Genomic DNA, 119,370 nt, shown 5'->3' with positions numbered 1-119,370 from the left:
AGCCAGCAAAGGCATCCTATTACTCAGTTTCTGTGCCCCATTTATATGGTTCTCTCAAATAGACACTGCATCGTAGGACAAAATAAGGCTGTATTTTCATGCCTTCCCAACATCATGTTTAGTAGAGCGGGGCTTCAGTGCAGTCACCCAGCTTCTTTCCGAGGAGAGAATTACTGAATGTTGTGATTTAAGACTTCTTAGTGTTTTGCAGCCTGATGCTGAGAAGTTGACATCCCTGCACCAAGCACATCCATCCCATTAAAACTGTGAAGACATAACGGGTGAGATGCAAACACACCCTTTCATAATGCTAAGACAGCTCAATATATTGGCTTACTTTTACTACGTCATGTTTTATTTGTGGAATACATTTCTGGTTTACAGTGTTAGAAATTGTTTTGAATTTGCAGTACACCTAATATCAAGAAGGAGGTGTGTGTTCATATGTGTGTGTGTGGTGGTGGTGGTGGGGGCACTAGGAATGTAGCCTGGGAGCCAAGGGGGGCGGCAGCCCGAAAAAGTTTGGAAACCATTGACTGAAATGAAGGCACAAAATTGGAGAGGGGAAATTTTAACGCACCCTTATTTCAGAAATTCCAGTAGTCTTTATGTTGGTCAACATCTAAAAATTTAGACACAAAACCCAACCAGTCCACATCCACACTCCTGAAAGAGCATGGAAAGATATATATTGGCAGTAGGCCTTTAAACATTATCAGCTGTCAGTAAGTTTTGACAGACAAGCCTAGTGATAATTTCAAACTCACATGGGGAGAAATAAGGCTTGAACTCCATCTTCCAGGCTAGATTTGAAAGAAAAGTATTCATTTGGTACAACTGCCTTTTTTAAAAAAGCCAGCATGGCTAATAAGCCCAGACAAGATAAATACTGGCCATATGGTAGCTCTTAGATTCTCTGTTCTGGATCTGGGGACAGTATTAATGCACTCTAGTACTGCGATCTCCCCCTTCAATCTTTTGTTTTATTCTGCTTTTCGTCTATAGAACTAGCCATCTTCCCCAACAATGGCTTCAGCTTCGCCTTGACCAAGCATCTAGGTAGCCCTGCCCATCAAGCAGAGCTATAGGTTTTTGAGTTGGATGAAACAGTGAACAGCAATAAAAGTAGGCTAACTTTAATGGGAATATATTCCAAGGCTGCCAGAAAGACATGGATTAAAAAACAAACAAACAAACAAGGAGATAGTGTCAAAGAAACCATTTTACAAACGAATAAGCCAAAACTAGTATCAGGTGAGGTAATAAATATTTGACGTCAGGGTCAGGGCCCCTTTTTTTCTGAAGCCATAAAGCAAACTTAGGTAGTGACGCAAACGCATCTATTTCGTTACTAAATGCCTTGTTTCACTTCTGCCTTAAATGTACAGACAAAAGTTTTGGGGAAGGATGCAAATGACAGAAGATGTCTTCTAGTAACTTGTTACTAAAAAAACAAAACAGGGGGAAGTAAAATCAACAGTCTGGTGGGAAAGAACGGAGCCTAAAACACACAAGAAAGTGTCTCTTTTGCATTTCAAAGATGCTGCTGCTAAGGAACTGCTAGAGAGGCTGTGTGCTTTTGCCGTCGTTGCTGCCCCCCCCCCCCCCCCCCCCCCGCAAATACGGCTCTCAGCTGTTTCTCTGGGAAGCATTTCACATAAGGTCTTTTGTATATCACAATGTGCAAAATCTGATGAGATAAAGCAGAGTGGTGTACGTCAGTGTGGACGGAGGGAAGGACAGTCAGCAAGAAAAACAGCTTTGTTAAAAACCAACTAAAATTATAAAACAGAGACATAAACAAATGCTTATGCATCAAGCTATTAAAAATCCACCATCTGAATGGACACGAGAATAGCGATGAAAGGATAAAATTCAGGTCCAAGGCCAACACATTTTGCCCAATCGATTCCACAACCTTTACCATTTCTCTTGCTGTATCCGGTAAATTCTGCTGAAACACAAACTTGACTCCAAGCATTGGCAGAATGTCAAGAACAGAAAGGCTATTTAGGAGGAAAATCCCCAAAAGGAAAACAAAAATACCCTCACTGGACTGCCAGACCTGCATCTTAACATGATGATATTCGTCGTTAAATACAGCATCCTCCAGTGCTTGTATGGGGGTTTGTGTTTTATGCTCTGACCAATCAAAGGGCAAACTTTCCCCATGGGAAATTCCAGCATTCCATGTGCCACCCCAGGATGAGCAGAAATGAGAGAAGAGGACTAGGTAAACTCTGAAAAAGTTATTTTCCACAGCTGAATTCACTGTGGATCTTGCGTCTGTTTGGGAGTTGGCGCCGCAGTCACGACCACCGTGGAGACTGTTTTGGTTGAGCCAGACACCGTGCCCTGCTGGAGATGTGAAGCCGGGACAGCTTGAATTCGTACCTGTGCAAATGAGAAAGAACAAGGCTGTCATGGGCAGAATCAACCGGCCTTTGTGGGTTTTCCAGGCTTTGAGGCCACGGTCTGGTAGTTTTTGCCCCTAACGTATCATCTGCATCTACAGCTGGTATGTCAGGATAAGATGTGTTTCTCTTTTACTGTGCCATGGAGAGGAACGCATTTACCGTGACATGCCTCAGAAGATGCCAGCCATAGATGCAAGCGAAATGTTAGGGGCAAAAACTACCAGATCATGGTCACATAGCCCGGAAAACCCACAACAACAAGCAGAGGTTAGTTTCATTGCATGCTCCGCCCTCTGTCATGCTGCAAAAAAACACAGATACTTAGTGGGACTAGAATGGTAACAGTCCCCTTTTTTCACCAAGCTACCTGTTACAAATGTTTCAAGCAAGGCTGCTAGCATGAAGGTAAAGCAAGCATTAGAGAATGGTTTTGTTTTGATCTGTTTTGACATCAAGTCAGATTTGACTTACAGCATCCCCTAATGGGGTTTTCAAGGCAAGAGACCTTCAGAGGGAGGGGGTTTGCCCCTGCCTACCTCTGCATCAGGACCCAGGTGTTCCTTGGCGCTTGTCCAGCCTTACTTAGCTTCTAAGATCGGATGAGATCAGGCTAGACTGGGTCATGGTTCAACTAACATTAAGCATAGCTGTGGGGTAGGATGTTGCCCCATCGAAGAGCCAGAGGCCATCCTTACCTGTGTCGCCTGGCCCTGTTGCTGCAGCTGCTGCAGCTGCTGAGCAGTGAGGAAGCTCACAGGCTTGTTCCCAGCAATCAGTTTTGTCCCGGCCGGCATCGTGGTGAGGATGATGTTCCTCCCCAGTCCACTGATGCTAAGGAAGAAGAAGAAGAAGAGAAGAGTTTGGATTTATATCCCCCCTTTCTCTCCTGTAGGAGACTCAAAGGGGTTTACAATCTCCTTGCCCTTCCCCCCTCACAACAAACACCCTGTGAGGTGGGTGGGGCTGAGAGAGCTCCGAAAAGCTGTGACTAGCCCAAGGTCACCCAGCTGGCGTGTGTGGGAGTGCACAGGCTAATCTGAATTCCCCAGATAAGCCTCCACAACTCAAGCGGCAGAGCTGGGAATCAAACCCGGTTCCTCCAGATCAGAGTGCACCTGCTCTTACCCACTGCTCTTAGCCACTATACCACTGCTGCTTGATGGAGAGAAATCCATCTAGGTTTCCATTAGTCTGACCCGAGTTCTCAGCACTCTTGATCAGAAACAAAACACTGAACGTTACACAGACTCCCACAGTTTACTCACTTGGCACCAAGGTTGCCCTTGATAATGGGGGTGGGCACCACGCTTTTGCCCTTAACAGGCTGGCTTAGGACTGAGAGAGGCACTGTAATTCGGGCAGGCAGCTTCCCCTGGATAAGCAGAAAAAATCAGAAGCAGGAATGACAAACAGCACCTTCTCCCATAAAAGAAGAGGGCTCCGATGCCCTCCTGAAACTCGCACTTCTGTCCTAGAGCACTGTCATGGGATGGCAATTCTTCCTGAATCCGATATCAGAATTTGTTCATTTATTTATCTGAGCACTTGTTACCCGCTCAACACCAAAGTCCCTGGGTTGGGTACAGTTATAAAACACATAAAACAATCTTAAAACTGTCATAAGACCTACTTTAAAAAGCCATCCCTGTCCCCCACCCTAACCCTCCTACAATACATCATCATCCCTCCCCCATAACACGCTCCCCCCAGGCTACTTCAGAGATTGGGCTTGGGCTGCACCAATTCTCCATTTGTATGGTGGGACGGCAGAAAACACAACCTAATGCATGAGCAAGTTCTCAATGGCAACTGGTGCTGGACTGTCAGGCCCTCTCCACACAGCACCGGGAGAGCGGGTTGTAGGTGGGATAAAGGAATCCGCTCTCCCTCCTGCCCCGTCCCCATACTTCTGTGCCTCCATGCAGGCAGCGACTGGAGCCAGCGACAGAAATGCGGCCTGCCATCATGCCTTCGCATAGAGGTCTTTTAAAAAAACAGCACCTCACTTCCCATACTGCATAGCTGCGCAGGGAGGACCTCGGCAAGTGGCTGCAATCCGCATTACAACTGAAGAATTGCAGATAGTGCGATTCTTGAAAAACCCAGGTTGGGGGGGCGAAACAGGGAACGGACTCACATTAGGAGTGGGATCCGTGTGAAGTCCCCCCCCCCACACACACACACAGGTTTCATCCCGGGTTTATTGGACTGTGCGGAAAGGGCCCCAGTCAGCCTCCAATCAAGAGAGACCAAAAGCCTCTCATCGTAGAGACTTTCCAGCCCAGCTTAACTGACAACAAAGCAGATTCACTCACTGCCTGAGAGGTAGACACGACAGTGGTGCTGACGGGGACTTGCCGCATAGTGGTGGCTCCCGTCCCTATAGTGATGGGCGTCCCGGCTCCTCCTGACACTACAGCAACCGCCTTCGACACAGAGGCTGCCATGGTCGGCAAGGAAACAGCTGACGTGTGGACCGTGCCCGCCACGGTCCCTGTGGAAGAAGGGGGCACCTGCTTGGGGTGAGTGGCCACGGTGATGGTCTGCCCGGTTTTGGGGGGCATGACTCCCATTCCCTGCACAATCCTTATAGTAGCGGCTGGCTTGGCCTCCGTGGTTGCCACCGTGGTAATGGCTTTGCCCTTCTGGTCTGCCAGTGTCATGCCCAGAGCGGGCATCAGTTTGAAGGCTGAGCCAGTAGACTCGACGGTTTTCAAGTCAGGAGTCACTTTGACCACCGTGGGCCCCGCTGGGCCGGGCAAAGCAGAGCTGGGCGCGCTGGTCTTGGCCGGCGATTCAGAAGGCTGGATGGCGCTGGACATCATATGCAGAGTCGCCGAGATGCTTCTCCCGGCAGATGTGCTTCCGGCAGCAGCGGAGAAGAGGTCTTGGGTCAGTTTGACCGTGGTGAGCTGGGATTTGGCCAAGGTAGCCATCATGTCCGGAGTGATGCGCAGGACTGTCTGCCCCTTGGCGTCGGTGGTGATGGAGGAGGGACCCAGGCGGAGCACATCCTTGCCTTGGATGCGGAAGTTGGAGGCCGTCAGCGGGATGCCACCACCGGGCTGGTTCTTCATGCCGAGCTGTCCAGTAATGGCCACCTGTAAAGCAACATGCAGAGTGTCAAATCAACACACACCTTATAATTGCTAGAGAATGCTATGGAGGACTGTGAATGTTGATGGAGGCCACTCTTTTACAGGGCAGAAAGGAGAGGAAATACAGACACAACTTTTCACAACAAAACTCACTACAAAAAAAAGGCTACATATAGTTGGGGACTAACATGCCTGAAGTTGGGGACTAACATGCCTGAAGTTGGGGACTAACATGCCTGAAGTTGGGGACTAACATGCCTGAAGTTGGGGACTAACATGCCTGAAGTTGGGGACTAACATGCCTGAAGTTGGGGACTAACATGCCTGAAGTTGGGGACTAACATGCCTGCACCTTGATGAATCTCCATCAATGGCCATTACGCAACTTTCTGCAATGTAGAGACATCATTTCCCCCTCTCCCCTTCTCTTCCTTCTTTTGTCACTACTGAACACCTTTGCGGCTCATGTATTGCCTTTTGTTTGTACAACACCTGGTTGAATTGCAGGTTACTCGTTTAATCACAAACTTGGCTGGACAGGTTTGTATCTGACTGTCCGCTGCTGGAAACAGAATTCTACACTAGGCAGACTTGTGGCTGGTTCCTGCACAGTTTGTTTTCACGTTAACCCAGTTTCTCATTACAAGGCTGTTCCTTACCTGTTTGATAATATTTTGACCGGCAACATTCTGGAGGACAGAGGCCGATGAAGAGGAGGAGGAAGAGGTGGAAGAGGAGGAAGCGGCAGAGGAGTTGGGAATAGAGATGCCTGGCGAACTGGTGGCTGGCTTTGGAGCAGGACTGGGCGCTGCTGAGATCCCTGCAATAGGGGCTGGCGCCGTGACTGAAATGACTGGCCGCTGCACCTGGACTGGGCTGGTCTGAGCTTTCACTGGGACAGTCATAACACCCTAATGGGAAGAGCAAACAGGCAGAAGTCACACAAAAGAGTTGAGAGATAATGCTGTTCAGTTCCAGATCACTTAACACATCAGGAACTGAGAATCAACCATTTTCCATCCCCAATACTTGGCTCGACTGGAGAGAAATGCGTTCAGCACTACTACACAAAACAGTCTTCCATTTAAGAGCATTGCGCTGTACTCAATTGTTGTCTTAAGAAGTGTAAAATCACAGAGATGAGTAGTGAAGAAGACAGCCCGGGATGGAGATGACCCGTTCAGGTTCTTTACTTGCCACCATGCAGATATTCCTCACCTGAGGCAGGACTTTGCTTTGTGCGGAAGTGACAGGGATGCGGATCTGTGGTATGCACGTCGGTGGCGGTGGCTGCTGTGGCTGTGCTATCGTTGGGGATGGCTGAGACACAGCCGGCAGGCTGGCCTGTGTCGTTACCACTCGGACCTGCGGGAGTCCAGAGGAGACGGTGTGGCCGGCTGCCCGAGAGGGCGACTGCGGCGGCCCAGCCTGAGTCTGGATGGTACTCTGTGCCGTGGAAAGCAACGTCCCAAGCTGTGGCATGGTAGGAGAAGACACCAAAAGGATGCTGTGGAGGAATGGGGCAGGGGAGAGAAATCATCTGGTGAACTTAAGAGTTTAAAATGAAGAGAACTTCATTAGAAAAAGAGCCCTGCTGGATCAGACCAGTGGTCATTTTAGTCCAGCAACCTATCTTACAGTGTGACCAACCAGAGATCCAGCATGGCGTAGTGGTTAAGAGCAGGTGAACTCTAATCTGGAGAAATGGTTCTGATTCCCTGCTCCTCCACATGACCAGCAAAACCAGATTTGTTTCCCCACCCCTTATCTGCTAAACCAGATTTGTTTCCCAACTCCGACATTCCTGCTGGGTGACCTTGGGCTAGTCACAGTTCTTCAGAACTCTCTCAGCCCCACCCTCTGAACAAGATGTCTGTTGTGCGGAGAGGAAGGGAAAGGAATTTGTAAGCCCCTTTGAGTTTCCTTACAGGAGAGAAAGGTGGGGTATAAATCCAAACTCCTCCTCCTCTTCTTCAGTTAATCTGGAGGGTCAGCAACAGAGCATAGAGGCCGAGGTCTTTCCCTGATGTTGCCTCGTGGCACCGAGATTCAGATGCTTCCTGCCTCAACACGTGGAGGTTACTTTTAGTCCGCATGGGTAGTAAGTAGCTGTGATAGACCTGCCCTCCTCAAATCTCTAATCTGCCACTCAGGTGGAGGAGTGGGGAATCAGCTCCTGCTTTAACCAGATCTGTTTCTAAAACTGTACCACCTGTATCTGAACCCCCCACCCCTGTGGGCCAATTCAAAACCAGTGGATGCTTCTCTACTGTTTGTCATGAACCTTGGAAGGGCTTACCTTTGGTTGGGTTTCACTTGCTCTGGAGTAACACTCGGCATACTTTTGCTGACCACGGAGACTGGGGGGGGTGAAATGGGCATGGCCGGCAACTGAGGGGCCGTGGGTGTCACCGGGGTGGGTGGCATGCTGGAATCGCTGAGGCTCAGCTGGCTTGGCTCAGAGGTGTTACCACTGGCGGCTTTCGCTGAACTCTCCTTGCAGCTGGATTTCTGCAACGAGAACAACAAAACTGTCACCGAACAACAAGAGGCCTTAGCTCTCTGGGCAAAAGTGGGGGGTGGGGGGTGGGGGAGAGAGAAGCAGAAGAGTTTGGATTTATGCCCCACCTTTCTCACCTGTAAGGAGACTCAAGGTGACTTACAAGCTCCTTTCCCATCCTCCCCCACAACAGACACCTTGGGAAGTAGGTGGGGCTGAGAGAGTTCCGAAGAACTGTGACTAGCCCAAGGTCACTGTTAAGCATCTGCTATGCATCAGATCAGATCAGACCAGAACACACAGTACACAGAACACACAGAGGGGTGGCTGTCCTACAACTTTTGGAAGTCTCTCTTCCTGCCTCCGAGCCAAGGCATCAGCCTGAACGTTTTCATGACACAAATCAAGACATTTTGATTCACACTGTCTCTTAGTGGTCTGGGATGGGCTAGAATAGTTAGTGTACCGTTATCGGGAAACCGGAAGTCATAGAATCATGGGTTGGAAGGAGCCATACATGCCATCGGGTCCAAGCCCCTGCTCAACGAAGAATCAGTCTGACAAGTGTTCCTCTAACCACTGCTTGAAGACTGCCGGGGGGGGGGGGGCATTCCTACCATCTAAAACGTTTCTGCACCAGGCATGTGTGCCAGGAACTTACTGTTTTTGCAGGAGGTTTGGGCTTCTGCTGAAGGGCTTTTTTGGCTTTCGCGGCAGCAGCGTGGGCCTGATGAATCCGCTCTGTAAGCAAGATGTAACAAATTATCAAGCAGATGTTAATGCTAAGGCTGCACGTCTAGGCATTCAACCTTTTTCTCCAGGTGTAAGCTTTTGATTCCAAGAGTCACTGCTCAGTGCGCAAGAGAAAATGAACCCAGCTGGATAATTTGCCAATCAGAAAAAAGCAGATTTTACCTGGAAATTATCAAAGCTTTATATGCGTGTGAACAATATTTTCTATAAACATGTCCCCTAGGAGGCTTTTATGCCTTTCAAGGGGCATGACAAGTAAACAAAAGTGATTTCTCTTCAGACAGGAACAAGAGAAAAATTATACATACGCACACACATTCCTTGTAATGGCAGAAATTACATTAAACAGGATAAAAACATATTTATATTGCATTTCTACCCACAGACCAGGGTTTTAATTGGAAAGATCTAATTTTTTAGAACCTCTTTTAGTACAGAACAGGGGTCTGCAACTTGCAGCTCTCCAGATGTTCATGGACTACAATTCCCATCAGCCCCTGCCAGCATGGCCAATTGGTGTAAAATCACAGAGTCACCCAATTGGTCATGCTGGCAGGGGCTGATGGGATTCGTAGTCCATGAACATCTGGAGAGCCGCAGGTTGCAGACCCCTGGTATAGAACCTTTTGATCTCTGGCAGCACCCCACAGTTTGGAAAAACAGTCACTACACTATTGCTCAATATTGTTAGCCCAGCTAATACAAATATTGGAATCTTCAAAAACCTGAAGCTACACTTTGCTTGCATTCCTATATTTTTGGGATGCTGTAGGCTTTTTTCCATGAAAAAAGTCAAATTCAACACTGGCCCTTTCCCCTACATTTAATGCAAGCCCACACAAAACCCATTAAATCTCCATGGTCCTGCATCTTGGATGCAGCAAGACCCTCTTAGCGACCACTCACCAAACTCTTCTTCACTTCTGTCTCGATGAAGGTATATCCACAGTTTGCGGCCAATGTCATACTTTACACAGGGATCCTTCTCATAGTGCAGTCGATCCAGAGCGCCGCTCACAACAGTGTTAACCTGGGAAGAGATTATGCAATGGAATAAGGGATCCAAAAAAGGGGTAGCAGGCATGTTCCTAGGCATGCTGGGAGGAAGGAGGCATGACACATGCAAATGAGGTTTTTGCAAACTGCACCATAAATTAGTTTGCACCTTTGCGCTCGACCTTACAGTTCGTGGACCTTAAAATCCATCACAAAACACTCCAATGTCTAACGGGATATCTTTCAGACATGGAACTCCGAGGAAGAGAATAACCTGCCCCACACTTGGTTTGGCTCACCTGAGCGCTGGTGACATCAGGAGCCAGAAACTGTGAGTCCTTAAGCAGCTCACAGATCTCAGCACGTGTTCCTTCTCCATTAGGGAGACGGGCTGCAGCGTCACGGACTAAGGAAAAAAGCACAGTCAAGGGTGTGGTCGAAACACCCAGTTAAACACACGTCCTCGAACCAGCCATGTTCCATTTGCCCTTCTTTTACTGGTTGATTCTGGTTGCAGAAATTCCAAGAGGCTGTACTTCCTGCATCAAACAGCCTTTGGACAGCTTAACACTGTGACGCTCTTTGAGGATGCAAAAGCCGCTTTGTGCTAAGGCAGACCACTGAGACATTTCAACCAATATTATTTTTATATTTTGAAAGCATTTAATAGCTGCCTTTCTATCTTACAGAAATTACAAAGAACAGGAGCTGGGGTTTTCTAACCTCTCTTTTCTCTCCCTTTAAGGAGTCTCAAAGCGCTTTCTAATCGCCTTCCCCTCTCCAAAACAGACACCTTGAAAGGTAAGAGAGCCCTGAGAACAAAGGTCACCCAGCAGGCTGCATGGAGAAGAGTCAGGAAACAAACCCGGTTTTCCCAATTAGAGTCTGCTGCTCTCAATTACTGCACCCCCCTGGCTCTTCATACTGCCTCTATTTTGAGAGGTGGCCGCTCTCCACATAGAGGTTTACCCTGCTTTATCATCTAAGGCTCTTTAATAGGTGAAGCCAGGAATGTTTAATTTATTTAGACATTTATACTCCGCTTTTCTCCCCAACAAGGACCCAAAGTAGCTTATAACGTCATTCTCCTCTTCTCTATTTTAAGGTATGTTAAGCTGACAGACAGTGACGGATCCCAAGGGCACCCAGCAAGCTTCCATCGCTGAGTAGAGATTTGAACCTGGGTGTCCCACATCCTAGTGCAGTGATGGCGAACCTTTTCGAGTCCGAGTGCCCAAACTGCAACCCAGAACCCACTTATTTATCACAAAGTGCCAAAACAGCAATTTAACCTGAATCCTGAGGTTTTAGTTTAGAAAAAACGGTTGGCTCTGAGGCGTGCATCACTCAGGAGTAAGCTTGGTGGTAGCCAGTGGCCTTGCTTTGAAGCAACCGTGCAACTCTTCCAATGGGTGAATTATGACCCTACTCAGAAGCAAGCCCTATTGCCAGAAACCGAACTTACTCCCAGGTAAAGGATCAAGCTTTAGTTCTTTGCATGAAAATCAGATGACCTACACTGCTTCCCCAAAACTAGGTCTTAGGTTTAATGCTAATAATCAAGCCCAACAGCCCAGGTCAGCCTAGATGTGTGTGGGGACACTCTGTTTGAGCGTACCCACAGAGAGGGCTCTGAGTGCCACCTCTGGCACCCGTGCCATAGGTTCGCCACCACTGTCCTAGTGCGACATTATATATATAACTAACTGTTATACCTTGCTGGCTCACTGGATTAAACATTTGTACATATAAATCATTAAAAAGATACCAGCGATTGAACCTTAAATTTTACAGATCTATGCCTCAGTGCTTCATGGCTATGCCTTACCCTCTATCATGAACTATTAAGGTAAAAAAGTGGCAGACTGCCACGGGTATTGAAATATCTACCACACTGAACGTCAACTTACCAAGAGACAGGATGGTGACGTATGCAGGCCTGTCTGAACGCAACAGCGAATGTTCTCGAGCTTTGTTCAGAGACGTTTCTTTGTCAAACACACCCTTTACTGGGCCCACCACCGACTCAAAGCCGTGCATGCGGAACGTGAAGGCCTTGTGAGGCTGGCTGTATCGATAACGCTCCTGCGTGCGAAAGACAAGGAGAGAATCCAGAGATTCACATAGTGAAGCAAGAGCCGAGCAGACTTCCAGCAAAAAGTAGTGTTGGGTGGTGCTGGATTCTGAACTGCCCCCCGGTGGCGAGGCTGCCTCGGCGGTCTTTGACGGCTGAGACCCGACCTCAGGGCAGCTCCAATGAGACGTCAGTGCTACCAGCCATGAAGGAGGCAGAGGAATGGAAGGAGTCATCCAGGCCATGCCAGGGCTGGTAGTGGCTCAGGTCCCAAGAACTAGCGAAAGGGAGACTCAGGGGTAACAAGAGTGGGCTGGGAGGGCTTAAAGCCTATACCAGAAAGCCCCAGGGTGCAGCCTATGGTAGCTGTGGCTGAAGGAAGAGGGAAATCTAGTGGCTGTGCAGGGGGAAAGGAGGAGGACAGAGCAAGTCAACCGCTCTTAATCACTACACCACGCTGGTTCTTAAATTCACCTTTGTCAAATTATCCGTGTGTGTGTGTGTGTGTGTGTGTGTGTGTGTGTGTTTTTAATGCAAGAGACTAATGGAGATGGCTTGCTATTGCCTGCTCCTGCGTAGCAATCCTTGACCTGCTTGGTGATCTCTCATCCAAATACTAACCGGGGCCAACACTATTTAACTTCCAAGATCTGACTACTCTGGCCAGGGCCAATACATCCTTACCATCATCTAACGTTAATGAAACCTATACAATTCACAAGGCAGGATGGACGGGCTAATCACCTGTTCCTGGAAAATGCGTTTCTCTTCCCCAGTGCTAGGCCGGACCACGTAGTCAGTCCTTCTGAAACAAACGGCAGTGTGAGACCTGGATAACTACAATGTAAGCGGAACCACAAAGGGATTCTTACAGAGTCCTTTTAACATCCTCAACAGACCATTACACAGTAAGGAAGGAAAAAGTTATCTGTACATGCAATTTAAGTCCAAATTATTGGGGGAGGGGGGGAGGAATGCCTAGAAGCTTGGATCATACTGCTGGACTTTTTACGATACTTCTAGAGAACGTTGTCTATCAGCTATCTCTCTTCACTTCACATTTGTCATCTATCCAAAGAGTGCAATATTTTATTTTATCGGATTTCATTTCATTTGCTTCATAATGATTTCCCCTTGACAGGACTGGCAAGGATAAAATCTAGGTAGTTACCCAGGCATGAAGAAGTTATCGCTGACTGACAATAAGCAAAAACAACCCAGACACGAAAAACCTATTGCTGAAAAAATAGACTAAAATGAAATGTCGCTCATTCATCGCTATATGTTACAATTCTTTGGATAAAAAAAAACAACTCAGCAGCTTTTTAAACGGTTGTCCTCTGCAGTAACTGATATTTGGAAGAAAAAGGGAATCCAGAACAAAAATTAGAGAGAGAATGAACAGAAACACTGCTAGTATGTTGTGAATTTTCCGGGTTGCATGGCTGTGTTCCAGTAGTATTTTCTCCTGACATTTTGCCTGATGCCAGCCACAGGGGCAGGTGAAACATCAGGAGAAAATACTACTCAAACACAGCCCATACAACCTGGAAAACCCACAACCTACTAGTGATTCCGGCTGCGAAAGCCTTCGACATTACAAGAAACGCTGCTATTTGGCCAATGGGCTATCTGGAATCCAGCCAATATCTTTCTGCATCTGGTACCATCATTGGTGGCCAAGATTTTACAAGCAGAAATAAGCTGACACTGATGATAAAAGACAGGGTCTTCGCTCAGTTTCCCTTGCAGCTGCATTGGCTAATGAGAACCAAAGTCAGAGCGTGATAGTTTGGCACAATGACGCAGACATGAGGCAACTCTTGGCAATCAAGTTAGCGACTATTTTCGCAAAGTTACTTATCTAGCTGCATGTGGATGCAAGAGAATGTCAGGGATGCTCTAGGCTGATCCTGCATTGAGGATGGGGGTTGGACTAGATGGCCTGTATGGCCTCTTCCAACTCTATGATTCCACCTCTCCTGCCCCCTGACACAAAATCAGTCACAAATAGTACCAGTTTGCACTAGCTTATTTATCAATGGGTACACAGTGTTGGTTGTTAATGAAGGTGCCTCTGATGTATTGTCGAAGGCTTTCACGGCCGGACTCAACTGATTGCGGTGGGCTTTCCGGGCTGTGTGGACGTGGTCTGGTAGATCTTGTTCCAAATATTTCACCTGCATCTGTGGCTGGCATCTTCAGAGGTGTATCACAGAGAGAAGTGAACATACCATGGCCACACAATCCAGAAAGCCCACAACAACCAGTGCCTCTGATGCTTCAGGAAATATACTGCACACACCAGTTCCCAGCCCGTTTCAGAGGTACTTACACTCGGGGAACAGGTGTGGTGGCATCTGAGCTGTCTTCGTTATCCTGTCAATTAACGAGAGATTAATGTCAGCCTCGTGGAAAAGTCAACCGGGATGTGCTTTACCGCGGGAACTCTTTCACCTCACCTTGAAAAACGTTTGGTCTTTGGTCTCCAACCACAGCTGGAAGAGCGCTGCCAGCTCCTTCTCGTGATCTTGAGAAGACGCTGGGGTCAGAAATGAAGAAGACAGAGAAGGTCACCCACTATACTTGCTAACATGCAGACTACATTAACAGTAGTGAAGGCGGTGAGGGTTACCAGGTCACAGTGCAAAAGGAGAATCCACTCCAGGATCCCTGAAGATAAGCAAACACATTTATCTATTTAAATCTTTCTCCTTGACCCAGAATAGGATGAATGGACATTGCCTTATACCAAGCCAGCCCACCTGTGAGGTGGGGGGGCCAGGTCCACCTGGCAGAGGTTCCCCGGGGGTGTCAGGAAGAGGAAGTCTTTCTTTTGGAATACTTCCTGTTGAGACACTTTAATTGAAGCCATGGCTCCTACTGCTACCTTGAATCCAATTAAGGTAAACCATGAGCATAAGTAAGAGGTTTTCACAGTTCATGGAAGTTTTCTTGAATGGCCAAAGCTCACAGCTGCACATTGACGAATGCAAGGTTTATTCTCTGCTTTGCCAGCAGCTCACTCTGAGTTCTCACCATTGCTTTCCTCAGTCTATCACAGATCCCCTTGTTTATAAAACAGTTTACTAGCTTTGTACTGGAGAACAGGGGTGTCTCTTCGTCCCTCAGGCGTAATGCAATGCAAGATTTGAGTGTGGAAATTAAAACACAGACAAAGAAGCGTGCACACAGAAGAAGAAGAGTTTGGATTTATATCCCCCCTTTCTCTCCTTTAAGGAGACTCAAAGGGGGTTACAATCTCCTTTCCCTCACCCCCACAACAAACACCCTGTGAGGTGGGTGGGGCTGACAGAGTTCTGAAGAACTGTGATTCGCCCAAGCTCACCCAGCTGCGTTGGAGTGCACAAGCTAATCTAGTTCACCAGATAAGCCTCTACAGCTCAAGTGACAGAGTGGAGAATCAAACCTGGTTCCCCAGATTAGAGTGCACCTGCTCTTAACCACTACACCACACTGGCTCTCTATGCCAATATGTCATTTTCACATGGGTGAGGGGCTACACGTAAAAGAAGGGACAGCTAGAAGTTTGATGGCAACAGCCCCCCAGCAAGGGAAGAAAGGAAGGAAGGATAAGAAACGAGCTGTACACATTCACAGCTGAGAATTTTTTTTTAAGTCAGTGAGAATAGGGGGGTGTCATGTTGAAGAAGGAGGGTTTCCACGGATTTGGTTGTTGTTATACCTACTATCCTATGTAGAAAATAATAAATTTTTAAATGAGAAATGAACACTTAAAAAAAAAAGATGACATGGTTTACTAACACAAGCAGAGAAGCAAGGCAAGTTCCATTACCTATTAGTTTCCAGTGCTGACTTTTCTCTTTGAATTCAACAAATGGAGAAAAACTGGAGGGTGTATCTGCAACAGAAAGGAAATGTTAAATATCTCATTTTTACTGTTGTTTCGCTTTTTTACCCATTGTTTCGCTTCTGTTGATATACCTGTTTATTTTGTCGGTTCCTTCCTTCTGATGGAAATACACTTGAAATAGCGTTAAATAAACACTGGTTTTTTATCCTTTTAAAAATAATATCCAAACTCGTTCTGTAATGTCAGGTTATAACATCAGGCTAAAATCCAACAGTAAGTTACCACACAGCTTATGCCTAAAGGGATACTTACAGGGACCCATTTAAATGTAAACAAAATTAAATGTAAATTCAAAATTAAAATGTTCTGATCCAGGTGTGCTGGGAACAGAACCAGATTCCACAGAAAGGCTGCCTTTTCTCTTAACTGAATGAATTTGGGTAAAGATACTCTAGATAACATTCCATGAATACTGTCCTAGGAGTAAATGGGACTTCCTTCAGAGTTCACTTGCTTCATCTAGCTGCCAAAGTCCCCCAAAGAAAAGCCACAGTGGGCAAAGACCATGAGTCTCAAATGGCTCACAGTGCCGATCTGTCCAGGGCTCAGTTCATACAGGCCACTTATTTTCACTCTCAGGCAAAGTTCAAGAAATCAAGTCAACCTTGATCACGGCAGCAGGGCTGAAAACAACTGCCGGCTCCAACAGTCACACTGGCTTTGTGTGGCTTAGTGGTTAAGTGTGGCTTAGTGGTTGAGAGCAGTGGACTCTAATCTGGTGAACCAGATGTTTCCCCCATTTCTACCACCTGCTGGGTGACCTTGGACTAGTCACAGTTCTCTCAGAACTCTCTCAGCCCCACCTACCTCACAAGGTGTCTGTTGTGGGGAGGGGTGATTGTAAAGGGCTTTGAGATTCCTTAAAGGTAGAGAAAAGTGGAATGTAAAAACCAACTCTTCGCCATCTGATTCTATCTCGACTGCTGGCTAGGATGCAGGGCTTACCTCTGCTCTCGTCCGTGAGATATTGCAAGGCCGGCAAGACGAGTTCGGACCAGTTGGGGGCAAAGGAGAACCAGCTGTTCAGTGTGCTGGCGGGGGAAGACTGCCAGTCCATGACTTTATCCTCAAGCTGAGCAAAAGAAGATGACAGTCGAACAAAAGAAGATGAAAATGGCTTGGGCAAGCTGTTAATAGTGTGAAACGGAGGAAAGCAGCTTTTTCAATCCAAGCAACATTGTTTGGGAGGGAGGCACAACTAGCTATGAAGAAGTTGGCTTGCCAATCAACAAGACCAGTGGGAGAGAAAAGGGCTGTACGTGATCAGAAACAAAGATGGCAAGCTGAATGCCAGAGGCACTGCCATCTTCACGCCAGCGTGGCGTAGTGGTTAAGAGCAGGTGGATGCTAATCTGAAGAACCGGGTTTGATTCCCCACTCCTCCACCTGAGTGGCGGAGGCTGATCTGGTGAGCCAGATGTGTTTCCGCACTCCTACATTCCTGCTGGGTGACCGTGGTCTAGACACAGTTCTTCAGAACTCTCTCAGATTTACAAATGAAAACACTGTACAATAAGTTGAATTTTTACAAAGATGTAAAACCTGCAGGTAGACCTCTGTCTAATTTCGGATGGGGGAAAAAAGTACGCTCTTACCGTTGAGAGAGTAGCTGGTCCTTCGAGGAGAAGAATTTCCAAAAGCAGAGAAAAGAAACTGGAGGAGATTTCATTCACTCCAAGACAAGGCTTGATGTCTTCAAGAGGCCTTTGAAGAAAGGGATTTTTTTTAAAGCCACCTAGCGAACTCACATTTTAAAAAATGATAATGATGAATTGAATAATATAATTTTCTATTTGTTCACATACAATATTGTGGTAACCTTGTAAGGCCAGCTTATCTCCACGCTGAAGAGCTGAGGGGAGGGGCCATAGTTCAGGGACAGGGCACCTGCTTGGCAAGTCAGAAGTGCCAGGTTCAATCTCTGGCATTTCCAGTTAAGGCATCTGCCAGTAGTTGATGTGGAAGACCTCGGTTTGAGATCATAGAATCATAGAGTTGGAAGAGACCCCAAGGGCCATCAAGTCCAACCCCCTAAAATGGAGGAACACATAATCAAAGCATTCCTGACATCCAGCCTCTGTTAGAAAGCTCCGAAGAAGGAGACTCCACCACACTCTGAGGTTGTGCATTCCACTATCCAACACTGTCAGGAAGATTTTCCTGCTGTTTAGGTGGAATGTCTTTTCCTTCATCTTGAACCCATTGCTCCTGGTCTAGTCTCTGGAGCAGCAGAAAACAGGCTTGCTCTCTCACCAAATGACATCCCCTCAGATATCTAAACATGGCTATTATGTCACCTTGTCTCTCTATAGGAACTAACTTACTCTTCTTTGACAGATGAAAGCGGCACAGGGGATGGATCCTGAGACATTGGCGGGATCCCTTCAGGGTTGCCCAAGGACTCGGACAAGTCTTCCACTTCTGATTTAATCACTTTCAGCTTCTTTTTCTTTCTCTCTTCCTTTTCCCTCACCTTCTTTTTGAGTACAGCGAGGTCAAACAAGGCTTCGGGTGAAAAAGAGAGGAAGGGTTTTTAAAACAGATGGTGACGTGTTAGTAGGATATAACTTATGAGCTATAACAAGTTAAATTATGACGGATTATTGCTACTATCTATATATATAAAAATGGAACCATGCGTTCGTTGCTTCGAGAATAACCCCGCACCTGCTGGCCCAAACGCTCTGAAAATTTCACAGACCCTTACTCATTCACCTGACTGTGTTTTTACGTACCTCCCGCTGTCAGACAACACACCAGAGCCAGGTAAAACATCTTTTTCCTGGCGCACCAGGCCATGAAGCTGCCTGTGTGTAACTGTCACCCTTAGAATGTTCGTGCCCTTAGAATGTTCGCTTAGATGGCCAGATATGAGCAGTGAAAACAGTACCAGGCAATAACTCGAGTGGATGTGAAACACATACACACGTTGCCGTGTGAGACGTCAGGTGGGGTTCCCCCCCCACACACGCAGGTACCTTTCACTTTCTGTGCCTCACCCACTGCTACCACACAACACACCTACTCTCATAAACATTCAGCTGAGGGAGAGGGAAGGGATGGAGGGGGAGGCATGCAAGGGAAGAGAAGTGAGGGAGGGGACAGAGAGTGAGGGGGGCCATGCAAAGGACGGGAGGGAGAGTGCCCAGCAACTGGATATGACCCACCCGCCCTAGCAGAGGGAAAGGGGAGGTAGGTAGGGGGAGGGGTGCCATGCAAGGGAATAGAAGTGAGGAAGGGGAGAGAGTGAGGGGTGGCATGTAAGGGAGGGGAGGGAGGGACCAGCCAGCCTAATTCCCTGAATAATGAGGTTACAGTTCAGAAAACCAGGTTGCCTCTGAGGCACATGTTACTCAGGAGTAAGCTTGGTAAAGCAACTGTGACATACTTTGAATGGCTGAGTTGCGCCCCTCAGAGGGTTTACTCAGAAGCGACACCCATTGCCACCACTCCAACTTACTCCCAGGTAAAGGATCGTGACCAGCCAGCCTAGATGTGTGGGAGGGGTGCCTTTCCTTCCCCACCCCCAAGGAATGAGGCCACACACACACACACACAGCAGCAGTGGAGTAGGAGGTTAAGAGCTCGTGTATCTAATCTGGAGGAACCAGGTTTGATTCCCAGCTCTGCCGCCTGAGCTGTGGAGGCTGATCTGGGGAATTCAGATTAGCCTGTGCACTCCCACACACGCCAGCTGGGTGACCTTGGGCTAGTCACAGCTTCTCGGAGCTCTCTCAGCCTCACCCACCTCACAGGGTGTTTGTTGTGAGGGGGGAAGGGCAAGGAGATTGTAAACCCCTTTGAGTCTCCTGCAGGAGAGAAAGGGGAGATATAACTCCAAACTCCTCCTCCTCCTCCCCTCCTCCTCCTCTTCTTCTTCAATGACATCGCACAGTATCAGCCTGCGCATTTCCATGAGTACGTACTGCTGGCCTCTGCAACTGATTTGCTCCTACTGTTCCTTTCCCATTTCACCACAATAAGCCACAGCAACGTGTGGCCGTGCCCCACTAGTAAGAATATACAAATGTATCAGTGGCAGCAACTTATTAATGCCAAAGATTCAATTCCAAACACAATATGGAAATGACTACAAACAAACGGATCAAAATTGCAGTATGGCCCTATGCAGATGTTCTTATTTCCAGGGAACTGCAAGGGATTTGCAAGTTTCCGTTTCAAACTGAATGTTTAAAAAAGAATGTTTTAAAACCACATTTTTTCAAACACCACAGCTCAACTAAAGACATGTTGTCTGCTAAATGGATGCTTTCCCATACGGAAAGCTAGATGCTCTTAGGACCAGTTTATAAACACTCTTGCTTGCCTCTGTAAATACTGCCATATTTCTGTGAATGGTTTCAGCTCCTCAGGGGTAACAACTATGAAAGGCTGAACTCCTCCTAAGATCTCCTGTTGCAACAAACAGCAAAGGTTCTGCCTTTCAGGGGCACCACACCTGAATCACCCACCTGCCAAAGACCCCTTCTTGCCAGCATTCACACGCATCATGATGTCATTCAGCGTCAAGTCCCCTGACATTAAATCCGGGTGATTCTATATACAGGAGACAGAGACACTCAATCAGAACAATATCTAGATTAGATTACTGCCGTGCACTCTACATGGGGCTGCCCTTGAGGACTGTACAGAAGCTACAGCCAACACAGACTGCTGTGGCCAGAATGCTCACTGGAGTGGGTTGTCAGGATCATATCACTCCAGTCTTTTGCCATCTATACTAATTCCAGAGTTTGCTTCCAGACCCAATCAAGGTGCTGGCATTCACCTATACAGCTTGGACTCTGAGGCCCTATATACCCTCACATGAACCTACCTGTCCACTCTGGTCATCTCTGAAGGCTCTTCTTCGGGGTGCCCCATCATGTCAGACCGGATGGATGACAATCTGAGATTAGGCCTGCTCAGCTGTGGCACCAAAACTCTGGTAACCCCCCGCCCCAGAAAATTCATCTGTCGTCCTCTACTGTTGTCTTCTACCAGCAGGTATAATCCTCTAGAGCACAGGTGTCAAACTCGCGGCCCTCCAGATGTTATGGACTACAGTTCCCATCATCCCCTGCCAGCATGCTCTAGAACTAGTTAATTCCCTTCCCTTCCATATTCTATCTAAAAATCTGGAGTGTGAAATGAGCTTACAGGTACTGCCAAGGTTGTGCAGGTAACAGCACCATGTCCTCTTGGGCCCAATGGACTCTCAAGGACGAGATCCTGCTCCTCACCACAGATCTGGTGAGGTTGACAGTCCTGTTTTGCTTTGCTACTGTATGGTGCCAGTCAAAGCACAGAGGAAAAAGCAGCCTCCTGCTTAACTCACAGGTTGCCGCTTGCGCTTCTCATGGTGTTTCTTCAGCATTGTCTTCAGATCGTTCTCACCAAATTCCAGTTTATCTGGGAAAAAGAAGGGGGGGGGGAGCTTCAACCCATTGAAAATTCACTAGTGAAAGTTCACTGCAAACACAACACATGATGAACTATGATGCCCCCACTGACAACAAACTCAAGGTTTCATTACTTAATGACCTAGCGCCTAAACTCATCAGATCTTGAAAGCTAAGCAGGGTTGGTTAGTACTTGGATCAAAGACCAACGAGGAAGTCCAGGGTCACAACACAGAGGCAGGCAATGAAAAACCACCTCTGTTCATCTCCTGCTTTGAAAACCCTTGGGGGTCACCATGAGTTGGCTGGTACTTGGTGACACTTTATTATTACCCTGACCCAGACAGCCTAGGCTAGCCCAATCTTACTGGATCTTGGGAACTAAGAAGGGTTAGCCCTGGTTACTTCTTGGATGGGAGACCACCAAGGAAGTCCAGAGTTGCTATGAAGAGGCAGGCAGTGGCAAATCACTTCTGTTCATCTCTTGTTTTGAAAACACTCGGGGGTCGCTATGAGTCAGCTGGTACTTGATGGCACTTTCCACTCCCGAGACATCCAACCAATGACCAAGCCTTCCCGGTGGGTAATTCTGCATTATGTGTTTTCTGGAAATGTCTTCCTAGTACATTTTGTCCTGCTTTTCCTCGAAGAGGCCCAGCGCAACGCGCACTGTTCCCCCTTTCATAATCACAATGACTCTGGGAGAAAGAGTAGCAAACAGTGTATGATTGGCTCAAGGTCTTACAGCAAGCATCATAGCATGGGATGTTTGAACTCCCAGACACTAATCCAACCTCTAGATCACACTGGCTCCTGACTACATTGTACCTGACAATAAGTTTTACTTAACAGTAAATGTTCAAACATTTGCAGTATTAACTGTTCAACAGAGTAGCTCAACAGAATGACTCTTGACTTTCACAGTATAAAAGGTCACTGTTTATGCTGTATTATCCGACAGTTGCAAAAGGAAACTGCCAACACAGAGACCACAATTTGAAATAGATTATGTTCATCAAGATGGGAGGGGGCCAAAATTTACTTCAGCAGCAAATATCTTTTAAAAAACTGGAAGAAATAGTTCCAGAAACTCAGCATAAAAAAGGTAAGAGCTACAAAATAGCTCACGTTGTTTACTGCACAAAGTTTTCAGCACAAACCAGAATTTAATCTCTTTTTCCAGTCATCCTGGATCTTACCTGCTGTTTTCATATCTTGGGTTGATAATGTGGGGATCACTCTGAGAGAAAGCGCAGGGCTTGGACAGTGTGCTGGAGAAGTTGGAATCCAGCTTAGATCTGAAACGCAGAAGAGCAACAGTGCCATCGCAGGAGTTCCGTAACAGCAAAGAAAAACCAACAAACCAGAACACAAGATTTTCCTAGAAAACACATACACTTGTAAACCTAAAGGATTTGGGAACTTTTGCATTTTCAGTCAATGGATCAGGATAAGTATGGCTCTCCTTGAAAGGGCATAAAAACATAAGCAGAACTCAAGACTGGTACTCCCGACTATTCTCTAATTATGTTTCTGACTCTTTCAGCAAGAGGCTTTAGAAGAGATTTGAATATTTATGTGCCAAATCAGAGTGCTGTGTAAGCAGGAGGCTAGACTGATGTTTGGAGAGGAAAATCAATGTCTAAGCAAGGGTACAACACAAAGAAGACAGCATTAGAGTGGAAGTTGAAGGTGGGGTGCCTTGAGAGAATCATTGAGTAAGAAGGGGCCAAACAGGTTAGTATTTGGGTAGGTGACCTCCCAGGAATACTAAGGATGTGATGTGGAGGCAAGCAATGGCAAACCACCTCTGAAGCCTCCTTCCTTGAAAACCCTATGGGGTCACTATAAGTCAGCTATGACTTGATGGCACGCACACACCCAAAAAACTGTTAGATGGCTTGTGGATATCACCAATTTCAACTTTGAGGTTCCCAGCCAGAGGACAATTTTAGCCAACACTACATTCACAACCAACACTGCATTCACAACTCCTTTCCAATAAAGTTTCCACTTGGTGGTTTTTGTTTACTCTCGTGCAGTTACCTTCTTCATCAGAGGACAAAGCAGTGTCTCCACATTCCTCCTTCACCTCCCTGAGGATTTTCAGGTATCGCTGATGGGTCCTTCTGTCCCGGGCCTCCGCAGCACAGTTAGCAGCTGAGTGTTTTCTCTTTAGGATTAGGTCAGGACCGCCTTTCCTAGCCAGTTCTAACAGGTGCTGTAATAGACATCAATGGGTTACAGTACATCAAATTCCATGACTTTTCAAAAGAAATCCACTATATTTATAATAACCAGGGATGAGAATGAAAGATTTAGGACATAATATGACCCATGTATTAAACTTGCCAAACGTTTCAATATTCCCTGTATTTTAATTTTGTTCATGAATCCCATAATAGTTTTCCTTCTGTCCAACGATACTAGAACTCGGGGCCACCCAATGAATTTGATGGGCAATAAGTTCAGGGTACAAAAAACAAAATACTTCCTTACTCAGTGAGCAATAAAGTTGCAGAATTCACTGTCAGCAGAACCAGCATTCACAAGCATATACAAACTCAAGAGAGAATTAGATCGATTGGTGGAGGCTGGGTCTCAAAACCTCTGAATACCAATCAGTGCTAGGAGGCAGCCTTGGCCTCTATACCCTGTCCGTTGCTTTCCCCATATTTAGGGCAACTGGTTTGGCTCCTATGTGAAACAGGATGCTGGATTCAAAGAACCACCAGTCTGATCCAGCAGGGGCTTTCTTATGTTCCCCTTTGACCAGCAAATGCCACGTCAAAGACTGCCTTTGACAGTTCTCTCAATTTCTCAAGCATCTTGCTTTCTTGCACAAGATCAGGGCACTCTGTCATTTGCGGAACGTGCAGTCACCATCCAGAAGTCCAGGTCCAGGCTGGCACCTCCAGTTCAGAACCTTGGAGAGCTGCCAGAATAGACAACACGGGCCAAGATGTACCAATGACATGACTTACTATAAGGCAGCGTTTTGCTTCCATGTGAGGTCAGAAACAGTCAAGCTGAAGGCCGATGAAGTGGTCAAAACTCAAGTTCTTTATATCCCAGCTAGTTTTCCAGTCGGGGAGTAACCATACATAGAATCATAGAGTTGGAAAAGACCACAAGGGCCATCCAGTCCAACCCCCTGCCATGCAGGAACACACAATCAAAGCACTCCCTACCTATGTTCATCCAGCCTCTGTTTATAAATCTCCACTCTCCAAGGCAGTGAATTCCACTGTCGAACAGCCCTGACAGTCAAGAAGTTCTTCCTGAGGTTTAGGTGGAATCTCTTTTCCTGCACCTTGAATCCATTACTCTGTATCCTAGTCTCTTGAGATTCTCCCAATGTTGATTTTATATACAGCGTTTATGCAGCAACAGTCCCTTTAAATACTTACGTTCCGGGAGGCGAGGATCTGCTTCAACAGCCGGTAGAAGTACTGCTGCTGAGAAGTCAGGTAGCGCTTGTACTGAGACTTGAAGCAAAGCTGTCGATATTTCACCACTTCTGGATTGAAGTGCCCGTCTGCAACAAGAAGAACATTTCATTTCTGCTCAATCCTTTCTGGCCGTGCGGCATGGCCCTGACCAGTGAGTGAGAATATTCCCTTCAATGGATAGAAAAGGCCAATTTCTTTTTTAAAAACTAACTCCAATCTGTTCTAAAGAGAAGGGAAGTGTTAGAAACATTTTTCTTCAACTGTGCATCTAGCTTCTTGCTATGATAGATGGGCACAGAAGACAGGGCATTGCACTGCAAAGATAATGGGAACATTTTAAGAACGTAACTTTTGAATGAATATATGCTTGCTTGCTTGCTTGCTTGCTTGCTTGCTTGCTTGCTTGCTTGCTTGCTTGCTTGCTTGCTTGCTTGCTTGCTTGCTTGCTTGCTTGCTTATTTATTTATTTATTCATTCATTCATTCATTCATTCATTCATTCATTCATTCATTCATTCATTCATTCATTCATTCATTCATTCATTTAACTAACTAACAAGATCTATATGCTGCCTTCCTGGGGGTAGATGGCATACATTAGTGAAATGCTTGGGCAAAAATGACAGTCTTAACCAGGCGCAGAAAGGTGTATAAGCGCCTGACAGACCTCTAATGGGCATTCCATAAAGTGGGGGTTATCGCAGAGAAAGTCCTCTGCACAGCCCCCACCGCCCTCACCTCTGAGGGGAAGGGACACCCACTACCCCCATCCCCCGTGACCTCAGCACCCAGATCAGTTGATACAGCAGAAGGCATTCCTGCAAATAGTCTGGTCCCGGGCTCAGGGTAGCTTCCAACATATTAAACAACAAACTCTACAACCCTAATTCCCATTACATCAATTACTGAATGTCCCATCCTGTCGGTGGCATTATATTGACTCACTCTGCGTAATCCCACCTTGACCCAAAGTGAGAAATGTGGACTATAAATACCATAAATAAAAATTTAAAAATAAAGCGGTACTTTAAACCAGATTTAAGATATTTCTCTCACCCCTCCGCCAACAGAGTCCCAGGGCTTCTTACAAGCATCAGACAAAGAATCAAGATTGATAAAACTACACCAAAATGCAGCAAAAGTGGAAGCCAGCAGAATCCTAACTCCCACTGGAAAGGTAGCTGCCACTGACCTCGGAAGAGCTTCTGGGCAATATGCAGGGGATTTCCGAAGCGGAAGTTCTCTCCACTGAACAGAGACAGGATTAGGTTGTTCTGGTACTCAGCATTGTTTTCAGGGAAGTGGGGCAGGAACTTTTTCAAGTGTTCTCGTTGTGAATCCACCAGCACTTTCTGCCATGTTGAAAAACTGACAACTTCAAAAAAGATCTCGGGCTACAAGAGAGGAACAGGAATGAAATAATAAAGTTCCCAGGTCACATCATCACTTGTGACTGAATCACATCATCACTTGCAGAAATATTTGGTTTCTACTCATATATTCTACTGTTTCTGTTCTGGTCATTTTTTTTTCCTACTTACATCTTCCAGAAGATCTTCTGGCAGGCTGATTCTTATAGAGCCCAGCATACAATCCTCCATGATTTGGCCGCCATTGCCTTCCACTGATGGCCCCAGCTCCAATGGGTCAGTGAGCATGTGATCCAGAGAATCCATGTTTCATGAAGTCATGAAACCTCTGAACAAACAAAATTTATTTTACTAAAACAGGACAGTTTCACAATTCCATCTGAAATAGATTCATTGTTTGCAAAGTCATATTTATTGATGTTTATTTATAGTCTCGCATAATTTGAAGAGTCCTTGAATTTCAGGGTCTCATAATTCCTTTATGGGGCGGGGGGGTTATCATCTTGGGGCAACAGAGGCCTAGTTTAACATTTTTCATTTTAAAATAGTCTCTTCCTCACACTCATTCCCCACTCTCACTCATTCTCACTCTCTTGTTCAGACAAAATATCATCTGGAGTGGCTTAGTCAGCAGGAGGCAATGCTTACCCATCACAGCTAAGAAGTAGCTTTTTTGAAAACTCGTTTTAGGATTGCATAAGTACAAGGCAAAAGGGTTTAAAGATAGGGTCTGTTAAGCCAAATGGTTCAGGATGGGCATGCAGTTTTGCTATCAAGTCACAGCTGACTTATGGCGACCCCCGTAGGGTTTTCAAAACAAGAGATTTCAGAGATGGTTTGCCATTGCCTGCCTCTCTATGGGCCGAGAGAACTGTGACTGGCCCAAGGTCACCCAGCAGGCTTCATGTGGAAGAACAGGGAGTTGAACTCGGTTCTCCAGATTAGACTCCACTGCTCTTAACACTACGCCATGCTGGTTGATACAAAACTGCAGTATTTAAGTGAAATAACCTATTAAGCTTTGAAGACAGCCTTTCTTATTCTTAAAAAAAATCATGAGTATCACTGTGTTATTGAAAACAAGCTCGAAACACTCGCGAAACATTTACCTTTGATTTGAAGAAGGCAGAGCTTATCCACCAAAAGCTTGAACATCACTCAAAGTGGGTGGAAGCAGACGCACAACCACCATCTAGAACTGGTCTGTCCTGGGGAAGGGTTTGAGATTTGTTCATTACAAACAACCCACTTCTTACAGGAGACTATTTCCAAACTACTTTTACAGCTACTGAAAAGGTTGGCTAATTTTCATCAACTCTTGCCTTCTTGCTGCAGACCCCCATTTGCCTCTCCTACTGTTCCACTGACACAATATCTGCAGCGAGCAGAACTTAATCTGCATCCAACTCTCGGTTCAGACTGAGAGTTCCAGAGGTTAGCTGCAGTGCAGAAAAATAAAAATATAAGTCTAACAGCACTTCAGAGACTAACAGAATTTATTCCTGCACAAGCTTTTGTGAGTTACAGCTTATTTTACGAGACCTATGGAGCACACATCCTCAGCAGTTATTCATACTTGGAATGAGTCTCGCCACTTGCACACAAATTCGGAAAATATGAAAGAGCACTGCCCTTTCGTCACTTTAAAATACTCGGATGGCAAAGTCAAAAATGGACAACTGATCTTCTGGCAGTGCCTCTCCACTGCAGGCCACTAAGAAGGATTCAGTTAATTATCACCTTTAGAGTAGGTAACACCTAAAACACTTTTAAAAAAAATCTGTGAACCACCATGCACAGTCATTAATGCAACATTAATCTGTCTATGAACAAAGATCCTGAAAGTATATGAATGGCATCTGTAATATTAAGTTGCTTGCCCACTAAAACTCTTCTTGTAGAAAGAGATAGTCATATATTCTGCTTCCTATTGTCAAGAAAATAGCATCTTTCCAATAGCACCTTCTGCTGAATTTCAGGTTCACAAGAACTTATAGAAGCAATCCCACACATTCGTTTTCACTCTGGCATTATATGAATTAGTCCACACTGTTAAATAAACCAAACCATTCCCATAAGAACTAATCAAAATCCACATGTGGATCAAGTCCAAGAGACTTAAGCACCAGAATTCAGAAGCAAAAAAGGTTAGGGAGACCCACTGGCCTCATTCAACACTGGCCTCAGTCACCACCTAGCTTGCAGGGTTGTTGTGAGGTAATCTGCTGCAACCAAAACGACTCCAGTCTCACAGACTAAGGAGTTCTGCCACTGTCTTTAAGGGCCCACAAGTCTCTTGTTCTGCAAACATTTGAAAAATTTACACTTTAACCTAGGGGCTCAGAATGGACTTGCCCTGCATGGGATTGCTGCACTGCTCAGATCCTGACTTCTCTTGGATCGCTACCAACACAACGCTACCAACACAAGATGGTGTCTATGTAGGTGTGCGTGAAAATGGGGCACGTAGAGAAAAGGTATGGAAAGATATAGGCAAGAAAGACGTTTACGTTTATTGGAATGTTGTACCTTTCCTATTATTATTTGTTTCCAAATCACCCCCTTCATCCAAAGAAATCCCGAGATGTGCCTAATCCTCCCCTCTTCCACTAACTTCACAACAACCTTGCAAGGTAGACACCAGCCTATTCACTTATAGGAAGCTTCGTTGCAGATGGGGGATTTGAACCCAGAAATCCTGAATCCCAATGTCAGAAACACTTTACAATCTCCTCGGCGCCCCCCCCCCCTTCAGATTTGCTTTCCTCTTACGGACCACCCCCACCCACTATTAGCATGTCTCCCCCATTACCTCCGAGCGCAAAACAGGTGATCAGGCCACTCACTTTAAAGCCCACCCCTCACCTTCACACGACTCGGACATTCCGCTTCCAGGTCGTGGGGGAAGCGGACGCAGAACGCATGCGCAGAACCCAGGTTCTCCCTCTTGCGCGGCCACGCCGTACTCAACGGAGGGAGAGGCATGAATCCTCGCGCATGCGTGAGTGATTCTGGAAGCGCATGCGCAGCTTCGGCCTGGCGCCCGACTCCCTTCTCTTTTCCGCCAGGTTTCCAGTGTCGGGTGGGCATTTTTGCCTTAAAGACGCGCAATGTTTATTCTAGAGAAGGGGTCTGCAACCTGTCGCTCTCCAGATGTTCGGCCATGCTGGCAGGACTGATGGGAGAATTCCCATCAGCATCTGCCAGCATGGCCAGACCATTACTGGCGAGAACCGGCTATGTAATGATCCACTCAGGAAAACGGCTGCAATCCCTGTTCAGTAAGTTCTAGAGTAAGTTTTTGTCCTGAAGGTACTGGTGGAATTTGGCTCCTTGTGGGGAATCTCCCTCCTGGTTCGCTCTTGCAATTAAGGCCCTTTCACATGAGCAGGGGAATAAAGGGAGAGAGGCTCGAGGTGATTACACACTCCGGCGGTGGATTCTGGTTTGGAATGCGTGCAGATGGAAAATAACTCGGCTAGGGAAATGGTTTTGCTTTTCTCTGCCTGGCTGGTCTGGATTTCTGTTTGCAGGGAATCCCCTCTCTCACCTTTATTGACATACTAATAGGGAAGTAATACAATCAATAAGGCTTCATTAGGCTTCAATACATACTACATGACATATTAGATAAATACCAGTACTACAATAAACACTATATATAAAATCCAGTTATTAATTTAGATTTAATTTTTAAAACTTATAAAAATCTAGGGACAATCGTGGTTTCAGAAGAGATAGTGATTTCAGAGATTAGTGGTTTCAGAATTACCATCTTTCAACACGTGTTGGATCCCAGTATTCTTTACAGGCAGTATCTGCTTGTGTTATTTGTGTGTTGGGGCATGTTCTATAACGTGATGGTGACTTTGAGATGACCTGGTGCAAAAAATGTTGCTTGGTCAGGGTGTGGGAGGGTGGCCACCCATATGGTGTGGGGGGCGCAAAACTCAGATTTTGTCCCGGGCTCCATATTCCCAAGCTACGCCTCTGGCGTTAACCCTAACTTATTATTTTTATTTAATTTATTCAGTCAAAAGTTGTTCCCAAAATTGTAACAAAAACCCAAAACCTAAAACTGACGATAGCCCTATTCTCGGACTGCGCCCTAGAACTCAACGTCACACTAAGGCAAGCCCGAGATTTGTTTCAGCTGTTTCATATTTCTGCCTGGTTTCATTTCTCTGCAATCTAAACCTTATTGCATTGTTTATTGGATGTTCCACCCTGTTGATTGTATTTGCTTTTCTGGTTAATCTGTCTTCAGTCTCAGGGAGAAAGGTGTACTGTTCATTGCGTAAATAAAACAGATTTTTGAAATTGATGAAGGCTTCACTTCTTGTTTTCTTTACTCCACATTAACCTGTCCTCTTCTGAATGGGAAGCCCAGTTGTACGACAGTATCACAATTCAAAATATACCTCAGCAGCTGCAGCATATCGAATGGTCTGGGAGCGTGCTGCATTGTGCTTTAATATTCATGTGTGTGTGTGCATGAGCCAGGGTGGTGTAGTGGTTAATGCTGGACTAGAACTGAGAACCAGATTCGACTCCCGCTTGGGATGCGACTTCCTGGGTAGCCTTTGGTCTGTCATTTTTTCTCAGTCTAAATAATGCCTCCAGAGCCCATTGGGAGACAATCAAGCCTTATAGAATGGTGATGCTAGCAACTCACTGACAAAATTCAGTATTTCCGATAGGAAAAAGACTGGCAGACACCTACCAGTAAACAGGGAGTGTCCCTGGTAAAATAAAGACAATTGGGGCAAATGCAAACTATTCAATTGGTATAGCTGTAATGCAGAGAGATTTGAGTGCATTGTTGAATTTCTGTCTGTTATATAAATATAAACTATCAACATATTAGTAATCACCCTAATTATATTCAAATGAGGTAGGTTAGACAAGATGCGGGGAGAATTTTACATCATTGATTGGGACTGTGGTCTACACTGCTGTGTATAGCTTATCGTAAGTAGGCACCTATTATGTAATGTAATTTATGTTACAGGATGTAGTTTTGCTTAATGTGTCATGTGAATCCTCACACATTGGGTATTTGGCGTCCTGTTTTGTTGATTATAGTGACACACTGTAATCCGCCTTGTGTCCTTGTGAGAAAGGTGAACAATAAACAATGTATATAAAATAAAAATAAACAAATGCTGTTGCTGTTGCATGTAAGAAAGGATGAAGTATAACTTCTCTTATGTACCTGCTCCCTAAAAGCAGTCTTTCTAAGGCTCATTCTGCACATGCAGAATAATGCACTTTCAAACTGCTTTCAGTGCTCTTTGAAGCTGTGCGGAATAGCAAAATCCACTTGCAAACAGTTGTGAAAGTGGTTTGAAAACGCATTATTTTGCGTGTGTGGAAGGGGCCCAAGAGTTTGATCTTTGGGGAGTTTCAAAATTTAGGCATGAGCACTGTTTCTGGGGCAGTACAAGAACTGCTTGGGGGGGGGGGGGCATTCTTGTGTGTATGTATTGTGGATACCTAAAGGGATCCTGAAACACAAACAATTAATGTCCATGATAACTGAGTCTAAACTGCTAAATTTGGTTGGTCTCCCTAGGAAAGCACAAATAAATGTTGATTTATAAAAAAGAAAAGAAAACAAGATTTATTCATTTTGCTCTTACATCTGGCAGTTAGCACAAGACTATTAACATACAACATCTGTTACCAAATGTACAATTAACATAATTAAATAAGACCAGCATCAAAGTTATGTCATGTGTAAATCAACTTCACGTATGATGAAATGTCCAAAAATGTCATCCCAGCAGCTTTAGGAAAAATGAAAAGTATGCTTCCTCTGAAAAGGGAGAGGGGGACACACTCGAGGCACAGATTTCTACGGTGAAATATTAGTATTTTCTAAAGGCCAGAGGTAAGTGACAGTATTTCCTTCAGAGAGCAGATTAGAGCCTTCTCTGATGAAGAGTCTTTTCCACAATGTCTAATGGGGCCATATTTTGGAGATGGACAGATGCTCAGACCAGCTCAGAATCTCCTACTTAGGAGCATCAGGGGGAATTTGAAATGTGGAAGGGATTTTAGAATTGCAGTCCAACTATTTTTGTTATAGTATTCAGCTCAGTCCCTTTACCTTTCAGTCACTTTAAGTGTTACAATACCGAATTTTTAATTCACAAATCTTGAATCATTGCTGCTTATTTGGCAGGGGCTGAGTGTCTTGTATAACAATGTGGGAATGGAGACAATACATAGTTTCTGACTAATGTAATAGTGCTCCAGCTCTGCCAAGAATGAGCAAAGATCGTGGTTGTCTGCTTTTATATTTCCCCTGGTTTATTTTTGTGCCTTTGTTTACTTTTAGTACAAAATTTGCTGTCTAGGTAAACAACCAGATGCTCTGAAAGGCGTGGGGGGATGTGGGGGGGGGGGCAACTGAGCACAGTTTGTCAATCATAGCAGCATAACTACAAGATCAATGCTGGACAGTAACTGTATGTATCGAAGGCTTTCATGGCTGGCATCACTAGGGTGTTGTGGGTTTTCCGGGTTGTATGGCCATGTTCCAGTAGCATTTTCTCCTGATGTTTTGCCTGCATCTGTGGCTTGCATCTTCAGAGGATCCTCTGCCACAGATGCAGGCAAAATGTCAGGAGAAAATGCTCCTGGAACACGGCCATACAACCCGGAAAACCCACAACACCCTAGTAACTGTATGCTTCTCTAGAACAGGCTAACCAGAACTAATAAAACAGCCATGTTAAGGAAAGGACATGAGGATTTGTTCCTTGTGAAACATGCTTAGAACATTGCCAGTGAGTGGGTAAGCTGACCATCTTGCTCCATGGCTATACTTCTGTTATATGAAAGTCTATTTCACTGGAATTAACTGGACTTTCTTGCAAGTAATAGGTTTCTTGACTAGAATGCCAGGCTGATTTTATGACAGCTGAATGGCTGTCTTTGGAGAGCTTCTGGAGTTTGGAACAAATGTGTTGTATTACACTGCAAAATTCTAGGAACAAATTTTAGCTGGGATAATAAAGATTTTTAGTGTCTCTCTCCAATAACAGTAAAGAAAACCATAGCTCTCGCTCTCCGGAATATTGCACTTGAAATTATTCGTCCCAGTTGGCTGAAACAACATAGAGCAGCATTCGAATAGGCTGTGTTACAGAAATGCCGGCTTCAGCCAGTCTCACGCTGTGTTCGGTTGGCTTAGAACGTCTCCTGCGCAAACCTCACTGAAATGAATGGGAGGTTTATAGGAACACAACAACTGCCTTGCGCAGAGCCATTAATCTAAATAGGGCTTACGAAGGAGGAGTTCCCAGTGGATTGTGCCCCAGGCTCATTCAATCACACAGTCCTCGAAAATGGCTTTTGTTGCCCTTTAATACTGATCTACTGTCTTTGTGTGTGCATAGTTCTTTTTTCCCCCACAGAGCAAGGCCATTCGTATTATAAAAAGCCCACCAAAATTAGCTGCCGTTTTTCATCCAGCTCCTGTGAAAGGAAGGGGAGGGAGAATGAAAGTTTGGAGGCTACAGCAGTATAACATCCCCAGACTGCATAAAACAGAGGGAAGGTCAGAGAGTTATCCTTCAATACTGTGACGTTAAAGGGACTCTTCAGCAGCCAACTCTAGTAAGAGTTCGAGTCTGCTCCTTCCGTTAACTTCAGTCTGCAATAAATTACATTTGGCCTTCCCTCCCCACTTATTCCCCTCTTGACCTAGTGGCTGGTAATGGACACACGAAAGCCACTGAACATAGTTAATTTCTCTGAGCCTTTTATTGGTTTGTTCAGGGAACAACAACCAATCCCTCCTTCCCCTTGGACAGAGGAAACACGGTCAAACAGTGGAAAGTTTAAGCTCAGCATAACCATCATATGCTACTCTGATTTGAGTAGATGTGATTGAGGCCTTTGAAGTTTCTGAATCTACTCCATTCGTACTCTCTAGAACTGAGTATGAATGAAGTGCAGGTGGCGTGTAAACAGTTCACAGGGTTCCAAAAGAAAAAACTGCAACCAATAATAATTTAACTGCTGCCACACAGCTTCACAGTTTCATTGTCCCATCTATCCCACGCATAGAGTGGGAAAATAAGGGTCTACGATTGTTCCTTCTTTTCAGGTAATCCTTTACCCAAGCTGGTAGATTGCCTTCTCCCACGGCTCCTTAAAAATAAAGCCACCTGAAACATAACTAGCCATAGGATGCTCTTTTTAAAAAACTGTAGGAATTAAAAGGTTAAAAATAATTCTGCCTTCAGCTACGTGACTAGGAAAGTTTTTCCTTCACTGTTGACATTGAAGCTGGAGGGGCATCCACAAATGAAAAATAAGGCTCCACATGGGTATGTCAAAGAAAAATCCAGAGGAAACTCAAGTTTCCATTTTCTATTACTATCCATTGCTGAAGATAGTAGAATCCTCGTGGGAGTTATGGATGTTTCCTTTTGATTTCTTATAGTTGTGGAATTCTTTAAAGCATCAGCAAGAAATGTAGAGCTACATTTTCTATGTGCAAACTTCAAAAAACAGCTCCTGGAGCTCCATACTTTTAGGGTAACGTCCTGGAAAATCAGCAGGCCCAACCGAACGTCTTAGTTTATCCACTGTGGAGGACGTTCATGGCTTTTCAATGTGCATGTCATTGCTTCCATTACCGTTGGTGGTGGTTGTAATGATGTATTGTGTTGTCTGCTGCTGATTGGCTGTTGGAGAGTCCAAGGCGTCAGAGTGCGTTGATGACTCGGCTAAGCCTACTTCTACTCCACTGGAAAGTGAAAGGTTTGGTTTTACATCTAGTTCAGATTGTCCTTGGGGTATTACGTAATGTGTCTGCAGAGGGAGGGGGAAAATACAGCATTTACTCAAATGAAAGACTAGTTTTCCCACAGGTACGTCATCAAAAACAAAAGAGAGAGCCCTCTTAAATTTGCATGCAGTTTAAAGTTATGTCCAATACTTTTTTTGTTATATAACTTTTTAAAAGGAGGTGGTCTGACATTCAAGGTTATCCTCCTTTTGAGTAAATGTAATATACACTTTTCTGTCCAAATTTGGGACATCGTATGTTATTTCACAGACACACGCAATGGGTGAACTTGAATTAATTCAGTTAAAACAGAAGTTCTAAGACAGCCTTCATTTCGCTACAGCCCATGGCATGAAGAAGCCATGAAGGAGTGACTGCATTAAAACAGAAGGTCCTGCAGATGGTGTTGTTCTTCCTTCAGACATCCCTTAACCAGATAAAATGAATTAAGACACACAAAAACATCTTGCCCTGTGCCTTCACTGCTTCCCAGGGCCGCTGGGAAAAATCTGGAGTCACAGACTCTCCATCTGGTTGGATGAACAAAAGCTCACTTTCTCAGGACGAGTGTTACCTCGCCTTGATTTTAGAAAGTATTCTACAGGAGTGGCAGTTATTTTTCTACACAGATCCTTTAAAAGGGATAATGGAGGAGAACATTTCAGCCTTCCCCTTGAAGCCTCTCCTTTCTGGACAGATTCCAGCACCTCTTATTATGTATCAGCATTCTCTTGTTGTAGTCACCTTGAAGGCTTGATGTCAAGCAGACAGGTGGCATATGAACACTCAAACAACCATGTTCCAGCGTTCAGCTCAACATTTGAATTTCCATCTAACTATGAACGATGCTTCAGGACTTGATTTTACAGTCTGGAACACCAATTAGGACCATGCATCACACAATATTCTGTGGCTGAATATAGAGACATGAGTGCAAAATGTACAATATGGAGTTTCCACCTTTTGTTTCCCTTGCAATTCCTTTGCAGGTCAACTAGATGCATTGATGTTTGGATGGGAGAGGGGCAATTATGTCTTCCCTTATCCTTATCCACTAATATTCTGCTAATATCCTCCTCTGTTAACAGAAGTAAGTCCAGTTCAGAGGAAATGGCATTGAGGTAATTTGCAAGAGAGAGTCTAGAGATGTGGAAGGGGTTAAACTGGCTCCATTCTTACATCCCATGCCCTACCTTGAGCAAGAGTAGCTTTAGGAACAAGCATCTGACACAACAACTTGTATTTCTGCCCTTAGGCATGCCACTGTCTTGCCGTCCAAGTCTACAATGCATCAGTGATAATGCTGGAGCATTTAAACGTTTGGTATCATTACTAATCATTACATTGATCTGACTTCCCAACTTAATGTTTTCTGAGCATTTATACAGCACATTTGAAATGCTAAATGTTTCATTTATATATCCTCTGAAATGATAATCTGATCCCAACACCCAAAGGTGCCTTCTTTCTGCATACCTGGGTGACAGGTTTCTCTTGCCCAGTGTTCACTGCCGTGACGGGAGTGGCAACAGCGGTCTCTGTGATCACATATTGAATCTCAGAAGCTAGAGGACAAAATCAGAAGAGAAAGAAATACAATTGAATATTCTTAGCAATATGCCAAATGATTAGCAGGACAAAATAAAGCCAGTGGGTTACAGGTAGCCTACTAACATTCTCTATTTTTAAATATTCAATCAAGTCAATAAGTTTCATCATAAAAAACCTTACAACTAGACCTGTTATCTATAGAGAGTAGTAATTATTTTTACCAAAACTGGGGGACCAAGTGGGCTCTTGGTGAACCAGACTAAAGACTAAATTCAGGAGCTTTTAAGTTAAAAGCTATGTGACTTCATAGAAGCAAATTTTAAGGATGAGTTTCCATAATACATGGAAGTGTATTATTTGTAGTCAACAGGGTGGTATAGCAGTCAGAGTGCTGGTCTAGGTAGGATCTGGGAAACCAGATTCTAATCTCCACTCTGCCACGGAAGCAGAATAACCCTCTTTCAGCCTAACCTAACTCCTAGGGTGGTAGCTGTAAGGATAAAGTGGAGAAGGGGAGAATGATTATCTAAGCTGCTTTGGGTACTCACTAGGAATAAAAGTGGACATAAATGAAGTAAATAAATAACTATATTGTTTGCATGTATACAGGAATGAGCCTTGTGCATTTTAATTCCTTCCTTTTATCATATGACTCAGCTGAAAAGCTAAATTTTAGCTGACTGGCATGTTGATCAGCTTGACCATGTTACTGCCTAGCAGCCAGACCAAACTATCGGGGGCTTTAAGTGCACACAGAAAGCTCCATCTAAGCTGGAACTTCATTTCAAAGGTGGGAAAGCTCTTTGTGCACTTTCCTAGTTTTTTTCAATCACAGCTTGGAAACCAAACAACCTAACAGAACTTCCACAGTGACTACAAAGGCAAGATGAGACACAAACTTTGCTGGCCCTTTGCCCATGTTTCAGATACATACAATAGCTGGGAAATGAGTTCCATGTGCCAGGTAGGTATGCTTGCTGAACTGAGGATCCTTGCTGTGGCTGGAGAGTTTGGCTTTGGGAAGAGGCGGGTGTTTGCATCTGGGAAGGGCTGAGCTCCTGCTGAGATGGTTGTGACGAAGGGCTTAAGGGCTTACCTCCCACCTAGAATAACAGCAGAGAAGAGAAATTACAGCATATATTTTCCAGAAACTTGCACGCTTAGGGACTAGAGTGATAATTCCCACCTGCAGCAACTGTGCTTCCTAGGAAGTAACGTTTATAGGAAACCCGACTGATAACTATTTCCGATAGAAAGTAGCAACCAGGAGTTGTTTCACAATGGAGCTGCCAGAATTTTGGGGTTTCCACCCTCTAGCTCTTTTGCCTGGAACTGTTATAATTGGTTCCCGTGCTTACAACAGAGAATCTGGTCGACCTCCTTGCCCAAGCCATTGTGGTCCTAAGTCTTTTGTGCTGCCTTCTTGTCTTTGTGACAAAGTGATGAGTTTCGGTGGTGATCATTTTGGCCTTGAATGGAACTGCAGTGCTATGGTGCACGGCTGACAAAAGCTTGGTTTACACGAGGACTTCTTTTCAATTTTCAACTCTGCTGGTGACTTATAATGATACAGTGCTACTGATAGATCAGTTTAAAAAAAACCCTGATCAAACAACGGATCACATATAAGATCAGGAAATAATACAAGGATCAAGTCCAATAGGTTGTGAGACCCAGTGTGGTGTGGTGTGGTGGCTGAGGTGTCGAACCTGCAATTGTGAAACTGGGCATGCCAAGGTTTTTGTTGTTCTAAGCAAAAGTGTGAGCTACCTGGGAGGACGATGAGGCTGCAGCAGCTGGTTCCGCGACCTGGATGTGCTGCACTTGGATGGCGTGCTGGGTATACTGTGTATCATGCAGCTGCTCCACATCCACTGTGGAATGCTGGGACTGGTGAGGTGAGGTGGCCTGGAAGCAGAACACAAGCACAACTTCCGTCAGTAACCAGGCAGCATGACTAAGCATTGCTGCATGTCCCAGAATGCTTGAACATGGGCTTGAGCTCCCTGTTGCGGAGTCGCGCGGTTGCAGCTCCCCTAGGAGTTCGTTTCATGCTGCTTTGATAGTATAAGAATATAGGAACTGTTTGGGTTGCGAGGCAAAGCCGTGCCATTAGCATCAAAAACCAGATCAGAGGCAAATGGGATCACAGGGAAATAATTATTTCCCTGTAAGCCTGCTCTTGTCGTGTATGAACAGCCCTGGTGGATCCAGCCCCAGGCTCAGTCCAGCACCCTGTTCCCAACGGGGGTCAGCCCTATGCCACACATTATAAATATGACTTAAGCGTACTGAATAGCAATTGACAAGAAACGCTGCCAGTCCTGCTGCTTACGAACACAAACACACAAACTTCGATACTTACTAATTTACTAAGTGAACTGAAAAGTGAAAATAAGTGCACCCCTGTCTAAAACAGCTATAAACATACATAAATACAAAAAGTTACAAAAAATACAAACCACTAACAGAATCAAAAAATACAAACCACTAACAGTAAGCTGTGGAGGCTTATCTGGGGAATTCAGATTAGCCTGTGCACTCCCACACACGCCAGCTGGGTGACCTTGGACTAGTCACAGTTCTTCTGAGCTCTCTCAGTCCCACCTACCTCACAGGGTATTTGTTGTGAGGGGGGAAGGGCAAGGAGATTATAAGCCCCTTTGAGTCTCCTACAGGAGAGAAAGGGGGGATATAAATCCAAAATCATCTTCTTCTTCTTCTTCTTCTTCTTCTATATTGTTAACTTTTTGTATGTATGTATGTTTATCGCTGTTTTAGACAGGGGTGCACTTATTTTCCCTTGGTCAGCCCTATGCCCCTTAGAAAGCTCACAAGCAGCCCGAGATATTTTGATACCCATGAGAACGTAAGAAGAGCCCTGGTGAGTCAGACCAGTGGTTCATTTAATCTGCCATCCTGTCTCCCATAATGTCCAACCAGACACTCTGGAGGACCAGCAACAGGGCCTGGAGGTAAAGGCCTCCCCCTGATTTTGCCTCCTGGCAGTGGGATCCAGAGGTTTATTGCCTCCGAGGTTCTCCTCAGTTAACATGGCTAGCAACTACTCACAGATCCAGCCTCCATGAAAATACAAATGGTGTCCTCAGTGAGCAAAACTCTCACAATTTATGCAACAAATAACAACAGTCTGATCTTTAACAGCATGGTACTATCTGCTGCGTGAAGCAAGCTAGTTTGCTTGACACTCGGACTTACCATGCTCTTGAGTGCTATCCACATCTGCAAGTTATGGGTAGTAGGGGACAGAGTCATGGGGGGGGGGGGGAGCTACCATGCCAGAACAGTAACAATCAGGCTTACATCTCGGATAGAGTCTCTAGGTACAACCCTGATTGAAACAAGTAGTAGTGACTCATCTCTGTTATCACAGGGAAAGGCTGCTGATCAGTCAACCCGCTACAAAATAAACATACCCTCCATTTAAGCCAAACAAGACATTTAGCAGCAGCAGAAGAAGATAATTATCTTAATTTATTCATGCATACCAGAGCTTCTCATGTTCCAACATCATGATTAAGCGTAGGATCTTCTACCAGGGGGATGGTAAACATTAGAAAAATCTTACTTGCTAAACAAAGCCTAATTAGTTTTTAGCAACTTAATCAGGGGGGAAAAAAACAAAGGAAAAAGCGAGGCCATGAAAGTGAGCTAGTGATCAGAATGGTTACGTAGTATTTAGTCAGTTGCTAAGAACAACCAAAATTATGGATTTTCAAAAAATGCTTGGCTCTTATTGTTTACCATGTCAGGTAAACAATAAGAGTCCAAGACCAGAGGTGAAACAGAACATAGAATCATAAAGCCACAAGGGAGAGACCACAAGGGCCATCAAGAGAGACCACAAGGGCCATCAACTCTAACTCCCTGCCATGCAGGAACACACAATCAAAGCACTCCCAACATATGTTCATCCAGCCTCTATTTAAAAACCTCCAAAGAAGGAGACTCCACCACTCTCTGAGGCAGTGAATTCCACAGTTGAACAGCCCTGACAGAGTTGAGGTTCTACTAAGGTAGCAGTAAGCCAAATGTCACTCACCTGAGCCACTTGTACAACCTGCAGCTGTATGTGCTGAGGCTGCTGCAAGCCCGTTGTGGACTGAGACACAGGGATGTACTGAATTCGCTGAAAATCACCCTGTGCAGTCCGGTAGTCTGTTGTCAGTGTCTGCGACAGCTCTGTCATTGCTTGGGTCAGCAGATCTGTCGTCTGGAGAGGACAAAGGCAGGCAAGAAGCATATCATTAAAGAATAATGCTGTTAATTTGTCTGAATGCTTGGCGATTGTGTCATTATTTCTCTGACAAAGGAATACTCAACTCTGTTTACTTCTACAATGTACCCTAAACAATCAGGGAAACACTATCTACCTACCAACCTTCTACACATCATCCCCTGCTATTCACATTTTGCCAAAAGTACAGCAGGAACACAGCAGAAGGCTGCTGAAAAAACAAATCGCTCCAGGTGGCTCATGCAAGTAAACCCAATCTGTATGTTATGGGCCTTGTGGTCTTCCAAGTGCCCTACTGTCAAGGAACACATTTTCACATTCAGTCAACTATTGCAAAACTTCCAACTGTTGGTGAACACTTGAGCATCGCAGAAATTCTGGAGCAAATTCCAGGATGGATGCTCAGTTGGTCCTGTGAAAGAGAACTTTAAAGCCTGTTACCCTAAGCGAACTGAGGGGTACCATGAAACATACCCAAGTAGGGTTGCCACTTTTTCTGCTGCTGTTTCTGAGCTATTAAAAAACTAAGAAGGGCCCTGCTAGATCACACCAGTGGTCCACCTAGTCCAACATCTTATCTCACACATTGGCCAGACAGTTGCCCTGCAAGTCCAATGAACAGAGATTACAAGAGCTGATGTCACCTCCTAGCACTAGGTTTCAGAGGTTTATTGCCTTTGAATATGGAGATTCGCTCTTCTAATTATGGCTAGTTGGCCATCGTTGGACTTATCTGCTATGAACAGAGGCATACCAGCCCAAAATGGTGCCCAGGGCATGACCAGCTCCCCGTGCCCCCCCCCCCCCGGGTTACCCCATGTCCCATTAGTGGTACACCATTGGCCAAGAATTTGTCTAACTTGCTTGTAAAGTAATCTATGCTGGTGGCCATCCCAATGTCCCTCAGCAGCAAATCCCACAATTTAACTTCTCACTGAGTAAAGAACTATTTCCTATTGCCTGTCCTGTACCCATTGCCCTGTCAACTTCATTGGGTATCCCTGAGTCCTAGTGTTTTGGAACAGGGGAAAAAAGTTCTGTCTGTATACATGATAAGACTCTGTCATGTCCTTCACTACCAATACCCCACCCGGTCATCTCCTTTCTAACATAAAAAGTCCCAGACTCTTCTGCCTTCCCTCACAGGAAAGCAGATTGATATATAGATGCTTAGGACATGAATTGTTTTTTCATAACATAGTGACATGAAAAGTTGCAGTGGCTTAATTTTCTTCATGTTCTGTTAAAGATGTAAGATTAGAGTCAGTACAGGAGTCGTTCCAGGGAACCATTCAGCCTCATCCTGCATTTCTGTAATGCATCTATTTCTGTGTCACCCCAGGATTCTTACCACAACTGTCTCCCCAGCAGTGCTGTCAGCGGTTAAAACTGCAGGGGCAGCACTGATGACGGCTGTCGTCAATGGCACGTGTATCGTGTTCGTCGCGATCTGAGCGAATTCTGGGTGCTTCTTGCGAATATGTTGCACCATCTTGGTCTGCAAAGGGGTGGAAAGTGGCTGGTTACGGAAAGCCTACGAAATCAGCTCCGGGCACAGGACCATTAATCATTCAGGCCGTGCTAAGCGATTCGCTTTGCTTGAGTGCTCAGCACTGAGCTCTCTGCACATACAAATGTCCTAGCTGGCAGCAGGAAATTGAAGCCTACCTGTGTATTGCTTAGATTGCCTTGATATCTCTGCTGTTCAACCTGAACAGCAAACTGGTGTGTCGAAGATTCCTCTTGCAAGAGCCAAGCCCCCACGTGCCTCAAAAACCAACCGCCATCCCAAAGTCTCTTGAGATTTCTGAGAACAAGGGTCTGCATGCTCAATAGGTTTGATAAAGGCACCCAGACTCTCTCAGTGGCTGTTCCACAGCTAAAAATTCTCCCTGCCCACTTACACCCGAATGCACGATGCTGCTTTATTTTATCAGGTCATCAGTGCCTCTAGCCAACACTCTCTGGTTTTACTGGGGACGCCTTTCCAGGATCCCATTTGAACTTTCACTATCTTGGTTCCTTGAATGCCAGAAATTGCACCTGAAACCTCTGCAAATAAAGCGTGCACTTTTCCACTGAACTTTGAGTCCTGCCAAGATTGGCTGAGATTTGAACCAGAAGCCGTCTGTATATTGAAGCCACTGTGGTGAGCCAGTGAAGTCACAGTTCTCAGAAGATGCAGTAAAGTACTTTACGCTTTTTACAAGATCATTACAAATTACTAATGGGTTGAATCCAGACTGAATTTTTATCATGCCAGAATGTCTCCTCACTCCCCCTGCAGCCCACTCATCTCCACAAAAGGCTGCTTCTGGGGGATAAAACACCCTCAATGATATGAATAGGTCTGCAGTAGGAAGGGAATTTCAGTAGAAATTGTCAGTGTAGTCTGAATTCAACCCAATGAGAAATCTACAAAATTCGACTTCTCTCTCTCTCTCTCTCTCTCTCTCTCTCTCTCTCTGGCCCTTTCCGCACACGCAAAATAATGCGTTTTCAAACCACTTTCACAACTGTTTGCAAGTGGATTTTGCCATTCCGCACAGCTTCAAAGAGCACTGAAGGCAGTTTGAAAGTGCATTATTCTGCATGTGCGGAATGAGCCTCTCTCTCTCTTTCTCCTCTTTCTCCCCCCACCCCCAATACCCATCAATGGATGTTAGAACATCCTCCAGACACTCTTTCATACAAACATCTCATTCACATACATCTTCCCCCGTCTTCCACTATAGTCATGCTACTTGAATATTTATAATATTTTTTCTTCTCATTCTCAGATCCACCTTGAAAAATGAAAAAACAATTGGTTTTTATACGCCACTTTTCTCTGCTGTAAAGAGCCTCAAAGCAGTTTACAATTGCCTTTCTCTGCCCCCCACGAGGGGCACCTTGTGAGGCAGGAGGGGCTGAGAGAGTTCTGAGAGAACTGTGACTGGCCCGAGGTCACCCAGCAGGCTTCTTGGGGAGGAGTGAGGAATCAACCTCGCTTATCCAGATTAGAGTCCACTGCTCTTCACCACTACACCACCCTAGCTCTCCAAGGTGAAGCAGTGTGGCAGGCAAAACCCACCTTTTTTTCTTCTGCATGGGGAGAAGAGGAAGTTGCCTGCCCCATCCCTTCAAAAACTACCTTGTAACATTTGTATTTTATTTTGGCCTGCTGCTCTGAACGGTTATGCTCCTGTACAGCGTGTGCTTTTTCTTTTGAGTTCCAAGCAGCAGGTGTGCGCACAAGATAAATGCCTCTGTCGGCAGCAGGACAGTGGCTGACTTTGAAAACACAATATAAATGAAGTCCCAATATTAAAGACAGCAGCCGAACGTTTGCCTGCAACTGCAAATATTTACCTGTTGCCTTTGTAAACACAAAGAAGGGATGGTTTTGTACTGGATATGATTCTTTAATCTAGCAATTCAACAGCACTGATCCCTGAAAAGGGCAATGTGTGAACACTGCAAACTGCTCATAACGGCTGCATCAGTACCAGCAGTCAGCCATGTCTGCTGTATCTTACAAGTCACTGGGCCCCTGAGTGTGTGATTTGCCCACAAAGCACCAAAGCGTGCTTCCATTAGAAGTGCCCATCTCAAAAACCCCTCGGCAGCCAATTGGCCAAACACTGTCCTGAATTCATGAAGCTTTGATTCACTGGCTTATCCAGTAGCAACAAATCTAGGAACAAAACTAAGACCAGAATCTGTATTCAGGACTACCAGCTCCAAAAGTTTGGCAACAAGTTGGCACCTCAAGCTATGCAGGAAGTAATTATTTACGTCAATTTTGTATAAGCGTATTAGTTGATCTTTCAGGATGCTTATGTAGTTTTTGTTTGTCTCCTGAAGGCTTCCTGATGGTCAATAAAAAATGGACCCTCCGTGCTCTTACTGTTGCTAAAATGCTTTTATTGCAACACTGGAGAAATAAACGCCCATCTCCATAATCCAATGGATTGAGCACCTTGCAACTTTATTAACATTCAAATGTATCGCCTACAGTTGACAATTATGTATAGATTTCTTCAGAGATTTATTTATTTGTTTGTTTGTTTGTTTGTTTATATATATCTTAGATTTTAAACCGCCCATATTTGGAAACCTTTCATAGATGCTTATGTGTAGACTGGCCATCACAGTTGTTTTATTTTTTTTTTCTGTTTGAGGTATGTAGTTATTTATATATTTTTAAATTCACACCTTCAAGTTATCCCCCAAAATCTTGTCAGACTCTGTGGTGCTATTAGACTTGAATCTAGTTCTTCTCCTGCAGACCATGATGGCTACCTTTCCAAAATCATAAGAAGGACATTCATCAGAAAACAGAAGGATAATGCCACAGTACCTTACTGCTATACTGCTTGGAACAGTGAGGGCAGCAGACTGGCGGAGTGGCTATCGTGCCCGTGAGCTGGGTATGGGTACTCAGCATGGGATCTGGCTCTCCTGGGCCTGCTGGTCGGAGCTTTCGGATGCTTGGAGGAAGCTCAGCACCTGGGTGATTCTTCAGAATATGCGCTTTGCGTTTGCTGGCACTCTTGTAAACCTGCGGACAATGAATAAGTGATATCGATGGTACTTCTGAACAGAAGTTAAAACCCGCTGATCTGCATTGATACACTAGATCATAGGTGTCAAACTCATGGCCCTCCAGATGTTATGGATTACAGTTCTCATCATCCCCTGCCAGCAACATGCTGGCAGGGGGTGATGGGAACTGTAGTCCATAACATCTGGAGGGCTGCGAGTTTGACACCTGTGCACTAGCTGATCCTCCATAATAACAATTCTCAGTGTGGGAGTTGTGGGTTTTCCAGGTCACGTGGTCTGGAAGTTTTTGCTCCTAATGTTTTGCCCGCATCTATGGCTGGCATCTGAGGCACATCACTTAGTGTCCAGTGAGAAATAGACCCCACTAAATATTCCCTTCTCACTGGACACAGTGTATAACAGACTTCTCTCTGTGATATACCTCTGAAGATGCCAGCCAAAGATGCAGGCGTAATGTTAGGAACAAGATCTACCAGACCACGGCCACACAGCCCGGAAAACCCACAATAACCAGTTGAAAGCCTTTGACAATGCATTGACCCTGCTGTGTTTGGCAATACAGACAATCGATGATAAATTGTAGATTATTCCAATCCTACTTTATTCAACTAAAAACAAGTGTGGGGAAGAATAATTCTGCAAGCCACGAACTATCACATTGCCCCAATGCCAAAATACAAAAAGGCATCCAATCTATAAAGTGCTTAGGAATCTATTTGGGATTCCTAGAAGAAAAATTATTTTCATCTTTCACCCAAAGTTCACTTCTTCCAAGCGCTTTTTATTTAATTTACTGTCTTGGCAGATATATCTTTTGGCCCTCTCCACAAAGTTAAAAATAAAAAAAATGGACGGGAGGGAAACGTTACCAGATCTGTTACACATTTACACATGCAGGCAATTTGATCCCGTGCGAACCTCGAGGTGTAGGAGGTAGATTCATTTCATACCTTATCACAGTACTGACAGAAATAATCTCTGTTGGGCTTGATGATGGGCAGTGTTAGTTCTGGCACCTCTTCTATTTTCATGTCTGGGTGTCTCTTTGATAAATGATTCACCTAAGATTAAAAAGCAGAGCATATCAAGAAAACAGGCAACGATATTAAAAGTGCAACAACAGCCGCCTGTGCCTGTGGAAAACAGGAGCTCCCCTGTTCAGCTAAGTGAAGCAGACCTGTTCAGGAGCATTACATTCATTCGAAAAGAGCTAGCAACAAGCCATAGAAAAGCCTTGCTCACACTCTTGACAGCTTATCATTAGACAAGCAAAGCATCTCTAGCAGATATTTGCCATGGTGCATTTTTCTGTTTTTATTCCTGCCTAGTGTAAGTTGTAATCTTGGAAGTCCCTGGTTCAGATCTCATCACAGTTGCTAGGGGGTCCTTAGTCAAGCCATACTTTTCTTAGTTTTGATCTTACATACGTATTATGGCAAGAATTTGGATGGAAGAATCCCAAGGAACACCTGGGGCGTGACATAGAGGCAGCCAATGACAAACCACCTCTGATGTCTCTTGCCTTGAAAACTCTATAGGGCGACCACAAGTCAGCTGTGACTTGGCAGTAAAAAAATGTATCATAGGGCCTGAACTGGATGACCCAGGCTAGCCTGTTCTCATCAGATCTCAGAAGGTAAGCTGGGCTGGCCCGAATTAGTATTTGGATGGAAGACCACCAAGGAATACCAGGATTGTTATACAGTGGCAGGCAATGGCAAACCACCTCTGTCGAGTCCAGCGTTTTGTTTCCCACAGCAGGTGACCAGCAGTGCCATCCTAAGCAGATGTGAAATCAATGGCTTTAGAAGGCTGTAGCTTCATTGGGTCTCAGCCTTTTGTCTCTACTGTCCCACCTACTGCTTTATCAAAGAACCTGGGTCTTACCATCACAGAAACAGAAAACCACTTTTTTTGACAGGGACATCTATGTATTTACAGGCATTCTGCTAATACTATTAGAATGCCAAAAGGTCATAGGTGGATAATGCGTGGTAGGTAGGGTTTGCAGGAGACAGCATGTAACATCTGGATATGGGGATTGAGGGAGAGAAGATTCTCAATGATTGTTATTTTAAAAAACCCTGCATCTCACCAGTGGTATGCATACCACCAGCTGAGAACCACCACCCTTAGACGGTGGTGCCTAGATGTGGACCCAGGCACTGTGGACCCAGGCACTGAAGCTTGCCCCAGCAACTGGTAAATATACTCCCTCCAACATGGAGGTTCCATTCAGTCATCCTGACTAACACGTATCGAACTTTTCTCTATGGCTGCTATTTTAGGCAGTGGGAAATAGCAACAGGTTATCTATGGAAGCGCTAACAGAGCATTTCCTGTGATGTGAGGCCAACTCGCACAACCAAGCTGGTATTTAGACTGGTGCAGCATTCAATTAATGAATGTGGTATGCAGGAGTCTCCTTCTCTGGAGGTTTTTAAAGAGAGGCTGGATGGCCATCTGTCAGGAGAGCTTTGATGGTGTGTTCCTGCATTGTAGGGGGTTGGACTTGATGGCCCTTGGGGTCTCTTCCAACTCTATGATTCTATGATTCTATTCTATGACAAAGTTCTTCCCAGGTTGCAAACCATCCTGTGTTTATTTAGTAAGCCCTTGTTTTATCAGTCGGGGTAGAGTTTCATGGTTAAACACAGCTCATTAATTTTGGCAAAAAAAAAAAAAAGAGCTATGCAAGTTAAACACCAAATACTGATAAAAGGGGACCAGCCCCACCGGCAGAAAAACAATGAAGGTCCAATACGTAGCAAAGTCAGGAGGGGGAGAGTAAGGCCCCTTCCGCACACGCAAAATAATGCGTTTTCAAACCACTTTCACAACTGTTTGCAAGTGGATTTTGCCATTCCACACAGCTTCGAAGAGAAGTGACAGCAGTTTGAAAGTTCATTATTCTGCATGTGCGGAATGAGCCTATTACCTCCCAAGTCCCAGTCCTCATTTGGTCAGACCAAGTTTTAAAAAATGTTATCAAAAGTAAAAAGCTGGAGGAGTTACTTTGAGGAGTTAGCTTGAGGAAGTTGATGCCTTTCACTTTCCACCAGACCCGGACCCCCCCCCCCCCCCACCCTTGTTTTAAATTGGCACATTTCTCAATTAACCACTGGAGCTAACACAAAAAGGCATCTCACACGGTCACATTGATTTCTAATTGGCAAAAATCTTTAGGAAGGCTGGAGCAGCAAACTAACCAGCATGCCTCTCCTCCGGAAGCCCATCATGCACAGACGACACTTGAACATGAAGCTCTCATAGTCGGTCGATGCTATCCGAGGCTTAAAAGTTTTGGAACGGCTAATCCTGTCGGCCTTCTTCGCTTCTCTTTCTGGGTTGTGCATCCTCTGCATGTGCTCCCGGAGTTTGTCTTTCCTCTGCAAGGGAAATAACCAAAAGCACTTTTACAAAATACTGTTGTTTTTCTAGTTATTCACAAGCGCAAAAAAAAATGAAATGCCACAAAGCAATGTGCAGAGTGAAAAATTAATACAGCTACGGAAGAGAAAAGCAGGAATTTGATTGTCTGGGTTTAATGAAGACAAATACAACTTTTTTTCCCAAGGTTGCGGAATCACACGTACAAACCTAATTAATTGTTCTATTGAAGTTAGGCTTGTTTACTTCTGGGACTCTTGTAAGTCTTTTATGGCCAATTAAAGCATGATGTGACATGCTCCTGAATTAATATTGGTTTTTAGCAGTAATTAAGTGGATGAGCGTTAGGAAGCATAAATGAAGATTATTATTTGTTATTGTGCCCTTCCATCAGTTTATTGTCATGCTTTCCAGGACTTCATAAACGAAAAGGGAAGTTCTTTGCCCCATGGGACTTGTTCCGTTTTGACAGCAAATGATCACATTCAGATTTCCATTCACTGCTCATAGGCTTAATCCCATACAAATGAAGACTATTCCATACTTGTGAAATACCCATTCACCTGATCACCTGCAGCAAGTCAGAACAATCTTCATGCAACCGGGCAGAAGAAATGCCCTAACAGCTCGGACAATAGTTCCATTAGGAGGGGCCATGGGGAATGACTGGGGCTCAGTGCTAGAGCATCTGTTTTGTATATGGAAGGTCCCAGGTTTAATCCTCATCATCTCCTATTTAAAGGCTCAGATAGGAGTTTATTTGAAAAACCCTATGTGAGACCCTGGATGAGTAACTGCCAATCAAAGTAGACAATAATGGCCTTGATAAACCAATGTTCCAATTCAGTATAAGTCAGCTCCTTATGTTTAAGATCCATCCCGCCAGCATTCCCACAGTGACCAACAGGATGCTGCTGGGAAATGCACAAGCTGGGTAAGATGCAACATTTCTGCTACTGCTTTCAACCCCAGCAACTGCTGTTTAGAAGAACTCTGCCTCTGAACATGCAGATTTCATTTAGCCATCATGGCTAATTGCTAGGGATGAATCTATCCTCCTCGTACATGTTTAGACCCAAGGAAGCTTTACAAATAGTGGTTCTTTCTGTCCATCTTAGTCCACAAACAAGAAGCACAGGTGAAATGTGTATTGGCTAGTAACTTCAGCAGATGCACGGTTGGACTAATCTCTTAGCAGAAATCAGAATCATAGAAAAACAGAAAAAAATTGGACTTCTTTCTTGAATTTTGAGTCAGAGAAAGGCATCTGTGAACCCGTTGTGTAAATATACTTCTCACATGGCCATCCATTACAGATAAATTCCTAAAGCACAGCTTATCCCACACTGTTGCATATGTGCATGTTGTGTGTTACATATAGGCAGTCAGCAAGACATGCGAAAGGCAGGGGCGGATCGCTTCCCCTTCTGAGAAGTCACTCTTGGACATAAGGCAGCCGGATGCAGCTCCGCAACTGCTTCCGATGTTCGCCAGACCTGTTGACTGCATTACCTTGAACTGTTTCCCACAGGTAGAGCACAGGAAGTCCTTGCGGTCCGAGTGTCGCAGCATGTGGAGGCGCAGCTTATCAGGACGGCAGAAGGCCTTGTCACATTCTGTGCACTGGTAAATCTTTTCTGAATGGAAGCTGCGCACGTGCTTCTTTACCTGGCAAGGATGATTGCAGGAAAAGAAAGTAATAAATGCCTAAGAAGAGCCCTGCCAGATCAGACCCATGGACCACCCTGCCCAGCATCCTGTCTCATACAGCAGCCAGCTGGAGGGTCAAACAGGATGGCACACCCCTGCTGTAGTCCAACCACAAGAATGTTTGTGCTCCACTGTAGGAGGACAGTGAATGATGGGATGTTTTCTAGAAGGAAGGGTAAAAAACAGAAAAGCGGGGGGAGACCTTGACAAGAAGGCACGGAAGTGTTACGCAATCCTTTCTGCAAAAAGCCCGAGCTGTTTAGCTGAAGAACAACATTTAAATAAATAATAAGCAAAGCAGGTGCTCTTTCCCTTCTTTCTGCCACTTGAGGGGGAAATCCAAGAGCGTCTCTTGATCTGTTTTAGACTGCAAAGATCTGGGAGAGTGATTCATTCATTCTGATTCATTCTAAACTCTGCTTCTGCTTGTTTCCTGAATAGTGGCCTGCACACCAGCCCACATCCTGGGATACTGTATTTCAAACCCCAGGTTGCTGGAGAGCAGAGAACTCGCCTTGAATTTGCAGAGGACAGCACAGAGTGATGGACAGAGAGCCATCACAGGACACAGGATAGCTCTTTTCAACTGGGCTTCTAGGAGTACCTGTCCTATGTAAAGGAACTGTGTCAGAGCAACGACTGTTTTGGATCCAGATCAGGAGTGTTTGGGAGTGAAGGGTCCTCCTCTGCTCTTCTCCTCAATCTACCCAGAGGCTACCAAGGGGGCCAATGAAGACTCTTGACACCTGAAAATCTGAGCCCTGAAGATAAAAATAGATCCCCCAGGAAATGCCCAGTTTCTTTAGCACAAATGATACAGGCCAGGCATTTTGTAATTTCATCTTCAATGTCAGAACTTAGGAAGTTGAGAAGTAACAGCTGCTTCAAAGGCAACTTATATTCAGTTTTGCACCTGCATCATATGATATGGGAGAATGGGACAGTTGCATATTTCAAGAGAGAAGTGCAAATAAGAAACATTGCTACTCATCAAATTATGCTGCTTTGTATTGCAATAAAATTGATACAGATGAACCTCAGAGGGAATTTTCATGCAGAAGGATTAAGTTTTAAGCCTGCTGGGTATATTTTTGGTTGTTGCAGAAGATTTTGCTGCAGCAAAGGCATAATTTGTGGATGACATAAATGTGTGTATACTCATCTTCAAACGCCACCATGCACATATCTAGAAGACCTGATTTTGGTTAGGTTTTGCAGGGAAGCTCCACAATGACAAGTGTCTGGTTCACATGTACACTGATTCACACGAGTCCTGTTATATTTGATTGTTACGTGTTCGCTACAAGAAATATCAGTGCAATATTTGCTGTTTCCTGAAGCAGCTGTAATGTTTGGAGCTCCCTTTCATTAGTGCTTTGGGCTTCTATGGATTGACTTAGCTAAAGCTTTTTCTTGGCTTTCCTTTGGTGGAGGGGTCAATGTTAATTGGCGACTGACTTAAGGATACAGTTTCTCTCATTCTTTCTTTGAGGTTGATTTGGTTCTGGGCCATCATTGGAAATGAGGAATAAAAGTTAAAAAAATTAAAGATGTCCTTTCTTTCCTACAGTGAGTGATAGCTTGCAGTTTAATGAATAAGACTCATTAAAGTCTCTAAAATGAATGTCTCTAAAAAGCACCCATACTTTGGTAATATTTAGATATGTTCAATTAACTCATGATGCAGTTTAAAGGAAGATGGTTAATCAGTTAACGTTTTTTATTTGGTTGACAGCTCATATTTTAATCAGTTAACTGAGCTGTCCAATCCTGGTAATCTTAACAAAATACAACTCCCACACTGCTCTTTGTATGTGAAAACTCGCATATCTGTGTCTTCATGGAAATGATCTTAATGTAAAGGAAATGTCACATCTGAAGCTATTCCTCCATTTATTTGGCAGAATGCAACTTTGGAGCCTGACAGATTCCGGGCACGAGAAGACAAACAGTTCAGAGAAGCTACTAAAGATAAAGAGGCTCAGAAGTCAATGATCTTGATCTGCATTGACTCACCTGGATAAAATCTGGAAAGCGCTTCTTACAGGTAGGACAAGTGAAATAGCCATCGTTCACGTGGATTGCCACGTGATCTTTCAGCAGATCCAAGCGGTCAAAGGACTCAGGGCAGAAAATGCAAGAGTAGGTTTTCTGGTCCAAGTGGAACTTCATGTGACTTTCCAGAGCGCTGCTGTTGATGAAGCCTTTATTGCAGATGTCACAAGTCAGAGGGCAATTGCCTTCCCGTCCGTGGAAACCTAAGTGCTGATCTAGTTTGTCCTTATCACGGAAAGCCTTCCCACAATGCAGGCATTTGAAGGGTCGGAACGACTTCCGGATGAATAAGTGCTGGAGAGCTGCATTCTGAAAAGATATATCCAAGAAAGGGTATCTTTAAATTTATTAGTTATTTTATTTTACATATTAAAATATGTATGCCCTGCTTTTCCTCTTGGCTGAAGGCACGCTGGCCAATATAGCGGAAAGTTCATAACAGCCTTAGCTAGGTATATGACTCTCTGCAGCACACAGGAGGAAAAATAATGGAATTTCCGAAGGACACAAAATGTAATCAGTGGCAGAGGCAGGAAAAGACTCCAAGTAATTCTCTTGCTTCAAGATGCATTTGGACAGACTTTTGCCTTGATCCAGCAATTTGCTGTGGACGTGGTAGCTCTTACCTGAGCAGGGTAGATCTATGCACACATAGAGCTTTCCTGCCCAGAAGGGTTATTGCATTAATTTCTTGACAAGATCTTCCCCTTTTCAAACCTTGCCCCTCCCAGATTCCATCCCTAAATCTCCAGGAATTTCACCACTCTGAGTTGGCAACCTTGTTATAATTACAAATGCACGCTACGCAAATCTGTAATGATTATACAATTAAGGGCAGATTCTGTTGCACTGGGTCCAGAATTGGGGCTGTAAGAACACTAGATAACATATGCAAAACTACACACAGGTGTGGCCTACAGCCATTAAACAGGAAGGGAATTTTATTGTGAATTAGTACAAAAATCTACCTTTTTTCTTTTCTGTATGTATAACTAGGATACACATCCAAGGTCACACTCTACATATAGAGCAATAAGAATTGAACAACCGACCCCTACTGGTTCTGTACTCAAACACACTTAACCAAGATTAAACACCCGATGAATAAAACATTTTTCTTGTTCGCTCAGAGTAGAAAAAAATCAGGATCCTCCCTACACACCCATAGGGTAAAAGACGGATGTTAAAGTGTTTTACTCTAAACTTTTTTGGTTTCTACCATCCCATCCAGCTTTGAAATATGGTTAACTAGCCTTAAGCAAAAAGGTCAGCTTTGAGGCAGTTACAGAAAGCTGATTTCTTCTTTCAGAATGGCTACTAGATGTTCACTATATCACTGAAGAGAATAATGCACCTCTCTTGTGGGGCAATTCTGCAGGGGGTAAGTAAGTAGCTCTGTCAGATTTTTTAAAAAAGAGAAGCACATGTATTTACACATCCATATTTCATCCTTCACCTTGACCTGGATGGCCCAGACTAGCCTTATCTTGTTAGATCTTGAAAGCTAAGCAGGGTCAACCCTGGCTAGTACTTAGACGGGAGAGTATCAAGGAAGCCCGCTATGTGGAGACAGCCTTGCCAAACCACCTCTGTTTATCTCTTGCCTTGAAAACCCTACAGTGTCACTGTAAGCTGGCTGTGACTTAAATGCACTTTCTACCACTATATTAACCTTTTGCCTTACATACAGCAAAGCCAGACAAGTATATTTCACAAAGATATGTCTTACTGCTTGGAGATTGGGGGGTGGGGGGGGGGGACAAGTGAGTTCACAAAGTCACATACACTACCCAATAGACCCCCCCCCCATCACAGTAATAACACAATGAGGACTTCATTTCTTTTCAGAGGTAGAATAAGTCTCAGATGCAGCCTGAAACATGCCCCAAACATGCACACCTGTGTTGTTTTCCCCAGGCTGGCTCCAGAACTGCTAGAAACAGTTTCCAGGAAAGTAAAATGCTATTAAAATCAACTTCACCGCCTCCAATTGTTCCATGTGTCTTCACACTGACTTACAACTCAAGCTATGCTAAAATATTCAACAAATGCTTCCTCCATCCTTCCAGATTAATCCATTCAGAAGAGTCATTTCTTAATCTCTGTTTTGGCTGCAGTAGCAACAGCTCACAGCTGGCTCTGCAGCCTTCTTGCCAAGTGTCCTGTGAGTTCCAGTAATTAAAGAAGAATTTTGATGTTGGCGGGGAGCTGGCATGGGAGCCATTTCTGTGTTTTTCTACATGAGATCGCCAATTATAAGACACCAGCCCGGCAGAAGATTGAAAAGGCAGCAGGACTCTGTACACCCCTGCAGAGTGGGAAAAAAACACTGAAGAAAATTTGCAATCTTGGAATGCAATCTCTCTTCTATTATTAACCATTGTCTGTTTTCCACTCCACTTCTTAGACATTAAATATTAATCCCAATCCGTTCAACCCAGAAAAACAAAACCAAATCCCAGGGCTAGACAGGGGGAACAATTGTATTTAACTAAGTTATTAGTATGCACCCCACATCCCTATACATCAAGCAGTAGACAGCTTCCTTACGGAAGCACTTTAGCTTTCTGAAATTAGCCTTGCCAGTCGCTGTGAGGGACGAAGGCTTAACGCCATACTAATAGAAACCCTGGGATTGGGGCTTTAGTTTTCCCTTCAGGAAACCCACCAACCTGTTAAATGATGATGAAATCTGCACAGAACAGCAAGCATAGCTGTGATACCCCCCCCCCCTTAATATTTTTTGGGGTTTCTCTACTGCTGGTAACAGAATAAAAAAAGTACCCTGCATTCACACAGGTGTTCGCAAGTTCCTGAATGTTTAGGACCTGAGATTGGGGCTACCTGGAGGCAAGTAGTGTTTCCTATGCCTTAAATATACATAGAATGGGTTGAGGATTATAGACGCTCCAGTTCAAATCCTAGGTCCACTAGAAGAAAAGGCTGGTCTCCTGGAGAGATAAGTTGCCCTGGAGAAAAGGGTGGACTCTATCGTATGATGCACTGCTGAGGACTCACTCTTCCCCAAACCTCACCTTCCCCAGGCCCCACCCTCAAACCTCCAGGTATTTCCCAAGTGGGAGTTGGCAACGCTAACCTTATTGCAAAGTATATTTGAAGAGGACTTAAGATGAGTTCCTACTTCAGCTCTGGGAGTAAGAATGACTGCTTTCATGCAGTTGCTGGGAGAACACATCTGATAAAGGGTATGAGACGCTACTCAAATAAAAAGGTAATATTTAAATGAATGAAATTAACTGAAGAAAATAATTTAACCTCTCATGTTTGCCTAAGAATTCCCCTGCACCTGAGCCTAAGCATATGTTTCACAGAACATGAGATCCCAGTCCCACAGCGCAAACAGATTCTAAGTCTTTGCTCAGCTTCAAAGTTTTTTTGCCCTGTGGCACGAGAAGCTGCTCTTCGAGAGGCTTTGGGTGCACGGAACTGCATGTTCGGCTCTTTGAAATCTGGCCACAATTCTTGATCAGTCAGACTACAGGGTGTTGCATCCAGAAGACAGTAAAGTACAGGATCCAGAGGTACATGGACTGAGTCTAGAGTCATACAGGAGACAATGCAAATCCTTATAGCAAAGGTGAGATGGCCCAGCAGTGTCGAAATGCCAAATGCATAAGCAGCAGTCCCAGTCAAGGTGCCTCCAATGAAAGCCTTGCAGGACTTTCTCACATAAGGCGATTGATATAAAATATTACCCAGTCTTGAATACTGAAGTACTTCTCACAGTATGTTCAGTTTAACCATGCATTTCAAGCTGAAGGCAAATATATTCTTTTACAAGAGGCGTTTAAAGTCAGTTCTCGTCTCAGCCTGTTCCACCATGTTTTCAAACCTTCCCATGCAAGCAAGTGGATGATTTTTAAATAGATTTTCATATGTGAGAAGATTCTTGAAGCACAAATTATATCATTAAGTGCAATTTGATCTATGCTGCTGCTTCTGCATCGGAGAAGGTGAAAAATCCCTCATCCAATGGGAGTCAGTGGGAACTGTGTCAAGTTTGCCTGTCAGTTATGCCATAGCGTCTGTGGAGTGACCTCTTTAGTGGCCCTGAATTTATTCTGGTGTAATTAATTTAAACTTTGCTCAGTCTCCCTCTTAAGGGGAACCACAGACTTCTTTTAAAAAATGTCTTCTAACACTGCAAATGAACACAGGCAGCTGATTTCAAGCTACATAAACTGATCACTAGCTGAATGGAGGATTACTGGTTAGAATCATTCTCCGAGAAGCAGGCAGCTGCCAAAAGGCACGGGTTCAAATCTTTGTTGTTCAAATGCAGAAAGCTCAACACAGCTTTTAAGCTCACAAGAAAAGAGGGGAAGTCTGTTGCCCTGAGAAAGAATTTCATCATTAAAGACAATATATGATATAGGGGAGAAGGTGCCCACCCAGGATCACAGTGCCTCCTTGGCAAGGATCCCTGCAGCAGATAGATCTAAAACACACAAACACAGAGAGATGAAGCCCTGAACAAGTCATTAATCCACACCACCTCAACTGGCTTCCTGGAATTCTCCTGTCTGCCAGCCTGGACGGACGAGGTTTCCAGGAAAGAATCATCAAGCACCATGACTCAAATCAATTCCACTTGGACAGCGGTCCCCCTCCGGCATGTCAAGAGGCACCACACTCTCTGTGCAAGGCCTGCCTGTCTTTTTACAGCCCCGGGATGCACTCAGCCTGAAATGCCATGTCAGCCATGTAGACTGACACCAATTGAAGGGAAAAAGGCCAGCAGGAACTGGCAGGCAAAATCGAGCAAAGAGGTGACAAACTCTTTGCGAGAAGCCCTGTTTTCTGTGACGCAAGGAGCAAGATGTCCTCAACCTGAAATGTCAGGCAAGAAGTTTTTAAAACTGTTACCAGTGGAAGGTAAAAGGTCAACAGTAACTATCAGGCAAATCAGTCTCGAAAAAGATAAGCAGCAGAGCATCGGAGGTGTGGCTGTGTGTATTCTACACCGGTGTATTCTACACCGAGGCAATACTTTGCCAATTTGGCACCAGTGAAATTCAAATTCCATGGTCAGTGCCCAACATACATACATAAAACCTTTATTAGGCATAAAACCAATATAACAACCAGCATTATCCAGACAGATGTTCCATACATAAAACCACCACAGGTATTATTCCAAAGTTTCTAAAAGGAACCTATCTACAGAATTTAAAATCACAGAAGAAGAGTTGTTTAGTAGGAATGCAACCTTCCCAGCAACAGAGTATTCCTTAAACTTAGCAGGAAGAAGAGTCAAAAGCCTGGTCCTAGCTTCTTCATATTTGGGGCAGTTAAGCATTATATGTTCCATGGATTGCACCACTATAGTACAGTGGGGGCCGCTCTTGCGAGTCAGTTTTAAGAAACCTCCCTTGGAGTACAGAACAAGGGAAGGAATTACAACGAGCCCTTGTGTATATCCATCTAAGCTTGGGCTCTTGGAGTATACTCAGATAGTCTGCCATCAGATTGGTTTTGAATTTGATGTTGAAAAAGAAGGGGGAACAGTTACTTCGCGCTTGGTCTTGTAGACAGTGCCCAACATGCTGATTTAGAGCATTTTATTTTACCATGGTTAGCCTGTGCAAGGTTTCAGACTCTTCTCTAAACAGGGAATTGTGGTACACAGTGAAAGGTTAGCCTAATTCAGCGACAAATGGTTATTAACTTTTCAACCAGTCCTGTTCCTGTGCCTTGAGATGTCAGCCCAACTTTCAGTGATTAACAAGAAGGGCCATCTGTTTCAGGGCACCGGTGTGGGAAGAGTTTTGCCTGGTTAACGTCTGCAAGTCATAGAACAGGGCGAGTAAAAGTGGTGACCAGGCTGACTGATAACCCAGAGCCAAGCGGACAAATCCCCAACCGGTTGCCGTGTTCTTCACTTACCCGGATACGCTTTGCTCGTCGCATGTCGTCTTCGGTGATGGTGCTCTGGGTAGGCACCACAGTTGGTTCATGCGGCTGGAGCTGCAACGGATGGCTCTCGGGCTGTGGGTCCAGTGCTGATGGGGTTTCCGGTGGGGCAGGTGTCTGTTCTGGTTGGTCTAGACCATTCAGTGAGGTTTGTCCCGTCTCCTCAAACTGCCCCTTGCTGGAGAAATGCAGCAAATCCTGAAACTCCCGACAGAGAGGCACCAGTTAACTCCCCCATTTATTGTACTACTACAGCAGGTTAGCAAGTGAAAGATGCACTTCTAAGTTTTTAAATTATTGTGCTTGTTACAATGGCTGGAGGGTACCCTCACCAGGAGAAAGGAGGGAGAGACTCTGTAAGACTTTCCCTCTTTGTCCCACTGAGTTCCTGTCCTGCTCTTTGCACATTTGTAGTTCACAGACAACATAAAAGCAACGCAGTGGAAGCTACTCTGTTCTCCTTCAGATGCTCCCATCCAAGTATACCTGTGTCCCTTCTGCACATTTCCCTCCATTTTCACTGGTGACTTCCAAGCGAATGAATTTGGGAGGACGACCTGGTCGCCTGCCTGGTCCAAACCTTCGCTTTCCTCGCCCACGACCTCTGCCTCGTGCCCTGAAAAAAAAAGTACAGAATGTTGGCTTACAGAAAAAGGATGTATTATGCTCTCAGTCTTTTCTTCTTTTTAAATTTTATTTTTACACAAAACATGCTATGGGGAGTGAGAGGGGAGTAAAAGTTTTATTTGTTAAGATTTGGCCAGTGCTTTAAAAAAACAAAATGTATAAAGACATACTATCAGAGAAATGCACATTTTATGTAATTTTCTCTCAGGTTCCTTCCGCACATGCAGAATAATGCATTTTCAATCCACTGTTTGAAAGTGAATTTTGCTATTCCGCTCAGTAAAATCCAGCTGCAAAGTGCATTGAAAGTGGATTGAAAGTGCATTATTCTGCATGTGCAGAAGGGACCTTAGTCTTTTCAAATGCCCAACCACTACAGTCTATTTAGTGGAGCCTAAGCTATAAAAACCTGTAAACAGCTTAGTAGGAAACAACAGGACTCTATTGGCAGTCAGTATTGTAGTAAAACAAATATGGGAAAAAGGCTGAATGAAAGGCGTGCCTAGTCCAGCATTGGGTTTCCTACAGTGACCAGACAGATGCTTGTGTTATTCTCAAATGCTCTCTCATTTGTCCCTGCCTCTGGAACATTGTCCTGGTTGCTGACATGGTAGTAAACATGTCAAGGCATATAGCAGGAATGCCCGCCCCATCAAAAACACATACTACATTGCTCAGTCGTTAACCTGCCCAATCCCAAGGTGCTCCCTTGGTCTCTTTTGAGGCAATAAGCCCCAGAACACCTCTCTTAGGTCTTATCTGCCAGGATTTCTTGTGAAAAGGAGGTGGGCATCTATCTTTCCCACACAGTTTTCCCAACACAGAAGGAAGCTGCAATGTAATGTACCAGCTTCTGAGCAACTACATGATCTCAAGCAAGAGGAAGATGTCCAGCCAGGAGGCACGGAATCACAGTACTGTTATTTGCTAGCCACTGACCACTCAACACTGAAAGGCAGATAAGTCAAAAGAGCATCATGATCAAGAAAGAAAAGTTTAAAGTAATGCTTCCCGAACTGGAGTACGTGTACCCCTAGCGGTATGCGTTAAAGCTTTTGGGGGTATGTGGGGAAAAAGTACATAATTTGCTAATATAGGAGTACAGTTTTAGAGAAATGGGCTGCCAAGGGGTACACAAGTGGTAAAAGGTTGGGAACCTCTGTTCTAAAGCACAGAAATGCCTGTATAGCCAAATATCAGGGCCAGGCGGGAGTCAGCCATCACCCAACAAACTGCCCCCAACAGAAAACTGGCTCTAAAAACTCTTGGCTGTCTGCAGCTCCCCTAGACCCTTGTAAATCTAGAATATAGCAGTACTGTCCCTTCTCCCAGGGGGCACTAACGCAGCCTGCTCTGTGCTTGCAGTGGGTGGCAGGCACCTCTGGAAAGCTCAGCTTTTGTGCATTGCTAAATACCTGCTGAAGAAATCCAGCTTTTCGTCATGGGAGTTGAGGTGTTGCTGGAGCTGTTCGGAGCTCATAAACCGTCGGTTGCACTCGTAGCACGGCCAGTTTTTCTCTTGTTCTCGGAGAACTGCATTTTCGAGTTAGACCAACCAATAACAGAACTTCAGATACCACCTATTATGATTTTCAGGTTTCTGCTGAACATTTTCCTCCCATACTTTCATTGGGCTATATTTCTGTAGTGGAGATTTGGGTGACTAAGGGACATTGCTCACAAATCTTTTTGCTTATTGTCTACATTTTGCACTCCTATAACATGCATCAGTTTTAGAAGGGCAAAGACGAAGGAAAACATTCAGAGAAGAAGGCACGTAAGATCTTGTACTGTATCTACACACTTTCAGATCTCCCCCCCTTCCCAGCCAACCAACCTACTTGGAATACTGGCCTCTGGACAATGCTTTGCTAGTTGAGAACTGTGATTGTTCTAATTCAAATTCTGCATTTCTTTTGCATAAACTCACTTAATCTGCATGTTTTCCTCAGCATCCTATATTCTGGGTTTTGTACAACACAGCATTTTGGGCTCAGCGTAAATGAATGGATTGCTAAGAGGCAGAAGGAACATATTCACAGGGAAACAGAAATGGAACCTAAGAGAAGAATGCATCTGAGGTATTTATCCCTGATTACCACAGCTTTGTTAGATATGGGAAGCAGTCTTCCAAAGTCTCTTCTGAAGTACTCGGAAGTGAATAGACGATATGTGCCAGAGACTGTATTTAGACAAGACTGCCATGAGGACTGGATAGAAAACTATACACCTGTATGATTTTTACAAACAAGTCATGCAAATTCTGTGCCACAGTGAATCACAGAAGATAAATAGGCCAAGCAATGCCAGGAAGCCAAGAGCAAGAGGCACAGAGGGAGTGGGGACTCGAGATTTTCCTCACCCACCCAAGAACCATCCCAGGTTACCCACTAGTCAGAAGAGAATTTCTGAGATACAATAAATAGGTGTTACGGGTTCACAGACCAAGCCTGCTCTCTGTAAGCCCTAGTAAAGAATTCCTCTACCCCCCACCAATGCTTAAGCTCTGGTACATCGTCCCTTTCAGTCATACCCCAGGTCCACATGAAGGTCACATTTGCTGGCAATAGTTATTACCAGGTGCATCAAGAAAAAACAAAATGGGCTAGTGGAAAGAGCTAATTGGGCATACATGTTTTTTGCAACAATGAGTGTGACCATATGGCCCTAACATGGATAAAATTCCTATTTGGGTTCAACCAGGACTGGGCATGCAAAATTATGTCTGCTTCTATGGGTTATAAGGGGAAAAATATTTTAAAAACATTTATTTGGAAAAGTAAAAAGGAAATACCTTTCCTTTCCTCCTCAGATATATCATGGATCTTCTGATTCACATATGCGGCATATGAAGCGGCATACCACACCTGCAGCAGATATGCACAGAATTTAAAAAGGAAATATGTCAGAGACTCCAAACAGCGAATGAGAATATTATTTACCTATCATATGTACACCCTGCCTTTCTTCCAAGGAGTTCAGGGCATGTTGTCCTATCTGACCATCAAAAGAAAACTTTGTGGTAGGTCAGGTGGAAAGAGAAACATTGGTTAAAAGTCACCAGGAAGAGCACAGGTGAGGTTCCAAGAACAGTCTCTCTGATCTACGGAGACATCCTGTCCCCTACCCCACACGGGCTCCCTTCAAAGCCTGTAATTGCCAGAATGTTAGTGCATATTTCATATATGGTTAACACTGACATGAAAGGAAAGGGGATTAATTTAAGTACATGTGTCTTTACAACCGACAAGAACAAATTGAGGTGCAAGTGCCAAGAAGCTTTTAAAGAGCATCACACCAGCAATATTCTTCAGAGCCTGCTCCATGGGAATTCCTTTCTCTGATTTTACACACTGCAATGGCAGATCCTCGAAGAGGAAGCATGGACCAGAGGCTTGATTGGCACTTCCAATCCTCCATGCATTCATTGCCTTGCCAAAGAAAGCATTTTTCAACATGCCATGTGCATATTGCATAGCAGAATGTGACACTCCCTTGGGTCTAAGATTTCACCCTTTCACAAAGCCTCAAAGAAAACAATTCAGAACGAACAAGAGGGCCTCCTGCGAGGAAGGGAAATTTCATTCCTCTCCCTGCCACCGGCTTCCACTTCTCCCTCCGCTTCTCAAGCTGAATTGCTGAAAATTAAAAGCTAATTTTCCCCAACTGTACCTTCTACGCTCCACTTGATTTGTTTTTAGCATGGGATAAAAATATCTCCCCGATGATTGGAATCACCAATCACAGGAAAGTCAGAATATTACAGGCACGAGCAGGTTTCAAACCTCAAAGGTATACTGATTGAAGGAAATGGCACCTCATTAGTCAACAAAGCCTCGGGAACACAGGGAAGAGCCACTCATAGTCACGGGCAGGTAGAGCTAAATGCCGCCAAGGAAGTTATAAATAAGCTGCTTTGGTGCACACTGATCTCAAGCTTTTTTTAACCAGAGATGTGTAATACTCATAGGGTTTTGTTTACACCAAACCTCTGATCTGGTTACATTTTCACGGAGTAAGTTGGTGATTGAAATGCATTGAGAGTTTTTAACCACAGGTGAGACTGAGAGCTCCTAACCTGCCTTTCTTTCCATCCCAGCACCAGGTGAACAACATGAGGGTTTCTATTTTTGGTGGATGGACATCACACAGTTCCAGGGTGGTCTGAAAATGATTTTATATTATCAGCATACTGGTGTGATCAATACACCTGGGAATTCCTTGTTTGTGTAGATGGAACAAAAGCCCTGGGAATTGTGACTGTATAAACAAGCCCTCAGGGTGGCATACAGACACTTAATCAGGAAACAGCCTGGGGCTGATGTCATAGTGATTACAGGAAAAGCATAAAAATCCATATCCCTCCTAGCAAATATGTGGTCCTGCACAAAGGTTCCCAGGTGCCTGCCAATTCCTTCTGCTGCCTGCCAACATTTACCTGATTGGCAGGCAGAAGCAGCTGGCCAAAAGGGGGAGGAGTGTTCAGGTCATGTGTGCGATGATGTCACTTCTGGTGCAATGCAGGAGCAGCAGCATCATACCAGGGAACATTCTATCACTCCCCAAAAAACTATGGAAACCAGAGAGGTTTGGGGGTAAATGCGACAGTATCCCCCTGGTGTGATACTGGTGCTTCCACATCACACCTTAAGTGATGTCATCGCATGTGCATTCCGGGCACCACCCCTTGTCCCCCCCCCCCCCCCCCCGCTCTCCTGGCGTTTACCAGGAAAGATGTAGAAACCCTATTCTCCCCATTTCCTCCTCAGAGCCTCTTTGGGCTGATTATCTCTCACTTCCCACTGTTTCCTACTGTTTTTTATGTTACATGCCTACACTGGTATAATTAAAACCATGGTTCCATTGTTAGCTCAGAACTGATCCAGGTTTACAAGTCATAAGTATGAGAAAAGCATTGTTTTGAGGGAGCTTTGAACCAGAACTAAAATAGTCTGTGACAAGAAAAATGTGCTCTTAACTCCCGGTACTACTGCAGTCTTATGCATATTAACCATCTAAAGCTTCAGTATATTAATTGACAGGAGACAGTTTTAATCAGTTTAAAACTGGCTCCTGTCAATGCACTGAAGCTTTTAGATGATATAGTAGCCCTAGATACGCTCAAGCTCGCTGTCATATAAAAACAGACACAATCCCTCACATTTATGAGTGACAGGCCTCTGCAGTGAGTGTTCATTAGATGCTATCACAGCATTCTCAACAGGTAGCAACCAGGTGGTGATGCGGTAAAAGACTCTAACCCCTTGACACCTGGCATGATGTACTGGAATCAACAAGGCTGGAGGGGGGGCTGGCGTGAGTATGTTGGCTTACATGTATTACATGTAACTGCAGTATTACATGTGACTGCAGGCTCAAAATCACAGAGCCTTTGTGCAGGGAAAGTATATACACCAGGGGTCCCCAAACTTTTTAAACAGGGGGCCAGTTCACTGTCCCTCAGACTGTTGGGGGGCCAGACTAAAAAAAACTATGAACAAATTCCTATGCACAAATGATTGTAAAATGTTTGATTTCACCTTTCAGCCTTTCTGTCACGGTCTATTTTTAGAACAGTAACCAAAGTATGTCAAGTACAGGGTGGGCTCCAAATATTGTTGGGGAGGCTGTGGAATACCTTCCCCTGTAAAAAAAAAAAAAAGCAGAACTTTCCCAATGAAGCATTCCATCTAACCCAGGATCAGGTATCTTCCTGGGTTCTTTCCTCCCTAGCAGCCAGCAAGCGATTCGCCAGCCTGGCTGATGCCAATGGGAGTGAGGCGGAACAGAAAGCCTGAGAGCAACACATGGAGTAGCTGAGAGGGAAGGGCGGAGCAGGCGTTGCCACATGTAAGGTTTCCAACTCTGGGTCAGAAAATTCATGGAGATTTGGGGGTGCCATCATGTAACTGCAATCAACACCCGTTGGGGCCGGTTCCTCCTCTCCCTCGAGCCTCCACTGCACATGAATGGAGCCATCGCCGCCATGCCTGGCGGGCCGGATAAATGCCTTCAGGGGGCCACATTTGGCCCCCGGGCTGTAGTTTGGGGACCCCTGATATACACGCAGGTCTTTTCTCCCATGTGTAAACAAACCGACAAGCCTCCTGCTGGAAATACCACCAATTGCTCAATTGATTTGGAAAGGTTTGGCAAAAAGAACTCTGATCCCCTTGATGATTTGTATACAGCGAAACATGTAGGGTCTTTACATGATAACAGAGTTGTCACCTGCACCTTGCACCTGTTCCCCAGCTTTGAACCTGTCTCTAACACCACCCGACATTTCAGCCAAATAGAAAGGTGTTAGAGACAGGTTCAAAGCTGGGGTGTCCAGTAAAACAAAAAATCAATTCCTCCTACTTCTTCTCTGCTGAAAATGCCGCATAATGCAGGTCACTCCCTACCTTGAGTTCTTGTTTAGGCTCAACGTTTTTAATGGTCGTGAAATAAATATGATGGCCGTATTGGTAGGCTACGAGATTCTGTTCCAGATGATTCTGGGCTGGTCGCACAAACATCATCCAGTTGCAAAGAGCCTCGCTGGACAGCTCAAACCAGAGATCCTCCTGTAGGTCCCAATCTTTTCGGTCACCCTTCTCAAGAGACACCTGGGGCAAAATTTGTAAAAAAAAAATGCAAACAGGATCCACAAAGAAAGAAACAGCTTTTATCACTATCTTCAGTCACTGTTTTTAGCCAGAAAGTGAAGGTTTTCTTGAGGGCGGGGGGCAGGGCGGTGTCTGGCGTTCTCTATACGATCTCTCTTTCCCACCCTATGTTTTAATCAATGTTTTATGTGATTGTAATGTGTATTTTATTTTTGGTTTTAAGTATCTTCATGAATTGTTTTTATCATGTCTTGTTTCAGCAGTCAGCAGGGCCAGTCTGACTACCAGGTAAAGCTAAGCAATTGCCCTACGGCAGAAGACTTCAGGGCACCAAAAAGCCTAAACTGAGTGGAAGGAGTTCTGCACTTTACTGAGTCAGATGACTGCCTGTCTAGCCTAAGGCTGCCAACAGCCTGGAGAAAATATGACTTGTCCCATCAATAAAAGCTCAGCAGGACGATTCTCACTTTTCTCTGTACTGAATGGGGGAGTGGCGCAGCCATAATTAATCTAGGGCACCAAATACCCCTTGGGACATTGCTGATTGTGAACTACTTTGATGACCCTCATTAAACAGAGAGGTGTCATACAAATTTTGTGAATGAATAAATACCATACATTCTGAAAATCAACCAAAAATATCAGAGAGGGAGGCTTTCGAAACAGAGGTTTGTTGATAGGTCTGACACTGTTTCTTTTGGAGTGAATCATGACCTGGCCTGGGCTAAGTGACTGGAAACAAGGATTGCCTCACATGCTGTGTCATGGAAATGAGCTAGCAAGGGTTGAATATACTTGAAGCATCTACAGCTGTGCATTTGTTGTGACTGTCTCATGCAGTACACTTCAGAAGAGAGATGGACATTTGCTACGTATACTGTAAAAACACACTCGTTTTTTCCAAACTCGCTTTGCAAAACAGTCCCCTCACATCCCATTGGATGTGTGTGTGTGTGTGTGTGTGTGTGTGTGTGTGTGTGTGAGAGAGAGAGAGAGAGAGAGAGAGAGAGAGAGAGAGAGAGAGTCCCTCCCAAGGACATCTGAACCCAAGAAAAATGTACTTTTTTATTGGGCACCTTTTATTGTATTGTATTGTATTGTATTGCTGATGTTTTAAATGGGATTTTATTACTTATTTTATTAATTTAAATTGTTGGAGCCTATGTAATCTCTTTTTATTGTTTGCTCCTTGTTAATAGTGTGTTGGATTTTATGTTGTAAACTGCCCAGAGCCCCTTGGGGATAGGGCAGTATAAAAAACTAAGAAATAAATAAATAAAATTAAAAAAATACTTTGTGATTTTTACCATTCTTGAACCACAACCCCTCCACATAACAACACTCACTAGTTAAATTTGGGCGAGAGGAGGGAGCAACAAGCGTTGGTAGCAGGGAGAGTAAAAAGGAGCTCCGGTCAACTTGGGCCCAGACCAACTGATGGAGGAGAAGGAGTCAAACTAGGCAAGTTTGCAACTGAAACTCAACCTACCCAAAAACCTCAACACCACCAACGATCTGCACAGCAGAATGCATTCTGCCAGCAGAGATTAATGTTTTTCGGCTACAGGTGTCTTCCTCCAAAGCTAAGCTTGAAGAGACAGTGGGATTCTGTATCCAACACTCTATCCCAGGCACTGCTTGATTTGCTCTGTGCTGCAGTGCTGGTCTCTCCTATGAGGTCATCTACTCACCCTAGGTTTAAAGGTCTCCTTTTCAGACTTCTCAGACTATTTTAGTCATACCTCCCTTTTGTGAACGGTATGGAAGCACCATAACCACTGGTGGGCCCACCACTTTCCCTCCTTCCCCCATTTCTAGCTTGGAAATTACAAATGCCTTCCTCACAGGCTTTTCTAGTAAACTTTGTGCCTTGATCTGAAATGTTTGTCAAATTTTAGCCTTCCAGGTTGCCTGTAAATACACCAGAATGGTGGTTTCCAAAAGTTCTGAAGTGAGAGCCAGTGGGCTGTACCCTCCACCAGCTTTTCCACCTGTGAAATGTGGTTTGATTCCACATGGGTTTCCAACCATGCAGACAGCACAGCAAACAGATGACACACCAGTACCTTTAAATGGATGTAGCAGTCCTTCAACTCCGACTGCCTGACCAGAGGTCCTTCCACAGGGCCAAACTGTGTGCGCTTGGGAATGCGTCGTTTGGAGAACACTCCTCCCAGGAATCTGTCTATGTAAAGGACCAAGGGAAGGCTGGCTCTTGCTCTTGTTAATACTGGTCGGTTTGGGATTGGGTGCAGAGGTCCGTGCTTGGGGCAAACAGAGGGATGGGCGTTATTACACTCTTCGCACCCTGCAATGCACAGTTGAGAAAGGATGTAAGTAAATTACACTACCTCGCATTTATTAATACAAAGGAGAAGCAAAGTACATAGTCACTCTGAGTCAAATATTTGCTACTGGTGCCCAAGTGTTCAGAGTTTTTATGAGTTTTTAACATATAGTTTGAGCCATAAGGATCCATGGTACAATTTAGCCTCAAAACAACTGAAAGAGATTCAATATGGATATGGTTAGGTTAGGGGTTAACTCCAGTTCTGTTCCCACAATCAAAACTAGCATTCCCCTTAGTCTGTTTTAAGCTGGGGGGGAAAGAGATGCACTGCAGGTAAAAGTCTTTTTCCCCACTGTGACTAAAGCAACCTGGGAAAACCAGAAAGTTTGGATAACTAGGTGTTCAGCCCCCGCTTCCACAGGATTGCCAGCTCTAGGCTGGGAAACACCTTGAGAATTTGGGGGTGGAATGTGAGGAGGGTGGGGTTTGGGAAGGGGAGGGATTTCAATGCTATAGAGCCGTGGTGGCGAACCTTTGGCACTCCAGATGTTATGGACTACAATTCCCATCAACCCAGGCTGATGGGAATTGTAGTCCATAACATCTGGAGTGCCAAAGGTTCGCCACCAGTGCCATAGAGTCCATCTCCCAAAGGAGCCATTTTCTCCAGGTGAACAGATCTCTGTCACCTTGAGATCAGTTGTAATCTCCAGTCACCACCTGGAGACTGGCGACCCTAGCTGTGGTCTTCCCATGGCCCTGCTGCTTGACTTGGAGTGGTGTGGAATCTGTGCTGCTCAATCTTCTTGCACTTCCCTGTATGGATCCCTCCCTGCTATTAACTGCAACATCAATGCCATGCTGGTAAGCAAAAGGAGCAATGCAGCTGGGTGGTGAAGACAAAATTTCTCCTTATGCCAGCACCGATTGTTCTGTGCTGGATCCTGTGCGCTGTTATCCCGGCACAGCTGGGCTGAGTTCCTACGAACGACCGGCTGTCTCTGCTCTCTGCCCATTCCTTTGGCTCTGTGGTGCGGTTTCAAGACTCCCCTTCATCTGTCTCAATTTTTATTTTCTAGTTACAAGCACTGATGGACCCCGGCCAATTGCAGAATTCAGTCCAGAAAACAGATATGCCCCATTAAAACATAAAAGGGGTTTGGATTCATTCACCCAGGCTAACTCCACACACAGGTTTTTCACTTGCTTTGACAGTGTGGTCTAATTGTGTGCCAGTTGTTCCTTCCCTGTCCAGCATGCTCTTTCCCAAACCAGTTTTCCTCTGATCTTTTTAGAAAAAGTGCAGTCCAAGCAAATAATTGTACATATTTTCAAAGATCCTGCCCACAGAAGCATCCTTTTCCTCTTGGAAGTCCCGCACAGCTACCATTTTCCTCAACCTAGCACCAGAGAGTTTGGAGTTTTTTAATTATTATTTTTTAAAAAAAATGGTGCTTGTTGTAGCGCAATAACAATTAAAAAAATTTTTAAAAGCCCTCTGATGGCACAGAAAGGAGAAAAGGCGGGGGAAACGGTGGCTGACAGAGGAAAGCACACAGAAAACTTCCACACAACATTTCTGTTGTCCCTGTTTACACTCCTGCATAAACTATTGATGCAAAACGGGCAATTAACTAAGAATCCTTGCAACGTAGTTGAAGCCACAGTTGCAGAAGTAAACCCACAGAAGGGAGACAAGCCCAAAGCACTTCCAGGTTGGCTTACACAGGTCGTTTGGGTCAAAGGGGCGTGGTGGATCAGGGTCCCATTCATCCATGTCTGTATCTTCCCCCTCATCCTCTTCCTCATCTTCTTCCTCGTCCTCCTCGTCCTCATCATCTTCCTCATCTGCATCATTTTCCTCTTTTGTTTCCATGCTATCCATTGGGTTCTGCAAAGATTCTAGAGGAGTAGCATCATCCACGGCCTCCATAGGAGGCAACACCTGGTTATGCACAGGTATCGACACCTAAGACAAGATTTTTAAAAATGCCATTATTCATGAGAGCCAGTCAGGAAAGAACAGGGCTCCTTCCTACCCTAGGCAATGTACCAGCTGCAAGGAAATTCCCTTCCCCCTTAAGCTTGCATCTAAATCTGCAGTCAAACGACCAGTCTATTCATACAGTATTTCTGGCCCCCCCAGCAAGCTCTTCCCAGACTGCTGTTTTACATTACAAGACAAGCAATGTCAACTAAAGCCCATTCTCACTAACTCTGAAAGTGAAAAAGTCTCAATTCAAGGCAGAATGGAAGCTGAGCTTGATTAATTAGATCAATTAGGTAGGTAGTCTGAGGCATTTTTTTTAAAAAATACATTTGTAAACTTCTTAACTGCCATGTAATTATATTTTTGCTTCCAAGGCAACAGGAACGCAGGTAACTATCATGCCTCTCACTCCTTCCACAGATCCCTTTGCTTGCCCGCATCCTCCACCGACCATGGAAAGCAATACTCCAGTGCTATCCCATTGAAGGCTGGGCCGAAGGGTGTGCAGTGGAAGTGAAGACACAGAGGAGGATCCTGAAGCCTCTCCCACTGTTGTGGACATGGAGTGTTGAGGGCACTGCTGGTTTTGGCTCTTGAAAATCTAAGCCCAGGGTGTTCAGCTTGCATCACATCTGCTTTACTAGCCATACCATGTGTGAAACTTGGCAGGAAGGCGCAGAGGCATATCTGTGAAAATACTACTTGCTAGATCTAACATCACAGCCGGTGACTTGTGCAATCACAAAGACAATACAACCCTGGCTAAGGTGTGTGAATATACGTTGTGTGTGGGGTGGGTGGGGGGGTGGGGTGGCTTTATACTCAAGGGTCTTCCCTGATATGCAGCAAAATATGACTTTGCAGATTAACAGAGAGAGACTCTCAAAACGACATGTTAAGGCCAGAGCATGCTCTGGTAGGCACGAAATATTGAGAGCAATTAAAAGTCCATTAAGGGGGTGGGCAGGCAAAATGAGATGGGAAAATTAGCCTGCTTCCCCCTTGGATTTACAGAAACCTGGGCGAGGAGGTTTGGGGAATGATAAGGAGAAATTTCCCAATTGTTTTTTTCCCCTCTAAAATTCCTTATGGGTCTCTCAGGTTTCCTCTAATGCCAGACATCATGAGTGAGTGTTTATCATGAAGGCAATCCAAAGGTCTACCTGCAGTCTGGCTGGGATTTCTGTAGGCAGAAAAGTCTCACTTTGTCAATTTAAAAATCCCTCTCCTTTAAAATTGCCTGATTAGGACTGAGTACACTCATTGCTCTTGCAATACTGAGAATTACTGGAAGTCTGTTAAGGGGAGGGTGATCAAAAAGACATAGGCGAACTGGTTCACATACACACACCCTTGATATCTTGGAAGGGGGCAGTATAATCCTCCCTCCCACATTGCGGGGGTTAGGGCTGTTGCCCCCTCCCCATGATGTGCAAAACTGTGTTAAATTTCCCACGCTTCCATTCCAAGTCCTGCTCCTGGGGTGGAGCTCTTCCTCCTTTCCTCCCTCTGCCCCTTCCTTCCCCTTTAAGGCCCCCATCGGCAGCCCTGCTGCCTTCTCGGCCTCATCCCTGCCCTGGATCTCCAGGTAAGTGTGGCTCCGGGGTTCTCTTGGGCAGCAACTTTCCACCCACGATCTGGAAAGCCACCAAGTAAATAGTTGTGATATGGGAGGAGGAGGACAGTATTTTATTTATTTAAAACATGTCTATGCTGCCTTTCCACCCAAATAGGGTCCTCAAGGCAGCGAGCATCGAAACATTAAAACAACATGTGAAACATTTATACAAATTGATAAAAACATACAAACACAACACAATTGAGAAGGAAGACCAATGAGAGTGACCAGTGAGTGGGGTGGAAGGGAAAATTCCCCAGCCCCTTATCACCCTTACTATTTGTCACAGGCCCTGAGCCAGAACAATGGACTCTGACCTGAAGAACCGGGTTTGATTCCCCACTCTTCCGCCCGAACCCTGCTGGGTGACCTTGGGCTAGTCAGTTCTCTCAGAACTCTCTCAGCCCTCACAGAGGCAGGCAATAGCAAACTCCCTTTGAACATCTCGTGCCTTGAAAACCCTACGGGGTCACCATGAGTCTTGATGGCCCTTTCCGCCACCCCACTAAGCTTGTACATCAGACTCTCTATGATAAAGATAACCAGGAAGGTCAGTTAACTGTTGTCAAATTTGTGTCTGGAGAGCTCAGCCGTGCGCTCAAGAGACTGGCTCTGGTAGATCAGTTCCGCTAGCAGATGCTCCAATGGCAGAAGGAGCCTCCCACAACACAAGTTGTAAGGGTGGCCGTAGACAAGCGTTTCCCGCTCCTTTTTGGTTCTCCCATCTAAGTGAGAACATATAGTGGCTCGCCCGTGATTAAGTCTTGTGAAAATATTTAACACCGCAAACCTACTACCGAAATTATTAATAAAAGGAGTTCTACGCCAAGAGGCACAAAAACGTCGAGCCTTCAAATCCTCAGAAAGACACTTGGCAGCTCACCCCCCCCCCCTTTCTTCTTCCAACGTCAAGTTGCCACCCTGGGTCTCCATTTTCTGCTTTAATTAGTTTGACATTAACATGTGCCCTGAAAATGATCCAGCCTATAATTTTCTCACTCCATGAAAGCGAGGGAAAACAATACTCAATGCACTGCAAACACAGGGTTCAGCAAGGAACAAGCTAATTAAAGCCTAAAACCCTAATAACAAAAGGCAACCACATAATCACCATAGGGCAACGGGTGCTCTAATTTTAAAGAACACTGCATTTTATTCTTGACACAGAGAAGAGTTAAATGTCCTTAGAGCACAGCAGATGAGGCAGAAGTCAGTATAACAAGGGGGGAAAAACCCTGCCTTAAGATAGTTCTCAAAAAATATCATCAAAAAGTAATCTTGAAGTATGAATCTTTAGCTAGGTTTTATATAAGGGCTCAAGGGGATCCATAGACATCACTGGCCACAACTAGAGCCAATGTGGTGTAATGGTTAAGAGCAGATGGATTCTAATCTGGAGAACCGGTTTTTATTCCCCACTCCTCCACCTGAGTGGCAGAGGCTTATCTGGTGAACCAGATGTGTTTCTGCATTCCTACACTCCTGCTGGGTGACTTTGGGCTAGTCACAGTTCTTCTGAACTCTCTCAGCCCCACCTACCTCACAAGGTGTCTGTTGTGGGGAAAGGAAGGGAAAGGAGCTTGTAAGTCACCTTGAGTCTCCTTACAGGAGAGAAAGGTGGGGTATAAATCCAAACTCTTCTTCTATGTACAACCTGCATCTTTTAAAAAATCTGGATAGTTGGTTGAGATACCTCACCAAAGACTCCCGAATAAACATATCAATCATATGTTCTTATGACTAGTTCCTTGAAAGTCAGTTTGTGCACCATTGCAGGTCTTTCTCTGGGATGAACAGCCACAGGAGAGGGCCAGTATGTTCCAATGCATATTAAACTTTGCAGAGAATAATGACAAGGCTGAGAAACACTCCATGTGATCTGATTGTGCAGCCTTAGAATATGTCCCAGAATCTTCTGCAAAGAGGAGTTCCACAACAGACGTTCCTTAGCTGACGAGGTTACTGAAGTTTGAAAACTACTTGCCAAGACCATTACAATTATCTGAAATTACATCAGAGCGTACCATTGGTTGGTACTCACTCTCGTTGACTCTCTCTCTCTCTCTCTCTCTCTCTCTCTCTCTGTGTGTGTGTGTGTAGTGCTGTCAAGTCACCGCTGACTTATTACGATAACTCCAGTAATAGGCTCTCAAGGCAGTGGAGAAGCAGAGGTGAATGGCTGTTGCCTTCTTCGGCAGAGTCTTCTTCGATGGTCTCCCATCCAAGCACCGGCACTGCTTAGCATCTGAGATCTGACAAGAGCAGGCTATATCATGCCACCTCTTCTCCCCTCCTTGACTGTAATAGAATACAAATCAAGGAAATTACCCATCTCCCCTGAAATAATGGAATACTGCAGGTAACTGTCATGAATCTTCCCGTCCCCTGCCTTGTGAATCATTGTCAGCGGGGAGGCTGAAATGAAGGAAGTGCTGAAAGGCAAAATGATGCCCGGCTCCACAGGCAGTTGCTGAATTGATGCAGCAGTGCTGCGGAGCGCAGGAAAGCCTTGGAATTCACACTCTGAGCAACAAGCACAAGATCAGGGATCTACAACCCACAGACACTCTTTTGAGTGCAGTGACAGTCAGATTTACATGGCTGCAATGAGTGCTGCATGCCTGGCCTTGCATGAGATGTTTTAAAACATAGACCCCGAAAGGTGTTTGAATGAATAGAGATGGAATCTCAGTCATTATTAAAATGAAGCTCCGTGATGTCATACTGGGACACGAGCTTCCTGTTCCATTTGAAAAACTGAGGTTGCTTTTCTTTCTGCCATACAAATATATTGGAGCTGCCTGTGTGCTCTTGTAAATCCACAAATACTTATATGTGAATCACAACCTTCGATCCTCTACCCCTGGCATGTAAGAGGGCCCTTTGAGAAAAGGGAAGACTTGGCTAGAAACAACTTCACCTCAGTACCCTACCTCCAAGACCAACATACCCAAACGTTCCTCCCCCACAACTCCTACATTGGGGAGACATAATACCCCTCATTAAGTCTGATTTGGCCTAAAATGAAGGATGGAGTGGCATATTGGTTAGAATGTCAGACTAGGACCTGGGGATAGCTATGCTCAAAGTTTCTGTTGTATCATGGAAGCCCACCAGGAGACTGTCATCCTATCACAGACTCTCAGCCCAACCTACCTTCATAAGGTTGTTGTTGGGCGGGGAGTAAGTGGAGGAGGGGAAAACAATATTAGAAGAAGAAGAAGAAGAAGAAGAAGAAGAAGAAGAAGAAGAAGAAGAAGAAGAAGAAGAAGAAGAAGAAGAAGATGATGATGATGATGATGATGATGATGATGATTTTGGATTTATACCTCACCTTTCTCTCCTGTAAGGAGACTCAAGGTGACTGACAAGCTTCTCTCCCTTCCTCTCCCCACAACAGACACCTTGTGAGGTAGGTGGGGCTGAGAGAGTTCAGAAGAACTGTGACTAGCCCAAGGTCACCAAGCAGGAATGCAGGAGTGCAGAAACACATCTGGTTCACCAGAGAAGCCTCTGCCACTCAGAGGAGTGGGATCAAACCCGGTTCTCCAGATTAGAAGAACTGTGACTAGCCCAAGGTCACCAAGCAGGAATGCAGGAGTGCAGAAACACATCTGGTTCACCAGATAAGCCTCTGAGGTGGTGAGAGGAGAATCAAACCCGGTTCTTCAAATTAGAATCCACCCAAAGTGAGATGTGAATTAAAATATAAACAAAGATGTCAAATTTAGTCTAAAAAGATGCCAACCTTCATCCTAGAGGAAAGCTACTCTCACTGCTTAACAGCTGGAAACTTACTGCAAAGGACACATTTAGCATTTCACACAAGCAAGTCCAGAACACTTTGGAATGTCTTTGTTCTTCCCCCTGTCAAATTTTATTTACCTGTCCAGTCTCTGCGATAGCTTTAAACTCATTCTAAAAGGCTGTAAGGAATAAGGTGTTCACAGCCAAAGAAAAGCTAAGCAAGAAGGAACAGATTGCTTTCCCCTTACCCCCAGACAGACACCCGCAAAAGAATTATTAGCAAATTGCAAAACTCCATGCTTGCTGGCAGAGAAGAATGAGTACAAAATTCACCACTGCAGGGTATCAGAACACCTTCTGCATCCAAGAAAAAAAGGCACTCCTTGCGTGCTCTTGTTTGTCCCCCTTACAGATGTCAGAAGCAATAAAGAGAAAAGCACACAAAGGCTTTGGAACAGCTAAGATTCCAGAGGTCTTTCTAAAAGCAACAGGGACCTTGCTTATTATTTTAGCAGCTATAGCGGTTTGGGGATGTCTCAGAGGAAGAGGATTTTTGGAACACCTGCAGAGACGGCAGCTGTTCTAATAAAATTATAATCACCCACAGACAGGAAAGCTTTCCTGGATATATCTGGTTTATCAATGGTAATTATGTCCAGGCTTAGTTTTTGTTAAGTGGGCTAGGGATATCAAGATGCCACACTGGCATGTGGGTGTTTGGTTTCTTAGTACCAATGTATGTATGGCGCACTTGCCTGAAATATACTTTGCTTGCAGTGCAAACAGGTGGATTTGGGTTTGAGGCCAAAACGCAGCTTTACTGCAGGAACAGCATATTTGAGATAGGCAAAAATAAAGTGCATTTGTTTATTGAGACCTAATGAAAAGGGACCAGTGGGCAGAGTGGGCTGCAAAGTTAGCCTTTGCACATTACTGGCCACCCTTAATCCATACCATTCCAGAGTAGAACTAGTCGCATAGTGGTTGAGAGCAGGTGCACACTAATCTGGAGGAACTGGGTTTGATTTCCCCGCTCTGACGCTTGAGCTGTGGAGGCTTATCTGCGGAATTCAGATTGGCCTGTGCACTCCAACACACGTCAGCTGAGGGACCTTGGGCTAGTCACAGTTCTTCTGAGCTCTTTCAGCCCCATCTACCACACAGGATGTTTGTTGTGAGGGGGAAATAGAAAGAAGTTTGTAAGCCACCTTGAGTCTCCTTACAGGAGAGAAATGGGGGATATAAATCCAACTCTTCTTCTTCTTCTTCTTCTTCTTCTTCTTCTTCTTCTTCATCTTCTCCTCCTCCTCCTCCTCCTCAATGTCACAAAAATGCCATCATATTCTTATTCTTTGAGGACTGCCATCATGGACTCCAACTCACATTTTCCCACACTTTGAAGGGACAGTTTTCAGCTGACGAATCGTATTGATTTCTATGCTTAGGCAGCCTTGGCTCTCCCTTCTTATTAAGGTTCCACATTATATTGGTTTTTTTTACAAGGTCCGGGTGTGCTGGGGACAGGCAGAGATCGTTCTTCTGCTTATGCTGTTTCACAAAGCACTGTGTGCACTATTGGTATTATTATAGAAATACTGCTGACAACAAGCTCAGCCCTGTGAAATTTGTTTTTGCATTTGACTTTCATTCACCCCTTTTTATTCTAAGTGTAATACTGTTGATCTTGAATTCGTTTTTTAATTTATAAGTAGGGGACCTGGGAGTAATTGCTTATCAAGAAGGAGAAACAGGTGGGAAAGGTATACATTAATGTATACAAAGGCTAAAATTTAGAGCATATTAATTGCATTTGCAATAAGAGTTACTGCTTGCCTTTGTTTCTCTCTGAGAGCCAGCGTGGTGTCATGGTTAAACTGTTGGAGTAGAATCTGGGAAATCCAGGATCAGATGCCCACTTGTGCCATGAAAGCTTGCTGGGTGACCTTGGGACAGTCACACACTCTCTGCCTAACCTACCTCGCAGAGTTGTTGTGAGGATAAAACAGAGAGGAGAGGATAATGATGAAAACAGCTTTGGGTCCCCATTGGGGTGAACGGACAGATGCAAGTAAAGAAAAAGCAAGGAAGTTCAGAGAAATAAACCATGGGGTTAAATAAAAATGTGTATGAACCCAACTTGTGCTGGGCATTTCTACACACCTGGCTGCTCTCTTTCCTCCTCACGTGGAGCATGAAGAAAACAGTGTGGCACTTACCGGTAACCATCATTCATCAAGTGAGACTCATGCGAGACTGCACAGAGATTACAATGATGAAGGAATGGTTGTCTAAGGCTAACTTTTGCTACCCATGATGTATGAATGCTAGTGTGCCCCTAAAATAGACTTGAGGTGCAATCCTACGCATGTTTATCAAGAAGCAGTTGCTTCTTGGGGAAAGATGTATAGGATTGTGCTGCAATTCTTCTACTGAAAGAATGCAAGTGAACCTACAATATTGTCTTATATCAGCGATGGCGAACCTTTTTGAGACCAAGTGCCCAAATTTCAACCCAAAACCCACTTATTTATCGCAAAGTGCCAACACGGCAATTTAACCTGAATGCTGAGGTTTTAGTTTAGAAAAAACGCGCATTATTTGGGAGTAAGCTTGGTGGTAGTCGGTGGCTTTGCTTTGAAGCAATCATGCAACGCTTCCAACGGGTGAATCACGACCCCAGAAGAGTTTAGAAGCAAGCCCCATTGCCAGCAACCGAGCTTACTCCCTGGTAAAGGATTGCGCTTAAGTTCTTCCCATGAAAATCAGTGGGGTTTAATAGCACTTAACAGGGTTACCTACACGGCGTTCCCAGAAGCCCAGGCCAGCCTAGATGTGTGTGTGTGTGTGGGGGGGGGGTGATTTTCCGCCCCCCCCCCCCACGAGACGAACTCTGTGCACGTGTGCCCACAGAGAGGGCCCGTGCCATAGGTTCGCCACCACTGTCTTATATTCTCAAACCATGGGCTTGCCAATGGCCCCTTCCGCACATGCAGAATAATGTACTTTCAATCCAGTTTCAATGCACTTTGCAGCTGGATTTTACTGTGCAGAATAGCAAAATCCACTTGGCAAACAATTGTGAAAGAGGACTGAAAGTGCATTATTCTGTATGTGTGGAAGGGACCTAAGTTATGCTTCTTGTCTGCTCTCCAAGGCCTCAGATAGAGGTCTTTCACGTTGCCCCACTACCTGATCCTTCTTGGATGGAGATACCAGGGATTGAAGCTGAGCCTTTCGGAAAGGAAACCCAAATACTCCACTGCTGTGCTCAGCCCAATCCTGGCTTGTTGGGGGAAAACAAGATCTGTTTCAGTTGTGCTCCTGCATTCATATATCATGGACCACCACAGTTAATCAGATATCTGAATGCAGCCTTAGTGTTTTTCAACAATATGTGTTTCTCACCTTTTTGAAATATTTCCCATAAACTTATAACAATACCTAAAACTTCTAAATACACAAACCTTTTCAACCATAACACAGCAGGCAGAGGTCACTAATAATTCACATGGCTTTTTGTTTTCACTTTTCTTCTTGAAAAACATCAATCACAGTTTTCAGGTTGTTGTTTCGTTCTTCCGGTTCTTTTGTTTGCCTTTTTAGTATTTCAGTCAAAGCAGATTCAAATTTGAAGCAATCCTTCCTGATATTTGTCTCAATAAACTCTGTCACGCTGCAGTCTTCTTATTTCTGCTCAATGAACACAGATCTGCTTAGCATGCTTTTAAAATCTTTGGAGTTGTCTTTGCCTTGATAAAGCTGATTTCTTTGCAAACTTTCCCTTGCTCCGCTTTGTCCTTGTTATAAAGGGGGGGGGGGTTTCCCACAAATGCCCCCCTTCTTATTTTTGATGTGTTCCCATCTTTTGTACAGGTGCTCAGTGCATGTTGCTCTGATTTGGATGGTCCAAGCTAGCTGATCTCATCAGAGCTCAGAATCTGACCAGGGTTAGCCTGGATGGGTGATCACCAGGAAGTCCAAGGCCTCTACAAAGAGGCAGGCAATGACAAACCATTTCTGTCTCTTACCTGGAAAACCCTGTGGCAACTTGACAGCACTTTCTACCACCACTCTGGACATATTCTTTGCCTTGATCTGGATGCAGACTATCCCATCTTGCCAGATCTCAGAAGCTAAGAAAGGTCAGGCCAAGTTAGTACTTGGATGGAAGGCCACCTATAGGAAGTCCAGGATAGCTACACAGAAGCAGGCAATGGCCAATGAGTGTCTCTTGCCTTGAAAACTCTGCAGGACCATCACAAGTTAGATGCAATTTGATGGCAATTTAGGCACAAAGATGCATCTTAACCAAACTTAAATCTCTCAGCAAACTTTCAAACATTCCCTGTCTGTTTCAGAAACAAGATTCTCCCCTCGCGCTGTCTGGTTTCTTTCTTTTACCTCTTTTATCTTCATAGCATTCATCTCTGGATGGTCATTAATATCTGCTGACTTCATTGGAATTGATCACCGCTCCCCCTTATCGACATCTTTGCTCTCCCCACCCGCCTTTCCTCAGTTACGGAAACAGTTCGTCCTCATACTTTCCTACTTGTGGACTTCTCCCAGCCATCTTTTTATTCTATGTCTCAGAAGCTCTCTTGCTTATTATAGGAATCCTCTATACCTTTTGGGGGTTTCGCTTCGTTTTGCAAGAGGGAGACATTATGAAAGTCCTGGTTTGGATCTAAGATCCCACTACGCATGGGGAAGACACTGCTGATTGACCCGGAGAAGTCTGCAGTCACCATGTCTCCCCCAAAACTGCTCCACTGAGTCAGAGCAGTTTCCTAGAGACCAGAGGAGGCCACACAAAAGAGGGGAGGCTAGTGAACCCTCAATGCAGGTGCAATTCTTTCCCCCTTGTGTAGGAGGATCTTTCGAACTGAGACACTCAACATTATGGTCTCTCTTCTCATATCTTTGTCAGTCTGTTCATTACAAGCTGTAGCCATCGGTAACAAGAATTTGATCAAATACTATTTTCTTTCCTTTTCGTTTTGATCAAATAATATTTCCTTTCCTTTTCTGTGTTCCCACTCATTTTTTAGAGATCTGTGAACTCCCTTTCATGCTTTGCAATTACTTGTCAACATCTCCCAGATCTTCATTTCACTGAGTGTATTCTATTCTCTTTCTAAGCTGCAAGCCAGGTTGTTTTTGTTTCCTTTAACACCAACAATATTTTTCCTTGCCAGATTTCTGCTTTATCACATTTCTCCCTTTACACCTACCTACTATTAATTTAGTGGTGGTTAATCATTGCTATTGTCCCAAACTGGGGACCTCAGACAGAACCTTCTACCTACCAGTGTCTGTCTGTCTTTCTTTCTTGGTATGATCCCCCCCCCTCCATTCTTCCTTGTGGACTGTCAATGCTCTTAAACTGCTTCACTCCATTCCCCCCAGCCCATCTCATTTATCTGTCAAGCCTTCGCACAAAATTTATGATAGCTGCGAATGGTCTGCGGCAGTTTTTCAAATGCACACACCTGTCAGAGCGACCTACAGCATCCCAGTCTTTGCTTCTCTCTTTGCCCAAACTCCCCTGGCCATCTGTCCCCTTTGCATGTCCTCAAATTCCCCTTCTCTCCTTCTAAGACTTTCAACTTCATTCATTCTGTTGCAAATGTTTGCAGAAGTGCATAGGCACATGCCCAGTTTTCTCGACACATCCTCTGAATTCCCTCTTTTTTTAAAAAAAACAACAGACATTTTCTCTTTAGGCAACATTAATCAACAACATTCTAACATTCTCATATTAACTATAATTCCTGGCTTTGTGGCACAGAATAAGTGCTACGCTCATGTTCAGCTCAGCTACTCACCCCCCACACAGACGCGTATCGGGGGAAATGGCATCTGGGGACAACACCTGTTCCAGGTGCTTCCCCTATGCTTGGGAGGCAGGGCTTAGGGGGTGGAGGCACCTCAGATGGGCACCGCAGCGGCAGCAGGCCGGCAGCGCCCCCGAGTCCCACCCTCAAGGACCTGGGGAGGAAGGAGGCGACTTGCACCCCCTGCTGTTGCGCCTGGGGCCATTTGACCCACCTGTCCCCCTGGGTGGTATGCCACTGCGCCCACACCTCTGAAGAATATCGAGAATAAAAAGAATGTTGACTTGGTGCATCTTCTGTTCATCGTAGCCCCTTCCCAATGGCTGTGTCTCCTGTCTCTGAACACTCTCAACTTTTCCAAGAGCTAAAAGTCAAGGGAAGCAAGGAGTCATGCTAAGGAGGAGGAAAGATGCTGCCGGCCAGTGGACTTTTTATCCCTGCTCATCCCAATCAGCTGATCTCTCCTAGCAGGACGGGAGCAGAAGAGATTATCTGAGCCAGATTAGAGGTAAAAAGCCAGCCCAGAAGCAGCTTCTCTTTTCCACTTATCTCCATAGTTTTATTTCCACTCCACAGCTATCTTTATACATTCTTATGTCTCTCTCTTTATCCATAACACAGCTCAAGATGGAATACAGGGGTCTCCAGGAGTCTCCTATCGAGGCAAGATCCGGACCATCTCAGCTTCAGCAAATTTGCACATGTGTGGAACTGTCTTATTGTGAATCAGACCACCTCAAGGTTGGTCTTGTCTATCTGGCTGGCAGTGGCTCTTCAAAGGTATTTCATGTCACCTTTACGTGGCCTTTTTCTGAATGGAGATGCCTGGGATTGAACCAGGGACCTCCTGCATGCAAAGCAGATGCTTTACCACTATACCACTCCAGTGGCATAGCTGCTTCTCGCGTGCTTTCAGTGGTATAACTGCTTATCACGTGCCTTCAGACCATACTACATGTTCCTCTGAGGCAAATCTCTCCAGCTTCCATTGACTGTTCGGAGGAAAGCTTCTCAGCAATCATTATTTGGCCACTATTCATACCTGGAGTGTAATCTAGTCAAGCTCTCAAGCACCCGGCAATGAATTAGGAGAAATCGCATGCCAAAGCACCTACGTCTTCTGCCAAATTGCAGCTGAGAAGCTATTACAATGACGGTTTCTTTAACTTGAAACGGAAAGTTTTCATCTTACTTTGTAAAGGCAACAAAACGGGTATCGCTCAGTGTTACTGCCTTCTACACTGTGGTTCAGGATAAAAAGGATCTCAAGTCTTGCCAGCTTAATTGGCCAGTTTCCAACAGAGATGAAATGAGAAATTAGTAGTTCTGAAGTAGATGATGTTTTTTTGGCTTCTTCCAGTCCTCGCATCCCCATCCCTCAATTTTATGCTGTTGCTAGTCGACGTCACATTAGTGAGCACATGAAGCAGAAAACCAGGACTCAATGCATCAGCCATGGCAGCAAGTAATTGGCATTTTTAGCTTTTACAGATGTATTCCATAGCAAAACTCAAACATGTCAGTACAAAGAAGGAAACACCTTTCTCTCCTAAATTGTATGGAAATGTAAATAAAATGATTATGTGGGTTTTTAAAAAAACAATTTAAGAAGGGGACACACAGAGATAACCTTTCCAAAAGAGCAGAAATCTGAGTCCAGCAATGCCATTAAAGGGATGTATCACTGCTCTTCTGTTGGCTTTCACTGACCAGGAGAACAGTCCTTAACTCAGGTTTCTCTATGATTATAAGACCATGGCTGGAGACAGCCAATCATTTTCTCTTCCCAGAAGGTCAACTATGGTAACTGAGAGCCACAAGTGCGTACCATGTGCAAACTGAGGGGCTTTTTTCAGTCCCATTGTCATCTCTGGTCAAATGGGTGTAAGCAGGTTGCTGTAGTGTTTCAACGTCTACACAGACTGCTTGATTAGGCAATAACCAGTGGTGGGATTCAGCAGGTTCGCACCACTTCAGCAGAACCAGTTGTTAAAATGGTGCTTGTAAACAACCAGTTGTTAAATTATTTGAATCCCACCACCGGAACTGGTTGTTAAATTATTTGAATCCCACTACTGGCAATAACCGAATAAAAGAAGAGAGAATGGGTGACAATAGCTTTTTTACACTATCTTCAGCACTGTGAGAAAGCGTACAGTCTGAGGGTACAATGGAATCAAATGTGGAGTATGGCAACTGCATCTCCTTGAGAGAAAGAGCTAGATTTGAGTCTGGCAAAGGAAGTTTTCGCTCTCAAAAGTTGATTCCTCGTAATCTTGTTGGTCTTTCAAGTGCTACCAGACTGGAACCTGGCTCTTCTACTACAGACCAACATGGCTACACACCTGAATCAGAGAAAAGTAAAATCAGGATCGAAGGAAACAGTTGGGACTTACCTGCTGCGTAGCTGCATCCTGCTGGACGTAAGTCACTTGGGATGGGTCTGTAAACAGAGTCTGAACAACAACAACAACAACAACAAAAATTGCTTACTTGTACTTCACAGCAACAGAATAGTTTCACTACTAGGGGAACTGACCAAGGACAAAGAGCTGGTTTTTATTCTATCAGAGCATAAGAATCAATCTGTTGGATTGAACTAATGGTCTGTCCAGTTTGGCTTTTTGTTTGACACAACGGACAACTCTGGAAGGCAAAGAAAAGGGCATGGAGACTGGAGACGGACTAGGATGGCTAAATGTTCAGAAATGATGATGATAAAGAAGAAGAGTTTGGATTTATACCCCACCTTTCTCTCCTATAAGGAGACTCAAGGTGGCTTACAAACTTCTTTCCCTTCCTCTCCCCACAACAGACACCTTGTAAGGTAGGTGGGACTGAGAGAGTTCTGAAGAACTGTGACTAGCCCAAGGTCACCCAGCAGGAATGTAGAAGTGTGGAAATCCATCTGGTTCACCAGAGAAGCCTCTGCCACTCAGAGGAGTGGAATCAAACCCGGTTCTCCAGATTAGAATCCACCTGCTCTTAACAACTGCACTGCGCTGGAATCAGGAATGCCATTTGATGTGGGACAAGAGCAGAAAGGTACTGCTTTTATGCCCTACTTGTGGGCTTGTGGAAACATCTATCTAAGTCAGGGGTAGGGAACCTTTAACACTCAAAGAGCCATTTGGACCCGTTTTCCACGGGAAAAGAAAATACTTGGAGCCGCAAATAATTTTTGACATTTAAAATAAAGATAACACTATATATATATATAGGGGTTTTTTTACCTTTTACTCCACTCATTCTGAGAAGCGCATGGATGCGCTCCCCCTGCTGCCTGCAGGGTGGGCAAGGATGAAGCCGGCGGCTCGGCCTTGCCGGATGCCGGGAAACGCCCACCCCCGGTCCAACGGGCGGGCGAGAGGGGAAGCCCGCGATGCGGCCCAGCCGACTGTGGGCAGTTGGTGCGCCCACCCTGCTGCCTGCAGGGCAGGCAAGGATGGGGCTGGCGGCTCAGCTCGTGGAGCCACAGTGCAAGGGCAGAAGAGCCGCATGCAGCTCTCGAGCCGCAGGTTCCCTACCCCTGATCTAAGTGAATGTAGGAAACAAGATGCTGAATCAGCTGGACCTTTGCTCTGATCCAACAAAGTTCCTCTTATGCTCACAATGCTCATTATCTTGGCTAAATGCAATGAAATAATCCGCAGAATGAATCCCAACACCACACCTGAGTATATGTTTAACAGAAATGTTCTTATAGCTTTAACATCAACATTCTAAGAGGCCACCTATAAATTGTGGGTAAATGATTTCACGCTTGCATAGCTTCCTAACATCTAGAAAAGGCACACACTGAATAGAACCTACAGTCCGTTTTATTATTCAAAGGCCAGCACACACAATTAAAACAGCACTTCACATTCTTGACCGAAATGATTATGAAATAGCTAGAAATGCACACATCGCTTCCTAGGCTCTGTTGATTGTTTGCATTTTCATCAAAATCTGAAAGCAAAGTGCTACGTAGCCATTTAGTGGGAAGAACCATGAAAAGCATGCATTGTAATGTATACAAACATTTAGAAGTAGAAATGGGCAGAGTAATATCCTAAAAACTGTAACTGTATTATTTTTAGAAAGTAGGCTAAGATTACTAACACAAGCACAATTGATCTAGAACAGGGTTTTTCAAATTACATTTCCTAGAAAGGTATCAGGAATTCTGTATTGGGAAGAGCAGCAAAGGCAGTTGAGCTTCTCTGAAAGACAGTTTGACCAACGCTACTAATTTTTCCCAGCCATGTGTAAGCCCAGGAGAGTATCTCCAGCTCACACTTTCAATCCACTTGAGACCAAATCTTGCATGTGCTGTGTGTACACTAACGACACACCTTAGATCACACTCCAAAATTATTATTGTTCCATCTTGCTGGCCTCCCAATGTCCAACATGCCCATAAACTGTGTGCCCCCCCCAGTTTGTCCTTTCCTTCTCCCCATTCCTTAACAGATGTCCTAGGGAGGGGACCGTGCCAAGATGGGCGATGACACATATATTGTAGGCTTGGGATGTTGTTTATTGCTCGCCATCTGTGGAGTTTAGGCTCAGATTTAAGCATTAGTTTTACTGTAAAGCGTCGTTGTATTATTTATTGCGTTAACGTGTGTGCAAGCCGCCCTTAAACTGACTTCAATTGAGAAGGGCGCGGTATAAATTTAAGCAAACAAACAAATAAATAAAATCCTTGGTCAACATACCAAGATTCTACAGAAAATGCTTAAAGGTGACTTGGAAGAAAAACTGTGGAGTGAATTGCTCCCTGAAGGCAGAACTTTTGAAGACCACAGTTCTGCATCAGTGGCATTGACAACTTAAGGGTTAGCTCAACGGCAGTAAGTTTCCATGACCTAATTATTAGTGGACACCTAAACTTCACTGCGGAATCAAGGAGCTAGGAAAGAATTAATTAGGAAATCCTTTGCTTTGTGTAACACAGCAATGGCTGAAATCCTCCAATGATTACCAATGGAGTTTTTTTAAAGGGAGGTGGGATGGGGAGGGGCCAAACAAATGCAATTATTCTATTTCCACAGAAGCAAAATGGACAGGGCTTCAGTGCTTAATAGCCTCCCAGCAGCTTTTGATTACAACATCTGCACTCTCATCTAGGATGAAGAGTCCCAATTCCCACTTTGCCAATGGCAAGATGATTAAGCGCAGCTGAGAGCTATTAGCAGCTGGCCCTGGTCCAGAAGGAAATCAGTTCTCTCTGTGACCAGCAGTAGGCAGAATCAGCAGTGCGGGGTGCCACTTGCCTGGGTGGCTTCCACAGGATGGATGTAAACCAGCGTGTGCTCTGAGGTATCCACTGAGGTGTAAGAGGTGCCGTCGGCCGTGTAGACCACCTGTTGCGAAGGGCGGTCCTGGTCATCACTGTACACAATCTGGGCCACTGTTCCACCTTCTGGGACAAAGTGAACCTGGGGGAGAGGCATCAAGGGGATATATCAGAGTGTGCAGAACATCCTTCACAAAAGCACATCTGTAAAAACGGTGCCAACATACATGCTCAACTCGTACAGAAAAGAGCAAGGAAATAACCAGATATCCTTGAATGGAAATATCCAACTTTAGACACCACTTTTATTTTAAAAAACCTCAGCATCGGAAACAAACCACCAACCACTCTAAAAGCCATTTCTGTGTGATTGGAGAATATTGTCTATAACCACTGGTCATCAGAATGGAAGCCAGTTAACTAACTGGATCCAAATATTCTTGTTAGTGTCCTACTGAGATCAAATAATTCCATCTCGTTTCCTGTGAAGAAGAAGAAGAGTTGGATTTATATTTCCCCCCCACAGCAATCCTGTGACATAGGTTAGTCTGAATGTGAAACTAGCCCATGGTCAACCAACGAGCTTCCATGGCAGAGTGGGGATTCACACCTGGCTCTCCCAGATCCTAATCTGACACTCCGACCACTACTTTCTTATATGATAGGATCTGATTTAGACAGTCTCAGTGCAATGGGCAGTAGATTCCCTTCTATTCTATGAGTCTATGTGAGTCAACTAACTCTACCAAAACTTTTTGCTTCTGGACTTTTGCAACCCTAAAACAACTTTACAGTATTTGTGTCTGTGCTGTCAAATTGCAACAATCTTACAGTGACCCCAGCTTTCAAGGCGAGTGAGAAACAGAGGTGATTTGCCATTGGCTTTTCTCTGCAGAGCCTTCTTTGGTGGTCCCCCATCCAAATATCAAATCTGCCTAGCTTTCAAGATCTGATGAGATTGGATTATATACCATACTGTTCCACACCCCTCTAACTTTACAGTACCAACACATGTTCAGGGAAGTTTACATATAGTACACACACCTTACAATTGGCTATGGTAAGATTTTTTTTGGCAAAGTTTCTAGTATAAAATCATAGAATCATAGAGTTGGAAGAGACCACAAGGGCCATCAAGTCCAACCCCTTGCCATGCAGGAACACACAATCAAAGCACTCTCGACATATGTTCATCCAGCCTCTGTTAAAAAACCTCCAAAGAAGGAGACTCCACCACTCTCCAAGGCAGTGAATTCTACTGTCAAACAGCCCTGACAGTCCAGAAGCTCTTCCTAATGTTTAGGTGGAATCTCTTTTCCTGCACCTTGAATCCATTACTCCGTGTCCTAGTCTCTGAGACAGCAGAAAACAAGCTTGCTCCCATTTAGCCAATGTAAGGTCGTACAATAACAATCCTTTCAACATGTGCTAGTGCAGGCAAGCTCTTGAGTTCTTGCCACACATGAACTCTGCAAAAATTAACAGTTAGAGAACCCATTAGCCACTAGTCACCTGAGCAGTGTTCTGTTCCTGCTCAGCTGATTCAGACCACACCTGTGCAGATTCTTCTTTCAAGTCCATGTCATCCCTGCTGTGGGCCTCCATGGTGTGAAAACTAAATCATTGGGACTGCGTTTGGCTGAATAGAGTCATCCATCTGCTACGTCTCTAGACAAGAGAATCTTCTGTACCATGGCTACAGAGAAAGACAGAAGACAAGAGGGGGGAAAGACAAGATGTCAACGAGCTCGATAGAGTCACTTAAAGGGCCTGAAGATTCACTACTTAACATGGGACAAAATCAATAGAAACAAACAATCCAGTTCTCAGGGCTCAGTAATGTTTGAGAATAGAGTTATACAGAGCAGGAACTGGCTCAGCTTCCAATGAGTTCAGTAAACACCCAGTCTGGGTCGTGGTAGACAGCAAGGGCCACACCAGAAACCACAGGCAACAAAGACAGCAGGCAGGGTTTCCACAAATACCAAGGGCAGAAATTCTTCTGGGGAAACTGTAATTACAAATTAACTTTGTTGGCTGTAGAGATCAGATCAAAACTCAAGCTGAAATTCTTATTTGTCTCCTCTCGTCTGGCGGAAGGGGTGTTGCAACTATCAGTCCGATTTGTAACTAATGCAAACGATGCTGCAGAGGGTGACCATGAAACTAAGTCTCCCCAATGATTGTTGTGGAAGAAAGCTGAATTCTGCTGAAATAGATGGAGGGTTAATCATATCCATGGCATTTCATGCACAGTTCTTTGGCGTGCTAAATATGGAATCCGTTTGCATTGCCTTTGGCTTTTTCCTTAAATTGAAATAAAGGAAGGGAAATACAGCCTACGTTATCATTATAGTTTTACAAATATTACTCTAATACAAAAGAATTCCTATATTAAGCTTTGAATATAACATTTAACCTACACTTAATTTGTCTTTTCCCTGAAAGGGTTCAGTTCAGGTGTACATTGCTCTTAGGATATAACATTAACATTCTTAACCTTTGCAGCATTCTATATACCCATGAGAGCTTATGAATAAGACAGAAGCAAAAACAGATGGAACCATTTGTCTGTGTCTTGCTCCCTTCCCCAAGAAATCTAGCATAAAGTATTGTGGATAAACAACTCTCCATTGCCCCCTCTTCCAAATCAAACTGAACTCCCAGAAATGGGAAAAGTTGGTTTTTATGGAAACTCGGCTGACCATACCGACTTTTATGTTGGCCAGCAGGGGGTGCTCCACAGCAAGAATGCCTGCAGTTTGTTCAAGGGCCAGATGGGATAGGGAACCACTGATAGGTTTGTTCAGGCCATATAAGCTACTCTACCTTATTGTACCACTGTAGCTTTGGCCAATTATCCCAATCATTATTCCATCTAAATGATGATGCTTTAAAAGCATCCGTGCAAGCCGATTCTAACACAACATTTTGAACCCATGCTGTGACATTCGGACGGCCCGCTTCTTCATAATGTGCTCATTGGATGACTTTTTAAAACTAAGCAATCCCCGCCCGAAGTTTTATTGGTCCGAGGCCTGCACACCAGGAAATCTCCGATTCCCAAATGACTTGTTTTTAATTTTCTAGTTCAACATTGAACCAGCCCCTCTGATCAGGGCTTTTCCTCCTACTCCCACGTGCGCAGTCCCTCTGGGCAGCTGAAACGCTGAGGCAGAATTAAAAACGAAGCTTAGGTTCCAATTTATGTAAGCTCAGGAATCTTGACAAATTGCTTCCTCAGACGGCTTTATTCACCCCTTGCGATTTTAACAGGAGCGCCTCGATGCGCCGCCACCGGGACTCTCAGAAGTGTAATTTACAGCTCCAGTGATTGGCTAAGACAGTCATTCAGCACCTTTCCAGTCCTCCGTCTCCAGCGTCATTATTAAATCACAGACTTAGGAATTAGTGCAAGACCGGAGCCAGTTGATTTTCAGCAAGTCCAATTATCTTTATTTTATACTGACCGGCTGCCTTAGCTGATCTAATAGCACAACCTTGCCAAGGGTCCAAAAGAAGCAAGGCAGCCAAAGGCTCCTCGCTGACTCTTTCACCCCACTTGAATATTGAATCCAAATTTTTGCAGATATAATTTATGCCCGAAAGACAGCATTTAATTTGTGAATTATGGAGAGGATTTTTAAAACAAAACAAAACAAGGCCTTTCCCTGCCATTCAACTTTCTAGCCTTGAGCTGTTCTGCAGGCTTGGAGCTGGCTCATCATTCTACAGGTCTTTCGCAGAAGGCGCCGATCAATAATGCAGGAAAGGCGAAGCATAATGTCTCTCCCTGGAACAGCAGAAGAATCAACGCTACATCAGTGTCCGAAAACAAGACAAGCTACAGATTTCTTTACATTATTGTGCCGTATATAATGTTATGGATGCCTGAAGCTGCCTCCCTTTCTGTACCTCGGGCTCAACAAACCGTCTCAGCTTGCCAAACCAATTCTTTACTTCATTTTAAAAGAAAGGGACACTTAAGAGGGAAGAAACCCGACTAGATGAAGTTCAAGGAACCCGCTGCGTCGGTTAATAAGAATCATCCGTTACAGTTTATGGCGCTGAAGTACTGTGGGAAGGAATTATGGAGACTCCCCCAAAATAATGAACATCTGGCAAATCCACATGCGCCACAAGAAACCCACGGCTATCAATTGCAGCATGTTGAAATTACAAGAGAAAAGAAAGTTAAAACAAAACCTCCATGACTATCCCTGTGGCCAAGATTCAAAAAGTGCCTTTAAGTGTGCCAAGGCCTCCTATATACCCCTTGAGATCTCTTTTTTTAAACAAATCATTCTTTGGTCAGCAAGTCATTGTGCCAAACCGCAAACCGCTTTTGAATCCCCTTGAGTTTCAAAAGCCATTTTCTTTGCCAAATACGAAGCTGAGAAACAGCTCCTTTGGGCATATGGAACTCGCTCTGTGTGGGTTTTTCGGATTACACCGCATAATAATGAAAGAAGAAAAATCAGTGCATACGACGGTCCATGATGGTTACTAGTAATAACAACTACAATTTTTTCAGTGACTAAGTTGAGGGGGGGTACAGTAGAGTTACGTGAGCAACTTCTGAGTGGAGTGTTATGCTGAAGGTCACCAGCAGGGTATTCATCAGGGCGGTCGTGGAGTTGAATCGAGAATTTGGACAGCCAGGCCCAGCCCACGTCTCTTCCTGAATTACTCTGCCGTGCCACAGCACTATTGTTGCCGATAGATGGGCGGCGACACCGAGGCCCAACGGGGCCCCATCAAGTCTTGGAAAGCTACTGACTACAGCCTGACTCCTAACTGAGCAAACTGCCGTTCATGCTCAAATGGAGCTGCCTGCTGAACCTCCTGCCAAACCATCCGACTGCCTTCAAGCCTGACAGTGTTCAAACAAGCCTTTGCTGGAGAAGCAGCAGCATCATAAAAGACTGTCTACTGCACTCTGTTCCCATTAGCCGGCACACAAGTCACCGGTACCCAGCATTTTGTTCCAGGAACGGAATTCAGAATCGGTCGTCTTAAGAGTCTGCATAATTTTTCTTTAAGTGTGCAGAATTGACCACATTGAAAAGAAGCTTGAAAGTGTTATCAGCACCCGAGGAAAAGCTCAAGTTCTGGCGAAAGGTTGTGGATGGCTTTTCTTGAGCAGGGGTAAAAGTCCAGAGCAAAAGTGCGATATATGAAGCTACCTTTTACTGAATTGGGTAGAGATGGCAACACCCAGCTGGGACTGGAGGAGCCCCTGGAATTGCAGCTCATCTCCAGATGACAAAGGTCGAATCCCCACTACCGTCTTAGCCAGGTTTCAGAACACAAACAAACGGTCGTTTGTGTACTGAAACCTGGCTAAGACGGTAGTGGGGATTCGACCGGGGAGGTCGTCCCTCATATCTGGTTAGTTTGTGTTCTGAAACCTGGCTAAGACGGTAGTGGGGATTCGACCAAAGACTCCAGTTCTGCTGGAGAAAATGGATGTTCTGGAAGGGAGACTCTGCGGCATTCTACCCCACTGAGGTCCCTGCCCTCCCCAGGCTCCACCCCCTGAATCTCTAGGAGTTTCTCAACCTGGATCTAGACACCCTATCCGCCAAAGCCCCGCCAGTGGTCGGTATCTGCTCAGATTGGCAATTGCTCTCTGCCTCAGGCACAGCAAACGCTTATCCTAATATCTCCTACTTGAGATTTCTAATGGGAGATGATGGGGCTTGAACTGAGGACCTGGCTTAATTTGCATTAATCTTTTGCATAATTTGCATGCAAACTGGTTTAATTTGCATGATCTTTTTGAGGTTCTTACGTCTGGCTTCCCTGGGCATATTATCCAAGTCACCAGCACAGTACCTGAAACTTCCTTTGCACACACCATTTTCATACCATGATGATGGCTGCATAGAGCTCACCTTTTACCTCACAGGTAGATAGCAAAATGTGGCTTATTTTGAGCTAGATTCAACTCTAGTAGCATCTTAGAGACCAACAAGGTTTTGGAAAAAGAAGCTTTCGAGAGTCAAATGCAGTCAGATACAGGTTGCCTTCATTTCTTGTACTTGACAAAGAGATAGTTAACTCTTGAAAGTTTATATCCAAAAAATCTTGCTAATCTCTAAGGTGTTACTGGACTTGAATCTTCCTTCTCCTGCAGACCCATCCTGCTGAAACTGGTTTATTTTAGTCATTCAAGGTAGAGAGGAGAACACAGAAACAGAACGTATTGTACATATCATCTACAAAATCCCCCGAATTATCTTGGAACATAGTGGGATTTTCTCACACATTTCTAAAATGTTTAGACTTCAAGTCTCTGTCTCTCCTACCAGCCAGCAGAGACAGCAGGGGAAATATTTGTTCTTGCCTCTCTCTGGATCATTTCTGCCTCTGATCCCTTTTATTTTCACTCAGCAGGCAGACACTTGACAGCCACTGCTGCAAAACACGGGAACGTTGACAGCAGTATGTCAGTGGCAGCTTGTGTTGTGTCAGGAGAGAAACGCATGAGGCTTGCTGCAGCGAGAGGGATGCAGTTCCACCAGCCGATCCTTTGGATGTCTGTGCCATCCCTGAGGCTAGCATCTTACGGCAAGGGAGCAGCGTGGGTGTGATGAGAGCATAAAAAGATGCTATGCAAAAAAAAGATGCCATTGCAAAAAGGCAAGAGATAAAAATGCTTAGAATCATCTTTCCAGAGTAGACAAGATACACAATGCTGACAGAAGCAATGCGAATGATATACTAAGCCAGAAGTCCAGCATGTCCCCTTTGCATTGAGCAAATCTGCTATAGATTCCAAGCAACGCTTGCCCAGGAACATTCTCTGACAACATCTTTTTGTATGGCTAATCAGGCTTCAGTGAGCTCAGAGAAGGATTCCTGGTTTTACAGCAGCCCTGCGAAGGAGGTAAGGTTGAGAATTAACAACGTCCTCCAATCCCATCACGTGAGCTTCATAATTCAAGGGTTGGGGCATAGGATCCAAACCTGTGTCCCCCTCAGACTCTACTACACTCTAGTCAGCCATTGAACTCTACTGAGTAAAGGACCAGATATTCAAATACTACATTTTAGCCATGGATTCTCTTCCTTAAGAAAGTTATATTCCCCCTTTTCTCCCCTGTAAGGAGACTCAAAGGAGCTTACAAACTCCTTTCCCTTCCCACCCCCCACAACAGACACCTTGTGAGGTGGGTGGGGCTGAGAGAGCTCCAAAGAACTGTGACTAGCCCAAGGTCACCCAGCTGGCATGTACTGGAGTGCACAAGCTAATCTAGTTCACCAGATAAGCCTCCACAGCTCAAGTGGCAGAGCAGCAAATCAAACCCGGTTCTCCAGATTAGAGTGCATCTGCTCTTAACCGCTACCCCATGCTGGTGTAGTTAACAGTTACCGAAGAAACATATGTGGAATGTTTTGACACAGAGGTTCTGTAATATATGTATTATCATTAAATATTGTTAAATATTGTTGTTGTGACGCGAGGACACGGGAGCAGTCGCTCCCTCTCATACTTGCAAACGATGAATTCTTTTCTTAAGATAATATGGGGATTTATTTAGCTCAAAATATTCATAATGCTTTCACTTTAACCTTTCCCCACAAGCTCAGCAAAGACAATGGCAGAATTTTATCCAGGATAAGACTCTAGGATTCCTTGTCTTTCCAAATTATACCAAACTTTTCTTCTTGTTCAACTCTTCTCATCTTCTGTGCTGTCAAAGAATTCTTAACTACACTGATCACTGCAAGAGCCACAATTCTGCTTATGGAAGACCCTTACACAAAACAATGTTAGAATGTTGCTAAACTGGTTTAAGTTCTCAAGGAACTGAAAAAAAGGATGAAGAGCAACTGAAGAAAAACCACATGTAAGGTTCAATACTGCCTGTGAACTTTAAGATACAAACACAGAATTTAAATAATACAGAGAAAAAATGATTGAGAGGAAGTGTGCCATCAATTCTGAATCACCCTCTCCCTCAAAATACTGCAGAGGTGAAGGAAATGAAATGGGGTTGCCAGTTCCAGGCTGAGAAATTCCTGGAGATTTTGGGACGGAGCCAGCAAGGGCGAGGCTGGATGGGAAAGAGTGACCTCAGCAGGGTGTAATGTACACTCCACCCTCCAACGGAGGCAGTTTCTCCAGTGGAATTGATCTCTGTAGCCTGAATATCAGTTATAATTCTGGGAGATATCCAGGCCTCATTTGGAGGTCACCAACCCTAAAATAAAAGGATGTGACCAGGAGAAAAGATCTACAGCTTAACAAAAATCCTTACATCACATGATGATGAAATTTCAGCCCAGTTATTACCCAGCAACTGTGCAAAAGGGAAAGAATATTGGCCAAAAAAGCCAACCTCTGAATTCCATGGACTTAGAAGGTTATGACTCTCCTCTGGATGGCACTGTTAGTCACTTGAAGTTGTCAGAACAGTTTCCATCAAGATCTCCATATTCAAGGACAATTACCGTACATTTTCATCCTGTTCTGTCTGGGCCATTATCATTTGTGACAGGTTTCTGAATATCACTTCTCACTAGAGATACCCTGTCATGTGCAAAACACATGTATATTTCCACATGGGTTTATATCACAACAATCCTCCACAAATCAGGGCTTCCAGCTGCAAAATTATATGTGAGGGTGTATTTGTGGGACATAAACGATCTCTGTCACAAGGAATGATACCAACATGGGAAACTGGAGGGTTTGATAGTGCTGTCAGCAAGAAACGAGTGCTCTGCAAACATCCTGCCACAGCCAACAGAAGCATCCAACATCCATCTTCAACATACTCTAGTGGAAGGTATCAACACAGTAGCCTGTAAGTATATCAGACAGAAAACTAGTAGAATCCAAGGATACCACAAGACAAAGTCTTCCAAAAGAGGTCTTCTCAAAATTTGCAAAGGGTCAGCAGTTTCAGGTCTTGAATTTCATACAGGAAAAGAGATTTCACCTAAACATTAGAAAGAACTTCTTGATGGTAAGGGCAGTTTGACAGTGGAATACACTGCCTCAGGGTGTGGTGGAGTCTCCTTCTTCAGAGGTTTTTAAACAGAGGCTGGATGGCCACCTTTCAAGAGTGCTTTGATTGTATATTCCCACATGGAAGTGGGTTGGACTTGATGGTCCTTGTGGTCTCTTCCAACTCTATGATTCTATGACCCGAAGGTGAAAGTTACCAGAGATTTCTGGTAAAAAGGTTCCAGAGATCTCCTTCTCTGGGACAGAAAATCATGGGGATGCACATCAGCCTCTATGGCAAGTAGGTTTAAGCCCCTAGATTGGTCAGACTCAGTTCAAAAATTAGAAGCCTAGCTTGATGTCTTTGCTTGGTCAACCAGAGCAGTATCTTTTGCCCAGTGCACTTCAGGTTCAAGCCTCTGGCTCATGACATAATTTTAACAAATTGAGCTCAGGAACCCTACTTTATTTCTGGATTTGGCTCAACCACCTGCCATTGTCCAGTCCTAGTGTGATGAGTCTTTGTATGATTCTAGCCCCAATACAACAAGATGATCAACCTTGCTCGTTTGTAAACCCCAGAACCAGACAGCATGTTCAAAAGATACTGTAAACTCTACATTAAGTCACCATCTCTGGTCCAGTCAGGGCAAAAAATGGGAAGCTGCCATTCCTTCAGGGGACTGTAGAAACTGTGGAAACAATGGATGAAATCATTGTGGGAATTGGTCATGCTTTTGAAGCACTCCTTTAGATCACAATGAAGCCAGGTAGTTCTCTTCTTTTTGATGAAGGAAACAAAACCTGCACTTCAGACGTCTGCTGTCTGTTTCAGAGATGAATGAACCCTGACCATTGGCAGGAAAAAGACCATTTGCTCCAGAGCAGACACTGAAAAGATAAACGTATTAGGCAGCTCCTTTTTGAAAGAACCCAGTAGGCAATAAGCTGTCGTTACAGTGAGTCAGAGACCATCTTCTCCAACCTTCTATTTTGAGACATTTTGTTCGAAAATAAATCTGATCAGACATATATTGAATTTAAGAATGAAAAATGGGTCTCTCTCATTGTATCACTACACCAAGTAGCAATTACACGGAAAAACCATTTCTCTTCTAACAATAAGTTCACTGCTAAAAAAAATAAAATAAAATCCTTGTTGTAGGTGTGACATTAAACCTCTCTGCAGGAATTAGGAACCCTAATCCTCTGACGGTGGAGAAGGCTAGTTGATTTAGTTTCAGATAATTCTTGATAATTCTGCATTTAAAAAAATATCTGCAGTCTCAAGAGCAAAGTTTTCATATTAAGAAAATAACCATTTGGTCGTGCAAAACAGGTCCTGGGAAAAAATGATCTCTGCTCATCTTCTGTAACGTGAGGGCTAATTATCAATCTATATTTGATCAGCATTCTTCTCATGTGGAGTGCAAAGCCGCAAATATAATAAAGTGTAAGATGGAAGCACATTACTGTAAACCAGTAAGTGAAGATAGGCAGTACACATGAGCCAGGTTGCTTGAGCAATCGGCTCCAGCACTTGTCTGAAGAATGGCCCCCACAGTTTACAAACAAACATATCTTCTTCACGTCTTCCAGTGCTTATTACTGTAGATATTAATGCAAATGCAGCAAATGTGCTTGCTGTGAAAAGTGTGAAAACTCCTTTATATTCATTCAGGCACATTGTCTGTCAAGAGGTAAAGAGTGAGCTTTGAACACTATCCAGATGCAATATCTACAAATATCAGGGCATGCAGATAGATTTTCGGTGCTTGCTTTCTACTGGAATTCTATATTTCCATAGTTTGAAAAGGCAGACTGGCCCTAACATTTGTTAATTATTATTAAGAATGTTTCTATAGCACCTCTCCAGGAAACCTGCATGAGGCAGCTGAGCTTGCTCAAGGTGTCAGGGACACACACTTGATCCGTTAAATTGCAGCTTACTTTTAATATTTACCCATTGATATTATATTCTTTGTATGGAATAGTAAACATAACACATCCTCTCTTCACACACATGCTAAAAGGAGCAACTAGATCAGTGGTGGAGAACCTATGGCACGTGTGCCAGAGGTGGCACTCAGAGCCCTCTCTGTGGGCACACGCGCACAGTGTTCATCATGTGGGGGGGCGTAAAATCACCCACACGCACCCACACACACATAGGCTGGCCTGGGCCACTGGGCACAACCCGTTCAAAGTGTTGCATGGTTGCTTCACCAAGCTTACTCCCGAGTAATGTGCGCCTCGGAGCCAGATGTTTTTTCTAAACTAAAACTTCAGTATTCAGGTTAAATTCCCGTGTTGGCACTTTGCGATAAATAAATGGTTTTTGGGTTGCAATTTGGGCACTCGGTCTCAAAAAGGTTCGCCATCACTGAACTAGATGGTGAGATGAGCCCACTCAGCAGTAGAGATAATTTGCATGACAGGTTCAGAGATGCCCCCTACCCTTCCAAAACAAGCTTTCTTTCCTTTTTCTCTTCCAAAGGTCTGACCCAGCCAGCTGATCCTTCAATGTTCCATGCAAATTTGGAGCCCCCGCCAATAAGTTATAACTCAGGCTCCTCCCCTTCTGGCAAATAAAGAGGGTCCCATGCTGCCACCAGGTGTTTAAAGGGAGGGGGGTCCTGGGTTCAGAAAGATTGAAGGTCACTGACTTACACAGGAGATTGCCGCCACAGTGGAATGGCCCCTAGGACCATCCCATAACAACCGATACAGCAGAGATGTAATTTCCTATCATATTTGTTGCCATTGATTTAAAGCCTCATCAATGGGATCATGGCTTTTTAAAGAACACAGAACTCTGTCCAGATGCTATGCAAATATCAAAAGAACTTGCATGGAGCTGTGCCAATAGCCAGGAACTCCCCAAGGAGAGATTTGGGTGCAGCAGTTTGGGAGATAGATAGCACCAGAGTTCATGTAACAACTGTTCAGCGATGAATAGTTCAGAAGAGGAACAGCTACATACAGAATCTGAGGAAGGAACGCAACGGTAGGGCAAAGAACAAGCATAGGAACACAGGCGTAAGAGTTAGGGAACCAAGGAAAAATGGTGTTTCTGGCTTGTCACTATGGCTTGCCAACAGAAGCCCCTTGTTATATGGAACTTCCATCCACAGCAGTCTGGGAGATTCTGTAACAAGTAGAATGTTATAATGTTCAGTTGAACATTGTATGCCCTTATGGATCGTCATTTGCATAACTCCAGTGGCTCTTTCTTTATGTTTATATTTAGAATTGTGATTAAGCTAAATTTCATTCTCAGTTTTTGTTTTTTTGTTTAATGGTTTTATTACGTTATTGTGTTTTTAAGAAAATGTTTTAAAAATGTTAAAAGCAAGCAGACAAGCACGAATCAAATGATCATCTTTTCCAAACTGGCCAAATGTTTGAAGCCCTCCTGCAATCCTAAAAATGACCAGCCCTTGGCTAACCATTCTTTGAAGCAAGGTGTCATAAAACAACAGCTGCTCCTTGTGAGGAAATACCTCTGATTCAAATTTAAATAAATTGTTTAAATAGGGAAATCATGTCAGCAAAATTTAACTAATGTTAGCAACAGAATGCAAGGACATTTTGTATGAATGAATGAATGAATGAATGAATGAATGAATGAATGAATGAATGAATGAATGAATACAAATTTCATTTATAACCTGCCCTCCCCTGTAAACCAGAGCAGGGGTTTGTCCGTGCTTCATATGCCACATTCTAACCGAACTAACATGTAACACAACAGCCCTGACAACAATAGGAGGACTATATTTACATATTTAGGATGGAAATTCTTCCACAGAAAAATATGGCATTGGAAAATTCCCTACCCCACATCACTGGGGATAAGCACATCATGAAACAACACTGATGCAACGGTCGCAAAACTGGCCATTTTCAGAATACAGGAAATCACAAAAAAGAAAACTGACAAGAAAGGATTTAGAGTACCAAAGCTTTGTCTTATCAGCATGGCATACAAAGAGTAAAGGTCTATCCACATTAGCATAGGGGGGAAATGTTATTTGTGCTGTGAAGGCAGGCCTGTGAATGAACTGAGATCATCAAGCCTCCTCTCAGTCTTTTATGTCAAATAATCACCCTGATCACAATATCAGCACTTTGAAGGACGTGCCATTCCACTCCAAGGTACCCAAGAACAGCTTGTGTGTGTTCGGGCTCCCTGCAGGACCGGCCCCGACTGCTATTAACTTAATGCTGCTGCTTAGCCCTGGCTACTCTCCTTCACCACAAGCCCTAATAGGCAAAGACAGCAAGATTGCTAGGAGAGGGGAGTTTTGTGTAGAATTATGCTTTGGGTTTCTGCATGCAGCTTTTTCCAGTCGAAGTGGCTCCTTGTTGCTAAAAAGCGGCACTGCTACACATGCCCACAAAAAGCTGCATCCCACACTTAGCTTCATTATCACAGTATATACAGGAGAAGAAGTCAGCACATTTCCGGAGAGCCTTTGGCAAGAAAATGCTCTCACAGCACCCTTTACGCTGGAAAGTGCTCTAGGTTTATAACTTCATTGACTGCCGGGTCACGACGCTTGCCTCTTCTCCGCATTCTCATTTATCAAGCACACTTATTGTTTCAAGGAACGTGACCGCTTGTGGCTTTGGGGCGGATTGTAGCAATCAGGCAATATATGACCACACAATTTATATATTGTTCGCAGGACAGAAATAGAAATGGGCTGTGTGGTTGAAACAAGAGAGGCGCCTGCTACGCTAGGAAATGGCTGGAGGTAGTTGGACATTTTATAAAAATTTCATTCAGTTAATGAAGAAAAAGACAATTAGGGGATTTAAATTAATACGTGATCTGTCTTCTGAATTATGCAAACGGGCATACTTTTCATTCTGGTCTTAACAGTCATAACAGTTCCATTATTAGGGCCAGAAGTATATTGTAGAGGAGAGGCCTGTATTTATTGCAGAGCCACTCTGGGGTGCGTTGTATGCACAGGGGTGCGTTGAACCTTCCCCATAAGCCCAGGCCACCCAGTCAACTGTGCACTCCGCAGCTCTTTACTCTTTCACATCCGAGTGAATGGCAGCTATCCACTTATATGTAAAAAAATAAAGCCTGCACTCGGACATCATTGGAATGAAGAAGAAGAGTTTGGATTTATATCCCCCCTTTCTCTCCTGCAGGAGACTCAAAGGGGCTTACAATCTCCTTGCCCTTCCGCCCTCACAACAAACACCCTGTTAGATGGGTGGGGCTGAGAGAGCTCCGAGAAGCTGTGACTAGCCCAAGGTCACCCAGCTGGCATGTGTGGGAGTGCACAGGCTAATCTGAATTCCCCAGATAAGCCTCCACAGCTCAGGCGGCAGAGCTGGTAATCAAACCCGGTTCCTCCAGATTAGAAACATGAGCTCTTAACCTCCTACGCCACTGCTGCTCCAATGGACGTGGAACATGGGACAGGGCAGGTCTCTCTTCCCTGCCAGGTCCCCTCTCAATTGTGTTCTAAACTACAGTTTCACCCAGGCACATAGGTAAGCGGGGGTGGGGGGGTGGGGGAGGTGTTCACAGGTTGAGACAGGACCTGGCAGGGAAGAGAGACCCCTGTCCCTTGTTTCACTTCCATTCCAATGATGTCTGAGTGGTCTATACCAGGGGTAGGGAACCTTTAACACTCAAAGAGCCATTTGGACCTGTTTTCCACGGGAAAAGAAAACACTTGGAGCCGCAAATAATTTTTGACATTTAAAATAAAGATAACACTATATATATAGGGTTTTTTTTTACCTTTTACTCCGCTCATTCTGAGAAGCGCATGGATGCACCCGCCCTGCTGCCTGCAGGGCAGGCAAGGATGAAGCCGGCGGCTCGGCCTCGCCGGCTGCCGGGAAAGCGCCCACCCCGCTCCAACGGGGTGGGCGAGAGGGGAAGCACGCGGCCCAGTCGGCTGTGGGCAATTGGTGCGCCCATCCCTGCTGCCTGCAGGGCGGGCAAGGATGGGGCCGGCAGCTCGGCTCGTGGAGCCACAGTGCAAGAGCAGAAGAGCTGCATGCGGCTCTCGAGCCGCAGGTTCCCTACCCCTGGTCTATACCAATCAAAACTTTTGAACACTTTTCAGGGGCAGCTGCACACAGAGGGCATTGCAGTAATCTAAACTAGATGTAACTAGGGTATGCGCCATGCTGCCTTCCCTCCCAATTACCTGTTATCACAAGAAAAATGAACCAGACAGACAGTCACCTCTGGCACAATTCTCTTAAAAACAAAAAAGAAAGAGGGGAGGCCGTTATGGAAATCTGGCAACACTCAGGTTGATGCCAAGCAGTTATATGACTCTGTATTATATGATTTTTTTAAAAAACTCTTTTAATTCACAGCAACGCAGTGCACAGGTTGTACATAGTTCGGCTGTCCCTCTTCATAGAAACGCTGTTTACTACACCTCCTTCCTGCCAATCCAAGTTCTCATTAACTTTCACAGAATTTCATGATTGTGAGAAACCTGATATTTTCACCTCTAGAACTGGCAACAATAACAATCACTCTTCAAGAATCAGACTCATTCAACAGCTCCGTCACACTTGCACCTGCGACCTAAGTTGTTTTAACAGGATTCGCCCCCTCACAAACAACAAAGATTTAGAACAGAAAACCACGCGTTTCATTTACTCTCCAACTATCTTTCTCTTCATTGCTTGTGCAGCGCACAAAACTGGCAAGCAGATCTATTGTTGTTCTCCCCAGATAAAAATAAATAAATCCCCTGTTCTTGAAAGAGCTTTACTCTGCAGCTGCCTTTGCAAACTCATTACAGTTTGCTTTGCACGGCTGGCAGCAACCGCAGGTGGCCAGAAATGCATTAGAAAGGTGCTCGACTGCTGTAGTCCAAGTTAATATGAAGGAAATCATATAGGGTTTTTATTTTGCATGCATCCATCCAACAGTCAGCAGGTTAACACTATTTAATACAAAACATACACTGCTATTATAGACAGGTCACCACCCTACCTGCTTTATGCAAATGACAGATATTTTTGTCCCGCTCATTGCTCAATGCCGTTACATGTGATACTGGCAAATCGGTGCTCAAGCCAAGATGAAATAATCACAACTTCAACGTAACATCCAAAAGGGCATTATGACAGCAGTGTAGGTTCTGATGTACAGCTATCTGCGATCCAGTTTCATTGATAACCATTGACAACCAAAAGATTAAGACCCTCTGCCAAGCCCACTCCCACCCCCACCTACACAGGTCTTTTTGTATTCTGTATGTACATGTAGTAATGTCCTGACAGTCTTAGTTTTTTCTTCCTCTTGTGGTAATGGTTTTAGTTGCATGACCACAAGTCAGAACAGGTCTACCAGGTTCAGCCTTGTCTTCTTTGATTAGCAGCAGCTCACCACAACCTCAGCCAAATCTCCTTGAGCCTTCAACTGAAAATTCTGGGACTGAACCTAGAACCTTTTCATGTAAAGCATCAAGCTCTACCGATGACCCATGGCTCCTCCCCCTAGATTTTATATATATAGCTACAGAGAAGGCTGGAAGAAGTGAGTAACTGCTCAGCCAAAGAAGGGCTAAACTGAATCTGCAGTGGTCAGGAATTCACAGTGCAATCCTAAACAGGGTCAATAGAAGGGCATAACTGTTTAGGATTGCACTGCAGGTCAGCTTCAGTCCCTTGCCCCAGTCACTGTCCTTTACCGGCAGCGACTCATTCCTTGCTTCTTCAGAGGGGCATCAACTCACTAACATGTCCAATAATATGGATATGTCAGTGAGTAGAGTGGCTATACAGTGAGTAGAGTGGCTATAACCACTGCTTACTGCTTGCATAAAATGCTCTTTTGAAACTATAAATCTGCACACTCCCTTTAACAAGAACAGGACAAGGTCAAAAATGCATAAGCATCAGCCACATTTTAAGGAGCTGCCTTCTAGACAGTCAAGACCAATTTTTTCTCTACTATCAAATGACGGTTGAAGGCAGAATGCTTTCCAGCCCTGCGGTTCTGGGATTCTTTAAGGGAGATGCCTGATTACACCTGAACAAAACATGCACTGTATGCTAGAGCTATGCCTTCTCATTTGGCAAGAAAATCCATCCACCTCAGGCCCTGCAGCTCTCCTATAGCCTTTCCATAGCCTCATGGATCTCCTATTGTTTAAAATTCTTTGGAAATTTGGAATCTTGAAAGCAGAAAAAAAAATCGACATTCACTTTTCACATGCATAATACATTCTGTTTGCAGTGGGCTCTTCTGGCCTGTAATTCTGAGGTAAAGTTGGACTTCTTTGGCAAAAAGTACACATTGTCTTGCTTCTTCCAGATATAGTTGTACAAATTCATTTCACTCCATGCAAAAGGTGGGTGGCATGAGTAACAGCTTTCAACCCTGCCATCTGTGACAAATGGCTACTAATTTTTAGCCAATGAAAGAAGCTTGTCAACATGTACAATACTAATGGTGGTGGTGTCTTCAGAACAGAGAAGGGAATGTCTGCACAGCATCGTTTCAGCTATGGCAAATTGTGGGTCGGTTTCCCTTTTCAAGTTCATTCTATTAAAAACAATCAACTATCTCCAAAAGACAGCAGGCTCGATAACCGCTTTATTTCCATAAAAGTCATGAAAATATGCAAAAGTACAATGACAGAGGCATGATAAATGTTTTCAGCATATACAGATTAATCCTCAGCGGCAGCTAGGAATTAAAGTGAGGGTACCAAGATCAATGTAATTTTCTTTTCTGGTTAAAGAAAATTGAAACAAAGAACATAATAGGATACTTAACATGGAGAAATGGCAAGAATTATCTCTCGTGTTCTCAATTCCCTTGTAAAGTTTTTCAACGTGGGGGCAAAGGCAGCACATTACCTTAAGTAACAACACATGTCAGGGCAGACTAGGATATGGGAGATACAATCCCTAGGGCAGGACGGTAGGGAGGGACACAATTCTGAGATGAAAACTATACCCACAAAAAGATAATTATGGCTGTAGCCCCATGTAAACGTGTACGATACAACCAACATTCAGGGGAAAAAATGACTAAATTGACACATAGTCCTAACTTGGATTACTGAATTGTAAATCTTTGTTAGACATGACATTCAATGGACAAGGTCACTCTACTCCAGCAACAATATGGTACAAACCAGAGTCAGGAAACGGTGATCAAGTTCAGTGTAATACAGAATAAATATTAGGACCAGATCTCCTTTGATGTAATTGAATCTTTCACTGTGAATATATTTTCAGTGTAACTGGGCCTAATTTCATCAGCCACAGAAACTCTGCTTGCCTTCATCACATTTGCTCCATCCCTCACATGTAACTGTGCCAAACAACCGTACGGTAGGACCACAGCACAGACCACCTAGCTGCAACTTCTGGAGACCACGTGCCCCCTTCCTTGGTTTTATATAGGCTTTCATACATGGAGACCACTCCAGCCTATACAAGAGGTTTCTAGTACATCAGCAGCTGTGAAAGGCATCAATACTAACAAGCTGATAACTAATTATTGGGATTTGGGAATGAAAGGGTTCGTTTTATCAATTCCATCTTGTCACTGACTTGAATGCCCCAGTTTCTGCAGTGCCAGAGTTGCAGGCTGGTTGCCGTTGGGTAGCACAGTTGCCATGGCAACCTTACATCGCAGATGCTGTGATCATGTGGTCAAAGGAATCAACCTGTTCAGTATCAACAGGGTAATTAAAAGAAAAATGATAAGTGTTAACAAAACTCTCTCACACATACATAGGACAATGAGTCTCTTTATATCAGTTACCATATCAACACTTTGGTGCATGAACCATTTAGTTTCAGTATTTCAGTTTAAGCCACTTTAGTGCTTCTCCCATTCAAAATCAAGGCTTAGTTAATTTGCTGCATAATAGAAGACACAAGGAACTTCATGTTACTCCCATGTAGAATTACCTCATGCCATAACACGCAAGCCTATGAGATTAAATCAGTTCTCTTTCTTTCACCAGTTTAACTGTTGAATGGAAATAGGTATTTTTATTCTAACACATGACAGCAGCGTGTTTTTCCTTTTCACTCTGGGTACCTTTATCAGGAAGTCTTAATGTCACTTGTATGTTCACTTCCTTACATGTTTCCTAACAGAGAAAATGTGTACCTCTACGTGCTTACATGACAGCAAATGTAGCATTCCCCTCAGAGTACAGATTCCAGAGAAGCCAGAACATGTATTAGCTTTGCAAAATATGGTGGGGAAAAACATGTTATTACCGTTCACAAACTATCACGTCCTACCACAGCCTTTGATCTGTTTGTTGTATAGTGCAAATGCCTGCATGTATCTTTAATCATGCAGTCACAGTCATTCTTGTCGAAGGCTTTCACAGCCGGAATCACTGGGGTGCTGTGTGGTTTCCGGGCTGTATGGCCGTGTTCTAGCAGCATTCTCTCCTGACATTTGATCAGATCCTCTGAAGATGCCAGTCACAGATGCAGGCGAAACGTCAGGAGAGAATGCCGCTAGAACACGGCCACACAGCCTGGAAACCACACAGCCCCAGTCATTCTTGTTCATAAGTTATATAAACTTGGCTGTGCAATATAGCCCATAAGGTCTCATCACACTTCAGTTATATATATTCCCAGTGCGTCTACAGAATGAATGGTGTCATTATGTAAGAGACAAGGTTCATGACTTCATGGGTTTAACATTCATGGGTTTAATGCTCTCCTTTTCAAATTCTTCTCATGCGCATACTTGGAGGGGAGGTAGACTTACAAAGCCTATGGCAATTATGTACATCAGTGCCCTCAAGATGCAACCGACTTATGGTGACCACAGCAAAGGCCTTTCAAGGTAAGTGAGAAGCAGAAGTGGTTTGCCATTGCCTTACTCTGCAGAGCCTTTCTTGGTGGTCACCCATCTAAGTACTGATTCTGCTTAGGTTCCAATATCTGATGAGATGGAGCTGCCTTTTCTCCCTGTATGGCAATTAGGTGCTAAAAACAAGGAATAATCTTCTTAAATAACTTGGAGCTGGCATGACATCTTGCCATATCAACCAGCCTTGCAGGGCCCATACAATGATCAGACTACCCTGGGTACAGGAATGAGAAGAGAATCTCAACTATCTGCGCTGACCTATACTATCTGTTAAGGAAAAAATTACCCCCTGTCCAAAGCTGGGTCTTAGTTCTACCACGTCAACTGCCAAAATGTGTTCTGAGTGCTAAAACAAAGGACTGAATTTTGTGATCAATAAACCCTCAACTGACGAAGTTAGTCAGTCCATTTTTTAAAATGCCAATTTCTTGCATATGTACTTATAAAAACACAGCAAGCTGGCATCTTCCTTTTTCACTTTCAGAACATCTCTTCCAGGATGGATTCCAGAGACATAACTGCTTTGAATCGATATAAACAAGAATCTTTTGGTACCTTGAAAACTAACAAAATTTTATTCCAGCATAAGCATTAATGAACTAGCACTAATTCCTTCAGATATAATAAGTGCACCCTCACTATGGTGCTATGTTTTGAACAGTGTGGCCAAAGAACCGTGAAATGCAGGGAATACAGGGTAAACAGAATTATGCAATATTCCAATCTAATTAAGAAAAATAAACTATTCACAAGACAACACTTCAACAGGTTACTCCCCTGATAGGTTCTTTGAGTTGTTCTGGTGACTATCATCGCCTTAAACTTTTCTCTAGTAATTCTAGCTAGCAGATTCCCACTATACATCTACTGCTTTGAAACACTATGACACTTACATAAATATAAGATGATCACCATCCTGGAATGTAATCTAATTCTCTTTTATTTCGTTATTTTTAACTCATTGGGATTTGCATTAATCATTCGATTATGCCGCCGACTTCATTAATTTTACACTGCTTAATTTTTAAAAATTCTATTGCATTTTACACACACACCCCTGATAGAAGGAGGACTTGGGAGTTTCCACTTCCTATGACCCACAAAATGCCACAGCTTTGTCCCTCCCCAATATTTTTCAGTGCAGTGTTTCCGTACTAAGAGGATCTACTTGTTGCAGCTGAAAAAAGTGGACCACAATGGATTGCCAATATCCAGATGAGGTCTGGGGATCTCCTGGAATTACAATGGACCTCCAGACTATAGAGAACAGTTCCCCTGAAGAAAATGACATCTGTGGAAGGTGAACTCTATGGCATTTACCTGAATGAAGTTAAGAACATAAGAACAAGCCAGCTGAATCAGACCAGAGTCCATCTAGTCCCGCTCTCTGCTACTCGCAATGGCCCACCAGGTGCCTTTGGGATCTCACATGCAGGATGTGAAAGCAGTGGCCTTCTCCCCTTTCCCAAATGTGGATCTCTCAAACCTCCACCCCAAAACTTTTAGGTATTTTCCAACCCAGAATGGACAACTAGTTTGCCACATCTTCATCCTACAGTAACAGTTTATTAATTTTTAAGGTGCCCCAAGACTCCGTTTAGATTTAATATAATAATTACAGAGGTGTAACCACATTCAGTCTATGCAGTGAAAGAGGGGGAAGTCTTCGAACATGGTAAAAGATGACCAGATTTATGGCTTTAGTTAACCCATAAAGATGTCTACTGCAGCAAACAGATGTATTTTAAGTAGGGTGATCAGATGTCAAAGGTCAAGATGACTGTTCTCTGAACAATGTCTGAGTTCTGTTTCTGCCCAATAAAATTGACTAGCCAATAAAGTGGCTATGGAGACTCCATTCCTGAACACCCACCCATGGAATACCTGGCTGGACCTGAATTTGGAAGAAAGACTGGCTGCTAAAGGCTGTTTGGAATATATTCAAGACAGGTCACCAGAAAGGGGAAGGGGATTTTGAAAAGCATGCCAGTAGCACTGGGTAGTGTTCCAATTATACCCCACCTTTCTCTCCTGTAAGGAGACTCAAGGTGGGTTACAAACTCCTTTCCCTTCCTCTCCCCACAACAGACACCTTGTGATATAAGTGGGGTTGAGAGAGTTCCAAAGAACTTTGATTATTAGCGCAAGGTCACCCAGCAGGAATGTAGGAGTTGGGGAAACTAGTTCACCAAATAAGTCTCCGCCACTCAGGTGGAGGAGTGGGAAATCAAGCCTAGTTCTCCAAATTAGAATCCACCTGCTTTTAACTACTACACCACGCTGGTGTATCTTCATTTAAATTATGGTAATTATATGCAAAAGTAAATTAGCATGGATTTTTGGGGGGGAGGCTATTGTCTTTTTTGGTCACCTAAATTTAGGGTTTGAGAGCGCCACATCATAGAGTGGTAAGCTACAGTACTGCAATCAAAGCTCTGCTCGTGACTGAGTTTGATCCCGTTGGAAGTCAAATTCAGGTTGAAAGCCTTCCATCCCTCCGAGGCCAGTAAAATGAGTCCCCAGTTAGCTGGGGGTAAAGTGTAGACCACTAGAGAAAGCAATGGCAAACTGCCCAGTTAACCCTGTCTGCTGGTTTCAGGTAGCTGGCTCAAGGTTAACTCAGCCTTCCATTCTTCCACAGTCAGTGAAGTGAGTACCCAGCACTTGTTGATGACTGAGGAAGGCAATGACAAACCACTCTGTAAACAAAGTTTGATTAGTAAATGGTGTGATGTCACATAGCCCCATGGGTAATGACTCAGTCCTTGCCTTTGCCTTTTAAGTTGGGGCTGCCAACCTCCAGGTGGGGTCTGGAGATCTGGAATTACAGCTAACCTTCAGACTATGTAAAACTCTTATTTAAAACATATATTCCACTTCTGGAGAAAACGGCTGCTTTGAAAAGCAGACCACATGGCATTATACCCTGTCGAGTTGCCTCCCCTCTCTCTAAACCCCATTCTCTCAGGATTCTACCTTAAAATCTCCAGATGTTTCCTGGAATGGCAACCCTTTTCTAAGTGGTTAAATGTCACATAGCTTTTTAAATTTCTTCCAAGAGAGCACCTGAGATAACCTAAGCTCCACTCTAAAAACAAGAAGTCAGGGAGAGGAGGACACTGTTAAGGAATTTCACTTCCGACATTCACATATGCTTGTTTTTATGCTACTGTTTAATCGATTAAGGTTTTGTGCATGCGTGTTTCCAGTCAAGCGACAGGCCTTTGATATGGACGCTGAGAGGGTCATTCGCGCCCCTCCTCACGGCCAACGGCCATCCAAGCTTGGACTGAGAGGCCTATTTGAAAATTGGTCTAAGGCGCCCTTCCCCCCACGTCGCGCAGACCAATGCGAGGAAGGGGGGCGCACGACCCGGCTTTTCAGCCAATCACAAGGGAGAGGCGCCGCCGCGGCGGGGAAACCACAGAGCCTCGGACTCCCCCCAGCGCGAGGGTGTTTGAACAGCGCCGCCAACTCGCGCCCAACGGTCACTTCCCCGACCCGTCCCAACCAAGTCTGGGACGGAGAGGGGGGGAAGCACGGGGCGAGAGTCGAGCCATTCAGTTTTTGTTGTTCGAAGGGAAAGAAGTGAAGAAGCCGACGAGATGAAGGATAATCCAAAAACGGCGGGTGGAGGGGAACCGCCCTCGGGTGGGTGAAGGCCCACAGCTGCTGGTGAGGGGGCATTAAAATGGCTTCGATACCCCCCCTTCGCCAGCGAGGTGCCGGGGCCCGGACTATACCAAGAGGGAGGGGGAGACCCTGACTGGGGCAGCCCTTTCTCCCCCCCGTCCGGGGCGGATGGGGTATCCCGATCAGGAGGGGGAGCGGACTGTACCTCTCCGGCACGGAGGGGGAATGGCAGCGCCCTGCGCCGCTTCCCCCACCCGCTGGAGCCAACGGTTTGTCCCGGTCCCGGCGCCATCTTGGGTGCGACTAAAACAACAACCTCCCCCCCACCCCAAAACCTACGACTAGGCCTGAGGAAAGACTGAGCCGAACTCCCTCCCCGGACCGTCCCATCGCTTTACCTGAGGGGGTCTCGTGAAGCTGTCGTGTCCGGCCGAGCTCCCAGGGCCCCACCGTAGATCAAACCCGCCCACCTGTCCTCACCTCACAATGGTAGCTGCAGAGCGGGAGGGGGGGGGGGAGTCCTTTGGTTTATTACCATAATCTGCCTAGCAACAGCCGCCAGGGCCGTGAGCTGATTGGTCTTTAGTCACGCTTGTTCGTAGGGTGACGACAAAAACTTCCCCGGGAAGCCTACAGTAGCTACAGCGTAAAGCTGAAATTCAAGGGGTGGGGGGGGGGCTGATGCATAGGAAAGGACACCCCCGTATGAAGGCCTTGATCGTTGTAGGACTTGTATCCACCAATCCTGGCTGAGCTCTCATCCCATCGCTACATTGAAGAGAAGTAACCAGCCAATCATGGGGCTCCTTTCTATTCTGTTTGCATCTCTTCGCTGTGTCAGGGTTGTAAGAGAGGAACAAATCAACGCCCCCTAGGGAGGGAAAGAAGATTGTAGCGCCTTCTGCTGTTGGGGTGGAGGTAATGATCCACAGATGGTGAAAAGAAGTTGGAAGAGGAGAGATAGAAAGAGATCACTGCTGTGAGAGGACGAGAGAATCAAGATTCCTGCAGAGGCTGTGGCTTTTTAGTCCCCCAAGCCTCAAGGTCGTGCCAGTGTGCAATGCCCCTGTGCATTACGCATTAGCCATGCTTCTGTCACCAGCGTGGCTGGCTGTGTGCAAATTTAGCCATCTGTGGCTGCCTGTGCTCTCCCTCTCATACTCCTGCTCTCCCCACCTGCTGAGCTTCGCTGCCACCACTGCTTCCTGCCTCATTGGTGAGGCAGCCTGAGGTTCTGTCTCCCCCGCAGACTCCTGTTGCCCCCTCCAGATGGAAAGCAAGTGTACCCTTGAGAACGTCCAGTCAGCAATTTGCTTCTTTTCCTCAAGAACATATACATGCTATTGCATCAAAGTACCATGTTTAAATATGCACAGAATAATGGTTTTGACAAAGGCTGTGCTTAAAAGTAAATTATAACACTCATAGTCATTTGGGACTATTTTCTATTTCAGAAGTACACTACTTTCTCTTCTGCCGCACCACTACTGACCACACTTTAATCTTTCCGTGGAAAGCTTGCACAGTATCAATATAAGGCATATATCCCCTCCCCCCCAAAAAACCCCAACCATCTTCATTCTTGGCTTCAACAGGAAGCAATGCCTGCTGCACAGCAGACAGGGGGGCACTTCCTCACATGTAAACAAGAAGACTTGAGGAGACCCCACTGTGAAGGCAATGTGAGGCAAGGAGTGGTCCAGGAAGTGCTTCATTGGCTCTCTAAAACTTCTAGTTTGGACCTTTACATTTTGCTCTGAATTCTGTCCTTTTCTCTCTGTTCCTAGCAAAATTTCAATGGTGCCATTTCTTGTGTTGTGGTAAAAATTTCAATCTTCACTAAGGTGATATACAGCCCCACCAAGAGCTGGGCGCTCAAAGAGGCTTCTTGGCAGTGTAGGGAAGCTCAAAAAGTCAAAAGGCCTCCCTGCCACTGAGAAACCTCTATGGGCCTCAGTGGACTTACACCACCCAAAAGTGTGTAAAGACCACACTACTGGCATAACTCTGGCAACGGCTGGGAGGGAGCCGACTAAAGCCAGCTCTCCCCTGGCCACATCCCTGGCTCACTTCCACAATGCCAGTGGCAGGTGTCAACGGATGCTGGCGTGGCATCCCATGCCATGTTCGAGCACCGGAGGGGGGGCGGGTGCAGCAGCTGCACACCAGTGGAATCATCCCTCTGCCAGGGTAAGTGTCCTGGGGAGGGTAAATCCATTAGCACAGCAGTGTGCCATTCCTACGAGCCCATTTGCCTGCCCCCTGGATGGGGCTCATAGTGTGTTCACATGAAGATATGCTAGATTTCTCAATTTTTACACAACTGAGAATAACTGGAGCCAGAGGCAAAACAGACTGTCATTGTTCTTACTTCTGTCTTATAGTTGAAAGCTGTTTTATTTAATCTGCATTAACTACCCGTGTTTTACATTGATTCTGTGCTCTTACTGCATTCCCTTTTGTCCCATTTCAGACTGCTGATGCAAGATGACATGTTTGGATGTTCCCACATATAAGCAGAGGCCTAGATACTGGGAAGGAGTGATGGGCTGCTAGGGCTTTGACCAGCACTCCAAAAACAATTCATGCCATGAGAATAATGAAAAAGCTGGCAATGGCTGTTTGCGTATACAGATGTATATAGCATGCAAGCATACCAAGCAGGCGACAGAGGTAGACCTGGAATGCAGGTATCTCTTGGCTGTGTTTCCTGCCTACCTTGATTCATTTTCAAAGGCAATGTTATAAGACCCTGATCTGTAAATCAAGTGAAACAGGCACATGCATTAAAAAGCACCTTCGATTTTCAGGTGGATCGCTTCCACTTTCTGTGTCACATTAACGACTCATGAATGATGATAGAAGCTAAAAGGCATTCTTAGAATCGTTTGTGGAAATGCTCTTTGTTCTCTCTCTCACACAGAGAATTAAATATACCCCTCGCGGCCTGCTTCTTTCATTTTCTGTATGTTACAAGTTTGGAGTCCCTTGTTCTGTTTTACATGATTCTTCAGAAGGCAGTACACCCACAGTTTCTGTCCCCATTAATATAGGATATGCTCTCCATTAGATTCACCTATGGGGGTGGACTCATTTGTGCTTTACAGCTGGGCTGCTTTTCAGCTTCTGATAGATTCCTAAACATGCGTGATTAGTGGCAAGCTTTGGGACTGCCAGAGATTAAATATGCCATAAAATGGAAGGCATTATTATTTTATCAAACATCCTGAAGCACTGGTGAACATTACTTTTCCGACATGTGAGTAGGGAGATGGATGAGAAGATATTAACTAATCTTTGCATCCCTCGTCTTAATGGATTTGTTGGAGGGAGTCTGTCTGATATTAATATTGTGTCTTCAGATATCTTAGCTGATGGAGCATGTAGGTCTGTGTTTGCATGTTTGCTTTTTTCCCCAGCAATAAAGGAAGCAGTCTTTTTCAATTGACCTTGGTCTCTTAAAAAGAACTCAGTGCATTTTTACCCTGTGCGCTTCTAAAAAATGGTGAAGTTAAAAATTCATACCAGCATTTTATATCTCCTTTCCTCTTTATGGCTGAGCCTGAGATGTCAAAAAAGGGTATGGGAAAAACCGAATGTATAAATAAATAACATTTATTCTGGATAATATGTGAGATGTCTTAAAAATACCGAATTTATCTGTTTATGCTGTGGAAGAATATTGAATATTGTACACTGCTGATCACTCCCCAGAGATTTGATTTCATCCTGCAGATTTCAAATGAACATATGTAGAGACATGAATTCTGTGTTTGTGGACGAAAACAAAACAAGCTACCCACTATTCAATTCATCTTTTGAATTATCATGATAAAACCTACAAAAAAACCTATAAAAGGCTGTCAGTGCACTCCAAAATCCCTGGCATTGAATGAGAATGTAACTGAATTGCTATTAGTTGAAGATTTTTGTTATTCGGTATATTGTTTATACTTGCTGTAAGCCATGTTGGCAAGCCAATGCCTTTACAAGCAGCCGTACAAAACAAAATTGCCCGTTCTTGATCCAATTTCTGACTCACCTTGAAAGGTAACATAGAGTCAACCTGGCAAGACCCATAAATAGCTGAGACAGATATTTCTGTAATATATGAAGAAGGTAAAATGTGGCATGTATGTAGCCCAAGATTATAAGAAAAGGACTGAAAGTGGGACATTTTTATGACATCCAGTCAGAACATCATGTTTATTTGTAATAAAAGTCAGCACTCCCACACAGAACAAACTGAGCCATGTGTAGAGCTGGATGTTTGAATTTGGTTGTCTCTGGCTTATTTGAAGTAGGGCTTGCAAGCCTCCAGGTAGGACCTGGAGATCTTCCAGAATTATGACTGGCTGCCAAACTGCTCGCATTTGTTCCTGTGGAGAAAATGCCTGCTTTGTAGGGTGAACTCTGTGGCAGTAAAATTCACTGAAGTCTTTTCCCTCCCCAAACCTACTCTTCCCAGACTCCACCCCTCAAATCTCCAGGAATTTCTCAACCTGAAGATGGCAACCCAAGGGAGAGGGCGTCTCTAGAACTGGCCAAGAATTTACATCTGCTTGTAAAATGCCAGTTGAGCCTCTATATATTTCTTAACTTCCTCTTAGCTGAATAAGACTATATTGAGTACTGTTTTAATGTTTACAGTCCTTATACATTTAGATGACATTAAGCACCTTAGGTAGGATTTCATGTACACACAATGGTTATTAAACCCTTCTCTTTCACTGCTAGGGATACAGTGTAGCATGTCATAGCAAGATCTAAGCTTTAAGTGCTCTGACTTTTCCTGAACAAAATGGCACGGTGTTTCTGATCCTACAGATCCTGAAATGAATAATTGTGAAATGGGGGTGGAGTAATTTTATGGGGACTATCCATGTGCATAATGGGTATTTGTATATGGGAAACTCTACAGTTTGAGTATTAAAATTGTATAATCCATCCTCAATTTGTCATTTGTTCTTCTTAGTTTGTGTTTTATCACCGAAATCCAAAACGGGACACATTTAACTCCTGCTACGGCAGCCTTTTGACTATATTCCTATGACTGCATTCTGTATTGAGTTAAGCATAATACATTATGCCTGAAGTGAACTCGTGGTCTCGAAAGGCCATAGTACCAGACATGAAAATTAATCAGTCGACATCAATGGCGTTTTGAGTAAACATGCATAGGACGTGCATAGGAATTTGTTCATTCTCTTCCCCCCAATAATCTGGCCACATTTCATCATGGTTAAGTGCGAGTAAGCCCGTTAATTTCATTACTGTATTTTGGCTCTTAAAACAGTAAATATAGTTCAGTGCTATCATCAATCAAATCAGTGACATTTGCTTCCTTCACCGACATGCTGGGCTTGCCACTTACACATTTCAAGGTGAGAATCGCCTGCCAGCCACAAGCTCTACCATGCAAGAGCTTTTTGCCCGCTTTCCTGAAACATGGCGCAGATGCCACATTGGGGCACAGTGCTCAAAAGAGCCACAGGTAGCATGTCAAACAGCCATGTGAGTATCACTACAAAGCAAACCATTTTGACCTAGACAGCCAAGTAGTCTGACTCCGCTTTGCTCATCTGAGCAGGGTTGTGTTCAGGTTCTATCCTACAAATGGGCAAAATAGCAAAATCTGCTTGTACACGTCCCTTCTGTGTTGTGACTCTCACCTTATGGAATGACTTCCCTGAGGAGGACAAGAAGGCTCCCACCTTCCGGCTTTCTGCGAGCTTTGCAAAGATGAATTATTCAAGAGGGCTTTTTGCACAGGAAATATTATTATTATTATTTTATTATTATTTATTATTTTATTGGACTTATATACCGCCCCATCCCCGAAGGGCTCTGGGCGGTGCTGCACTGTAATAATGCATTGCGGAAAGAAGCTTGGGATAAAGGGTTACAGACTAGACTACACCACTATGTGTATTTTGTACTATCTGTTGCTATAAGCATGTTTAAGTTTATGCTATGTTTCACCTCTGGTCTGTTGACTGTATTGATTTATTTTATGTAATACATCTTGAGTCCCAATGAGAAAGGCGGACTATAAATCATGTAAATAAATAATCAATATAAGCCTTCCTCATTTATTACTTTCATTTCTAACTAGCTGGGAAGAAGCTTTTTTATATGGCTGTATACAAACTTTATTCAATTTATTTAAAATGTAAAATATTCGTATATAATAGTGCCTTTATAAATAATACACAGGATCCTCAGGATACGCGACAAAAGAAGTGGTTATGGGTGAAGTCTCCTGTGATGCCTTACTCAGTAACGGTGCTGATCGTTGCGACTGGATCGAGGTTCATCACAAGTTGCAGAACAGAAAGAACGTTATGACAAACGGCCTATAAAAACAAATGAGGCTTTTTTCCCTAGATTGCTTCTCAGTTTTCCCCCTCTAAAGCACTTATCTTTCCTCTTAGCCAGCGATATTAATTATATTAGTGTTATCAATCAGAGAACATCATTAGAGCAGTTACGGATGAATGTGTGGTTTAATAGTCCCAAGTTAATTCCTTCAAAACTCTTACCTTGTTCAAACAAAAGTCCCTCTAGCTTTAGATATGAGAAGTTGGTTTAGGAAGTGGTTGCATTTCTAAAAGCCTGCAGTTCTGTGCCATACAGAAATAGAAGTTTCACCATTTATGTGAAGATCTTTATATCTGTGAATAGTCCCTTTGTGGATCCAAAAATCCATGCAATGGGGCCAGCTAGGGCCACAGTATAGCTTTCTATATTCCGAAGAGAACCCAAAGATTCACACAAAAAACACAAATGATTCAAAACACAAACGGGGAGAGGTATTTCTCTCCTGAGATCAAAGCAATGCCTATTTTAAAAAGACAGCATGCTGAAATATTTTAGCAATCCAAGCTGAAGCAGGGGAGGACCAGTTTGGAATCTTTCTTCCCAGACTCTGATCTTCGTTGCAGGATTCTGTCAGCTCTCACTCAGGGTTGGAGCAAGCCAGTTTCTTCATCTAGTTTTGTTTGAATTGATTCTCAACCACTCAAAAATCTGTCTGCTTCCTCGTGCATGCTCAGTCAGTCCTCATTGCATTTTGGGTTCCCCTCCCTTTTATTTTCCTTGGTTTAATTTATAAAGTTATGTTATTCTGCGTTCCTAGAGAGTCCCTAATCTATGTAGAAACTCCTGCATTGCCCATGGGTGGCCTGCCTTTGCCGCTTTCTTGCCTGACACAGTCTTCTCACTGTACTCTTAGGTATAATGATTTCATTGTGTATTATTGTTCTTTAGCTGTTTTCATTTTTATTGTTGGAAGCTGCCTCAAAACCATTAAATATTCTTTTAAAAATACAAAAGACACATGGCAAGTGCCATCTTAGGAGAGGCTTCCTGTTCCTTTCTCACACAGGAGAGAATCCCTCTTCTGAGTGGTACCTGATGTGCCCATTTGCAGATATAGCCTAAAAACAAAGACCACTTTAAAAAAGCTTCAGCATCAATGCTGAATCGATATGCAAAGTTCTGCCGATTTGACAATCAATTAAAAACAGTACAATTAGCTCAGGAGTTGTTACATGTAGCCTAGTGCTTTCAGGAATGCTCTACTAGCCTGTCTGGAGTAAACAAAATATATGCTTGCAAATGCAAACTGTAGCACTTTGACATGTACGTGCCGTGGAAAGTAAATGAGATTTGTACTTCTGAGTGGCTTAGGCGCTTTTAAAAATCCCAGCCTTCACTCTCGCTAGGGGGCTTTCATTTTCTATTATATTCAGATTACTCTTCCGCTGTTCTTTGCGATAAGTCTGTTATGTCCTTTCGAAGGCCGCTGTTATTAGCAGAAGAAGTTCCAGGGCTCAGAAAAAGGACTGTTGTTATGTCAAAGTAAAATTATTGAAATGATTTTGATGTAGACTGGCCATGAGTTAGGAATCAGATTCATAAATCTGGGGTCAATTCTAAGGGATTGGGAGTATGTTTGACACCTTGCCCATCATTAACTCGTGTTTGCCTTCCAACCTAGCAGTGGTTAGCATGACAGGAGAGTCTGTTTCCATGGAACGAGGATATTGTCCTGAGGGTCTCAGTATGATGGGAGCTTCTCTTGTGCCTCTTCTTTCCTTTCTACCTTTTCAATTTAGGTTATTAAAACTCCCCCTCCCCTTTCTTTCAACCCTAAGGACATGCTCAAAGCAACTTATAAAAATGTAATTTGGAGAGAGGGTTAAAGTTAACATTCACTACAGCCACCAAAAGCAATGGCAAATCAATCTACTCGTTTCGCATGCTTTGCAGAACCCAAACAAAAACCACCATCTTTCTGGAGAGATGGCAGTGGATATGAATACACGAAGCTGCCTTTTATGGGTTCACGTTACTCATCCATCAAAGTCAGCACTGTCTCTTCAGACTGCCAGTCACCTTCCAGGATCTCAGGCAGAGATCTTTCATATCACCTGCTACCTGATCCTTTTAACTGGAGAGGTTGGAAATGCTTCGGGGATTCCAACTTCCAGATGGGACATAGGGACCCCTTGGAAATACACCTCATCCCCAGACTACAGATATCAATTCCCCTAGAGAAAATGGACACTTTGGAGGGAGGGACTATGGCATTATATTCCATTGAGATCTTTGTCCTCCCCAAGCACAGTTTCCAAATCTCCAGAAGTTTCCCAACCAGAATCTGGCTGCTCTACCCTTCATTTGCTGGTGATCAAGAGGGATCTGGCCCACCTACTGGACCTCCTTCAGTGAGAAGGTTCCACAAACTTGGTTGGTGCTACTACAGACAAGGTCTTGACAGGTCAACCACTGACCCAAAGTTCTTTGGAAGAGTATATGGAACACAGAATATGGAGTTTTGAGGAGGGATCTGAAGGAAGTAAAAGAGTATGGGTGTCCTGGGAGACAGTTCCATGAATAAGGGGACAGTAAAGGAGAATGGGTGAGGCCATTTTAGGCGGCAAGCAAGAGACCTTCAGATGGTTGAGGACGGTAGAAGAGTGAAGGTACCAGGTGGAGCATATAAGGATATCAGAGCAGAGGGACAACGGGAGACCATGGATGGCTCTAAAGAGAAGAAGAGGTCAACGGGAGCATGAGATCAGCCAGGAAAGCAGTGTCAAGATTTCAGGAGGGGCACCATGTAGTGGTTAATGTGACAGCCTGGGACCTGGGAAACCCAGGTTTAAATCCCCATACCATGGAAGCTCACTCGGGCACTTTGGGCCACAACACACTCTCATCTCCAACCCTGGCTAGTATTTGGATGGAAGACTTCCAAGGAATATCAGGGGGATTGTGCTGATGCAGGCAGCGGCAGACTGCTTCCAAATATTTCCTGCTTTGAAAGTTCTACGGGGTCACCATAATTCAGCTGTGACTTGATGACAAAAAAATAAATCCTGGAGAATGAATGTTTGAAGAAGCCTCCTGTCACATGACATAATTCTCCAGACAGTTTTGTTTAGCACAGCATCTTCAGGAAGGCAACATCTTAATAACATCCAGATTGAGGCTTTACAGTTTGAACTGAGTCTACATCCAGACAACTAGGTACATATCAATGGTCAGTATCATTAGTCCATAGTCAACAACACCATTAAGTATGTGACCCAGACCCTTATTTTCAACACACGTTCCTTGTTACAAGCAACAGCAATGTAGTTTGGGGGCAGACATTGTATAAAGATCCTCCAGTAATCTCTGTTTCATTGTACCAGT

At 44.4% G+C, this 119,370-nt stretch overlaps 2 protein-coding genes and 1 long non-coding RNA gene across 10 annotated transcripts; 1 reads left to right on the top strand and 2 right to left on the bottom strand.

Moving 5' to 3' along the window:
• Positions 1-1,120: 1,120 nt before the first annotated feature.
• On the bottom strand, positions 1,121-28,901 carry NFRKB (nuclear factor related to kappaB binding protein). Of its 4 annotated transcripts, none has more exons than XM_048512984.1 (27): positions 28,822-28,901; positions 27,066-27,164; positions 26,128-26,284; positions 25,779-25,980; positions 24,546-24,673; positions 23,182-23,356; positions 22,335-22,433; positions 21,072-21,145; positions 20,206-20,290; positions 18,058-18,238; positions 17,329-17,437; positions 16,679-16,805; positions 15,656-15,721; positions 14,301-14,380; positions 14,174-14,217; positions 12,583-12,643; positions 11,675-11,849; positions 10,064-10,170; positions 9,675-9,798; positions 8,677-8,756; positions 7,815-8,026; positions 6,734-7,022; positions 6,175-6,426; positions 4,733-5,518; positions 3,683-3,789; positions 3,113-3,248; positions 1,121-2,394 (listed from the first exon to the last, which is right to left on the bottom strand). In XM_048512984.1, exons 3-27 carry the CDS (start codon positions 26,260-26,262, stop codon positions 2,269-2,271), a joined length of 3,960 nt encoding a protein of 1,319 aa, XP_048368941.1. In that variant the 5' UTR covers positions 26,263-26,284; positions 27,066-27,164; positions 28,822-28,901; the 3' UTR covers positions 1,121-2,268. The 4 variants fall into 4 exon arrangements, with proteins under 4 accessions (XP_048368941.1, XP_048368942.1, XP_048368939.1 ...); XM_048512985.1 differs by having other exon boundaries at positions 28,803-28,865; XM_048512982.1 differs by having other exon boundaries at positions 28,769-28,852.
• A 3,657-nt stretch (positions 28,902-32,558) lies between these two features.
• Positions 32,559-110,369, bottom strand: PRDM10 (PR/SET domain 10). Of its 5 annotated transcripts, none has more exons than XM_048512778.1 (22): positions 110,064-110,369; positions 87,767-87,908; positions 86,190-86,354; positions 83,325-83,384; positions 69,462-69,705; positions 67,513-67,754; positions 65,243-65,446; positions 61,630-61,702; positions 60,251-60,368; positions 58,695-58,824; positions 58,182-58,412; positions 52,236-52,583; positions 50,022-50,177; positions 48,329-48,508; positions 46,070-46,180; positions 44,914-45,114; positions 41,923-42,069; positions 40,377-40,547; positions 38,084-38,221; positions 37,248-37,416; positions 36,239-36,327; positions 32,559-34,785 (listed from the first exon to the last, which is right to left on the bottom strand). In XM_048512778.1, the coding sequence occupies exons 2-22, from the start codon at positions 87,815-87,817 to the stop codon at positions 34,573-34,575; spliced, it is 3,441 nt and encodes a 1,146-aa protein (XP_048368735.1). In that variant the 5' UTR covers positions 87,818-87,908; positions 110,064-110,369; the 3' UTR covers positions 32,559-34,572. The 5 variants fall into 5 exon arrangements, with proteins under 5 accessions (XP_048368735.1, XP_048368733.1, XP_048368731.1 ...); XM_048512776.1 differs by having other exon boundaries at positions 87,725-87,908; positions 110,201-110,369; XM_048512774.1 differs by having other exon boundaries at positions 87,725-87,908; positions 110,064-110,368.
• On the top strand, positions 109,461-114,614 carry LOC125441840. The gene is made up of 2 exons (XR_007245917.1): positions 109,461-109,707; positions 112,139-114,614. It is a non-coding gene; the product is annotated as an uncharacterized LOC125441840 (long non-coding RNA).
• The last annotated feature ends 4,756 nt before the right edge of the window (positions 114,615-119,370 follow it).

Source organism: Sphaerodactylus townsendi, linkage group LG12 (genome assembly GCF_021028975.2).
Source record: "Sphaerodactylus townsendi isolate TG3544 linkage group LG12, MPM_Stown_v2.3, whole genome shotgun sequence".
NCBI classification, from domain to species: Eukaryota; Metazoa; Chordata; class Lepidosauria; order Squamata; family Sphaerodactylidae; genus Sphaerodactylus; species Sphaerodactylus townsendi.
The sequence above is the reverse complement of the archived record's forward strand: the minus strand, read 5'-3'. Positions and strand labels throughout refer to the sequence as shown.

Coding starts and splice junctions, on each gene's coding strand:
- PRDM10 (XM_048512776.1), bottom strand. CDS start 87,817: ATGGAGGCCCACAGCAGGGATGACATGGACTTGAAAGAAGAATCTGCA. Junction 58,413..58,694: donor AATGTGCAGAAGGGACACAG/GTATACTTGGAT, acceptor CTCTGTCGGGAG/TTTCAGGATTTGCTGCATTT. Junction 37,417..38,083: donor CAGCCTCATCGTCCTCCCAG/GTAGCTCACACT, acceptor CTGTTATTCTAG/GTGGGAGGTAAGCCCTTAAG.
- NFRKB (XM_048512984.1), bottom strand. CDS start 26,262: ATGGATTCTCTGGATCACATGCTCACTGACCCATTGGAGCTGGGGCCA. Junction 14,381..15,655: donor TCAGCACTGGAAACTAATAG/GTAATGGAACTT, acceptor TTCTGACCCCAG/CGTCTTCTCAAGATCACGAG. Junction 6,427..6,733: donor AAAGCAAAGTCCTGCCTCAG/GTGAGGAATATC, acceptor TCTTCCCATTAG/GGTGTTATGACTGTCCCAGT.